This window comes from Sarcophilus harrisii, chromosome 6 (assembly GCF_902635505.1).
Source record: "Sarcophilus harrisii chromosome 6, mSarHar1.11, whole genome shotgun sequence".
Classification (NCBI taxonomy): Eukaryota; Metazoa; Chordata; class Mammalia; order Dasyuromorphia; family Dasyuridae; genus Sarcophilus; species Sarcophilus harrisii.
The window spans coordinates 156,523,617-156,667,795 of record NC_045431.1 but is presented as its reverse complement, the minus strand read 5'-3'; the positions used below and the strand labels follow the sequence as shown (position 1 = coordinate 156,667,795).

The 144,179-nt window shown below is 35.4% G+C and overlaps 1 protein-coding gene and 1 long non-coding RNA gene across 2 annotated transcripts; one reads left to right on the top strand and one right to left on the bottom strand.

The window, feature by feature from the left end:
* Positions 1 to 57,242: 57,242 nt before the first annotated feature.
* CNOT6L (CCR4-NOT transcription complex subunit 6 like) lies at positions 57,243 to 135,948 on the bottom strand. The gene is given in 13 exon segments (XM_031942456.1): positions 57,243 to 63,220; positions 66,883 to 67,085; positions 69,008 to 69,235; positions 71,229 to 71,380; positions 82,369 to 82,523; positions 83,764 to 83,921; positions 86,855 to 86,923; positions 89,926 to 90,015; positions 92,585 to 92,670; positions 94,631 to 94,817; positions 95,943 to 96,064; positions 135,236 to 135,633; positions 135,636 to 135,948. Coding segments are annotated over 13 exon segments (2,307 nt in total). The 5' UTR covers positions 135,882 to 135,948; the 3' UTR covers positions 57,243 to 63,007.
* LOC116419896 lies at positions 123,162 to 125,920 on the top strand. The gene is made up of 2 exons (XR_004230224.1): positions 123,162 to 123,546; positions 125,614 to 125,920. It is a non-coding gene; the product is annotated as an uncharacterized LOC116419896 (long non-coding RNA).
* Positions 135,949 to 144,179: the final 8,231 nt, after the last annotated feature.

Genomic DNA, 144,179 nt, shown 5'->3' with positions numbered 1-144,179 from the left:
TATTGTACAAACTCCCCAAATTCACACCCATACCCCTTTTATACCAAGCATCAGGTACCAGTCACTCATGCAATTATAACCTATCAATGGTACAGCCATCCATAACAGATCTTCACAGATGCCTTTAAGATGATCCCCCAGAATAGCCAGTCTTGACCCACATCACCAGGGGCTACATTAGGGCTCCCTCAGTGGCTCAGTAGTATAAAAATAAAACCATAAGTCAACATCCTTAATGAATATTGATGCAAAAATGCTAAATAAAGCACTAATAAAAAGCTAAAGCATTTAACTTAGAAAGATTTTATACTATGACTGACTACAATTTATATCACTAATGTAGGATTAGTTTTCATGATTATTTGAAAATCTATCTATGAAATCATGAATAGGAACTATATGAATCCAATTATAAAACATTATGGAAATACAGGCCTAAATAAGTGGGGAGATATTAATTGCTTATGGATAGACTATACCAATATTTTTAAAATAAAAATTATAAATTTAAATCACATTTTACAATTTACAACAAATTACAATTATTAATTACAAATACATTTACAGGTTGAGGCCCTTTTAAACTTTGGGAGACTAAAATTTGGGGTCATTATTGGCTATTTTGTATCCCAACCATAAAGACTGACTATAAGAGCCTTGGTTATTATCTAAATCAATAAATTGAGATTCACCTGGATTCAGCAAAATTATATCCATGATTATTTTTTTAATATCATCCCTAAATTGAAATATTTAATGAAATAATGAAGTTGTATTTAATCAGTGTTAAATGGAGATAAATTAGATATAATGAATATAGAGCAGACTACCAGTGAGGCAAAAAGATCATTCCATTTCCAGTTAATTTGCTAGTTTTAGATAGACAGTTGGCCACTGGATTGTAGGGTCTGAAGATATTTGATAAATATTTCAAGGAGCTCTTTAGGAATATACAGTTTATGTCAGGTATTGCCCATGTAGGTTATGGGTCTGTCTCAGGCCTATATCATAGGGAGGCATGAATGGATTAATTATGGTCTCCTCTACCCAATTTCTCCAACAGAGGCTGATTTTGTCAGGAGAAAATTGGGGCTGGTAGCTAAGCTGATTCTGCTTTCTTCAGGAAGAAAGGATATTACGTGGATATTACATTATTATTAGATGGAATTATAGTTACCCACTAACCTCACTCTAAATACTGTTAGTTTTAAAGACAATAATTTTTTTAGATTCATGCTAAGTTCTTGCTAATTATCCTTTAATTGGGATAGAGTGTTTCAAGGCATTTTGCCATTTCCATTTTGCCTTTTCCAGTTCCTGCTACAAACAGGGCTAAGTGACTTGCCCACACTCACATTCCATTGGCTTGGGGCCAAATTGAAACTCAGGAGATCAGTCTTCCTGACTTTAGACCAGGCACTCTTTCCAGTGAACTATCGAGTTTCCCTAAAAATGAGATGGTTGTGGCTGTCCACATCTTTCCACCAAATAAAAATAAAGACATAGTGAATAGCAAATAAACCCATTTCCTCAAGCCATTAGCAAACAGAAATGAATGAAATTATACATATGAAAATATACCAGACAATATACAGAATGAATGAGCTCTCCCCCACCAGGAGCAAGATATCTCAGTTGAACCAAGAGTCCCAAAGTTCATCCAATGGGAAATTCTCCAATCTCTACTGTGGTAAACTGGGTATAAGAGCATGATCAAACATGCTGTTTCTTCTATATTTTGGCTTCTTCTCAGAATACCTCTCTCTCCCTTCAGGGACCTTTCCCTGAAGAGACTAGAATCCAGTGTCTTTGTTGGAAGCTTAGAAAACCAGGATTTCTTTTCTAAGCTCTTACCCACTCTGCCCTTCATGCAGACAAGTAATACACAGCTGAAGAAACAATAGAGAAACCCTTAAATCCAGTTCCCTTACAAATCAAGAAATCATCCTCCTACTGTCAATGGCTCTCTTTGAGAATGAGAGATGAGCATTTCTAGTAATAAGTAGTATCTTAAGCAAATTGGAGTCCAAGGGTCAAAGGAAGAAAGCCAAAGAGATGATTTGTTGCTCCATCGAGAGAAGAAAAACTGAGACCTCAGTAAAGAAGGAAAACTCCATCTGTGTTCTACCACCTAGAAATAAATACTGCCTGAATGGATTGTGTCTCCTAGTTACTTAATCCTTCCAACCCTATCCCCAAAGTGTTTAGTATTGACACTGCTTGACGGAATCTATGACTTTCCTCAAGCATAAAGTATCTACAAAGCTTCTATCCTCAGACAAAAGGACCAGGCAGATTTTTTTGAGCAAAAATTAAGTTTCAAAGAATGTTCAAGTTGAAATGCCTAGCAAGTGTTCTTTTTCTGGGACAGCTCTCTCTGGTGAGGAAGTGACTTGATTAGTCACAATTTAACTTCAGGTCAACAGGCCCAGTCAAGGGAGAATGTTTGTGTAAGGTTGGTGATTTTGGCATTGCTAAAATAAACAGAGAACAAAGAATTAGCTACAGTTCTGACTTCATCATGCAAAATAAAACAAAAAATGTGATTTTATTTCCTAGAATTACCATATCAGTTACAAATGGTTACTTACTCAGCCTTTTCACCTCCATCTACTCCCTTCAGCCCATTTTTGCATCTCCTGTTATGTAAAGACCTAATCAAATCATTTCTCTGTTTTAAACCCTATTTCATAAAAACCTCCCCCATTAGGACTATTTTCATAATTCCCACTTGAATTGATGGTCTGATTTCCTGGAGGACAGCTAATTAGGTGTAACATGAATAGGCGAGGGTCGCCAGTGATATTGCTTTCATGTCCCAATCTGGCATATTCCTTGTTGATGATTAGCCAGCCAGACTAACTTCAGTTTTAGAAAAGAGTCTGGCTAATAGGGGAGTTTTGCTTGACTATATATTTTAATGAGCTTTAGGTTTTGTGGAGTTTTTTTTTGTTTTTGTAAGGCAATTGGAGTTAAGTGAGGTTCCCCTGACTGAAGAATGAGTGCTCTACTATTCCATCTAGTTGCCCCGAATTTGGGGTTTTTTTCCCTCTCAATAAGGATGAGGAAAGGAGAGGCAAAAAATTTAAAGCTAAAAATAAAATTGAATTTAAAGAAAACAATGAAAGGAAAATAAAACCTGTAGTCTCTCAGGAAGAGGAAAACTTTTAGGAATAGGGGTGAGAAGGCAAAAAGGCAAAAGAAATATTCTATTAAAAAGGATGGATATTTTATATCAACAGAATCTGCACTGATTTGGTGCTAAGAGCATAATAATTATGCCCCAGGTGAAGAATTCCTGGGTGGAAAGTTGAAACCTAGAAGGGAAGGGAAGAAAACTCAGGGAAGAGATTCCATGACAAATGGGATGCGACAAGGTGATGACATGAAGAGGGAAAGCTGAACTATACAATTAGGAACAAAGGAAAATTCCTACTATGGGATAATATCTTCTCTTTCACCTATAGAAACTTGTATCTACAGGAATGAAGCACATCAGGAAAAAAAGGGGCCAGGAGCTGACACCTCCAAGGCAAAATGCAGAAACTATTTAGGAGATAGCATACAGGATAGGATACTTAGAAGCTTTAATTTCATGAAGAATGCAAACAGTAAAGAAAGATTAAATAAATATAAGGGCCATGAATAAAATAGTAGTGGTCTAGAGTCAACTGAAAAGCAAGATAAATAATGGAGAGAATGAAGGAAACAAATCTCTCTTTTTTAGAAAAAAGTAAGGAAAATTAATTTTTTTAGATGTATCACAACCTGTTTTATTGGAGGGGATGTTCTTTTTAACAAGCTCTCAGATTTATTGATAGGCATATCTATTTGTGACTAGATCAAAATATATTTTGAAATTGTGATCCATAGAGATGTCAAGCTTTTTAATCTCATAGATACTTTTGTGATTTATTAATGCTGTTTTTCATTATTGTTGTCATTTAGTCCTATTACTTCCCTACAAATTTAGAGATGTTTATAAACTTGTGAGTGAGGTGATCAGATATTTAAGTTTTTATTTGCCAAAATTAACTCAGTTTCTTGATATCCATTATAATATTTAATATAGACAATTGTCTGATATTAAAAACTTAATTGCTTTCCATTTCCCTCATTTCTCAAATAGCTGTGGAGCTTTTTTTGGACTCAATTCTTTTTTTATGATATTTTATTTTTTCCCCAATTACATGTAAAGATAACTTTTAGTACTCATTTAAAAATTGTTTTTGAGTTCCAAATTTTCTCCCTCCATCCTTTCTAAGACAGTAAGCAATGAATTTTTTTTATTTTTTAAAAAACTAACAAACAAATTGAAAGTAAGAGAAAGGGGAATTTTTCATGACCTTAAGATAAGAAAGAAAGAAAAAAGGAACAAATAAGTAAAACTTCAAAACTAGTGAAAGAGTAGCAAATGAGAAGGAATGATTAAAGAGAAGGAGGAAGAGAGACAACAGGATTGGGGTTACTTTGAAGTATATCAAACTAAAGCAACCGAAGAGACAAAGTATTACATATATAAAGGATAAGAAAAAGAAATTTGAATTTGGAAAAGAAACTAACCTTAAAGACAAAAAGAGGAAAATAAACCTAATTCTCTTAACATTAGACATGAAGAGATTAAATAATCTGGTAAAAATAGAAAGAAATGATGGATTGAACAAGAAAGTAAAACAGCATAATATATTGCTAATAAGAAACATATTTGAAAAACATACCCAGAATTAAAAATGAGGACTAGGGAAAAAAATGTATTTACATCAGGTAAATTAAAAAAAATAAGAGTTGCAGTCACATTATCCAAAGGAAAATAAACATTCAAAACATAAAGAATAAATAAATTTTCCGGAAAGAAACCAGACAACAAACCAAGTTTAGAAAAAAAAGAGAAAATGTAAAATTGGATGAATAGTTGGAGAAAATAGAGCTAAATGATTTATGACACCTTTTCAATGGGATTGCTAAAGCACATACTTATTTCTTAGAAATATTACCTTTTACTTTTAAAAAAAGACTATGTATTAGAACACCGAGATATTGCAAACATATGTAAAACAGCAGAAATAATAAATATATCCTTTATGGACCATAAGGAAGTAAAAAAAAATGTCAAGCATTACTGAGCCAGATGGTATAGATGGAGTGCCAGCTCTGGAATCAGGAAAACTTGAGCTAAACAATTACTCTGTGACCTCAGGCAAATTACTTACCTACTGTTTATGTCTCAATTTCCTCATCTATAAGATGAGGATAATAATAACACTAACCTCCCTAGGATAATAATTGTGTAACTCTTAGCACAGTTCTTGACACATAGTAAGAACTATATAAATCTTAACTGTCGTCATCATCATCATCATCATCATCATTGTTATTAACCAGTTCAGAGGATACAAATAAGAGACAAAAAAATTCAAATGGGAATTTTAAAGTGAAATCCTAAATAATAAGTATATCAAAGAACAAATCATAGAGACAATAATTATGTGAAAGGAAAATATAATGGTTTGTTGTTTGGTCATTTTTTCAGTCATGTCCATTCCCTGTGACTTCTTTTGGGGTTTTCATGGCAAAGATATTGGACTAACTTACTATTTTCTTCTCCAACTCATTTTATAGATGAGCAAACCGAGACAAACAAGATGAAGTGACTTGCCCAGGATCACATAACTAGCAAATATCTGAGGCCATCTTGCAACTCAAGAAGATGAATCTTCCTGATTCCAGGTCTGACATTCTATCCACTATACTACTTAGCTGCCCAAATGACAATACAAAAATACCAAAAATTCTGGGATGTAACTAAAGAAATCTTTAAAGGGAAAAAAATCACATTTCTACAAACATGCATTAACAAAATAGGAAAAGAAAGAACTACAGAACAAAATATGCACCTAAGAAGTTAGAAAGTCAACAAATAAGCAAAATAAGCATTAAAAAATCTTAAAAATTAGAAGAGAATTAGACAAATCAAAATTAAAAACCCTTTAGAAATGATGAATGAAACTAAAAATTGATTCTTTGAAGACTAATAAAAAGATCTTTAGTTAATCTGACTAAAAGAAGGCAAATAAACAAAATAGCCAACTAGGTGAAATCTATATAATTATGTGCTAACAAAACTGAGAAACCAAATAAAATAGAAATACAATTGAAACTTAAAAAAAACCCAAATTAACAGAAGATCAAATAGAGATCTTGAATAATTCAATCTTAGGAAAAAAAATCGAAACAGATGTAAAGAAACTACAAAAGGGAATGGGGGTAGGGAATACAAATCCTGGTCCTAATGGATTCATAGCAGAATTCTTTTAAACTTTTAAAGACTAATTAATACAAATACTATTATACAAAATTGAAAAAGAAAACACAGGAAAAATGTAGATCAATAACATTCATATGTATCAATTTTTTAAAAGTTAAATAAAATTCACAGTAGTTCCATCCAAGAAATCATCCATCATGGATGATTCAGTTGAATTTATATCAGGAATACACGTATGATTCCCTAATAGGAAAGCAATAAATGTAGCAATAATAAAATTTAAATGTATCAAATCACATGATTATCTCAGAAAAAGCCTACAGCATTTATTTATGCTAAACACCCTGTAGAGAATAGGTATTGAGGGATATTTTTGAGTGTCACAAAAGTAGCTATCTAAAACCAAAAACTATATCTTATATAATAAATGCATGAGTAAAGCAAAGATACTCTCTCTTCTCTCTATTATTTGATGTAGTCCTGAAAACATTAGCAATATTGATAAAACAAAAGAAAGAAATTAAAGGAATAAGAAGGTAAAGCTATCCCTATTTGCTGATGATATGATGATTTATTTAGAAAATTCTAAGAAATCAACAAAGATATTAATTGAAACAATTAAGAGCTTTCAACAAAGTTGTGGATTACAAAAAAACCCTCAAAAATCAACAGAATTTCTATATAATGATACCAAAATTTAAGAAGTATTAAAAGAAAAGGAGATTCCCCTTCCAAATAACTATAAAATATATAAAATATCTAGGGATCAATCTTTTGTTGAATTGAAATTGTTGAATGATTCCAATTGTGTTCAACTTTTCATGACCTCATTTGGGATTTCTTGCCAAAGATTCTGGAGTGATTTACCAATTCCTTCTTCAACTCATTTTACAGATGAAGAACTGAAGTAAACAGTTAGGTAATTTGTCCAGGGTCAGCCATTAGTAAGTGTCTAAGGCCCCATTTGAACTCAAGTCCTCCTGACTCCAAGACTGGTGCTCTATCCACTGTGCCCAAAAGACTTGTATAGTTTCAATTACAAAGTGCTCCTTAAAGAAATAAAGAATATCTTAAACAGCTGGAGTAATACTGGATGTTCATGACTGGGCTGTGCAATATGACAAAAATGAACACTCCTGAAGTGAATTTAGTTTTTAATAACAATCAAATTATCAAAGGGATACTTTATAGAACTTGGTATGATAATAATTACGAAATTCACTTGAAAAAATAAAAGGCCTAAAATATCAAAGGAAATAGTGAAAAGAAGTAGAAACAAAAGGGAGAATATTCATTCCAAACCTTAAATAGTAATAAAAAGCAGCAATCATCAAAAATATCTCATTGATCAAAAGAGTAGATCAATGAACAGAATGAAAAAGAGATCATCAGAAACTGTGCAACTCATCAGCCTAATATTAGATAAACTGGGAAAAAGAACTTAAGAAAGTATACTCTATTTGAGTTTTTTAAATTACTGAGAGAATTAGAAGACAATCCAGCAGAAATTAGGATTAGAACAACATTTTATACCACTTTTAACAATACATTCTAAATATCATCATGACCTCAAAACTAAAGATCATACTATTAAAAAAAACTTAAGAAGCAGATAAGGATAGAAGATGAACTTTTAACTAAGCAAAATATGAAGGCAATTATAGAAAATATGTAATTTTAATTAAATGAAGCTGAAAGTATTTTGGACAAATAAAATTAATGTATGTAGGGACAAGAAAGGAATCAGTCAAAGGCCTATATACCCTGGACTAACCATGCTTTTCAAACTTTATCTCATATTTCTTCCTTCCCTATATGCAATGCTTATAACAACACAGACCACTTATTATGTATGAGAAATTCAAATAGAAAGGGGACAAATCACTGCACACACTGATTACTGAGTATGTGGTTTCTGGGAAGTCAATGCTGAGACTCCATAACTGAATTTCATAATTTTGGGGAGACTTCTGGGAGAATCAACTAAATCAATTAACATCTCTCTCTCTAGATAGAGACCATCCTTTCTCCCTTTTCAGGTGGCTGAAATGGGGAATTACTCTCACCAGTCACTGTGAAGATGGATTCTCAATGTAGCAGTCTCTACAATGAAGAAGGTGAGGGACATGAAATTCCTAAAGGAAATGGATTTGGTAAATTAGACCTGTGTGAACTTCCAGATCCTGTCTTGGGAGCAATTAGATCCAATCTTCTTGATGAAACTATCAAAAATGGCTTCAGACTTTAGTGCTGGATTCCCTTACTTCCACAACATAATTACATAAGTTTAGGCTGCTCAGCTGAAAAAATTAGAGCAGAAGACAGAAATAGCCGTGGCTTGAGTAAATACTGCTGTCAGTATTTGGAGGAAAACAGTCATAATTACCTTCAGGTGAGCAGAAAACAATGCCTCCATCTCTCATGGGATTTATAGAAAAGCAACTGATATAGTGGAGTCAATGGAGGAAACTAATAAGGATCCTCGCAGGCTACATATAGACTTAAGTTTTAAAATGTAATGTTATCTATGTTTTATTATGCTTTTTATTTATTTTGTTCTATATTTCCCAATTATGTTTTAACCTAGTTCCGACTGCGCTACGGGAAATTGTCCATGTCCAGCCACTGCTTGGTTTAACACTCGGTTTCAACCACTCCATGGATGACATTATTGACCAGTCAAATGAAACCATGGTGGCAGAAGTCCTAGATAAAATGGTGGACCATATGAGAGACAAAAGACTGCACATCAGCTCTAAAAAAATTGAGTGCAGACCTTTCAATCACACTTTGGGGAACAGAATTAGGGGAAAACCTGGGCATAGGCTAGAATAAGCTATTGATATTTGTTTTCCTATAATCAAAAGTACAGAGATTATTATTAAACTCTACAGGTCTTAGAGAACCTATCTTTCTTACTGAAGTATCACAATGGCCCACATTGGGTGGGGAACAGAGGAGGATACCCCTGGAACTTGTAAGCAGTTTCCCCTTAGGCCTTAGGACCCTAAAGGCCTGTCTTTCTGGAGTTCTCTGTCCATAAAAACTATGCTGATCATAATTGTGGAAATATGTATAGAAGAATTGCACATGTTCAACAGATTTTGGATTACTTGATGTCTAGAGGAGGGGATGGGGGAAGGTTTTTGCAAGGTGAATGTTGAAAATTATCTTTGCATATATTTTGAAAATAAAAAGCTATTATTTAAAAAAAAAACTGCTGAGAAGAGCCTTTTGCAAGTATCAAGGCAAGGGATAACAAAAATAAACAATTATTAAATTACTGAAGTTTCAAGTTCCTATTTACTCTAATGCTTTTGAAAAACAATTGCTTATGTGTTATTGGTCCTTAGTTGCTATTGAATAGATGACACAGATCATATAATCAGCTTTTGTCTACAGTCATCCTGTTATGGGTTGAATGATGCAAGACAGCCCTCTAAACAGTAGGCACACCCACCTAACTAAACCAAAAGTGACCCTCAAACCTATCCCCAACTGGCAAAATGTCATTCTCCCATCTCAGATAAAATGTTTGCCCCAACTAAACAATAGCTGTTTGATAATGCTCCTGAATGTCCAGGTCAAATGTCCAATATCTCAGAAACCACCTCTGTGACAAATCAAATGCTGCTGTAAGAAGGGCTCTCCAGTCCAATGGTTCCTGGAATCCAATCTCCAGGAACTTACCCAATGACATAGCCCTTCCTTACCCCAGCACAGAGTCATCTTGATCTAAAGGTTCTTGCCCCCTCCGAGGGCTCTGTACAGCCTAAAAAAGAGCTCAGGTTCCCCTCAATTGGGAGTCTTCTTTTCCTCAGAAATGGTTTGCACAGCTCCTTCCCAGAAAGGCCTTGAGGACTAATGGTTCATATTGTTGCTTTCTAATATCATGAGGGAAGAAAGACTATTGCTATAAAACTACAGTAATTATGTATTTATGTGGAAGAAAGGGAATCCCCCTAACTGACTTGCTGGTAATTCTAAATCCCTGGATTGGGGTGAGAGTCCTTATTATGCCCCTATGGAAAAAAGTCTCAACAGAGGCATCTAAGGGGACAAAGATTTCTTATTATTCCCCTGATGTGGCTTTAATAGAGAGGGAGATTTTGGTGGACTGGAAGTATTGGGAGAGACTTGGGATCAACTGAGATTCTGGATCAGATTAGATGCAACAGGTTTATGAGCTAAAAGTTCATAAGAGCTTTTACCTTAGAGACCCATGGTAAATTGCAAAGATTTGGTACTATTCAACCTACGAACTTGATAGTTGAAATCTGAGACTGTCCTTCCAAATGAAGAAAGAAGAATTAATTATATTGGATTACTTGATGTCTAAGGGATGAGGGAGGAAAAAAATTTTGGAACATAAAGTCTTGCAAAGGTGAATATTAAAAATTATCTTTTCATGTATTTTGAAAAATAAAATGGGGTAATAAATTTTAAAATGAAAGAAAAGGTTAAGATTTCTGATTTGTTTTCTTCCATATTTTTTTTCTCTTTTCCTCTATAATGACATTTCAAAGGGAGAGAGCAAAAATCTTTTTATTTTCTTTTTTTCCCTTTAGCACAATCTAGATTGTCCAGTAAAAGCCCTAAGAAATTTTTAAGTGGGAGAACAAACTCTAGATTCTAGACAGTGGTGTTAAACTCATATAGAAACAAAGGTCATTAATCCACCAAAAAGGATCCTTGTGAGTCACAGGGATTTTAAAATGTACTTTTTTATTTTTAAAGTATAATGTTATCTATACTTTATTATACTTTTATGTACATTGTTAGATATTCCCAATTACATTTTAATCTGGTTTGGGCAGCATTTGAGAGAGCGGTAGACCATGTGTTTGAGATCAATGTCCTAGAAGATCCTTAGAATCTTTTTCTTTCTTTTTTTCTTGAAGTTAAGTAACCTGTCCAGTATCACAAGTTAATAATAAGAGACTCAGATCATGCTGATTCCAGATCAGGTGCTCTATCCACTGCCCCACTCAGTTGCCCCCTCTTTAGGACCTAATTACCCTCAAGGCAATATATGATAGAACCAATATCTACCAGGATTCTCCTCTCCTCCCTCTCACTACCCCCATCATTAGTTAGGAAAAAGATACAAATGAACAAAATTATTTTTATAAATAGAAATTTTCATGTTTTTAGTGAACAAATCTATTTACTTTTTTTAAAAATGCATGTTCTATTTATTTATCCAAATTTTTCAAGACAGTACTTCCTAGCACCCTCCAGCCCCATTGAATAAAAATCTGAAATATCCCAAAATACCATCATTTAACCTAGAGCAAAACTCATTAAAAACCAGGTTGGGTAAAGAAACAACCTTTCCCACATTGGCAATCCTCATGTAACAAAGAAACCAATTGGTTTATTTCCGATTTTAAAGGAAGAATTTTGTCTGTTTAATAATGAAATTAGGATTATGAATTAAAAATTATTTTAATAAGTTAATAAATTTATTCTTTTTTCCCTTAGCAAATAAATCTATTTAATTATTTTTTTAAACAAAGAAATTTATTTCTCTATTTGGGGGAGGGAGGGCTAACTTTTTCAAAATGATTTTTCCCAACTTTGAAAAATGTCCAAAAGTATCCTCACCAAATTTATAGCCAATCCCCTATTAGAAACCAACCTGGGAAAGAAAAGCCCATTGCCACTTTGGCCATGCTCCAAATGACATGTGACTTGATACATTTTAAATTAATCACTTCCCTGGATGCAGGTAAATGACAAGGTTAGTCTTCAGTCTTCTATTCTTAATTTTGCAAAACCTCAACTTAAGAGTTATTAAAACAATAAAGTCAGGTGAAGTTTCCTTTATTAGTCCCATACAATCATGCCCTATGTTATTTTTGTGCCATAAGCTTGAGTGCTCAAGACCTCCAGCATTGAAGGGGCAGTCCCTGATGTACTTTTTTTTCTTTCAAATTTTTTATTTGAAAAAATTGATTAATTGATTTATTTTTAATTGATTTAAATTAAATTTATCAATTTTATTTATTTATCAATTTACTAATCCAGGACTTGATTGGCCTGAGGGTGGGGCAAGCTTCAAGTTTTGCTTCCTTTGATTTAGACTCCTCCTGGGCTTTGACTATGCTGATATGCTTCCTGCTGATCTAGGGGCACAAAAGGTCCCCTTACCAGGAATTGGGATCCTTCCAAATTGCTGGATGCCAGGAGAACTGGGGAATGCTTCCAGGAGGTGAAATGAATCTTTAATGAAATAGAGGACTTCCGAAATATTCCCAATAAAACAAGCTAAGAAGAAATTTTGAAATACAAATATAGGACTTGAGAAAAACATAAAAATATATACATGAATGAACAATGATAATGGAATAAAGAATAAACTTTTTAGATTTAATATAAAACAAGGATATAGTGCTTTCTCAGAACCTTATTACCATTAGAGTTGGTAGAGGGAATCCCATTAGACTTTTTTTTTTTTTTTTGACAACTAGTATGAAAATTTGTTTTGATTAACTACACATTTGAAATGGGTTTTGGGAGGGATGGGAAGAGGTTGGATGGGAGTGCAACAAGGTAGAATTTGGATGATTAAAATAAATAAAATTTAATTTGTGTGTGTGATCTTGTGTGTATATGCATATGTATATATTGTGGGGGAAGGGAATATCAAAAAATCATCAAAAGACTAAAGCCACAATACAAGGGAGCAAGGGAGTAGGAGGTTATGCTTGGCTGACATGAAGAGTTATTTGGATGGGAAGGGTTCAGTGAGAATGAGATTACCTGACTAGCAAAAACCTAAGGGAAGGTTTATCATGCTATGAGCTCAAGATGATCAAATAACTCCTTTGATCAATCCACTACATCCTTAAAATAAGGGGACTGGGCTAAATAATGCCTAACTATCCATGACTAGCCTGAGATTAACAGGGCTGGTATCCCAAGATACCAGCATCTAGGGAAACCTTTCTCTTAAAGGGAATGCACGTCTTCCTCCCAGTTTCACCTCAGTGGTTACCATGAAACATAACCACCTGAAGTCATATGAAAATATAATCTTGGAGTGGAGGCTGCTCGACCCTTATACAGTGTGGGCTTCCCTAGTGCCCCTCTCCTGGGACAATGCTATATGGATCAACCCCTGTCTCAGCTCAACTGGACCCCATGAATGGAGAGTACTCTGTAAGTCTGCTACTGACATCCCCTAACCACAACTTACCTATGTTTACTCCAAGCAAAAAATTTCCTACAATAAACTGGGACTATTTCTTCATTGTTCTACACTCTTACTCTTACATTCTTCATGCTCTTAATGAAAATTTTTCTTCACTTAAATAACAAGAGGCTAATTTCTACTTATGACAGTTTGAAAATTAAATCTGCATGACATCAAGAAGTTTATCTGAGAACTATTAATTTCTGTCTAGAAGTAACTTAGGGTTTCAGAAATCATTTAGTCCCATAAGTGACCATTAAGATCACAGAATTAAGTGGGAGAACCAAGATTACAAACTCAAATTCTTTAACTCTTCTTTTAGAATTTTTTTTTCTATTACAGCCTGAGGGATTTCAAGACAAGGCATAAAAGAAAAAAAGATTCCATGAGTGACCCCATTTCCCTGCAGTGAGGCTATGTCTGTGGCATAGCAACAAGACCAAAGAAAGTGCCTGTTATGGGATGGAAGCCAGGCAATGAAAACTTATCTTTTCTACTTCAAGAATTCCACTTCAATTAATATGTAGAAGCAACTGGCAGGTAGACTCCTGCTAGCTAGTAATTAGGCCTTACAGCTCTTAGCTTAGTCTACTGGTATTTTTCCAAATAAACAGTTTATGCTCCATTATTTCCCTTGGAAAGTCCCTGGTTCAGGATGAACATTTTCAACCCAAAAGGGTCTTTGAGCTTGAAGCCTAAGTTTTTTCCCCTCACTTTTTTTTTTTTTTTGGTCTATAAAGAAGAAAGCTAAATATCCAAAAGACCCGGAGAGATAACTATTTGATTAAAATGTAGTCAAAATAAACATTAAAAGAGAGATCAAGGCTCCTGTTACTTTGTTTAATTTAGCAAGTACCAAGGAGAATGCCATGTGTTTTAGAAGGTGAGAAGTCAATACTTGAAACAGGAATTAAGCAACCAAAATCCCCACCTTTCCAGCAAAAACAAAACAAAACAAAGCAAAAGCCTACAATTTAGTGAAGAAGGCTAAACTCTACCTCTAATGTTTCTTATTCAACTCTCTTCTACACATGTAGAAGCTGTCTCTCCACAACCTACTCCCCACCTCTCTCTGTTCCTCTTGCTTGGATTCCTCCAGGTATTTATGTTCCACAAACCTTTTACTCACAAATACAGTTCCATACCTTTAAAGTTACATTAAATGCATTACCCCTCTCAGGGATATTTGGGTCTGAAAATTCTTCAGCTTTCTAAAATCTCCTGTTTAAAAAAAAAACTAAACAAAAGACTCTTGAAGGGGAAATTCAACCATCTGATAATTTATGGGAAGGTGGGATGAGGGGGTTGAAGGAGAGAAGCCTTTGTAAGCCCTTGAATTTTACACCATTCAGGAAACTATATCTATTTCCTCTTTACTTGAGATCCATAAACCAATTTTTAAAAAGTATCTTGATAAATGTATTTTGATATAATTATCTTTTGTAATCCTATCAGAGGTCATAAAGTACTGAACCTGAACTCTGAAGACAGGAGCTATGTGACCCTGAGCAATCAATGAATCAACAAAGATTTATTAAGGCCCTACTATGTGCCAGGAACTATAGGGATACAAAAAGAAACAAAAATAGTATCTACCTTCAAGGAGCTTATAGTCTAGTGAGGGAGACAGCTTGCAAAATAAATAAATACACACACACACACACACACACATATACACACACACAGCAAGCTATATATAGTGTAAGTAAGAAATAATTAATAGAGGGAAGGCACTAAAATTAAGAGGGGTTGGGAAAGGCTTCCTATAAAAGATGGGATTTTAATTGAGCTTTAAAATAAGCCAAGGAGGTCAGTAGGCAGAGGGGAAGTAAGAAAATGTTCCAGGAATGGGAGGCAATCAAAGAAAGTTTAGTACAGAGAGTGTTCTTGTTCATTGAACAACCAGGAGGCTGGTGTTACTATTTACATTTGATCGTGGAGGCAACAGGAAGTCAGTGGAGTTTGAACACAGGATGATGCACATGGATTTTAGAAAAATCAATTAAATTCTGACTGCCTTAGTTTCCTCATCTATTAAATGAGAACAACAACACATACCTATGGTATCATCCTCTAGTATCAAATGAGATATTTGCAAAACATTTTGCAAACTTTAAACATGTTACCTAAAACCATTTTATCTTAGACATTTTAAAAATATATTGTGAGAAAGGGTCCCCAGCCTTTACCACACTGTTACTAAAGGGTATAACACAAAAAACCTGTTTTAAAGCTATTCCTTGAACTAAAGACTATGAAACACAGTGTGGACTCTCAAACTCAGTTGATATACTTCTTGGTTAATTTACCAAATTTTTTTCCCCTTTTTTTTAAGTCTTTGTTATAAGAAATAGTTTGATGTTTCAAGGAGAAAGAAAGGAATTTTCTGATGAAAGGAAATTATGATGACATAAAAATCAAAGATAAATATCTACACATATATAATATTATATAATTATTTTGTGTCCATATATATGTATATAAGCTTATATGTGTGTATACATATAATTTTTTTTTTTTTTTTTTTTTTTTTTTTTTTTTGCTGAGGCAATTGGGGTTAAGTGACTTGCCCAGGGAAGCTAGAAAGTGCTAAGTGTCTGAAGTCAAATTTGAACTCAGGTCCTCCTGATTTCAGGGATGATGCTCTATCCACTGCACCACCTAGCTGCCCCTACATATAAATTTTTTAATGTACCCCATCAGCAGGATCTCAGCATGAAAAGCAGTGCAGTCAGGTAGGGAACATATCTAGTGTTCTCCAACTTCCTGTTTGGTTCACTGTATCACAAGCCTTAGAAAAGGATCATTGCATAAATCAAGAAGGTTTCTGGACTTCACAGAGAAAGCTGAAACAGAGTCTTCCTTCTATCCTCACCCACTTTTTCATTATGAACAGAGGATCCTGTTTCATTCTGCTGTATGAATTTATGAGAGCCCTACAGTAAGTCTCTTAGAGAGGCAAAGATATGGCTGAATGTGGCCAGGTTTCAGAGAGAGCACAGAGATTTTCTCTTTCACAGAGGCAAGAGCCCTGTTACAGTCCAGCTAGGATGACAAGCACTTTAGTGCCTTAAACACTATGTGCCTAGACCTGTGCAAAGTTCTGAGGATTCAAATAAAAGCCAAAAAAACAAGTCCTTACCCTCAAGGAGTTTACATTCTAATGGAAGGAAGGAATAATAGTTCACAAGGGAGCTCAAAGTAAAGTATTGGATGAAAGTACCAGAGCAGGAAGGTTTGCTATCGAAGCCAGAAGCATAGCCATTTGGATCAGCCAGTGTCCTTCCCCAAAATGGAGACCCCTAGAAGAACTCACCAATGGGAGAAGAGGCCCAGCATGATGGTGAGATGTTCCACTAAAAAAGATGCATGGTCGATGGATATTCCAGGTGGAGGAAACTCCAGGTGCTAAGTAAGGTTTCAGAATGAAATTGCAGCTGAGGAATAGTATTAAAATCCAGAAAATCAGTAGTACAGCCAAGAAGAGAATAAAGAACACTTAATAAAAGCTTTTTCTTTCATTTATTCATGTAATGCAAATCTTTAATTTTCTAGATGAGAAACTGAAGTATAAGAAAGTTCAGTAATTGGCTTAGAGTCACACAACCAGGAAGTATTAAAGGGGAGTCTTGTACTCAGGTCTTCCTGTCTGCAGAACCAGTTCTCAAACTGAATAAATATTATAAAGGACATGCATGAACAGAGAAGGTGGGCTGATCAAGATCTTGCATGAAGAAAGGAAGAGATAATAGCTTAGATGGACCAAATGTTCCCCTCATATCTACAAAATATTTACAAACCTTAAAGGAAGGTCTTCAATGTATTGGGTAGATCCTCAATTGAGGACTTATAGGAGGATCTAAATAAGAATCACATAAAGTGTGAAATAGTAGATGGAGTGGAGAGATTCTCAAGATTCATAATCACAAATTCAACAATACAAAGAATCTAAATCAATAATCTTGATACTATTATGGGTAACCTATAGAATTGTTTTTCCACATAGGGACAAAGACTTCAAGAAAGGTCACATTAGATGGCCAAGTTAGTTCTACAAAATAAGATAGCAAGTTGGTGAACTGATAAAAGTAGTAAAAATCATCCCCAAACAAGAAGTGGGCAAAAGGTAACTATAAGCACTAAGAGAACATGCAATGAGTTAATTAATATTCGCTTCTCTTCCCCAAAGGAGGCATTTTCCTCCTTTTTTAAACATGGGTTATATGATGAGGGAGGGGGAACATGTCAAGGAGGAACATGCAACGAGAGGATAAAGAAGTTTATTAACTTCCTCGTCCCCAGCCAATTGGTTTGCTTTAGAATGGGAAATAAAAAGCTCATTCCTGTGTCTATAAGTGCAGATCTGCCCAGGGACTGACCCTTGATGCATCTTCCTGTTCTTGCAAGAAGCATAAATAAACCAACTTATTTCATACACTCCTGAGTCCCTTTTATCTTTATAGCATATATCTTACACTACCTACCTCAAAATGAGGCGAGAGAAAGGTGTTTTGGAAATGTGCATCATTTTCTGTCTAATATGACAAAAATGATAACAAAAAGGACGGGAAATAGTCACTTGGGATATTCATTGAATTTCCCTTTTGCATTATGATACAAGCTGCCATTTTATGGTTCATCAATAATGCCAAAAAAAATCAATGTCTATCGGTGTCATCCTAGCTTTTTGTTAATGGCTTATGGCTTTCAGTCATGGAAAGAATTCTATCAGGCATTTCCAGTTTGTCTGGCATGCACAGTCCCGTTCACTGGAGGGCAAGATGCCTGGTGTAAGATTCCCTTACTAAATTGGAAGCAGATTCCTTTCCCTTCCTTTGCTGGATTTTCCACACCGAGATAGTCAGTGGGATCCCATGGATTCCTAGAATGGCACCCGCACATGCTGACCACAATAACTGCATGTAACTGGGAGCCGTTCCAGGGCTTATCTGGTCCTTCTCATCCTGTCTTTTTTGCACATGCTGGAGCACAGCTGTCTAAAACATTCCATTCCTTTTTATTCCTAAACCCTCGGGATTACTCATACGCGGCTCAGAAACTCCTTCCTGGAAAGCCCATTGCAAAGCTCTCAGCCTGAAAATGGAACAATGTTGCCCTCTGGTGTTACTAATGGAAAAGTAGTTTCTCTGGTTGGAATCAGATTATAAAGCTTACAAGGTTGAATCCGATGCACCATCATTTATTTAATGATCAAAGACACTCTTTAGTGTACTCAAAGTCAAAGGAGAAAGGGAAGATCGTATTCAGAGAAGAAACCGCGTGTTTTCTGTGCCGGCAATTGTCTTAGAGAAATCTCTTTTAATTGAATTAATTAATTTTAATTTAATTTAATTAAAAATTAATTAAGACAAAAGAGAAGAATCTCATTATGGTACTCAAAGTAAAGGATTCTAGCTCTAGATAGTGAGTTCTAGTTCCCACCCCCAACTCCCCCTACACACTGTTACTGTGACTTTGGCCAAGTAATTTCTAAGCCTCAGTTCCCCCAGTTGTAAAAGGACACTAAAGAACTCTAGTGTAACAACAATACTTCTTTCATTTTAAGTCAGGATGACAAATTCAAACCAGATGTTTAATAACTGCTTATGGAAGTCTTCTTGAGGGAAATATCTGACCTCATGAAGACTGCTCCAATTTGGATCCACATTTTAGTGCCTTGGTTAGAAAGAGATAGGGGAAGATAATGGCAATGGGAATATAGGAAGGAAGGAAGCATTTATTAAATACCTACAAGTAAATGCCAGATCTTGGACTAAGTGCTTTCCAAATATGTCTTTTAATCTCCACAATAACCCTGGGAAGTAGGTGCTCCCATTTTATAGATAAAGAAATTGAAGTTAAGCAGTGTGGCCTTTAAGGGTGATCTAGGCTCACACAGCAGCTGATAAGAGTTTGAATTACTTGGTCTTCCTGACTCCATGTCCAGTGCTCTACTCATCATGGACCTAGCTGTTCATAAGCTTTTTTCTTGGTGACAACAGGAGACAGAAGCATCTCCTGAACTTTGTGCATCTTTATTCTAGTGCTAGACGAAGCATAGCTTCAGTTGGCCCTTTAAATAATAGCACTTCAGCACCAGCTGTCTTTTCTTTTCTTGAAGGCAATAAAGTTGGTACCAATGTCTGTCACTAAGGAAAATATGCTAACCTTTTGATTTTGAATATCCCAGCAGACCAGCTGTCTTCCATATATAGACCATATATTAAGCCTGTTAAAGCTTTTGTGGATGCTTAGCCAAATCACTACCATGCTGTCAGAGATACCATGCTTCCTAGATCTGCTGTTAGAGATAGATTAGGAATTCAATTTACTATAAAATTTACATACTTTATAGTATGCTGAAGATATTCTCTATTACTGGAGGGTGGATAAAAAAAATAATTTGAAAACCAAAAAGCAGATGAGTTCCATGGCACATGTATATGTGCATAGTCCCAATATTCTCACAGTGTTTGAGGCAGAAAAAGCTTTGTTCATTTGAAGGAAATTCTTTTTGGAATAAACATCCCAGAAATCTGTACATTGAACCCAAAAAGCAGTATAGTCACCCACTCCAGATGTAGGGGATTACTGGCTTGGAATACTATTTTGTAAGGTCAGACTCAATTGATGTAAATAATTTTCTGAACTTCTTTTCTCTTTTTCTTTTTGGTTCTTGGTCAAAAGGTTTAAATACTTTTTGAGTACAGTAGAGTATAAATAGATTTTTGGAAATTAAATTGACAAAATAAAAAAAACAAATAAAATGAATTATCTCAGACCCCCTCCAAGGGGAGACTTGGGGAGAACTTCTTAACTATCCTTAACCATCTTCTAAATCATCCAGACTGCCAATCTAGATGCCGTCTTTGATTCCTCATTCTCTCTCAGCTCCCATATCCAATCAGTTGCCAAGTCCTACTGATTTTACCTTTGTAACATCTCTTGTACAGACCCCCTTCTCTCTACCGACCTTGCCAGTCCTCCTGGTGCAGATTCTTATCATCTCTCACATCTGAACTATTACAATAGCCTGCTGGTCGATTTCCCTGCTTCGAATCTCTTCAAGTTTCATAAAATGCTGGTCTAAAAAATGTCTCTCTTTTCCCATTCAAAAAACTCATTATTTCTGCAATCAACCATGAAATCCTCTTTTTGACTTTCAAAGCACTTCATGAAATGGCTTCCTCCAGTCTTCTTCTACACACATACCCTGTGATCCAGGACAATGGTGTACATCCATTTCTCATATAAGATATTCTATCTCCTGATTCTAGACATTATCACTGGCTCTTCCCCTCATCTGTATCTTCTAACTTCTCTAATTTCTTCCAACTTTAGATAAAATCCAACTTTCTATGTTTCCTGATCACTCTTAATGCTAGTACCTTCTGCGCAGAAATTTGGTTCTCAATCACAACTACAAGTGGTTTTCTTCCTGTTGGAAACTACCAAACCAGCCAAGGAATATATGCCAATATCCAGTGTGGACACCAGAGCAAAGAAAGAACTGTCTGATGTAGCTCACCAAATTGTTGCTCTAGGCAAGGGAATCTTGGCAGCAGATGAGTCCACTGGTAGCATTGCAAAGGGATTGTGGACCATTGGAACTGAGAACACAGAAGAAAATCGGCACCTCTACAAATGATCGTGTGAACGCCTTATTGAAGGAGTTATCCTTTTCCATGAGACCCTACCAGAAAGAGAATGGATGGTCATCCGTTCTCTAAAGTCTTAAAGTCAAAGGGTGACACTGTGAGCATCAAGGAGGACAAAGGTGTAGTGCCCCTGGCAGGGACCAATGGCGAGACTTATCACCCAAGATCTGGATGGGCTGAGTGAGTGCTGTAACTAATATAAGAAGTTTGGGGATGCTCTTTGTAGTGACCAGAAACTGGAAAATGAATGGATGCCCATCAATTGGAGAATGGCTGAATAAATTGTGGTATATGAATGTTATGGAATATTATTGTTTGGTAAGAAATGACCAAGAGGATGATTTCAGAAAGGCCTGGAGAGACTTACATGAACTGATGCTGAGTGAAATGAGCAGGACCAGGAGATCATTATGTACTTCACAACAATATTATATGATGATCAATTCTGATGGACGTGGCCATCTTCAGTAATGAGATGAACCAAATCAGTTCCAATAGAGCAGGAATGAACTGAACCAGCTACACCCAGCGAAAGAACTCTGGGAGATGACTATGAACCTCTACATAGAATTCCCAATCCCTATATTTTTGTCTGTCTGCATTTTTTATTTCCTTCATGGGCTAATTGTACACTATTTCAGAGTCCGATTCTTTTTATACAACAAATTAACTGTTGGACATGTATACATATATAGTATTTAACTTATACTTTAACATATTTAACATGTATTGGTCAACCTGCCATCTGGGGGAAGGGGTGGAGGGAAGGAAGAAAAAAGTTGGAACAAAAGGATTTGCAACTGTCAATGCTGAAAAATTACCCATGCATATATCTTGTAAATAAAAAGCTATAATAATAATTAAAAAACAATTTTAAAAAATTTTAAAATGGTAATTATATGTATATCCAAGAATTTTTTAAAATAAATTTCTTTATTATTTATTATCAAAAAAAAAAAAGAAGTTTGGGGCTGACTTTGCCAAGTGGCATTGGGTGCTGAAGATTGGGTATAATACACCTTCCCAACTTGCCATCATGAAGAATGTTAGTGTGCTGACCCAATATGCCGGCATTTGCCCATAGAGTGGTATTGTCCCCATTGTAGAGCCAGAGATACTCCCTGATGAAGACCACAATCTGAAGTGTTGTCAGTATGTCACTGAAGGTTCTGGCTTCTGAGAGTCTACCATGTCTATCTGGAAGGGACCTTGCTGAAGTCTAACAAGGTCCCTGCTGGCCATAACTGTACCAGAAGTATTCACGTGAGGAGATAGCAATGGCAACTGTAACTGCCCTTCACTGGACTGTGCCTCCTGGAGTCACTGGTAAAACTTTCCTGTCTGGGGGTCAAAGTGAGGATGATACCTCCATCAACTTCAATGCCTTCAACACTTGCCCATGTCATAAGACATCGTCCCTGACCTTTTCTTATAGCCAAGCCCCAAAGGTATATTATGCCCTGGAGATTTGGGATGGAAAGAAGGAAAATGTCCAGGCTGCCCAAGAAGAATATATTAAGTGGCCACAGTCAAGAGCCAAGCTGCTCAAGGCAAGTATATTCTAAGTGGAAAGTCAGGAACTGCAGCCAGTGAATCACTCTTCATCTCTAGTCATACCTAAATCAGGGCCTTCCCCTTGATATGCCCTAACACTCCAGACTATCCCTCAAAGTCATGGAAGAGGCTGAGATACCAGAATTTCATGCTGATCTCTCCCAACTTGTGTGCTGTGGTTGTTCTGGTGAATCTGGTGACCCCTCCTCAGCCCACTTTTTCCAATAAACTATTTTTTTCATTCTTTTTTTTCTTTATTATAGCTTTTTATTTACAAGATATACACATGATTAATTTTTCAGCATTGAAAACTGCAAAACCTTTTGTTCCAATTTTTCCCCTCCTTCCCCCCACTTCCTCCCCCAGATGGCAGGTAGACCAATACATGTTAAATATGTTAAAGTGTAACTTAAATACAATATATGTATACATGTCCATACAGTTATTTTGCTGTACAAAAAGAATCGGACTTTGAAATAGCGTACAATTAACCTGTGAAGGAAATCAAAAATGCAGGTGGACAAAAATAGAGGGATCCAATAAACTATTTAACTAAAATAAAAAATACTAATCCCTTCTCTCTGTGGTTATCTCCAATTTATCCTATACATATCATTTGCACATAAGCTATTTGCATGTTGTCTCACCCATTTGATTGTAAACTCCCTGAAAGCAAGACTGTTTTTGCCTTTCATTGTATTCCCAGAGTTTGCAGTATCTGGCAGACAGTAGGTGCCAATAAATAACAAATTATATATTATTATAAAGAATATGATATATGATAACACAAAAATACTACATATAATATAGATGATATCAGTGTAACATAATAATAAATGTTTGCCGGCTTAGTTTGACCAAAAGAAAAAATACCTGTCTAATTCCTAGCTGCTATAAAGTAAAGTTTGACTGTATAAGGGAAACAAAATAAGAGATATGGATCCTTTCTCTTTTTTTCCTCTGCTTCCTTTGGGAAGATGAGCTCCAAGACTGAATTCCCAAGGAAGGGTAGTCATTCTTTCAGGACAAACCTTTCCTCCCTATAGGTAGCCTTAACCTTCTTTCTGGTCTAAACCCCATTCTACCTTTACGTCAAAGATTTCAGCTTTTTCCTGAAAGACCCAAGTACCTGCCTTTTATTATAACAGTGATTTGTTTTGGGATAGGGGTAAAATGAGTCTCTCAGCTATTAAGGAACTAATAAAATGATTAATAAATATCAGCATAAGGTCCTCTCACAATTAACCTCTCTCAGTTTCAATAGACTTTTTATGGAAAGTGCCATCCGCAATTGGAAACAGAACTATGGAGATTGAATCAAAGCATAGCGTTTTCACCTTTTGTCATTGTTATTTGCTTAGATTTTTCCCCCTTTTCATCTGCCTTTTTTTTCTTTGTTCATTATGATGAATACGGAAACATGTTTAGAAGAACTGCACATTTAATTTATATTGGATTGCTTGCTGTCTTGGTGAGGATAAGGTGGGATGGAGGGAAAGGGGAACAATTTAGAATATAAGATTTAAATTACTTAGAATATAAGCTATAAATAGTATAAAATACTATTTAAATTAATAATATATATACATATATATATTAACAATTAACCTGCCTCCAGAGAGGAATCCCTGGAATTTAGGGCAAAAGTAATTCTCTGATCTAATTTTGTTATGTGTAAACCAAATTATTGTTGACATTTTCCCAGAATTCTCCACCTGAGATGGTGGTGAGACACCTTCCCTTCTCTGTTCTTGAGGCTTACTCTCCAAAGTCACACAGACACTAATTATATTAATTTGCTCTAAAATATTGAGTCTGTAGAGATTTTATTTCCTCTAAGCTTCAAAGGCTATCTAACCCAATCTTATTTTATGGTTGAAGTTAATACTTACCACAAAGCTATAATTATCAAAGTAATTTGGTACTAGATAAGAAAGAAAAAGGTTGATCAGTGGGACAGATTAGGTACATTGGGTGTTTCCAGCTAGTGCTATGGCAGACATCCCTGAAGCATTAGCACTGACAAACTATGAAGTGCCTGTCCTGGGCCAAAGAACTGTTGAAGAGCAAGACAGGACACTAAGACAAGATACCCTGTAGGATGGGGTGGGCAATATTCTTGTAAGCCTGAAGGAAAGAACACAGCATCCAATTGTTGCCAATTCAGCCCAAAGCTAAATTCATGTACAATAGAGAAAGGGACTAAGTTATTGAGTTCCAGCTTCCAAGGAAAGAGTCATCAGAGAGGATAGTCAGAAATTAAATAAAAGAAAATCAGAGATGGGGGGAAACTTAGGAAAAAGAAAATTCAAAGATCTTTAAAATAAACAGATAAATCAAAAGAATAAACATTAACAACAGAAAGAACTGTGGTCCCCAAGTCTAGTAAATGGGTTCAAGATCTGTGAAAAAAAAAATTAGTACAAACCAAGGAAAAATGATCAGAACATAGAACATAGAACCACAAATACAGTGGTTCAAAAGAGAAATGAAAATCATGAGAGCAGAATTTATAGGCTACACTGCAAAAAACAAAGAAACAAACAAAAACCCACCTAGAATCTATGATAGCAAGTCTCACCAAAGAAACAAAAATGAGAATGATAGATTGCAAATGAAAATATACAGAAGTAAAATGCAATCTAGAAGAAGAGAATCAAAAAGCAAGATAAAATATACTCACCAAGAAAGCATAGCACACTATCCTGAAAATAGGATACATGGAGTCAACATAGGTCTGCCAAAAAACCTTGACACCATAATGCAGGAAGTAATGGAAGAGAATTTCACAGAATTTGTGAATACAGAAAATGAAATACCAATTAAAAGAAATCATAAATAACCTCCAGAAAAAAAAAAAAACAAATAAATTTCAAGATTGCAAGTTCAAAGACACATGATGGTTTTATTTAACAATTCAATTCAGAAATAAGTTCTGTAAGCAATCAGGAGAAAGACACTCAAATACAAAGAAAAGAAATTTAAATAATATAAGACTGTTCTAGTCTACCAAAAAAATGTAGAAGGGAATGAATAATGTCTTCTGAAGAACAAGAGAACTCATGTTCAGAGTTTGCATGGTGACAAACTCTGGATATCTGAGTTTAATCATATGCAAAAAAATAGATATTCAATAATAAAAAATGCATTTGAAACATTTTTAGGAAGAAAACGAGAACTGAAGAGATTAATTGTGTTTTGAACATTCCAAACAACAGAAATACAAGAGGAGTGAGTGACTAAATGCAATAGGCAAGGACAGCAACTGCAACAAAATGAGTATAAAGAGAACGTTAAGAAACTTCTTTCTAAATGTTCATAAGGAAATAAGGATAATGATGGAAATTTAGTTGAGATAATAAGGTATAGGACATTATGGACAGACTCATGACACACCACCTACAGGTCATTTACTGATTCTAGGAGGACTACATTAAAATATGGGAAGGCATAAGAAAGGGGGAAGGGAACAGAGAGATAGGGGGGAAAAAAGAATGTGATGTGCCAAAGTGAAATCAAGGACTAACAAGGAGAAAGATGGCCCCTTGGTTTCAGACAGAAAAGAGTCTATAGGGGAATAGATGAGGAAAAAGATGAAAAGACTGAAAAAGAAAGTGAGTGCTAATCAGAGAAATGCAAATTAAGGCAACTCTAAGGTCCAATTACACCCCTCTCAGATTGGAAAAGATAATGATGAATGTTGGAGGGGATGTGGGAAAACTGGTTCGCTAATATATTATTGGTAGAGTTGTGAACTGATCCAAACATTCTGGAGAGTAATTTAGAACTATGTCCAAAAGGCTACAAACTGCACATCCTTTGATCCAGCAATTTCTCCACCAGGCCTGTATCCTAAGGAGATCATAAAAAAAAGAAAGGGACCTACATTTGCAAAAATATTTGTGGCAGCCCTTTTTGTAGGGCTGTAGAAATTGAATTCAATTGGAGAATGGCAGAATAAGTTGTGGTATAAGAATATTATGGAATATTATTGATCTGTAAGAAACGACCAGCAGGATGATTTCAGAAAGACCTGGAGAAACTTACATGAACTGATGCTAAGTGAAGGGAGAAGAACCAAGAGAACATTGTACACAGCAATAGCAAGATTATGTGACGATTGATTCTGATGGACTTGGCTCTTTTCAACAATGAGGTGATTCAGGACAATTCCAATAAATTTGTGATGGAGAAAGCACCCAGAGAGAGGATTAGGGGGACTAAATATGAATCACAACACAGTATTTTCACCTTTTTATTGTTTGCTTGCTTTTTGTTTTCTTTCTCATTTTTTTTTCCTTTTTGATCTGGTTTTTCTTGTGCAACATGATAAATGTGGAAATACATATCGAATAATTGCACATATTTAACATATATTGGATTACTTGCTGTCTAGGGGACGGGGGAAGAGAAGAGAGAGAAAAATTTGGAACACAAGGTGTAATGGTTTGGCAAGGGTGAATGTTGAAAAACATATTTGTATCTATTTTGAAAATAAAAAAACTTATTAAAAAAAGAGAGAGAGAAAGAAAGATCTTATTTTGGAGATGATAAGGGCTCCATTGATGAATGCTCCTATGGATAAAAAGAGATGGTCTGGGAAAGAAGATGAGGACTTTGTGTGGAAGGAATTTAGAGTCTGAAAAATCTACTCATCCTACCTCAAAAAAAGGGAAGGTAGAATTTCTAAAGGCAACTAGTACCAGAAAGAATGGGACAACATGCATCCAGAGTGAAAATTTTGAGACAAATGGGGGAAAAAGGTAATCAGTGATGGGTTGTATAATCAGGGATATGTGAGGCCTTATCATGGAGTAATATACATACACCTGCAATAATTGGTATTATTTTGAGGTGAGACACAATGAGAAGTCACAGAGAAAATTCTGCAGTGGCAGTAATCACCCAAAGTGGAGAGCCTAGAATGGATACCTTAGAAGTTTTGATTGCATGAGAAATGCAGAAAAAAGAGAGAGCCTAAATAATTATAGGGGTTTTGAATCAGAGAATGAGGATCTAGAGTAGAGAGAGGATGAATACTAATGAAATTTTTTAAAAAAAACTACCAATGAACAGGACTAGTTGAAGGAGGAAAATTTGTAATTTATGGTAAAAATAACAGGAGTTCCAAATTCTTAGATATGAAAGAAATATATTTATGTCTATTGGCAAGATCAAGGGTATGCATATTTTTGCTTGAGGTTGAGATGGGGTGGGTCATGGGAAGTGAGTAGGATGAGGAACTGAGAAGCAAAGGTGTTTGAAAGAGAGTCAATATATATGTTAAAGTTCCTTAGTAAAAGGGCAGGAGTTGGGGGGAAAAAAGAAAAATAGTGTGCCAGAAACTGGATTTCCTGAAGGAAGAAAACAAACTGGATGTCTGTCAGCAACTGCTACCAGGATTTTGATTGAGTAGTAGATGTGCATTGCTTGATTCTCAAAGGAAGAGAGAGATGGAGGTGAGGGAAGAACCTGGAAGTCACAATGAGAATGAGTGAAAATTCATCTAGTACTGGAAAAGGTGGCCATCTAGGCTGCATAGGAAGAGCCAAGTGTCAGTGATTGCTAGATTGAGGGAGTAAGAAAAGAATTAGGATGAAGGAAAGTTTATTGCCTATAGAAAAGGTGTTTCAGAAGGCACAATGAACAGTGTTTGGATGGAATTAGAGAGCAGGAAGGTTAAGGAAGAGGAAGGAATTAGGATGGAGAATGGAATATGGATAGATACAGGGGTTCACTGGGATGTATTGGGTATGATCAGGTATAAGAATATTCATCACCAAGTAGAAAATGCCATTCCTCTTCCCAAAGGGGACAGAAGATTAAGCAGAAGACACGATAGAAGGCACATATAAGATGAAAGGGACCTTTCCACTTCTCTCCCCTCTAAAGGCTGGAAATTAGACAATAGATTACACAGCAAGACATCATACCACTCAATGACTTACCTCTTCATCTTCCCTCAGGGAATGAGTCCAGTAAAATATAGAAGGCCTGAGATCAGAGAACAGATAATTCATTTTCACACTAGAGAGTCTCCACATTAGGGGAGGCAAGAGATCCGGCTGGCAGGGACAACAGGAGGTAGAGGTTGCTCAGGGAGGAGTTGAGCAGTAATGATAGAAGTTGACTAGCCCCTTGCTGCCTTCCCTTAATGGCCACACTCAGCAGGAGATAGAAGGGTTGTGGTGAGAAAAAGATCAATTCTCTTTCCCCTTGAGAGTGGAGACCAGAACTATGCAATAGGAAGTGGAAATCTCATGCAGAGTGGGAAGTCATGTTAGCACAAATGGAAGACACTGTTGGAGAGGAAATAAAATGGATGATTACATTAAAAATTTTTGCATAAACAAAATCAAAGCAGCCAAAATTAGAAAAGCAGGAAGTTGGAGGGGTGGAATCTTTGTAGCAAATTCCTCTGATAAAGGTCTAATTTCTAAGATAGATATGAGTCAAATTTATGAGTCATTCCCCAATGATAAGTGGTCAAAGGATATTTAGCCAGCTTTCAAAAAAAGAAACTCAAACTATCAATAGCCTTGTGAAAGAATCCCATTAAAACACTAAAAGTTAGAGAAATGTACAATAAAACAAAGTCATAAGGTTGATAAATCTGACAAAAGAGGAAAATGACAAATGCTGGAAGAGAAATATCAAATACTTCAATGCATTGTTGATAGAGCCATGAATAAGTCCAGTCATTCTAGAAAGCAATTTGGAACTATGCCCCCAAAAGTAATTATACTGTACATATTCTTTTATCCAGTGATAGTGCTAGTAAGTTAATATCCCAAAGAGATTAAAGAAAGAAAAGAACCCATGTACACAAAACTTTATACAGTTCTATTTGTGGTAGCTAAGATTTGGGAAGTGAAAGGACATACATCAGTTGGGGGATAGCTGAATAAGTTATGGTTTATGCATGTGATATAGCACAGTATAGTGCTACAAGAAATCATGAAGGATTGGACTGGTTCTTTTCTTAAAATCGGTCCAAAGACTTGATTAACCCAGGAGGCCAAGGTACAAATCATGTCTCCATTGAGGCAGCTTTCTGATGGCCTCTCACCATATTAAGATGGCTTCCTTATCTAAAAAATGATACTTTGGAGAAAAAGAGAGCTATATAACTAGAACACAATATATAAATAACAAGAGAAATCACAGAACATTTTGGTATTGATGGCAAGTATTTGGTAAAATTCAGCATTAATTTATTAAAAAACCCTAAAAAAAACATAGACATGGAAGGGTTTTTTGTTTATTGTAATCAAAAACACATATCTAAAACTGATATGAATCCAACTTAGTCATAACTTTAGATTTTACTCTTTTCTTGACCAAGTTCATTAATGATTTTTAAAAGATTAAAGGATGTATATATTAATTAAGGACCTTTTATGCCTATGCTTTTTGGTCTTTATTCAAAATACTCTCCTTTACTGAGATTCTACCTTCAAAACTGCGCTTTAAAAAAAAAAAAATGTTTAATTCATTCTTTGATTGCCTTTCCAAATTATTCTGATGGTTCAAATTGGTTCATAGTTGGCAAAAAAAAAAAAAAAACCCCAACCTATAAAAGCACAAAAACAACAAAAATTGAATGAGTATTTCTAAAAATTCATTAGATGCTCTCGACAAAATAATAGCACTCATTTATCTTAAAGACTATAAAAAGTGTAAGCATGGAAGGTCCTTAATTAATATAACCAAAACATATATCTAAATAAAAACACTCATAATATCTCCAACAGATAAATATTAGAATATTCTCCAGGACAAATAAGAGATTCCTCTTCTTCCCACTATTTGGCACAGTTCCAGAAATGCTAATTAATGAAATGACAGAACAAATTTAAATGTACAGTCAATCTTCAATTTTCATGGAGATAAGGTTTCTAGAAAAATAGGGTAAAAGTCAGAAACAGTCATTTTAAGTCATGTCTGACACGTCATGATTCCATTTGGGATTGACAAACCTTCAGTATCTTGGTAAAGATGCTAAAACAATTTGTCATTTCCTTTTCCACCTCATTTTACAGATGAGTCAACTAAGGCAAGGTTGCCCAGGGTCACACAAATAACATCTGAGACCAGACAGGAATTCAGGAAGATGAATCTTCCAGATTCAGCACTCTACCACCTAGCTGCCCTCACACATCATTACCAAGTATTAAAAGAAACAGAAATAAATAAATCAGTAGTAAATGTTTTAAACACCTATATGCCTAGCACTGATGATAGAAAAACAAAAATTAAATATTTCCTGATCTCAAGGAAAAATAACTGTCAGGAAAAATAACACATAAATGTAAGCAAATATGGTGTGGATACACAAACACACACACACACATACATATATATATATATATATATATATATATATATATAGAGAGAGAGAGAGAGAGAGAGAGAGATGTATATACATAAGTGTAAATATGCATGCTTATATATATGAATGGGGAAGGCGTTTGCAGAAAAGAATTCTTATAAGAAATGGTACTTTAGCTTATCTTTGAAGAAAGTTAGGGATTCTAAGAGAAAGAAATGAGAAGGAAGTTCATTCTAGCCATAGAGGACATGAATCCAAGGATACAGAGAAAGGAGATAAAATCCCATGTCTGAAGAGCAGCAACTGAAGAGCAAGGAATGTAGAATGCATAAATAAAACAAATATTGAACATATTGAAAGGTAGTCTGGAGTCAAATGATGGAGGGATTTAAATAACCAAGAGTTGAGTTTAGATTATATCCTAGAAGTGATGGAAAAGCACTTGAGTTTTTTTGAACCAAGAATTGATATGATCAGCCTTATGCTTTAGGAAAATTACCTTGTCAGTTTTGTGGATAATGGATTATCAAAGGAAGAGATTTGGGGAAGGAAGACCAATTAGAAGTCAATTATATGAGGAGGACCAGGAGATATTATATACTTCAACAACAATACTATATGATAATCAATTCTGATGGACATGGCCATCTTCAGCAATGAGATGAACCAAATCAGTTCTAATGGAGCAGTAATGAACTGAACCAGCTACGCCCAGCAAAAGAACTCTGGGAGATGACTAAGAACCATTACATTGAATTCCCAATCCCTATATTTTTTCCCACCTGCATTTTTGATTTCCTTCCCAGGTTAATTGTACAATATTTCAGAGTCCGATTCTTTTTGTACAGCAAAATGATGGTTTGGACATGAATACTTATTTTGTATTTAATTTATACTTTAATATATTTAACATGTATTGGTCATCCTGCCATCTAGGGGAGGGGGTGGGGGGAAGGAGGGGAAAAATTGGAACAAAAGGTTGGCAATTGTCAGTGCTGTAAAATTATTCATGCATATAACTTATAAATAAAAAGCTATTTTAAAAAAGTCAATTATAATATTCCAAGTGAAAAGTAATAAGAGCCTGAAGTAGGGTAGTGGCCATAAATGAAGAGGAGCAGATGAAAAGCGTGATATTGGTGGAGGCAGAATTGACAAACATTACTAGCAATTTAGTGGGAATGGGGAATAAAAAGGAGAAGGAGTCAAGAATAAGTATGAGGCAATGAATCTGAGAACAGGAAGATGGTGATATTCTTAATAGAGGGAATTTCAAGGGCTTAAGAGGAAAATTCATTAATTTTGTTTTGAAATGATTAATTAAATATGTCCATAGGGCATTCAATTCAAAGTGCCCTCAAAGGAGTTGATGATGTGAAATTAAAGCTCAGAAGAAAAATTAAGGTTGGATACATAAATGAAATGTGAATTCTCCCTTTACCAGACAAGTAATATGAAAATTATTAAGTCACTTTGACCAACACTTGGTCAAAGATCAAGACTAAGATTTGATCTATCCAGGGGTCCTCAAACTTTTTAAACAGGGAGCCAGTTCACTGTCCCGCAGACTGTTGGAGGGCCGGAGTATAATAAAAACAAAACCTTTGTTTTGTGGGCCTTTAAATAAAGAAACTTCATAGTCCTGGGTGAGGGAGATAATTGTCCTCAGCTGCTGCATCGGCCATGGGTCGCAGTTTGAGGACCCCTGATTCTATGCCCTCAAAGGCCCTCATTTTGATATACCTACTTTGATTGTAGTATTCATTTTCTCATTATTGTTGACCAATCATAGTTGATTTTCATCCTCAGGTGCACCCCTTTTTCAAGACTATAAATGTCAAAGATTCAACAGTTCAGTCTACTAAGAGGACAATGAGGCTGTTTTTGTTTAATGCTTTTTAGACAAAGCCAATAAAACTGTTCTTAATTTACCTAGAAACTCTGTCTCTCAGAATTTTTTAAACATCACAATAGGAGATTCCACTTCACACCTGGAAATTCATCACATGAGCTCCAGGCTTCTTAAAATTTTGTGAAACTATCTGTGAGATGTGATAGGATTAAGCCTTTAATTGTCAATTTAGGCAACAAAACTCAGTCAACAAACAGCCTTGGCTCCTCGGGATTAAGGACCTCCCCAGTGTCATGCAAGGGAACACACTCTTTTGATCAGGTATGCCCTGTTATGTAATGGGGATAAGGAATTACATTCTACTGAACCAATTCTCTTTATTCTTGCTGAGTATTCTTTCTATGCTATCCTTAAGTGTATTTCTTTTGTTAAGCATTATATGACCTATAAACATCTTGTTTCATTCAAGTCCAGAGGCAAATCATCAGATCTACATGAATTGAGTTGGTAGCTGAATATTTGGCAGAATTGGCAAGATTGGTCTATTATAACCTTTTGGTTTGGGAAAGTTCAGTGCGAATTTAGGGTAAAGAGAGTTCTGGGTGTTAGGGAATCCTGATAAAGAATCCTGGCAACATGACAGCCACATTTTGTCTGCATACACTAAATCCTCTCAGTGGAACCATGAAGAGACCCTCCACTGACCCCAGGGCATCCAAGGAAGTTGACACAACAAATAAATATACTGACAGGTCAGCATGCACTGGCTATGAGTTTCTAATGTAAGGAACAAAAACAACAACAACAACAAAAAAAAAAAAAAAAACCCAACCCTATCAACACACTTCAGTATTTATAAATGAATATCAGTATGTTTAATCTTCAAGAGCCATGTTTTGAAAATAGAGAAGTTAACCTTTAGACTTAATAACTAAGAGAATAAGTAAAAGGGGTATAGAATTGCCCAGATGTACACGACCAGTAAATCTCTGACTCAGATGTCTCTTTGGAAAATGTGTTGAACTCATCTGATATCAGAGCTTTAAAGAAAAAGAAAGGAGAGAGATTGAGAGGAGTGAGAATCCTCCCCAGTAATGAAGGAACCTTGAGCCTATACAATCATGGTTTCCAGAGAGGTGAAACAGGAACCAATTATGGCCATCCTTCTGGACAAAACTCCACACAAGTGACATCGGCTGTACCCTGGGAGTGAGGGTGGGGACAGGGCTTAAATGGGATATTAGCACAGCTACAGCAGCTGTCTATATACAAAAGAGGCCTTAATGAGATAAAGCAGAACAGCAGTCATGCAACTTGGAGAGAGTAGGAAGATGGCAGAAGTGTACTGGAGCTAATTCTAACTGGCTCTATAGAGCTGAGAGTTAAATTTTCAGTGTCCGTATTTATACCTTTGAAAGTTGGTATATGCTACAAATTAGAGCATTTTTTTTGTTGTTGTTGATCATCTAGACTTCAGAAAGCTAAGAGAAAAAATGTTAATGTAAACCAAACTTAAAAATGTGATACATAGATTTTTTTTGTTGTTGTTCAAAGAATAGTTTGTTAAACATTAACTAGGACACCAAAGGATAACAACTTCCCTGTAAAGAGCTCTTAGTATGAATCCTGAAATACAGAATTAAAATCTATGGTCTAAACCCAGCTTCTTAAACTGTGGTTCACAACCCCATATTGAGGTCTTGTGGGGGTCAATGTGGGGGTCGTGAAATTATGATTTATCAGTAAATGTTTAATTTGTATACCTTTACCTACATACCAAGTCACATAAAAGTTTCTTGGACCAAAAGGGATTGCAAGTGGAAAAAGTTTAATAAGTCGTAGTCTAAGATATACTAAAAAAATTATACCTAGATAACTAAGATTGGGCAGTTCTACCTTGTTTAATCACCCTGAGACACCCAAACCTCTGTATCCACACTTGAGGGACTCTCAGAATGAGTACCCATAGAAAGAATAAGATTTCTCCTAAGACTAAGATATAAGGGGCTTTTGCCATTTGATTAACAATGTCCTAACTCCCTAGTAGAAATTGGTGTGCTCCAGAAATTGAGGTGTCCCCCATTATTTGGATGAAATATTTCCTGGTGTGATAGTAATCTTTTTGCGAGTGTCCAAAAACTCCTTATATATTTGGTCACTAGCCACTATTGACTCAGTCCCTGATCTCCATCATGGTCTTATAGGTAGAGTGCCCCAATCTTTTTCTTTTTTTTTTTTTTCTGAGGCAACTGGAGTTGAATGACTTACCCAGGCTCACACAGTTAAGAAGTATCTTAGGCCAGATTTGAGCTCAAGTCCTCCTGGAGAATACCCCAATCTTAAGAGAAATTTTATTCTTTCTATGGGCACTCATTCTGAGTCCCTAAAGTCAGATTCAGAGGTTTAGGTGACTCAGGGCTGCCAAATAAGATCAAACTGCCCAATCTGAGCTGTCTAGGTCACAGCTGTGGTCATTTAGGGATAGTGTGTTATAGGAATGGGCATCATAGGTTTTGGGGAGTCAACACTTGCATATGATAAAATAATCTATGTCAGTAATTGTGTGTAAGGCAAGACAGAACCATTGAAGGTGTCTAATCATCTTAAGTAGTTAAGAACCAACAATACTAGATAATCTTATCACTATTGGAATTTTCTTTATTTCTGTGGAAGAACAGTCATGAATAATGCTTTCACAGAGGAAGGACTTTTGCCATCATTCCTCAGAGCTACTTAAAATCCTATTGCCATTTGCTACTGGGCAAAGATCTGAAAAAGGATCATTCCCTGAGGACACTGATATCAAGTTGATTGAAATGGACAAATCCAAGGGCAAAGGCCCTAGATCACAGGATCCATAGGAAAGGCAAAGGATGGGACATCAAATCTAAGAAAATTCAGAGTGCTTCAAGTTCAATCAAGTTTTCAGAAATACAGTAACAGAAATTATTGGACTTTTTAAATTTTGGGAAAATCTATATGGCCCTTCTGGGTATGCTGCCCTACTCCCATTTTGTAAGATTTGATGGCATGCAACTATGCAGGGTAAGTTCTATTAATTGTTTTCTGGCCTTGGGATTTTAATGGTTTTTTTTTTGTTTGTTTGTTTTTGACTCGAATTTCCTGCCTTCTTTGTTTGTAATCAAGATCACTAGAGAGGTTTATCAAATTTGTTAGTTCTTTCAAGAATTAACCTTTAGTTGTACCAGTTGTATGTTCTTATTGATTTCCATTTTATCCATTTTTCCTCTAATTTTCAAGATTTTCTCAAATTAGTTTACTTTGGATTTACTTGACTGATGCATTCAGTTAATTGATTTTTTAAAAAAATTTCAATAGATGTTTTTAAGGATATAACTTTTTCTCTGATTATTGCCAACAATGTCTCCAAGATTAAATATATTAGCTCCTTTCTCAAAGAAGGGTTACAGAGACTCAAGATCCAGACATAACATTTTCAGACATGGTCACTGCATGGATTCATTTTGCTCAATTATGCTTATTTGTTGAGTTTATTTTCCCTCTTTTTTTCCTATTTTACTGGGTGAGAAGTAAAGAGAAGAGCTAGTGAGGTAGTCAATTTAAAAAGTAACATGTATGCAGACAGTTTGAAAAATAATACTTTAAATTTGTTACATACTTAAAAAAAAATCTAGCAATATAAGATTGAGTCTATTGAACTTTTTTTTTTTTGTATTTTGTAATGCTTATCCCCACCCCCAGGTGTTTAAAATCAAATTTTAGAAAATAATTTTTAAAGAACTTTTTAAAAGTTAAAAATAAAGAAGTATAATTTAAAATTAAAAAATAAAATAATTTACAAATTAACTTGTTAAGCCTTTCTTCTCCAAACTGAAAATGAGATCTCTATCTCCTCCAAGCCACTCCTTCCCACTTCCAAACATCTGTTATTCACCCAACATTTCCAAGATTTCCCAACATAAGCATCACCCAGGCCTTCTCTCCCATTTTGACTTGCTATATCCAATCTGTTGTAAAGTGTTCTTGATTCTACCTTCACAATTCTCTTGAATTTGTCCCATTCCCTCTCTCTTCTGACTCAGTCATCCAAGCTCAAAACTATAGTAGCATATTGGTTGGTATCTATCCCTGAAGTCTCTTTCTACTTCAATCCATCTTCTACTTACCTATAAAAGTGATCTCCCTAAAAAAACAATTATGCCAAAATCACTCACATCCATCCTCACACACCCACAATCAACACACTCCAATGGCTCCCTGATACCTAGAGAATATACAAAATCTTTTGCTTTTAAAGCTTTTCAAAACCTAGACCCTTCCCACCCGTTCTAGTGGATTCAGCTATAATTGTTCCATTTCTGGAATGTAATTCTCTTTCCTTACATCTTAATCAAACTTATATGCTTTACAATCCAGTAGTAATGTCTTCCTTGCTATTTCTTGCTCAAGAAACACCATTTCCCCAGTCTGGAATTCTTCCCTTCATCTCTACTTAATAGGCTTTCTCCAGGTCTTAGCTGAAATTACAACTTCTTCAAGAAGTCTTTCCTGGTCTTCCCTATTAATACTCATGCTGAGGCTCTGAGATGAACTTAATTGATCCTAACTGGACCTTGTATAGACAGGAGGATTTTGCCCGTAGTTTTTTTTTTTCTCATAATTATAACTTTTTATTGACAGAACCCATGCCAGGGTAATTTTTTACATTATCCCTTGCACTCACTTCTGTTCTGATTTTTCCCCTCCCTCCCTTCACCCCCTCCCCCAGATGGCAAGCAGTCCTATGCATATTAAATGTCACAGTGTATCCTAGATACAATATATGTGTGCAGAACCGAACAGTTCTCTTGTTGCACAGGAAGAATTGGATTCAGAAGGTAAAAAGAACCTGTTATCCATAATCTTAGATGTTTTTTGTAAGCAAGATTGCAGGATTTTGGTTATCCAGTTGCTACTCTATTATCTTATTTACACTTAAAAGTTAGATTTCTATTTCCCACCATTTGTGTCTCTAGTATTAATTACTTTTTAAAAATTCTCTTTTAAATCAGTACTTTGCATGAGAATTAGTTTTGCTTAATCTAACTTAATGCAACCCTGTTCATAGAATTCAATTCCTCTATCTTGTTTGTCAACAAACAAGTTTGAGTTTTTTACTAAGTTTTTCCCCATTTTCCTCTGTCTCCTTTGTTATTTGAATATTCCCCTTCCTGTCCTTCTATTCTGTTTACTACTTTGTTCTGCAGGATATAAAGCTTTATAATGGCTTTATATCCATGTGTTTATCCCCTCTCCCCTTTTTGTGTATGTGTGAAACATTCTGAAACATTTCATCATGGTTCCATGCTTTTCAGATTCCACAGAATTTCTCATCTCATGATAAACTGGATCAGTTTCACTTGTCATGAATTTTTAAATGAAATTTGCAATCTTTCTGAGACCAAAGTACTTATGCATCTTTATAATTTTAGTATCTTCTCTGATGCATTATCTGCTTTGAGCTCTAGGTTTTAATTGAATTTTATTCCTCTTAAATCTATTGGCTTCAGCCTTTAAAAAAATATATATATATATATATTCAGCTCTCATTTATGATTCTACCCCATGGTAAAATCCCAGGACTAAACCATTCCAACTGCCTTCTGGGAGAACAGGACTTGGACCTACTAGATGTCAATCCCCTTTTCAGGTCTGGTAGAATCATGCATATTGCCCCAGTTTCATTTCTATTTATCTCCAACACTTCCTGCAAGATTGGGTGTGACAAACACAACATCTCTGAAATCTTGAGGTTCCTTAGCCCAGGGGCTACCCCAAGAGAAGGAAACTAAAGACCAATTTCTACAACTTCCCCCCACCAATTATTTCCCCTTCACACTGATGGTCAGAGTCAATGTCTGCTGCTGGTTGGAAATGGATGTAATTCTTAAAGAGTATAAGAAGAGGGGAAGTACTATATGGATCCCAGAAATCTTATAATGGAGTAGGGTGCTAATAGAATTTTTACAGTAGGAGTAATTTTTACATGGATCCCAAAGCACAAAACTATGAATCAGTGTAAACACCTATAAAGTAAGAAGATTGTTGAGGGAGAGGTGTTCTATAAATGCCTTAAGGATTAGCATGTAGTTACCTTTATGTATATACATCTTACTTTTTTGTTTTGTGGATTCAGCTGTAATTGTTCCATTTCTGGAGCATAATTCTCTTTCCTAACTTAAAAACAGCCAGGAATAGTTGTGCATATAATCTCTATTACAGAAGTGAGGCTGGTGAACCACTTGAGCTCAAAAGTTCTGAACAGCATCAGGGCTAACGCCAGTTGGGTATCTATATTAAATCTGTGACAAAGATGGTAAATAGTCAGGAAAATAAGGTGAGATGAGGAGAAACAGAAATTGACAGAGATAATGGGAGTGTCAGTAATGTATAATGTTCTCCATCCCCTTTGATTGCATGATCAGAATACCCTGGACTTTATTAAGGCTTTTCCATTGGCATCTACTATTAGGAATGAGTGAAGGGTTACTAGCAGAGGATAAACGCTGTTCTGACACTGAGCTTGATTTTTGATTCCCTTCAAAACCCTAGAATGTATCATAAAAAGAATGATGGATAAATTATAAAGAGCCAGCATGTTATCATTCTAATAAAGCAGGTCAAACTGACCTGCCCTCATTTCCTTTTTTTGACAGGATTATTAGATTGGGAGCCTGTCTCCTGCACATCATGGCTCGAGGCAACTTTCTTAACACTCAAGTTGTATACTAAATCAAAAAATTTATTTCTGTGTGTTCCTTTTTTCAGTGAAATCACAGGTTCATTCACTAAAAATACTAAACTGACAGATTAAGAAAATTATGTGCATCTAGATTAGTTTAATGCATTTCTCAAAGTGTTATAATGCTTTGGTTGTGGATAAGATAGGATACTGTAGAGTAGATTTGATACAGTTGAATGGATAGACCCAAAGAATAGTCATTGGTGATTTAATGTTAGCTTGAAAGGTCTACAGTGGTGTTGATGCGGGTGTGATCCCTTTAAGAATTGACTTACTCCTTTCTTTTGGATTCCCAACCACCCCTAGTTAATATAATTACCTTTTGATTCACAAGTCCTAATCCCTTTGAATTCCAATAGAAGATCCGGACCTGTCCCAACCCCCTTCCGGATCTGAGCCAACTTTGGGGCTACCCCCACAGGCCCCTCGAGCTAAATCTCCCATTATAAAGGGACACGCTGGGACCTCCTCTTTGCAGAGGTCCCAAACATGCTAGCCATGTCAGGACCCTCTGTCCACTGGACCCTCTGTCCGCTGCCCTTCTTATCTATACCTTCACTTATTTAACTATGCTTTAACCTTGCTTCCAAACCCAATAATAAACTTCTTTTATCAATCTAGCTTTTCGGGTCGATAAATGCTTTTATTGGGGACTTGCACCGCCACTAGACCTCATTTACTGCCATAACCTTGCGCCGAATCCAAGGGGGTTGCAGGGGAGCTCTGTTTGACTCCCTGTACCCCAAACCTGTCACTAGACCTCAACTAAACCCTAATTTCATTTAGGTACCCCAAATCTAGACTTCATCAGTGTGGGCCTAATATTATTATAACTAACTTGGATAAAGCTATGTATGGACAGCATACTTATCACACTTGTAAAATGATTTTTTTAAAAGATGAGAGACAGGTAATGTTGAAATCTACACTAAAATTGCACATACCACTTACATGCAGTGTCCCAAGGTTTACATCCTACTTGACAAATGTTCCATTCATTTGAGCCTCAAAACAATCCTACTAAGTATCTGCTATTATCATCATCCACATTTTACAAAAAAGGGAACAGGTTGAGATGACTTGCCCAACTTCATACAAATAATAAGTTATGTGAGGCAGAATCTGGACACATTTCTTACCCCAATTCCAAGAAATATCTGGGAAAAAACATTCAGAAGCCAAAAATACTAGTGTGATTTTAGATTGAATCTTCATTCAAGCATAGTACCCAGAGCTAAGTAGACAATTGCCCCACTGTATTTGGACTCCTTCACACTGATGGTCAGAGTCAATGTCTGCTGCTGGTTGGAAATGGATGTAATTCTTATAGAGTATAAGAAGAGGGGAAGTACTATATGGATCCCAGTCAGGTGCCCAGTCAGGTGTTCATTTTGAGACTGAGGAACACCAAGAATTCAGAGAGCATTCAAAGAATGGTGAAAGGTCTCAGGATTACACCATGAGTGAATCAATGGGCAGATATGGGAATTTGGTAAATTATTAATTAATCTTTAATTAAAAGTTTGATTTAATTTTAGAATGAGTACTCTTTCCACAGTATCATGTTACCCTAGGTATATGTTAAAGTGGAAATTCTTGTTATGAGCTTTATGAACTATCATCTAAAATAGTGTTATTCAGGATAGAATGAATACCATATAGATTGAGAGCTTCAAAATACATTTCTAAAAACAAATCAAAAAACTATCCTGAGTAACTTATCTCTAGATCACTCTTATGGAATTTAAACTGAGGGGCATTTTGTTCTACCCCGAGGCCCTCAGTTCAGCTTCACAAACATTTATAGGGCACATACAATTTGAAATTTATTGTTGATAGAAAGGGTGAGAGGATGGGCAAGGAAAGGCAAAATAGGATACAATGAGCACACCAATTATATCACAAGGAAAGTTCAGAAAAAAGAAAGCCTTAACATTGGGGATATCAAGGAAGGCGTTAGAGTTGGTACCTGAGGTGGAAATGTGAGAGCACATATCAGGTTTTAGGGGGATGGGGTGGGGCAGGATATAGCATGGTAAGGAAAGGGAAGAAACTTAAAAATAGTTCAGATTGATTAAAAAATAAGAGGTAAAAGGAGGGACTATGAAATAGGATGAATATACTGGATGGAGATTATGGAAAAACTTATTTTTCATCTCTTGGGTGTTTTGCTAAGTGAGATATGGAGAATTAAAGATTTTTTAGGTGATATAATTAGTTCTGTAATTTAGAAACATTCTTTTGACAAGATGGCTTAAAAGGGGATAGAGTCTAGAAATTAAAAAAAAAAAGGCTATTGATATATTAGTCTAGGTTAAAGCGTTGTTGAGAACCTAGACTAGACTAGTGATTGCTTAAACAGAAAAAAGGGGATATAACTGTGGATCATTGGCTAAACTTGGTCAAATCATGGGGGAAGAAGGGTAGTAGAATAGCAGAAATACAGCCAAGCACTATTCTTCTACAGATCTAGAAAATGCACCAGGCAGAATTCTAAATAGGAAATACAAGGGGAAAAATATCACGGTGAGAATATGTTTCAAACTAGAGTAGCAAAGGCAAAGTATAGCAGACACAGGGGACAGGATTTAGTTGAGAAGAGTCTTATGGAGCATTCCAGAGTAGGGAGAGGCCATGTGCCAATATAAAAAGAAGCCCCCAAAATAGCACAGAGGAACACAAACATAATCTCAGTACAGGAACAGGTGACAACTGGAAGCTCTCTTCCTCACAACTCAGTTCTGGGTTACCAATTCAAAGCTTGGGAGTTATAGGGAAAGGAAAGGAGGAGAAATTTACATCTAAGGATAGTGTTCCACGGTGAGAAGTTACCAGTACTAGACAAGTACTAAACAGTTTAGCAAGCAATAAATTGGTGGCTCTTGCCGCAGGAATAGAGTGGAGCTTCAGTTCCAGCTTCCAAGACCAGATTGAAATCTGAAGGTATCCCAGACAAAAGGGGAGCTTACAGTATTATCACATTGAACCTACAGAGTTTTCTGGCTGGAGGAGAGAAGCTTGCTGAATCCAAGAACGGCTTACTCAAATTACAAAGTAGGGAAATCCCCAAGGCGTCTTGATCAGACCCAAACCCAGATCAAAAAGTTACAGACTTAACACCAAAGGCCAGCAATCAGATTTTTACTGAATCAGACCATTTTGGGGGCACAAAAAGCTCCTAAAAAAATATACTAAAAGAACACAACACTCCTTAGAGCCTAGAAAGCAGCAACAGGATCGACTGACATATTCCCTCCATATTTACATAGCCCAGCCCTAATATAAAATATAAAATCCAAAATCAGGAAGTAGTCTAGAAAAATGAACAAACAGAAGAATCTCAATATAAAAAGTTATCAATCCGACAGGAACACCACAAGCAGAGCATCAAAGAAAAACATTTGGGAACAAGTTCCACTCCATTTTTGGAAAAAATAAAGGAACACAAGTTTTAAACATTTAAAAAAATTTTTTTATGGATGAAGTTAGAGCTCTAGGAAAAAATAAACACAAAATAATTTGAGTTGTGGAAGAATGAACTGAAAGGGAATTAAAAGCAGAGTCCAAGAGATATGAAACTTTGACTAAAGTGACAAATTCTCTGGAAAATTCTGTCTATTCAGTTGTTTCAGTCATGAAACACATTTGGAATTTTCTTGGCAAAGATACCAGGGTGGCTTGTAATTTCCTTCTCTACCTCATTTTACAGATGAGAAACTGGGGCAAACAAAGTTAAAAGTCACAAGCTAATAAGTCTTTGAAGCTGAATTTGAACTTGGGTCTCCCTAACTCCAGGTCCAGTGCTTTTATCCACTGTACCACCCAACTAATGACTCCAAGAGAAGACAGCAACAAAAACAAAATTAAAACAAAGCCAAAATGCTGTAAAATAGGAAAAAATGTAAAAACCCATTAAAACTACAAAACAGATTTAAGTGAAATGTGGTAAACCCACATGAATTATCAGTATTTCTATATACTACCAACAAAGGCCAGCAGAGAGAGAGATAATTTCCATTTAAAATGACTATACATGATATAAAATACTTAGGAGTCTCCCTGCTAAAACAAACCAAGGAACTACATTAACACAGTTACAAAATAGTTTTCACAAAAATAGTCAGATCTTAACAATTGGAAAAATATCAATTGCTCAAGGGTAGGTGGAGCTAATATAATAAAAATAACAATTCTACCTAAATTAATCTACTGATTCAGTGCCAAACTAATCACACTGCCAAAAATTATTTTAGAGCTAGAAAAAATAGTAACAAAATTCATCTGGAAGAACAAAAGGTCAAGAATATCAAATTAATGAAAAAAAATACAAAGGAAGAGATGCAGAGCTGTATCAGAGACCTAAAACTGTTCTTTAAAGTGGCAGTCATCAAAATCATTTGATAGTGGCTAAGAGAGTGGTGGATCCGTGGAATAGGTTAGGTAAACAAGACACAGTAGTTGTCTGCGGCTCGATAAACCTAAAGACTATAGTTTTCTGGGATTAAAAACTCACTACTTGGGAAAAAACCGCTTGGAGAACTGGAAAATAGTATGGCAGAAATTGGACACAGATCAACATCTCACACTGCAGATCAGATGAAAAGGGTTCATGATCTCAACATAAAGGGTGATACTATAAGCAAATTAGAACAAGGGATAGATTACCTATCAGATTTTGAAGAAGGGAAGAATTTATGACCAAACAAACAAAAAAAAGAGAATATTATGAAACACAAAATGGATAATTTTAATTAAATTAATTTTGTAAGTTTTTGCACAGAGAAAACCAATGCAACCAAGATTATGAAGAAAGCAGAAAGTTAGGAAATAGTATTTATAGCTGATGTTTCTGATAAAGACCTCATTTCTAAAATATAGAGAATTGATTCAAATTTGTAAGAATATAATTAATTCCTCAATTGATAAATGATCAAAGGATATGAACAATTTTCAGGTGAAAATATCAAAGTCATCTATATATATGAAAAGGTACTCTAAATCACTATTTTTAGGGAAATGCAAATTAAAACAATTCTGAGGTACCACCTCACCTCACATCTATCAAGTTGGCTGGCATAACAGGAAAAGAAAATGATAAATGTTGGAGGGGATGTGGGAAAAATTGGGACATTAATGCAAGGTTGATGAAGCTGTGAACTGATCCATTCTAGAAAACAATTTGAGACCAGGACCAGGAGATCATTATATACTTCAACAACAATATTATATGATGACCAGTTCTGATGGACCTGGGCGTCCTCAGCAATGAGATCAACCAAATCATTTCCAATGGAGCAGTAATGAACTGAACCAGCTACGCCCAGAGAAAGAACTCTGGGAGATGACTAAAAACCATTACATTGAATTCCCAATCCCTATATCTATGCCCACCTGCATTTTTGATTTCCTTCACAAGCTAATTGTACAATATTTCAAAGTCTGATTCTTTTTGTACAGCAAAATAACATTTTGGTCATGTATACTTATTGTGTATCTAATTTATATTTTAATGTATTTAACATCTACTGGTCATCCTGCCATCTAGGGGAGGGGGGGGGTAAGAGGTGAAAAATTGGAACAAGAGGTTTGGCAATTGTTAATGCTGTAAAGTTACCCATGCATATAACCTGTAAATAAAAGGCTATTAAATAAAAAAAGAAAAAAAAGAAAACAATTTGAAACTAGTCCCCCAAAGCTAAAACCGTATACCTTTCAATCTAGCAGTGCCATAAAAAAGGAAAAAGGACCCACATATGCAACACTGTTAATAACAGCTCTTTTTTGTGGTGGTAAAGACTTTGAAATGTTTGTAGCAGCTCTTTTTGTAATGGCAAGGAACTGTTAATTGAGTGGATGGATGCCCATCAGTTGGAGAATGGCTGAATAAGTTATGGTATATGAATGTGATGGAATATTATTTTTCTATAAAAAACAATCAACAGGATGATTTCAGAAAAGCCTAGACTTAGAAGAACTGATACTAGGTGAAGTGAGTAGAACCAAGAGAACATTGTACACAGCAGCAAGATCACATGATGATCAACTCTGATGGACGTGGCTCTTTTCAGCAGCAAGATGATTTAGGCCAATTCCTATAGACTTGTGATGGAGAGAGCCATCTGCATCCAGAGAGATGACTGTGGGGACTAAATGTGCATCACAGAATAGTACTTTAACTTTTTTTGATGTTTGCTTGTTTTTTCTCATTTTTTCCCTTTTTAATCTGATTGTTCTTGTGTAGTATGATAAACATGGAAATATGTATAAAAGAATTGCACTATGTTTAATATATATTGGATTACCTGCTGTCTAGGAGTAGGGGTAGGGAAAGGGAGAAAAACATTGAAACACAGGTGAATGTTGAAAACTATCTTTGCATATATTTTGAAAATAAAAGGCTATTATTTAAAAAACAACAACAACAACTGCTTAGATCTCTCAGAATCCAAGAAAAACATAGAAAGACATTTAAACTCCCAGGAACATTAGAGTCCAAAGCCAGAGCTCCCAAAAGAGAGAGAGAAATATCTGCAGCAACCAAAAAAATGAATTCAAGTTTTACCATCAAGTTCTCATTAAACTAAAAAATATTGCAGTCAAAATCCAGAAATCTCAGATCAAGGAAAAACTACTGTAAACAATCAGAAAGAAATCAATTACGTGCTAGATAATGTGTAAATCAGGATCACAAATAATTTATCAGTTATCACTACAGAGGAATGAAGAACTGCAATATTACAGAAAGCAAAGTATCTAAGCTTACAACCAAGAATAAATTAGTCAGTAAAAGTAAATATAATCCTATGGAGAGAAAAATGGACCTTTAATAGATTTCAAAGCATTCTGGATAAAAATGTCAGAACTGCACAGAAATTTTGAAATGTGAACACAAGGAGTCAAGAGAAACATTAATAAGTAAAATAAGATGAGCATTAGTGCATTCTTTTCATCTACAATCCTGTGAACACATGAGGGAATCAAGGAAGTGAAAAATCCAACTCCCTGAATAAAGCATAAATGTAAGGATGATCTATTTGATCAGTGCATCCTAAGTAAATGGCTAAAATATGAGAATATGCTTTATTACGACTAAAAACCATTACATTGAATTCCCAGTCCCTATATTTATGCACACCTGCATCTTTGATTTCCTTCACAAGCTAATTGTACAATAATTCAGAGTCTGATTCTTTTTGTACAGCAAAATAATGTTTTGGTCATGTATACTTATTGTGTATCTAAGTTATATTTTAATATATTTAACATCTACTGGTCATCCTGCCATTTAGAGGGGTGGGGGGTAAGAGGTGAAAATTGGAACAAGAGGTTTGGCAATTGTTAATGCTGTAAAGTTACCCATGTATATATCCTGTAAATTAAAGGCTATTAAATAAAAAAAAAAAAAAAAAAACCTAATTATATATTAGGGCATAAAGACCCTTATAAACAAATACAGAAAAGTAAAAATAAAAAAAAAAAAAAAAAAAAAAAAAGAGAATATGCTTTATTAGGATGCCCAAGAGGCAATTTCAAAAATGCCAGTTAGGTCCTAACAATGAGTGTAGAACATAGTCCAGGTGTAGAATGGCCACTTGGGTCACAGAAAAAGAAAAATCAATAGGCAACCCAATTGCCATGATACTCCTGCCATTGTTAGTTGTTGCCATGGCAATGGGCAATCATGAGATATCAGTAACAGCTGTGATTAAATGTTTTCCTCCAGTACAGCCCAGTGAAAATCTCATATTTTCCATCTCTCTACCCACTTATCTACTTACATACAAAGGCACCACATTTGGTTTACAGAGCTGGAATGGAACATTCTGTTCTTAATTGATGCTGGGAAGGGTTTGTCCAACAGAGAGGCTATTATTGGTCTTCTGACTCCAGTGGAGGACAGTGGGAGGTCAGAGATCTAAAGGCAGTGGAGTAAAAAATGGAAGAGATGGATATTTCCCTATGGTAAATAGCAGAGTGACCTGTGACGTTGTCCCCTCCAAGGAAAATCCTGCCATTCCAGTCACCCTAAATGTTCCCTTTTCTGTAACCCAACCTTTTTCCAGACCAGCTGTGTGAGTTGAAAGAGTAGGGATTTTTCTCTTGTTATTGGGAATTCTTTAAAGTCATCACTTTCTCCCTCACTACAACCCAAGGTACCTACACTGAACAAATAGAAAATGGGAGTGCCATTTTTATCACTTATAAATAATAAATGCATTCAAGAATTAAAGAGACAAAGCTTAAGAAAAAAAAGAAGAAAACCATGACAAACAATCATAAGGGTTTTCTCTGTACACATTGTCTAGGGTTTTTAGTAAAAAGAATATACTGTTGTTTGTCAGGCTTTTTCAGCATCTATTGAAATGATCCTTGATGTTTTGAATTTTAATGATTATGTTGTTTCCTACTGTTGAATAATCCTTGCATGCTGGTATTTCTATCATTTGTTCATAATGGCTTCTTTAAGAAATCTCTGTAGAAGGCTGTTTTACAGAGAAGGCGGTTTTAAAATATGAGTCAATATTCATTAATGATATCGGTCTTTGATGTGTTTTCTGTACTTTCTTTTCCCAAATCAAGTATTAGGATTATATTATTTGTCTCAAATGGTCAAACTAGGGGGAGAGGGGAGGTGTAAATTCTGATAAGGATTTGGAACCTAAGACACAAACACATGCATCCATACAGACACATGAAACAGATAATGTATATATGCATGCATACATAGGTACATTCATATTCATGTGCATATATGGGTTTCCATACATATCAACAGATAAGTGGTCAAAATTTTTGTAGATTTTGAAATTTTTCAAAAAAATCTAAAAATTCAGTTGATAGTTTTCAAAGAGAGAAGATATTTACAACTACAAAAAATGACCAAAAATGACAAGTCGATATTGAAAGAGTCAAAAAATGACAGGCACTATGATTATATTGCTGGTGGAGTTCTAAGATACTCCAATCATTTTGGAGAACAATTTGGAATTATTCAATTAAAGTGCTAAATTGGCAATACTCTGAACCAGAGATTTGATTACTAGATTTATAATTGAGAGCTCATTGATAAGAAAATCCCCACATATACCAAAATATAGCAGCACTTTTTGAGACAATGTCTATTGACAAGGGGAATGATTGTAATATTGTAGTGTTTGAAAATAATGGAATATTACGACATTGTAAGAAATGATGTGATTCATACCGAGATATATGGACAGATCTACCTGAACCAATTTAGGAAAAGTAAGCAGAGCCAATAAAACAATCAACACAATAGCAACCTCATAAATAAAAAGTGTAATTATGTGCCATTTTTTAAAAAATAAATGTAACAAAATTATAAAAACTATATAGGACTTATAAGAAATATGAGAAGATATACCAACCTATTCCTTTAGAGGTAAGGTCAACTTATTATAAACTGTACATTTTCAGATTTTTTCATTGTATCCAGTTATGTTTATTTTTGTTCTTTAAAAAAAAAAAAATATTGCATGGCAGAAACTAGGTATTGACCCACACTTAACACCACACACCAATATAAGGTCAAAATGGGTTCATGATCTAGGCATAAAGAATGAGATTATAAATAAATTACAGGAAGGAATTTATGACTAAAGAAGAACTAGAGACCATTACTGATCACAAAATTGAAAATTTTGATTATATCAAATTAGAAAGTTTTTGTACAAACAAAACTAATGCAGACAAGTTAGAAGGGAAGCAATAAACTAGGAAAATATTTTTACAGTCAAAGGTTCTGATAAAGGCCTCATTTCCAAAATAGAGAATTGACTCTAATTTATAAGAAATCAAACCATCCTACAATTGATAAATGGTCAAAGGATATGAACAGACAATTCTCAGACGAAGAAATTGAAACTATTTCTAGCCATATGAAGAGATGCTCCAAGTCATTATTAATCAGAGAAATGCAAAGTAAGACAACTCTGAGATACCACTACATACCTGTCAGACTGGCTACAATGACAGGGAAAGATAATGTGGAATGTTGGAGGGGATGTGGGAAAACAGGAACACTAATAAATTGTTGGTGGAACTATGAATACATCCAGCCATTCTGGAGAGTAGTTTGGAACTATGCCCAAAAAGTTATCAAACTGTGCATACCCTTTGATCCAGCAGTGTTACTACTGGGCTTATATCCCAAAGAGATTATAAAGAAGGGAAAGGGACCTGTATGTGCCAAAATGTTTGTGGCAGGTCTCTTTGTAGTGTCTAGAAGCTGGAAACTGAATAGATGCCCATCAATTGGAGAGTGATTGAATAAATTGTGGTATATGAATATTATGGAATATTATTGTTCGGTAAGAAATGACCAACAGGATGATTTCAGAAAGGCCTGGAGAGACTTACATGAACTGATGCTGAGTGAAATGAGCAGGACCAGGAGATCATTATATACTTCAACAACAATACTATATGATGATCAATTCTAATGGACCTGGCCATCCTCAGCAATGAGATCAACCAAATCAGTTCCAATGGAGCAGTAATGAATTAAACCAGCTACACCCAGCGCAAGAGCTCTGGGAGATGACTAAGAACCATTACATTGAATTCCCAATCCCTATATTTTTGCCTGCCTGCATTTTAGATTTCCTTCACAGGGTAATTGTACAATATTTCAAAGTCCGATTCTTTTTGTACAGCAAAATAACGGTTTGGTCATGGATACTTGTATATCTAATTTATTCTCTACTATATTTAACATCTACTGGTCATCCTGCCATCTAGGAGAGGGGGTGGGGGGAAGGAGGGGAAAAATTGGAACAAAAGGTTTGGCAATTGTCAATGTTGCACAATTACCCATACATATAACTTGTAAATAAATAAATAAAATAAAAAATAAAAAAAAATACTGCTTATTACATGGAATAGCTCTTTGAGATGGGGAGATATAACTATGATGATATAAGAAAGAGAAGACAATAAAAACTTGCTAAAATGAAAAACTAATCATTCTGACATAGGAAAACGATGCTCTAAGAACCCTATCTCACCAGATCTTAGAGACTAATTTAGATAGAAAGCATCAAAGTGGTATTCTTTTACTCCGATGATCGTAAATGAGAGCAAAGGGAGGTTAAGAAGAGTAAGAGAAGGATAGGGAAAATTATTTTACATAATCATAATTTTAAACAAAGTGTGGGGGAAATGTACAACATAATGGTACTCACTTAAAGAAGTAAAGAAAATAGTTACAAAAAATACTTTTCAACTAAGAAAGAAAGAAAAGAAGAGGAACAAGAAAGAGGGGGATTAAGGGCAGGTAATTCCTCAGCAAAACAATTTCTAAGGATATGCACAAATACAACTATTTGAAGAAAGATTTGGAAATTGAGGGGATGCCCATCATCAACTGGGAAAAATCAGAACAAATTACAGTGTATAAATATGATAGATTATGGTTAAGAGAATTAAGAGAATGTTTTTAGAGAAACCTAATAACTTGAATGAACTGATGTGAGTACAACTGAGAAGAAAATTTCTATAATAACTATATTGCACAGACTAATAACTTTTGAAGACTTAGGAACTCTGATGAATAAAATGGCCAACAATGAACCAAAAATTCATGAGAGAACATTATACCTACCTTCTGACATCAGATGTTAGAAACATAACTTCCCAACATGGTAAGAGGTCAATTTGTCTTGACCATATATTTGTGTAAAGGGGTTTTTTATTATCCTCTATATGGATGAAGAAGGATGCTAGAGAAAGCAGATTTTTATTGAAAGTAAATATATCAAGCAAAATAAAATAAAAACATGGATAATAATGGAAGAAATTGCAAGGAAAGAAGTGTAGGTGAGTAAGAGGGTAGTGTTGTCCTTAATAAAATAAAAAAATAAAAAAAAGAAGTTTATGGAAATGGCAAGTTGGAAGTGTGAACGGAGGAAAAAGACATGGGAATGGCGAACAATGTTTTGATTTGATTGTTAAGCATGAGATGCCCGAGGGATATCTAAAGATATCTTACAGAATGATAACTAGGAATGATGAGGATTCGAGAGATAAATTAGGAATATACCTATTTAAACCCACATGACATTATATGTAGACATACAGTCTCAAGAATGGCCTGAAATGGTACCTGAAACTAAAAGAACTAATGAAGTAACTCGAGATAAAGTTATGAAAAGGGCCAAGGCAAATAAATAGCCATGCTGAGGGTATAGTCAGTTTATAAAAATTCAGCCAAGACTGAGTAGTGATTCAAATAAGATGTTTTATTGATACTGAGTGAAGTGAGCAGAACCAGAACACTGTACAACCTAACACCAAGATCATGCAATCAACTATGGTAGACTTGGCTCTTCTCAAAAACACAGGGATCCAAGACAATTTCAATAGACTTGCAATGGAAAATATCATCTGCATCCAGAGAGAACTATGGAGACTGAATGCTAATCACAGAATACCATTTTCACCTTTTTATTTTTTAAAAGGGAGAGGCTTGGAGGGAGGAGGTAATTACTTTTTCTTTTTCATAGTTTCCCCCTTTTGTCCCGATTTTTTTTCCACATGACTAATATGGAAATGTTTAGAATTATTGTACATGGGTAACCTACATCAAGTTACTTGCCATCTTAAGGAGGGGAGAGGTAAATAAGGAGGTAAAATAAGGGAAGAAGAAAGGAAAAAATCTGGAACTCAAAATTTTACAAAAATGAAGATTTTTTACATGTAATTAGAAAAATAAAATGTTGTTGATTGAGGGAGGGGGAAAAAATAAGATGTTCTAGAAGAAAGTAGGGCCAGGAAGGTAAGCAAGAAGAAGCATTCTTTTTCAGAGCTAAGACAATGAGTACTGCAAAAAGGTCCTAACATTTGCCAATTTAGAGAATATTATTAACCTCTCAAAAAGCTATTTCAGCCAAACAATGAAATCAAAGGAAACTATGAATGAGTGGTGAGGAAAAGGCAACAAATGCTAACAACTCTTTTTTAAGTCTAGGAGTTTGTCAGTGAAAAGGAGTACTGAAATAGAATGCTGGCTTGAGAGATGACAGAATCAAGTGAAGAGGAAAAACTAAGGATGGTAAAATAGAGAAAGACTGGGCAGGGATTAGAAAGAAAGAAAGGGAAGTGGGTAGGGAGAAGCAAAGGCTGAGGAGAGGGAAGAGAAATGGGAATAAGCTCCTGGAAATTTACCATGGGATTGGAAACAAAAACTGGGGGAAAAGTAGTCACCTCTTGAGTAAAGGACAGAAGACAGATGTTATAAAATCTTGAATGGAACTCTTTGAGAATCCATTCTGCACCATGGAATGACTTCTTCCAGTTGTTAACAGTTCAAAACGATGAAAAACAAAAACCCAAAGCCACTAATTTTCAAGGAATGAAATGCAATACAAAGGGAGAAGTGTGTCAGGTATATAGTCTTAGCCTGTTCAACTAATTTTCCTACTTCTATTATTTGGATTTCCATGGTACTTTTACCAGACAACATTGTGCCTAGCACATAGTAGGGCCTTAACAAATACTTGGTAAATACATATTTAATTATAAGGAAAATAAGTAGCTAAGGGAACAGCCTGAGAAAATTGGAAAGGATACAGAGACCGAAGATTGTAATGAGGACAGGAGATTTCAAAGTCAGAGAGGTAGAAAGATTATTATTAAAAAGGGAATTCCCAGATCAGTGTTGCTGACAAGAACCAAGTCAGTTGATCATAATATAATGTTGCTGATACTTACACTTTATCTTGGTTCTATTCATTTTCTTTTGCATCAATTCAAACAAGCCTTTCCAAGTTTTTCTGAAATCAGCCTTTTCATCATTTTTTTACTGCACAATTGCATTCATATACCACAACTTATTCAGCCCATTCCCCAAATGATGAGTATCCCCTCAATTTCCAATATTTTGCTACAAAAAAAGTCTGCTCTAAATATTTTTTGCACATGAAAGCCCTTTTCCTTTTTTTTTTTTTTTTTTTTTTTGACTTCTTTAGGATGCAGACCCTGTAGTGCCAGGAAAACATTGTAAAGTCTCAGCAACAATTGTGTAATAATAAACTATGATTAACTCAGCTCTCCTAAGCAAAACAATGATCCAAAATAAGTAAAAAAAAAAAGACTCACAAAGGAAAAGATAATCAAATAAACTGATGGACTCAGAATACAGATTCTAAGTCCTCCCCTCACTTTGTTCTATGTTTCTCCTATGATTAATAGGTAATGTTTTACATGATAGGATATGTATAAACTACTACATCAAATAGACTACCTTCAGAAGAGGGAGGAAAGAGGTCAGGGGGACAGGAGAAAACTTTGGAACTCAAAATCTTGTAAAAATGGATACTATAAACTTTCTTGTCACGTAACTGGGGGGGAAATAAACACTACTATGTAAAAAATTGTAAAAGAGAATTCCCCATTTCAAAATCATTGAGGTGTCAGAGAATAAATTCAGTCAATAAGCTTTTAAGTGGGAAGTAGCTGTGTCCCCGCACGTGTGCACTCAAGATATTGCTAAACATTGCAGATATAAAGATAAAAATTACAACTTTTAAGAAGCTCACACATACCTATAAGAGACGTGTAAGTAACTAGATAATTCCAAGATGCAGAGAGTAGATAGTGAGTGGCAGGCCGAGGAAGTGGGGGTTAAAAAAAACTCTTTTTTAAGTGGGGGTGCTTAAGAGGATATCAACATGTATACTTATGTATTAGGACAGGGCTTTAGATCAGTGGTTCAGACAGATTCTTAACTGAGAAAAGTAAAAGGCAAAAGATAATACTTTGAACGAAAGGCAAGTGAGCTTCAAAGTGGGATAATTGTTGAAGTGGCAGAGGGGATAAAGTATGGCTTTTTAGGAAACAGCTGAGAATTTAAAACCAAAAGGTAAACTAGTGAAAAGAAATAAAATCAAAGACCTAGAACTAGAAGAGATCCCATATTCACAGATGAGGACACATGAGAATTCATGATTAAACAGAACATCAAGTGTATGAAACCAATGCTTTTCTTACTGTTATCACAGGGACCAAAGAAAGTAAAAGAAGGAAGCACTCCAGAAGCACAATGAAAAGGCTAGGAGGAGGTTTTGGCAGGATGGTGACAAGAATAATGAGAAAGACATTTAAAAAAAAAAAAAAAAAAAAAAAAAAGGTTTGCCAAATGCATGGGAGACTGTATTGCTCCCTTTAAACCCTCCTGTCTCTGGTGTGATGTTTGTAGGGAATCAAAAGCCAAAAGCCCAAGTGTTGCCTCAAAAGTAATACTGCCAAAAAGTGTCAAATAGAGTTCAACCAGAAAATAACCTGCAATTAGGACCTGCCTGGCTTTGACAAGATTATTGGTTAAGGTCCTTGTTCTTCTATACCTGGCATTTGAGGCTCAAGTGACTGTAGCACTGGTGCTTTTTTATAGCCTGTGTTCCTTATTCTCCCATCACATGTATAAAGAGGAATCATTCAAGCAATCCCAATACAGTCTAAGATATTCCTTCTTAAATACAAACATGGTGCATATTACTTAGGTACATACTAACACATTAAAAGGGACACATAAACATGACAATGTTGGAATTTCATTATCCATGGCTTAAGGGTATTAGAAATCTAATGGGAGATACTATAAAACCACCACTCATCTGGCAGGATTAAGGGATTCTCCACAAGTTATTTTTCCTGCAGTGTAGATATATCCTCAAGGAACGATCTAGTAATTTATCCCATTACTACTATGCACCATTTTAATAAAATATGGAGTAGTCTGGTAATATGATAGGATAATTAACAAAAAAAAAAAGCCATCAAAAGCTATAAAACTACAGGCGAGTTTTACAAAGGACTTAATGCAAATTGGATTTTTTTCCCCAGAACACTTGTGAAGTAGGTACATAAGTGAGATTGAAATGATTTGTTGAGGGGCATATTTCTGCTTGTGACAGAACTTCACACGAGATCTAAGACTGCAAGTCTAGCACACTTTATCCACTACCATGCACCTACCTGCCTGCTTCTTTGTTATTAAATAGGTATAGCTTACTGAAGAATAACCAACATGATTTGCACTAACCTACCCAATAAAGAAACATATGCCCTCCCAGAGCCTAACAGAGCGTTTTCCCCTTTCCCCAGCCTTCTATATCATTCCTATCCCATCCCCTCCTCCCCCCCCCTCCATGAATTCATTGAGAAATGCATTGACCACGATATTTTCCATCACCTGGATTTTCTGTAGTTACCAAAGCTTTCAACTTGGATTTTTCAAGAGGACTAAATCGTGGTCTATACAGGAATAGAGAACAACACAGAAAAAGAGAAGCAAAAAAATGAAGACCAAGAGTGTGCAGTTGCAAAATGGCCATTTATTGCCTACAGGGTAAAGAGAGGGCAGGGACAGAAGGGAAAAGTACACAGGTGCAAGGAAACAAGCAGATATTTAGCCCTATACATCATGTGTGAGCAGTACCCAATCTCCAAAGTGGAAAAAAAAGTATTTTGTCATCTGACATAGTAGTTAAGGTTCATAAGCACCTCCCTTCTGAGCTGCCACAAGATTTGAAAAGGCAGGACTGCTTTGTTTAGTCATTTTTCACATTAATAAAAAAATACCAAGACTCAACTGTGTCCTCTTGCACGCACATGTTGTACAGTGTCCACTGTGAAAAATACCTTGGCTGAGCAGCGTGGTGGTCAATAGTTTTGAGACCTCATAAACTGGATAAATGTAATAAATAGAAAAATAAAGCAGCTGGTGATTTAGTCTGAGTGTTCAACAAAAAAGAAACATTGTTCCTCCAGAGATGACACAGAGTATTGAAATGATAACCCCATAGATCCATTCTATTTAAGAGAAAACTAGCAAGCTACAATTTACATGGCACTTCATTCAACTTTATTTCCACTTTTTAAAATTTTTTTTTAAAAAAAGCTAATTTTAAAAACAGATTAATAGAACATTTTATAACAAACTGGGGCTTTTCTTTTCCCTAAAAATCAAAGCATTAATTTTTAAAATCCTTTAGACTTTGGATTACTAGGTCAGTAGAATCTGCAAGTGCTTTGAAAACTTATTCAGTTCTAAAGTTCTGTGCTTGGCTTTCCAACCAACAGCTACCCATAGTTACACAACACTTTACAATCCACAAAAATGACTCAACTGTGCACAACATTAATTCTTCAATGTTAGGCAATGAAAAAAGAAAGGTCCCATTTTCTCCTCACACCCAAGGGTAAGAAGTTGGAGAGGCCAGCTGGCTTCATGGGAACAATATGTTGGCACTTTTGAATAAGAGTTGAAAAAGATCACAATGGAGGAAAAAAAAAATTATCCATGGTTTTGTTTTTCCAGTGCCTGGTCTATTCAGCAAGGGAAAAAAAAAAAAAAAAAAAAAAGGCAAAAATAAACAATAACAATAAAAATAATAATAAATATTCATTGCTTTCAAAAAAACTAATAGTAATTCCTACAGAACTCTAATCTTCAGTTTCTCCTGAATACAAGAAGACAGCCTGCATTTGGACAACTGTACGAATGCCCATAGTGCACTTTTCGGTGCTGCTGGTGTTAAAGAATTTGCCACTCACAACACTGAACAATCTCAGATCCCAGTGTGCAGTAACGCAGGAGTCCAAATGCAGGGCTACAGGGACTGAACCATAACATCCCACTCCCCACCCCCCCAGCCAGCAAAGCACTGTTTAGGGATTGCACAGGTAGGAAGTGGTGTTTTTGTTTTTGCTTTTTTAGCAAGTTAAGCAAGGAGAAAGGAGAGTATAGTTTTCAGTGAATACAAAACAGACACTGTTTCACACACTGAAAAACTAATATATCAAGACTGCCCAGTAATAAGCAAAGCCAAAGCTCATTAACAATCACCACTGTCAACCTTATAAATTCAGAAAATCACAAATTAAGGAAACATGGCACAAAACAATACTAATTGCTTGAAAGAAATAAAAACCCACACTATTAATTAAAAAAAAAAAAAAAGGCAGTAAAGGATAAGCAACAAGTGTCACTTTTAGAAAGGGCCACCATGATTCTTACACTTTAGAAAGAAAACAGATGCAAAGCAGATTATTGGTTAAAAGCTTGGGAATTATTTAACACCAATTATGAAACACTAGAAAAGCAGGAGCTATTCTGACTTCTGAACAATTCTGTAAGCTTACACACAATATAATCCAAAGAATCATATCACTTGGCACATTTTGCCACTGCTAAAGACTCCCAAAAATATTGATAACCATTTCCACCTCATAATTTAAAATTACTTCATGAAAAAAATCCACCTCTAACTTCAGGTGCTTTTTTTGTATTGTGTCATGTATGCTGCTAGTATATGCTAGGCACAAATGGTCTCAGTAATTAATTTGAAAAAGAAATTTGTTTTGCTCTCAGAAATGTTCAACTACTGATAGAATTAATTAGATATGGTCATGCATTTTGAAGTCTTGTATAGAGACCAACAATAGTTACTAATAAATTTTAAAGAAATCACCACTTATTATCTAGCTTGACTCTTCAATATCCCCATATTTTACTATTCTCCTGAAAGATTAACATAAACAAAGGCCTAAGAATACCTCTTCATTGTGGCCATACCTGGCCAAGAGACCATTTGCCATCTTCTCTCCCTATATTTTTATTTCGAAAAACTCAATTAAATTGTTAAGAAGGGCAAGGTAAGAAAACCTTAGCATGAGCAGTAAGGTTTTCTTTTAACAACTTTAAGAAAAGTAAATATGCAACCTCAAATTTAACTTTCTCTGAAACAGAAAATTTCTGGACAGGTCCAATTTAAAGATACAGCAAATTTTTCATTTGAAAAACTGGATGCTCAGCATTGTAGAAATCAATTTCAAACAAAATGGTTAATCAAACTGTTAGAACTTTTAAAATACCAAATGATGATGTAGTTTCTACATTGGCAGTTACATAAAGTCCCCCCCCCCCCATTTATATTAGTAATCCATCAGATATGGTATAAATATACCAATAAAATGAAAAAAAATATATGCAGCAATCTGAGTTTACTACTTATAAAAATAAGTTCATATTTTCAATTATCTGAAAGGTAATTGTTTTTAACAAAAAACAAAAAGAGGGAGGCATGTATGAGAATTTGTATCTATTATGAAAATAAACATTCACTATGGTCATTTCCACATAATTTTGCAAGCTCTTTGCTCCATTTATATTCATATGTTTTAACTATCCGAAACTGCCAGACTTCTATGACTATGCTATTGAATCATAAGCCCCTTCTCTGAAAAACTGCTATAATAGTTCAGACTAAAAAACAAAAGCAAAAAATAAAACCTAAATATATCAGTAAATTATACTGCTTTAAAAAAATAAAACCCTAAAAACAAAAAGCTGACCTTCCATTATTATTGACTTTATTAGGCATTACTTTCTACATATTTAATTAACTTCTACACTGCCCCATCTATTGTTTCCTATATATGCTATTCCCCCTTTCATAACTATATGATTATTCATAGAATAATGTATTGGTGATTTCAGAAACCTTGTAAATAACTTCAAATTTTGCTTATCTAGTAACATAATTACTAGATATAATTTTTAAATGGAACATTCTATTTATAAGCTTTCTGGTTTTACGTGATAACATTCTCTATCTAACAAAGCCACTATGGAACCAAGTGATATGAGCCTTTATTATCTTCCATTCCTTATTACTTTGTGACCTAAGATTTTCAAGAATTGGGGCCAAGAACTGGAACTTTACATTTCTGAAAACTAAAACACACAGTGGTTTCTAAAACATTTACAAAGGATGCAAGTTAATAAAATTAAATATCTGCTTGTGAAAGGATAATTTAAAAAGAGAAGCTTATAACAAGGCAAATTGGGTAGAGGGGGTGAAGGAGCTGGTCTCAGAACGCATTGTGCCATACCTGACTTCAATGTGTGATATCAAATGCTCACCCTCCTTACATCAAAGTAATGAAATGAAAATATTTAGCTACTTCATACAAAATTTTTTTTATACATAAAACACTGTAAATCTTTAACAGATTTTCTATATCGAATTTTAAAAAGTTGCCTATATAGAATGGTGTTGGGATTCTTTTCTCTGCTTGCTTTTAGGCAGTGCTGTTGCTTAAAAGTTGACACCAGGCACATTTTTAAAAAACAAAGTCAACAAGCAAGGAGCAGTATAAGGACTTGAGCCTTTTTCAGATGTCAGTCCTGAGGATGCTGCAATATTCCCCATTACAATGAGTAAAGCTATGAAATGGGCAATGATGCCCAACAGATTAAGTGATGCTACATGCTCTTAAATGACCAATGATGGCAAATGGTACAATTTTCCCTCTCCCAAACACTGCTTTAAATAATTTTAAAGAACACTGGTTCTTTTAGATATACTTTGAAATCACACCCGACAACTCAAAAAAGCATAAATCACAAACTAAAAATGCCCCAATTTTTCATCTCTTCGGAAGATCTGCACCTCCATGGCATAAAACTCATTTAATTGAAAAACTGGAAAGCATGTGAGTGTATATTTTACTTCTAGAGTATATACACATTTTTTCCATTCTCGTCTTTTAAACTAGTTACTGTCAAAGATCCAAAGGGCCTACATTTTATTTTAGTAAGACAACACTGAGGACAGCAGCATTTCTGATCACCTGAACTGGTAGCTCAAAACAGATACTACTCCTTTTACAAAGGGAACTTATTAGGACAAAGGGTTTGTGGGAGACTGGGGTAGTGAGTGGGCTAAAGGGAAACCATACACATGAAGCTTGAGATATAAGGTCCCAAGGGCATGTGTGCCACCAAAAACATAACACAATTTACCCATTTCAACATGAGTTGCTATACACCTACTCAAACCATGTTAAAAATTACACAGGATAATAAATGGTTTGAATGAGTGTATTTGGAAGCAGAGAGAACCCAATTACACACCTTCCTGCAACAGAGTGCCTCAGTCATACACAAAATAAACTTAAGCTGTTTACAATGTTTCCCAGTTTTTTTTTTATTATTTTCCCCGTAACATTTAACTATTAAAAAAGTTTATTATTAATAAATGGGCTCCTCTGTGGTTCATATACAATCATAGGTGAACATTAAATTCCATTTTATACAAACATCTCAAAAATATTGGGAGTGAAGTATGGTAGGAAATATTGCTCACATTGCTAATTAACATGCGTATATGAAAGGAGGAAAACGTTTTGTTAGTGCATACCTCCAGAGCAGAAAAGCCACCCAAAACAAAGTACAAGATAAGGAGCTGATTAAAAAAGGCAATGTCCACAAAATTAAGTTTTTCATGCTATTCTACTTTCCAGTACTATACTTTAGTTATTTTCAAATTACTTGCATGGCTAGGATGTTGAATGCTTGAGGTATATAAGAAGGGATACCTGGAAAATCTGTTATCTTAAGGATTTTTTTTTTTTGGTGCTATAACATTTTTTAAATAATATTTTTATTTACATCAAACTTCACTCAACTACAATGATGTCCAATTTTAATAGATGACAGACAACGCCTCTATCACTAGGCACTTTTGAAAGGGGGATTTAGGCTTCAGTAAAACCATTCAATGCAGTCCTACAGATGACATCACATAATCCCAACAACCCTCCTCCCACAAAAATAAACCCACCTGGGAATAATATTTTATGTAGCCTGATTGATTTACTATGGATGAAATTATTATAAAACAAAGGAAATGCATCATTTCAAGACTAATAAAACAGCCTAAGATATCAAATCTGGAAGAAACAAATTGTATATATTTAAAACTAATTAATTTAAATTTTGACCTGTGTGTTTGTATTCGGAGAGACAAATATAGGCTATTTTAAAGTTTCACTCACATAATGGAAAATTTTTTGTTTAATAAAAATATCACATTTTGAGACTAGAAACAGTAAAGTGCATGAAAAGTTTAAAATATAAATTTCAGGAAACTCTTATAGCAGCAAAAAAGCAGAATAAAGAAAAACTTAAAAACACAGACACGACCTTTTCCTATTACTGTGCCATAATTAACATCAAGCAGCCAACTAATTTCTCCCCACCCCCACCCCCAAGAAAATTGCATTATGTTTACCGCCTCCTGAGGCACAGATTTTTTTTGCACTGGCCCCACCTGGGCATAAAATAACACATTCAAAGAGCATCAACAGTTGGGAATGAACCAGCAGCTTCTTAATTCAACCCTGACAGAGAACAGAAACAAGGAGTAAAAGCATATGATAGCTATTTGGCAGCTAGGGTCAGGAAAAATAATTCAAGGAATGATACTGAGCTACTCCCTGTTGTAAATCTCCCCAAATCTTTCTTAAGCCAAGAGGTCACCTGGTAGCTCCATCATTATATACACACCTGGGACATGCCTAGCATTCCTGCCATTGTATTTTGTCCTCTTGATCCTGGGGTCTCTGGCTTTGTCAGGGAGATGGTCATATTGGCAACACTTTTGTAATTCAAGGTCTACTATGCAGCAAAGCAAGGAGGAAAAAAAATTGGATAGGACTTGACAAAAATTGCCATCTAGAGGAAGTATGCACTCCATTTTCAAATAGATCAAATTTTATTTTCAAGCTATGTGGCAATGTATTTCCCACTGTTTTCCCAATAGTAAACTAGGGAGACAGCTCTTCTAGGTCTCACCAATAATTTAAGACCTACAAATATATAATCAATAAGGGGGTTTTGTTTATGTTCTTCCCGTAAAATGTCAGAATGTTTGCCCAACAAAACACTGTACTATTAATTAAGCGCTTTATTTTCAAAGCGTGTTTTTGTGTGTATAGATCTACAATCATATACATAGATATGTATACACACACACACACACACACACACACACACACACACGGATGTATTTTTGTATGTATGATTTACTAATGTGCAGAGTGATCTGGAGAGGCAAACCAGCATGTAGTAAAGGAGAACAAGCATTTCCTTGCAAGATAAACCGTTCAAATTTTAAATTTTCTTAATGTAATTAAAAGAAAACATTTTATTTTAAAAGATGGATAGCTGATTTTTATATAATTAGGCAGAAAATGCGTCTTGGAGCAATAAATACATATTGTTGGACCTTTAACTGATCATTTCTTTACTATGAAAGCTAACTTTTTGAATAAGAAACAGGTCCAATAGTTAAAACACACTAAATTAAAAACGCAGAAAGGGAGCAATACTTTGGTTCCAGCCCTAGTGCCAAATGATACCAATATGCACCAAAATGTGCAAAATCTTATAGCAAACACATAATGAAAGGAGCCTGAAGAAGCAGCTTAAGGATGGCCATACTTCACTCCTACATACTTTGATTTACAACTGTACAGGTCCATAGCAACAAATCCCCGTCTCGGCGGGGCTGGACTCCACTACCTCCTATTGGGCAAGTGAACACCATTGACAAGAGGCAGGAGTGGAGGGTGGAGTTCAAGTTGTGTTAACAGTGAGAAGTGGTCTGAAGGGATGTGCGGGTGTGGACACCCAGTGATGTTGTTCTCAACCAGCCACTGAGGATCTAAAGGCCCCAGGACACCAAGCACGTTCATATGAGTCTTGGAATAGAAAATGTAGTCAATCACACCCTGTAAAGAGATTGGGGTAGGAGGTGAGGGGGGTGAGGGGTAGGAAGGAGGAGATAAAAAAAAAAACAAAAACAAAAAAAAACAATGTTAGATACTAACAAAAACAATACACAATTCTTAAAAGTTTATAAGTAAAATAAGCAATTTATGATATCTGCGACAGAGAATAGTAGCTCAAAAACATATCAAATTCTCCAACAGAACCTATAAAGTTATAACAAAAATTTGTAGAATAGTTTTTTGGGTAGTGGTGTTTTTGTTTTATTAATGGAGCAACACCTAATTTATACCAAAAACTTTATATCAGGGCAAAACACCTTCAGAAACTGGGTTTACCTGGATAAGTTTAAGTATATCGAAATTTGCTAAGCCTGGATGGAGAAACCAGTAAATAGGTTTTGAAAAATTAAAAAGTAACAAACTACTATCTAAGAAATAAATATAATCTCTAATTCTAAAAAAAGTAAACTGGTAGGGTTTTTCCCCCCCTTTCAATCTATTCTTTTGCAACTGTGACTAATAAAGAAGCATATAGTACATGTATAAACTCAAAATCCTATAAAAATGAATGCTAAAAATCTCCTTAACATGTAGTCGAGGGGAAATAAAATGATTTAATAAAATAAAACTGAGAGGAGAAGAAACAAGGGGAGTAAACCAGATCATAGATTCAGACCTAAAGGGACCTATCTAATCCAACTTCCTCTTATCATATATACAAGGGGAGTCAGGACAGGAGGTGAAACCTCCTGTCCTGACATCCAATCCAAGATCTTTTCCTTTTTTTTTCTTTTTTGCTGAGGAAATTGGGGTTAAGTGACTTGCCCAGGGTAACACAGCTACAGTGTCTGAGGTCAGATTTGAACTCAGGTCCTCCTGACTTCAAGGTTGGTACCCCAATGACTATGCCACCTAGCTGCCCCTTTCCCCTGATCTTTTTCTACTTTATCATATGGCAAAGAGTAAAATCATTTATGAAAATGCTTCAAATCCATTTAAAGACAGAAAGTCACAACTGTAAAAAATATATGAGCTTGAAATTGTATGTGTGTAAAAACATGGGGTCTAAACAATGCTATGTAATGACTTTAATTATCTAAAAACATACTCTATAGATCTCCTCAAAGCTGGGCCAGAGATTGTAGACTGGCTAGGAGAAATCAATATATCCTATCAGTTCCAATGTCTACAATAATAAAAGACTTCATGAACCTCTGGTTTTATGAGTTATGAATACAAGCCGCAACAATGAACTTGGAACCTCCTGGCATGTGGGTACAGAGAAGGAACACAACTGTGACTAGCTATCAAATTGTATACTCAGACCCATGTATCATGCTGGAGGTGTTCACTGAGTGCCGAGAAGCTTGTAGATAGGGTATGTGTGAAAATAAAAATATTAGTGCCTAGAAAACAGGTAAATGTTAACATAAAACAGGATGAATGGTTGTGTTACTAAAAAAGGAGTCTATTTTGTTCCGGTTCAGTCATTTTCAGGTGTATCCAATTCTTCATGACTCCTTTTGGGGTTTTCTTGGCAAATTCACTAGATGGTTTGACATGTGTCTGCTTCATTTTACAGATGAAGAAACTGAGGGAAGCAGAGTGAAGTGATTTGCCCAGAGTCACATAGCTAGTAAGCTATGACCAATGTGAACAACAACAACAAAAAGCCTTCCCGATTCCAGAATCAGAATTCTTATTACATCACCCAGAATCAGAATTCTTATTACATCACCTATCTTCCCTGATTAGAAAAGCTCAAGAATTTGAAATCATAGGCCTTGCTACTTACTACTTTGCTGGATTAATACATCTGAGTTGCTATAGTTATAAGCTTTCCTATCTGTTTTTTTCCCCTCAACTTGCCAGAAATCATATCCATTTAAGATGTTTTAAAAGACGAAGAGGTACTATGCTTATGTATACTAACTAAACATTCTCTAAGATCTAAGAAAGAGAACAACACATACACACAAAAATCTCTATTGGGCAAAATAGAGAATTATGGATCTATACACATATTTGATGTTAAATGTCATTTAGCTTCTGAATTGAAGGGTTTCAGACTTAGTAAAGTATAATTTCCATAAGTTGAAAACAATAAATGATCTCCATAATTCCTCCCCCCCCAAATAAGATATGCAAAAATTGCCCAACTTTCCTAACAAAAAGTCGTGAAAAATTATTTCCTAAATGTATCAAAAAAATCCATTTCTGTGATCCAACAGCACGATGATGTATACTTTTCACAGAAAATCTCTAACACAAGGAGATTGCAAAGGTGAAAGATGCAAAAAGGAAAGATTTGAATTTGATGTTCTTTTGAGCATGGGAGAAAGAATAGTAAATAATAAAATGGTTAAAAAGCAATTACAGGGACAGCTAGATGGTACAGTGGATAGAGCACCAGCCCTGAAATCAGGAGGACCTGAGTTCAAATCTGGCCACAGACACTTAACACTTCCTAGCTATGTGGCCCTGGGTAAGTCACTTAAGCCCAATCGCCACAGCAAAAAAAAAAAAAAAAAAAAAAAAAAAAAAAATATGGGGGAAGCTAGATGGCACAGTGAATAGAGCACTAGCTCTAGCTGTGTGACACTGGACAAGTCGTTTAATACCAATTGCCTCACCAAATAAATAAATAAATAAATGTTATTTTTTAAAAATCATGAAAAGGGACCTCTAACAGGACCCAAATCCAAAAACCACTTTCTTTTTTGTCAACACTGCTACACTGGACTATATTATTGTAAATCTTCCTACACATTATTTTTAACCCATTCCTATCAGATGAGGCTTTCCAACTCTTCTCCTAGGTCTTCTCCAAGTCTAATGATAACTATGGACAGACTGTGACTGAAATTGTTCTCTAAAATTCACTTTGGAGTTAGGAGTGTACAGATAAGGAGGATTTCAGGGCTGAAGAGGATAAAGAACAATGGATATATAACAAAAGGTCACATAAAGCTCATTACCAAAGATATTATCTGTACTATGATCTCGTCTATGTTTAGCTAGAAGAAATAAACATTTGTTGGGGGGTTCCCCCACACAATGAATACATTATTAAAAAAAAAAAAAAAAAACCCTTGTGAAATAATAATCTGCCATCACTCTAGTTGAAAAATAACCAGGAAATAAAAAATTTGACATTTCAAGGAAGAAGATACTATTTAGAAAAACAGTTGAGTTCAGTCTAGCTTCATTAAATGTTTGGTGTCTTCATTTAAACACATATGAAAGAAGAGGGATTTTACCAAAAAATGTCAGGGAGCCAGGAAATTGGGGGGGGGGGGTCCACAAATTCTGTCAGGATGTGTAAAGGCTAAATGAGAAAAAGTCCTTATTTAGGACTTTTCTAGGCATTTCTAGGGCTATGCAAGATTACATTGTTAAGCCCCTCATTCTTCAAAGTTTGGGGGTTTCTGCTCTGACATTGGGGCTATTTTAAATTTGAGCAACTGAAGATTCAGAAGAAAGCTTTAAAATATTATCATTTATTCCTTAACATTTTGCTTATATTCTTGGTCAGACTCGACTTATCACATGTAATCTAATTAAACATAACAGCATCAAATTAAGTGTTTTTTTGGTCTTTCAGATATATGCTTATTACTATAATAAATAATTTGCACGACAATCCTAAAGTTTTCACTCACTTTGAAGTCAAAGGTATAATTTGTGTAAGGCATCAAGTTATTTTCATAGGCGCTCTGCAGCTGGAAGCCATGTGTGATTCTTCCTTCTGAGGTACCATTTTTCCCACTGCAGCTGAAGTTCATGAGACACTCATTATAACGCAATTCCTTAAAATCTTTATGGTTATCAGCCACTCCCCCACTGCTCAAATATTCCACGACACCTGGTGAAGGAAGGAACAAAGAAAGGCTGTTATTTCTTGTGCATGTGTGTAAGCAAGACGGCGAGTGTAGACCCAGGCCTATCTTGGAATTGCCCCAGGTTTCTGATAATTTTGCAGGCTGGGTTAACAAAATTTTCTTCAATCATTCTTTCTAGGATTTTTAAAGTTTGGCCAGAAATGACTTCATGAAAAATTAAAATTCTCTAAAAGTTTTGAATTTCCTCATATATATTCTGTCACTAAATACCTGTGGAAGTAAAATGTAAAATATATAATACAATCAAAAAAATAACCTCTTCAAACGTTTCTGTAGCAAAGATTGGGTTCTTTTTTCTCTTGAAGGCTGAGAAGACAGCCTTTATTTTATCCTTTGATTAGCCTGTAACATTTATCATATCATCCACTGTGTGGTCAATTTTACAGACCAAGTTTTTCAGTAAGCTACAAATTAACTATAACTTAATATATCCTAAAAAAAAAAAAACTAAGGGTTGATTTAATATTCACAAAAGGCAAGACAAGGGAGAAAAAAAAGAAGTGAAATAATATAAAGAAAATTGGGTTGAAATCAAAGATTTATTTTAAACTTTGATAATGAATCAACACAAGAAAGGCTGTATCAAAATGAAAAATGAAGGGAAATGGATAACTATTTTTACTTTGAATCCGATATAGAATCTTCATCCAGGGAAAACAGGCTTAGCAATAACCACATTAGGTTTGTATTCCAAAGAGATCTTTAAAAAGATAAGGACCTCTATGTACAAGTAGTATAGTAGGAAATAGTGAAGAACTGAGAGAATGCCCACCAACTGGGGAATAGCTGAACAAGCTGTGGTATATGACTATGATGGAATACCACTATGATGGAATACCATTCTGCTATAAGAAATGATGAGCATCATGTTCTCAGAAAAGCATGTAAAGACTTACATGAATGGATGTGAATTGAGTAGAACCAAGGAAACACGAAATGTTTAATACAGTACACAGTAACAAAAATATAGTACAGTAATCAATTGTGAATGACTTAGCTATCAGAGCAATACAATGATCTAAGACAATTCCTAAGAAGTTACAATGGAAAAATATATCCATCTGAAAAGAACTAATGAAGGCTTGAATGCAGATCACAGCAAATTTTTCTGAAGGTTTGGTTTTTTGTTTTGTTTGAGGGACACAGACTCAGAGAGTCCTGTTTTTTCTTCCATAATATAACTAACACGAAAATATTTTTACATGACTGCACATGCATGTCAAAAAGCTTAATTTCTAAACAGGGAGTAGAGAGAAGATGGAGAGTTAAGAGAATTTGGAAATTTCTCAAAAATTAAGTTTCTTAGAACTCAAAAGTTTCAAGAAATCAATGTTAAAAATAATTTTTCCATGTAATCAGTGAAAGATAAAGTATTAAATGAGAAAAAAATTCTTCCGCTAAAGTATGAGGGAAATGGTACTGTATTTGGTATCCTCATTTAAGCACATATGAGGGTGGAGGGGGGAAAAAAAAAACTATCAATTCAATAAATACACAATAATAAATAATTGGGCGATTCTGAGCACTATGTTTATATCAAATTATTGATAAAAACAGTGATGTTAGACATAATTATGTTATTCAGCAAAACATTCCTGCTTAAATAAAATTTTTACATTTAAAATTTAATCATTAAAATAAAATATTTAAAGGATCTAGTCAAAAGCCTTAAAAATTACTTCACTGAAGATAAACAGAAAAATTTTATTACTCTAGCACAAAATGAATATATAGCACTTTGACTTATAGGTACACAAAAATATTATTCCAGAGACCTAAATGATCTATTAGATGAAACTTTCTCTCCAAAAGCAGACATGTCTATATTTCAACTAAAATAAAGGCAACAACATTTAAAGGAAAGGTGAGGCGTTTTCTTAAATACCTGAATCCGGCAATGAGTTAAGATCTGCACATAGCACCAGTGGGATGGAATTAGGATCAGTTGATGGGCTACCAGGCCTACTAGAGGCTTTCTCCAGGATGTTTTTTACTTCTGAGACAAACATCATAGTTTGAATAAGTTTCACATCAGAATATTCTGGATCCCAATGCATATGGGCATTTGCCACAATAAGTAGCTGTTTGTCTACAGCATGAATAGGCTTCATACCTAAATTCAATTGTTAGAAAAAGACAAACAAAAATGTCAAAAATCCCCATGGATATTTAATCATATAATATCTAAATCAATGATATACAAAGGTTATCTTTCTAAAAACATCTAATAAAACCTCTGGGACATTTCTCCCTCAATTAATTTTGTGTAATTTCTTCCTTCTTCAAGTCTGAAAATTCAATTTTTTGGAATCAGAAGTATTGAATGCCAGAGAATTTTGCTTTGGGAAATACTACTCTGGAAACCAAAGGTAGCAAGTTGCTTTACTTAAAATTCTTATTTATGGTATATAGGACTGAAAGTTAACTTTGAAAAATAACATAATCCACAACCCTCTAATCACAAAATACATAACCACAGTCACATACTAGACAGATAAATAAATCTGGAACATAGGTTTAGAGAGAACAATAGTAATTATTATTACATTTGTCTTGAAATACCAGTGTGGGTACAAAGGAAGAACAAACATGCCAGAATAAAAAGATAACACATGTAATAAAGTCTCAACTATTACCCTGTACAAATGGAAGACTAAAGCATTTATCTTCAATTATAAATCTCCACTGACAAATTTATCACTTAATTCTTTAAATTTTATTCACACACATAAGTATATTTAGATATATAAGTATTCTAATATACAGTCTCCACAACGTCTTTGTACACATATATTCACTAATAACCTGAATAGGATTAAGAAAAAAAATGAAATGTTTAATACAGATTGTGTGGCAAAGGAAAAAGGATCCCCACAAATCAGAATATAAACCATGTCCTAGGGTTTATGATACTGAAATACAACCAATCATACAATATGCCAATAACAGGAAGCTAATTTGTGATTTTCTTCTATCACCACACAACATGTTTCTACCCTCTAGCCTAGAAAATTCAATGTTAGGCTTTTAAGTCAATGAGAAGAAAAAAGGTCTCATAAAACCAACATTCAAAGCAGCACTTTTTGTGGAAGCCACCTACAATCAATCTGAAGGTTGAAGGGAGGTTGGTTATATGGAAAAAATTGGATTGAGTCAGGACTCTAAAGGACAAATCCCAACTTTGCCACTTATCTGTATAAACATAAGTATTTTGACCACAATAACCTTCAATTTCCTCATTTATAAAAGGTTAAGCCAAATAATTTTTATAACCCATTTCAGGTTTAAATCCATTGCCCAATAAAACTGAATGGGAGCTTGACCTACCTACTACTAATTGCCAAATACTTGAACAAACTGGTATATGAAAGAAAGCAAATGCCTCATACTCTTAGAAAATAATAAATTAATATTAAGAGTTCAAAGAAACATGATTGCTTATAGAGAAAAAAGCAAAACTGGGAGAAAATAAGTAACAACTATTATGGAAATGGATGAGATTAAGTACAATAACTAGAGATCCAATAATTCAGTTGCATTACTTACTCCTCTTACATGGAAGAAACTCGGAATTTTGCATTAAAAAAACAAACAAACAAACAAAAAAACAAAAAAAAAACCCAAGCACAACAACAAAGAAACCTAACTTACAACAAAAGTAATTTACTGATTGATATAAATTATTTTTCTCTGCTCCTGCCCAACCTTTCCTAGTAAACTTTGAGAGAAAGTCCTTAAAGGTAAATAGCGATCAAGAAATAAAGCAGCCAGTTCTATAAGAGTACAAGTTTCAAGACAGTAAGTGAAAGATCTAAGCAATGATTCATCAAGAAATAGTTGAATATGTAAGTTTAAACTTTAAAACCTAGTTAATAGAGTTACAAAAGGAATACTGTTTTATCAACACATTTCCCATTTTCAAAGTCTCTTTTTTAGAAGGACAGATTGAAAGCCTCTCCATGATACTTGGTAATCATTCTTCTATTCCTTCATAAAATGCCACATTTTATTCTCATGAGACATTAATCAACCTAATTGAAATTTAACTTAATGAAAAAATCAGCTGAAGCGTTCCTTGAAAGTCCAATAACCCCAGGGACACTTGCCTGCTCCAAACAATTCTTTGTGGACCTCTAAAACCACAGCCACACCAATGTTATCCTTCGTCATAACTCTGTTCAGCATGGCTTCTGATCCATCGGAATTTGCCATGGCCACCTGGTTAAATTCCACTGTGTGCTTCTGCACCAAAGTAAATCTGAAAGACACAATCACATTTTGAAAGGCATTAAGATGATTTGTGCTCAAGGAATGCATTAACTATGCCAAGCCTCACAGCCACTCCAGAAGATTTTCTACTTTTAAAAGAAGACACAAAATTTGTGCAGAAGGAAGAAAGGGGCAGAGTGCTGGAGTCATAGCAAATCTAAAGTAGTATTTACATGACAGACAGATTATGTTCTTATAAAACCAACAGAAAAACCAACAGAGGCATGACCTTTTATTTTTAAATTTAAATTACATGACATGATTTTACAAATTGAATCTTCTTGTTCTATAAAGTCAAATTTTACATACTTATATGGCTTTATTATAAAATTTCTCTTTAAATCAACTGCTATAAGAAATTATGACAAATTCTTATAAGCATTTTATGGGACCTTAATGCACAAATACATCCAGAATAGTACACGGAGAAAAATTTATCTCTTTACTCAGTCAACAAGGATCAGCTCAAGTTTCATGTCCTCCATAAAGTCTTCTTTCACTAGCCCTTTTCATAATGCCATCTCCCTCAAGAAGTTTGTACTTTTTGGTTTTCATCATGAACAATGTAAGCCTACATGTGAGTGCTGTAGAAAATAAAAAAAGATCATACCATTCAAGTGAATTTATTTTCTTGAGCAAAAAATCCATTCAGTTGAATGGTATCTCTCTAATCTGGGTCAATTCTCAACAGAGACCTTCCCTTTTAAAACCATACTTACACTTTGTATTTAAAAAGGGTGGAGAGGGAAGAAAGGAGGTATATAGTGTAGAAAATGCAATTCTGAAAAATCAGTAAGCTAGCCGTAAAAAAATTTCCATAGCATCTATTACTTCTCATCAATGTAATCGTTATATGCATCAATATAAGAAAAAATAACAGGAGTGGTTTAGACTACATTATTTCTATCATTTCAAGCTGGAAGTCTGCTTTTATAAAATTGTTCCTATTTTTGCAAAATATCTTCATTTACTTTCAATGTCTTATTCTCTAAAAGTGCAAAGCTTTATAAGAAAAATGAATAATATAAACTACATATAAATATTTAGAAAAATCTCCAGGACAATTTTCTTCAGCCCACTTTTACTATTCTTATGTAAACTATGGAAATATAAAAGAGAGTAAGATATACCAACAAGACAACACTTTAAGAATTCTAAAAGGCACATACAAAATCTGGAGCATTTCCATAAAAAGAAATTGCAAATATATATGAAAACATCTTGTTATGCCAAGCACATAAAGAGTGCTTTAAAATGTTATTTGACTTGATACATATTGACTTGATTATATATTCAACATAGTGACTCAGTGTCCTGCTTTAAAAAAAAAAAAAAACCCTTAGTACCAGTTAAAATGAGCGTTTCCACATATGTAGTATATAACAGAAAAAGAGAATTGTACAAAAACAGAGTTCACAAGAAAGTGAAGATATCCAAGAAAAAAATCAAAGGAAATAATATGAAAACCAAACAAATGAGGAAACTTCTTTCTTTTCCTTATTATCTATTTTGGTGATAACAATTCTACTGACCCAGTTCCAATTCCTAAAGTCAGAAAAGGAAAAAGAAAAATCCCTTATAACAAATATGTATAGGACAGCAAAATAAATCACAAATGTGAAGAAATTTTCTGAATCTTTAATGAATCACCTCTATGTCAGGGGCTAAATAAAGGAGCTCTTTGAAAGATCAAAGAGTTGTTTTTTCCTTACAATGCTAACTAATAATGGACAAATTCTTCTCCTGAACTGCTTACTTCACCCTGCATTAGTTCATAAAAGGTTAAGGTTTCTGGTATTATTTGTTCAGGAGTTCTACAATCTTCAAAGTTTCTACTTTATTAAAATAAAAAAAGCTACTATAGATCATATATATGGGATCTTGCACATATGGGATCTTTCTGAGACCTAGTACCGGTGAAAACTGTCAAAGGGTATCCATAATTTAATAATTTTAGAACACAGTTCCAAATTGCTTAGCAGTATGGCTCCTCCAACACTGTATTAAGTATGTCTTTTCATGGATAACTTCTAAGAACTCTCATTTTGCCTTTTTTTGGCTATCCTTGCCAATATGATAGATAATGAAGGAAAAACTTTTTAAGTTGAAGAGAAATGAGATACTTCTGAGCCTTGTATTAGCTTGTTTTTAAATATTTCCCAATTACATTTTAATCTGCTTCCCACTGTACTTGGAATTTTAAGGGCAGCAAGTTTGCCCATCTCTGTGCATTTTTTCATGACTATTGATATATACTTTGATAATTTTGTCTATTAGGGAATGGCTACGCGCCTTCTAATTTAGGAATTTTTTTTTAATGATTTATAAGTTAACTACCCCACACTATAGGAAATATAACTACCTATATTTCCATTATATTCATGAGATTTTCTTTCTTTGTTTTTGGCTGAGGCAATTGGGGTTAAGTGACTTGCCCAAGGTCACACAGTTAAGTGTCTGAGACCAAATTTGAACTCAGGTCTTCCTGACTTCAGGGCTGGTACTCTATCCACTGTGCCACCTAGTAGCCCCATATTCATGAGATTTTAATGCATTATTTCCCAACTTAAATTCTAGTTCACTTTCCTATCTATCACTATGCCAGTCATAAATATCTTCCTTTCCACATTATTCTGCTTTTGATTTTTTGCTTCCTAGTATTATCCTACCTCTTAACATCCAATTCCTCTTGTAAGTGTATTTAAGCAAAAAATTTTATGTGTTTCCATGTATTCAATACCTTTTGTTCAATACAGATACAAATGAAGTTAATCCAATATCCATTCACTAACTTTACTGTTTGTGTTCTCAAACATCTCAATTATTAAAAATGGACAATTCTACACTTATTCCTTTCTAAATTACTTCATTCTACTTTTTACCTTCCTCCTCTTTCTCTTTCTTATCCTGAAAATACAATCAATTCTTCAAATCAGATCCTCAATTCCCGTCGTCCTCCCACCCCCATTTAACTTCCTCAAAATCCTTTGAAGTTAGAAAGTTCTGAATGGAAACCTCTTTCTGCTCTTCCTGTTAAAATCTGAGCATTGGCCCTAAAGTCAGGAAGACCGGAGTTCAACTCTGGCCTCAGACTCTGTGTGTGACCCCTGAGCAAGTTATTTAACTCTCTCTGCTTCAGTTTCCTTATTTGTAAAATGAGCTAAGGAAATGGCAAACCATTCCACTATCACTGTCAAGAAACATTGTCCTAACTTTTTCAATCTTTTGATGTTGTTCTATTATTTCCTGCTACCTCACAGAACACTGATATCTATGTGACATACGCTGGATTTTGGGGATTCTCTTCAATAACCCACTTCTTTTTCTTCTAAACTACTTTCTTTTCCATCTAATTCTGTCAAACATTACTCTGACGCCCTACCTAATTTCTCTCAGGGTCTCCTCCATCTCAGGACACAGCATTACGAATCTCAAAGCCACAGTCCATATCTGAGTGATAATTCAAACTGGTTTTTCTTCACCATATTTGCTCACCAATACTACCCACTGTATTTCCAGGGTTTATACTTTTGGACTTCTTCAAGGCAGCTCACAATTCTTAACTGCCTCTGCACAGGGAAGATGGGCATTTGTGTGCCCTACCTCTAGTAGGGAAACATGCAATTTGTTATTCCTTTTTAAAAATTATCTCAATGTGTTAGTTACTCCTTCATTTTTATTACTGATAAAAATGTTGATAAAAGTGGTTTAAATACAGAACATTTCCACTGGTAAAACAACAGAAAATTGCACATGCACAACATGCACAACTAAGAATGATTTCATCCTAGATTATCAAGCTGTAAGGGACCTTAAAGGCAATCTTTCAACAAACTCACTTTATAGATGTGAGACCAGAGACTCGGGAGGATAAATGACTCATCCAAGGAAAATTTTGTTTGTTACAAAAAATTAAATTTTTTTTCTTAGAAATTTTCTTTTCTTTTCTAAGAAATTCAAGAAATAAAAAGTAGATCAGGAAAACCAATCAATGCTTCAAGAAGTCTGGCAGTACATTCACTGTGCCACCCATAATTGCTCATCTTTGTGTTTTGTGTTTTTTTTTTTTCTTTTTGGAGGGAGGAGCCATACCACCTCAGTTGTTCTGGCATGCTCTTAGTTCTTCTACTGAACTATTTTGTTCTTACACAATTAGCACATGCTCATTCTTCTCCCCCAAATGACCCTGATTATGGTTTCCCAATTATTAACAAAAATAAATGCTGTATGGTAAACATTAATTTGATGCAAACACTGCTGAGAGTAGTTTTCCTTTCTCCAACTGTTTCTGCATCTTACTCCCAAGAACTATGAAGGGAGAATCTCAAAAATTCCACAAATAGTGGATTCCAACTCTGCAGTTCTGTAGTCTGTGACTGCATAATATGACTAATGAGTAGTATAATAGGTAAGGAATGAGGTTAAGCTTTGACAGAATTAGTTTCTAATAAAAACATCCTAGATGCAGATTCATAAATATTAATCAACATTGAGTAATCCATAGTTTGGTTAAAGAAAAAAAAGCTATAACTGGGTTAAAAAAAATTGGAATATTTATCCCAACTCAGTATTTTACATATCCTGTCTTCTCAAAACCAGGAGGTAACTCTCCAGGTATCACTCCTCTAGTTTTGGCCCTCATCACTAATGGAATAAACATTGGTCTTTCTGATTTCGCTTTCCCTTCCAATCTATCCTTCATTGCCACTGCCTATGCAAGTAGATAAATAAATGACTGTCATAATTTTCTCTATTCAAAAAATCTTTAGTAGTTGTCTGTAACATACAAAGTCTAATTTGTCATTTGAGGCCTTATAACAGTGTATCCTAAACTACCCTCTTTCCAGCTTTATTTCAAACAGACTTTTTTTGTCAAACTATTTTTACCTCAATAAATTATAGCTCCTTTTTTCCTTCAGGAACTTCAAATGAATTTATTATTGTTCTACTATTTAACAGTATAACTGGGAAACCACAATAATCTTTCACCAATCTTATGATTATAAATTACTTTAATTTCTTCATTGGAAAACTGCATGTTTATATCCTTTGACCATTTATCAACTGCAGAATTGCTAGGGTATGGGACCTTGCAGAGAGAGAATACCGAGGCTACCTCAACCTTTGGTGCACATTAAGTTTTCTGCCATGTTGCAGAAACGCCCTTGTAGAGCAAAGAGCAGTGATTTGTGACCATGGATGAGGTTTCGGTCTGAGGGTCATAGCTAGTTGTCTGTGAGCATGGATGCTTTGACAGGGCTTCTTGCCTGTGAGTGGGTTGTTAAATTGCTGGGTCAGCTCTCCTCCCATTGGCAGATACCATGCATGTGCAAAGCCCACAAGCCACCTCTCTGAATGGCGATTGAGACTGCCTGTTTACTCGCTGATCACACTTGCAAAAAAAAGTGTATCAACAAGGCTGTGCTGCATAATAAACTCTTTTCACACTCTATGAGGATCCTGCCTCATTCATCTTGCCTCTGAGATCAAAGAGCTCATATACTTCGAGCTTTTAAGATGGCCACAACATAGAATAACTTGTACTCCTACAGATTAAACAAAGTTCTTCATATATTTTTGATACATAACTGTTTCTCATTAAGTCTTCTTCCAACTCCATTTCTTTGCTCCCACACTTCCTGTCTGGAATGGTCTTTTTAATCACCCCCACTCTACTTCTAATCCATGAATTCTTTCCCCTTTTTCAAAGTTACGATTTTACTTTCTTTAATAAAACTCTCCCAAACCTGGAGGTGTTCTTTCTCTCCTCAGATTTTTATAGCACTCTTCATATGACCTTCTCATTTGCATTTCTGCCTAACTTATAAGATGATTATGAGTGTACATCTTACCTCCTTTCCACAAATAAGCTCCTTGAGATCAGCATTGTGACTGTAGGCAATTTCCTATTTGTATTCACAAAGTCTGTCACTATATCCTATATGTGGAAGGGTGTTAAAATTTCAGTACCTTGGGAGAAAATACAGCTAACCATGGGACCTGAGGCGTTAAATCCCTCACTTATGTTGACCTGCTCCTCAATAGTGCCCTTACTAGTCTGAACTGCATTCTGAAACAGAAGCAAACTAAGAGCTAGGTGAGTCTCTTCTCTGCTTACTATTGATATTTAACCATCTGTCTTAAATTATTTCTTCAACAAATAGAAATTAAATATTTTCTGTATCTGAAGCATGTTGTTAGATACTAGAGAGAAAAACAAAATTTCAATAAGGAGCATTCACTCTACCAACTCTGTTGCTTCCAAACATAGCTTTTTAAGCATTGTATTTGTATTTGTATGGATTTGTATTCCATTTTATAGGATGTAAGTCTCAGACCATTGGTGTTTTTTTGACCTCACTGACAGACAACCTTTAAGTCATTCTTTCCATTACCAGGTAGGTGGCATAGTACATGGACAGGCAAATCTGAAATCAGGAAGGTGTATGGTCAAATGCAGCCTCAGGCATTTCTTCATTGTGTGATTCTGGGCAACCTACTTAACCCTGTTTGCCTCGGTTTCCTCATTCTATAAAATAGCTGAAGAAGGAAACAGCACAAACCATTTTAGTATCATTGCCAAGAAAACCCCAAACTAAGACATGATTGAAATGACTAAACAATAAATATTTCCTTTCCTTTAATTTTCTGTAAATGTCCTTTTTCAAAATCAAAATATTGCTTAAGTAGACATATTACTTTCTTTAAATCTTTTTTTAAGTGTTAATTTTTTTGTATGTTTAACTCAAAACCTTGTGATCAAGGATGTGATCAACAGATGACAAAGAGACAACTACTCTGATATATAATGAAACCAACATTTGCCTACAAATGATAAAACCCCACAAATGGACTCTTCATGGCTGTCCGAGGTTTAAGACTATGACCTCATTATGCTTAGCAGAAAGGATAAAAGGAGGATCCTTGTCTTTAAAGTCTCTTGAAATCTTATTTCTATTCCCAACAACTAACACCAACATTAAGCACATAGTGAAATTAATGCTAGTTAAGTGAATAATATTTCAGATTACATACTTAGAGTGGCAGTTCCTCAAATTCCTCAAATCTTATGCTTGTCAGAGTCTTTAATAAAGATCTAGCTTGAATCTAAATTTACTTTAAGAAATCTACTTTTTCTAAGCTAAGGTAATTTTTCTGTTGATAAGCACATTCTCTTCCTTCTCTATACAAAATTCTAGACAACATAACCTGCCCAAAAACTCCTTTTATTTAAAGGACAAGTAAAATTGTCCGTTTTACTAGACAATTTACTTCCACACTTGACGGAGAACACCAAGCCTAGAGTAAGGAAGACCTCAGACATTCACTAACTGTAAATCTGATCAAATCAATTAAGCCCAAGTCTGCCTTAGCTTTCTAATCTATAAAACAGAGATAATAGCTTACCTCCCAGAGCTGTTGTAAAGATCAAAAAAGTTAATAAAGTGATTCTTAGTACAGTACCTGGTACACAGTGGGTACTACTATCTTCAAAAAGAAAGGGGTTTCTATCAGTTGTACTTAGTACCTTGTTTCAAGTTCTAGCCCAAAATATCTCTTTCTAAGATCAAATCAATCATATTGAACCATGCCAAATTAGATAATTATTGTCTCTATCAACTCCAATGGCTTCACAGTTTGTAAAGATTCCAACATACTGGTACAGATAATTAAATAAGGTTGGTTGGTAAAGAGACGCAAATGTGCTTAGAGACAATAATAAGGTCAGAAAAGCCCATCTGGTAAAGCTAGAGGGGATGTAGGTAACTTGGAACAAATAATGCATTGTTGGTAGAGATATGAACTGATCTAGCCATTCTGGAGAGCAATTTGAAACTTTTACCCAAAGGAGTATGAAACTGAATACCTTTTCATTCAGCTGTGTCAATATTGAGTCTGTGTCCCAAAGAAATCATAATAAAGGGAAAAGAACCCACATATAGTGGTAAGGAACTGGAAATTGAATGGATGCTAATTCACTCAAATGGAGAATGGCTGAATAAGTTATAGTACATGAATATTATAAAATATTTTTCTATAAGAAAGAATAAACAGGATGATTTCAGAAAAAACTTAGATGAACTGATGATGCTGAGGGAGGTGAGCAGAAATCGAAGTACACTGTCCACATTAACAGCAAGACTATAATGATCAACTATGATAAGACTTAGCTCTCTTCCGAATACAATGATCCAGGACAATTCCAAAAGACGTGGGATAGAAAATGCCATCTGCCTTCAAAGAAAAGTACTATAGAGACTGAATTACAGATTGGAGCATACTATTTTCACTTTTTTTTTTTTTTTTGGGGGGGGGGCGAGGGGAGAGAAGGTTACTTTTTCTGTCTTAATAGCTTTTTCCTTTTATTTTGATCTTTTTCTTTTACAACATGACTAATGTGGGAATATTTTAAATGATCCTAACATGTATAACATGTATAATCAAATTGCTTGCTGTATTGGGGAGGAAGAAAAACTATTTTTGGAAAAATAAAATACTACTGAATGGAAAAAGCCCACCTGGACTCCTCTCTCTTCTCCTTCAAGCCTCTCCTCATTATATGGCAAAAGCTGAGTGAAGGTATCTGTACTAAAAAAAGACTGCTCTAGAAGAAAGAGTCTGAGACTCAAGAGAAGTGATCAGCATAGATCCCAAATCTTCAACATTTTATACTTGCAAGATGAAGGGTATAGTATGTTACTGCCTATTCTGAACTTTAGTTTCTTCATAACAAAATGGTGTACTAATACACCATCAATCCCATGGAATTATTATTAACATAGGATTTTGTGCATCTTACACAATTAAATTTATTGTTTTTAACCAACAGTACTTGTTTTTGCTTACATATCCTGTTATGTTCTCAATGAGATTATTAAAACCTTAAACATAAAGCTTACATTTTCCATGTGCTAGGGAGTATTACTTCCCACAACCTTAACTAGGACTTCCCCTCAAACCATGATGGATACAGCCAAAAACATTGTGCTCAAAAATGTGAGCATCAAAATTTATCAAACTGTGAATACCCTTTGATCCAGCAATGTTTCAGGATCTTAAAAGAGGGAAAAGGACCTACATATGCAAAAATGCTTATAGCAGCCCTTTTTGTAGTGGCAAGGAACTGGAAACTGAGTGGATGCTCATCATTGGAACTATGCTCAAAAAGTTATCAACGATACTGTATGAGGATGTATTCTGATGGAAGTGGATTTCTTTGACAAAGAGAAGATCTAACTTGGTTTCAATTGATCAAGGATGGACAGAAGCAGCTATACCCAAAGAAAGAACACTAGGAAATGAATGTAAACTGCTTGCATTTTTGTTCTTCTTCCCGGGTTATTTATACCTTCCCTTCTAAATCCAATTCTCCCTGAGCAACAAGAGAACTGAACTGTTCGGTTCTGTACACATACATTGTATCCAAGAACTACTGTAAACTATTTAACATGTATAGGACTGCTTGCCATCTGGGGGAGGGGGTGGAGGGAGGGAGGGGAAAAATCGGAACAGAAGTGAGTGCAAGGGATAATGTAAAAAACTACCCTGGCATGGGTTCTGTCGATAAAAAGTTATTTTAAAAAATAATTAAATAAAAAGAAAAAGTTATGGTATATGAATGTTATGCAATATTATTGTTCTGTAAGAAATGATCAGGAGGATGATTTCAGGGAGCCTGGAGAGACTTACATGAACTATGTGAACTAAGTGAACTATGTGAACTAAGTGAAATGAGCAGAATCAGGAGATCTTTGTACATGACAAGATTATTCGATGATCAATTCCGATAGATGTGATTCTTTTCAACAATGAAATGATTCAAACCAATTCGAATTGTTCAGTGATGAAGAAAGCCATCTAACCCCAGAGAAAGGACTATGGGAACTGAATGTATTTTACAACATAGCATTTTCACTCTTTCGTTCTTGTTTGTTTGCTTTTGGGTTTTTTTTTTTTTAATGGTTTTTTTTTTTAATGGTTTCATTTGATTTTTCTTGTGCAGCACAATAATTGTATAAATATGTATGCATACATTAGATTTAACATATTTCTTCCATGTTTAACATATATTGGACTGCTTGCCATCTGGGCGATGGGAGGGAAAATTGGAACACAAGGTTTTGCAAGGGTTAATGTTGAAGAAATGTTCATGCATGTTTTGAAAAGTAAAAAACACAAGAATATGAGCATTATCCAGAACACTACCCTTGGGGACATCATTCAAGGCAGCAAACCTGGTAAAGATAGGTCCAATATCCTCAACACCAAACTGCTAGCCACTGGGACAGACAGGAAAGCCAACCAAGATGGAGCAGCAAGGTGGAAAAAGGTGACAGGCTCATTTATCACCCACAACGTTGGGACACCACAGCTCTCAGGCCTTTCTGTGCCCCAGAGCCCCAGGAAAGAACAGTGCACTACCACTCAAACCACAGGTCCTGCCTCCAGCATTCATCCAAAAGAGCCACTATGATTTGAGGAAGCACAACAGTCACATCAAGAAAAATCCAGAATCTGTCATTCTTGGCACCATCATAGTTCAACATCATATCTGCCTTGTCACTGAATCTAACAACTTCTAAGCCTCTCCATAGAACTTGCCTTTCAGTCTGTTATTTCCAGTATACAATATGAATCACTCATGTAATAATCTTTCATATTTGCGCATTTTTTCATCTCCTTTGCCCACTTAGTCCCTAAACTCCTCACCCCTACATATTCCTGGTAGAGGACTCTAAGCCCAGTGACAACTCAAATATCTATAGAAAAAGTAAAATAAGAATAACTTAGTTTAATGAAATTATTTTGATAATAGTTGTGTCCAAAAAGCGACAGAAGAACCCCAAGTTGACTACTCACAGCTTAATTGACTTAGCAGCTTTCTCTATTACCTTATATTATTATTATCCTATATTTTAAGTATATAAGAATTAGGAAACAATGACTATATCATTATAGTTCATTCCCTTCACTTACTTTTCTGTTTTGAAGAATATTGCACAACCATCCACATGTTTTCTCTCCTGCTCAGACATGATTTTGGCACGTGACTTAGGAGAAAAAAATCCATCATATCCACGCTCCTTTAATGCTGGCAGAAAGAGGGTGAAGTATTGCTCTGTTTCCACTTCCTAAGAGAAGAGAAGAATCTAGTCATCACCTACAAGACACTGAGGAAAATCTAACAGAAATATCAGAGAACTCAGGACCATGAAACAAGGAAGCATTAATTTAAAATTAAGAAGGATCCCCACACCCACTACCTATGTTTTTAATAACTAAAATCCAAGGTACATTAAAAAATAGCCATTAAGAAATAAAAATAATCATATTACAGTATAGATATTTTCATAAATAAAAAAGTCAAATAATGGGTAATGATAAAAGTCAAATAATTTTTTTCAATAAAGAATAAGTATTTCTCATTTTCCAGTCCAGTGATTTTGCTTTTAGCCTATCTCTATTCTTTCTAGAATATCTGACTTTCAAAAGCATCATTTCATCCCGTGATACTTGTGTCTGAAATATACACATGAACACTGGGAAGAAAATGAAAGAAAAATGGCAAATTAAAATTGCATTTTGAATTCCCAGACCTGAAACACAATATTTATGGCCTATTTTAGAACTTGGGTAGGAATTTATGGCTGCAGACAGATAATAGTTAAAAACCACCAAATCTCTAACACATTTTTAAAATTATTGGTTAAAAAAAAGTAAATAAATTGCATATAAATAACTATATGACTATAAAGTATTGAGAAACTAGCAAGCAAAAGAGAGGCCACTGCACAATAATGTAGTTTCATTTCAATTAAATTTGCTTTAGCAAAGTATGACAAAATGAGGGAGAATCAAAAACTTGGCTGAAAGAGTATTAAGGAGTAAAGAAAGCATTAGCAATAGAGAACATTTGTAAAGACATTCCAACTTTCCCTCTCAGTGCTACTTCAAGTCATAAGCTTGTTTATAGGTCTCTCCCTTGAAAGTTACACATTAAAGTTTAAAATTATTTCATAATATTCTCTTGCAGAACTCTCATAAACAATTTGTTCCTAAAACTTAACTGCTCAGATTTATGAGAAATGAATCAGCCTCATAGTGAAATACAATCAAGAAAAGCAAAAGTGTCTATCTGGGACTTGTCAAATTTGGAATTGACATCAAAATGTTCCCTTATGAAAATTACCCTATTAAAAAAAAAAAAAAAAGGAATGGGGGTGGGGGGATGGGGGGTGGGGGAGTGTGTGTGTGAAAAAGTCCTCTCTGTATAGTTTCCTTTTAAGCATAAGGTACTTGTTCTCAAGTTTTGCTAATTTTTTTTAAACCAGTTTGTCTTTAAGTGAAAGACAATTTAATTTCTAGTGTTACCTGAAGACTAATGATATCTGCATCACAGTTAACAATTTCTTCCATAATTCCCTTTTTCCTGTACTCCCAGTTTAATGCCCAGGATGGGCAGTAGCCATATAGCTGCCGGGTGGCGTATTTATCACATAACACATTATAACACATAACCGTGAATGATGCTAGGAAGAAAAAGGAGAAAAAACAAGGGACAAAAAGGAGAAAATTAGGCAGCTTGCTTGTGAAGAAATATAATGTATATGCACATATACGTACATACACTAAGCACATACATATATGTTCAAGACTTATTCACCAAGAAAAAACCAAGAATTTCATTGTTAACTAAGAAACACCCAGAGCAAATTTTTCTGTTAGCTCAGATACACTAAAAATCTAATTATCCAAACTAATGGGACACTAAGTGTGAATTATAGAATCTTCTTAAAACAAATTCTCCCTTTTTACTACTAACTTAACACTGGATTTACAAAGCACAGTCTATAGCAGTTTATTAACTCAAACATATGCACTTTATTTTTGGCAGCATATAAAATGTCTGCAAACTTAAATGGTTTAGATATTCCCTGTAATGTTCTAAAAAAATAACTCATTTACTCAGTAAAATTTTCCCATGTAAATTTAAGCAAGAATTTTGCACAAATTAACAAAACCTTTATCTCATCCAAAAGTCACTAATCTTCCCTCTACCTTGTAGCAGAAGAATAAATCCATAACCTTAGTTTAAGAAGGCTGAAATCAGGATATAAAGTGTTGGCACACAAAATCTTATCTCAAGACTAATTTTCTGAGAAAAGCTTTCACTCATTGAAAAGTAAAAGGTCTATAGCCACATCTATTAAACTAAAAATCAAATATTTATTTTATAATCATGGGATAATAAAAAGAACTTTTTCAAATACAATTTATCTCCGTTTTCCCCATTCTAGGGCTATAGGCTATGGTGTGTTCCAAGGTTGAAGTGGGTAAGGCAACAGATGCTAACTAGGTCAATCCTAAAGCCAACTGAGATCCCTATAGACAATTTACACCTTCGTAGGATGTAGCACGTTAATAGATTCAAATCACTGATGCCATCTCAAAGCCAACTTAGACAATCAGATTACTAGCTTGCACATCACTTTATTATCCTTCACAGAGATACATCACTGTATCTCTCATGAGATGAGGGGCGAAGTTCTCATTTCTATTCTAAAAAGTCAATATTGTATAATAGGGAACTATGAACAAACAGAAACTGTTACCTGTCAAGTGTCAATAAATTTTTCACAAATTTTATCAAAAACCTCCATGTCTAACTAAGGAACATGAGGGAGAGATGCAAGTCTCACAAGCACTTCAAGAAATATCAAAAACACAATTATTTATGAAATCAAGAAGCTTGTATTGTTATTCATGTTTTTTTTCAGCTTTAATGAAAGAGGTAACTCAAAATCCTCAAAGGCCAAAAAATCTGCTGTGCAAGGCCTTATTCTTATTTCTAATACCTCAAAAAAGAATTGCTTAGAAAGCTTCTTTCCAATATTTAAAAAAATAAAAACAAATAGGAAATAATTAGGTTCTATATAAAGTTAAATACATTGAATTCAGAATATTTAAGTGCTTTTTAGGAAACCATCAGGGCCTATGTTTGGTACAGATCATTACTGCATCTTCAATTTTAAGAATTCCTAAATTTAAGAATACAGAGCTTCGTACTGGAAAAAGTGACACAATCCCACTAATGAACAATTTTAACAATATTGTACAATGTAATTCCATGTTATTACCAGGTAAGGCACAGCTTTGTTTTTCATAAGTAAAACATTTCTAACATTAACAAAAGGGTAAATGGATGAATGAATCTACACCCTCAGAACACCTATCTACCACCTCCAAGTACCAAATAACTTATTCCTGAAAATTCATCTCACTCTTACTCAAAACACAAAGCCAACTTTTGAAAAGAGGTTTCAGAATAATTACACACAAAACTAATATTACTTAACTCTTATGTAGAACCAAGGTAAATTCTTGCTCATTTGAACCTCAAAAAAGTTGAGAAATAAGTGCTATTGCTATCTCAATTTTATATATAAAGAAATTAGGACTAAAAAGTATGTATATGACTTGTCCAGAGTCACACGGACAGCAAATGTCAGAGAATCTGTGATTTTAGCTCTGATTCCAAATTCGAATCATTATTCTCTCCATCACACAGACAATTAATAAAAACAGGAATATTAGATGGATAAGTACTTATCAAGACCCAACAATCATGTCGTCCTGATCATCATCATCATCATATTACTAATGCTTTTTTTTTAAGCTAATTAATAACAAGAAGGTCTATATCAAAATCAGTCCTAGCCTCCAGGATAAGTGATCTCTAAGAATATTACAATGCTTTCAAAAATATCCAAGGAATGGAGTAATTAAGACAAAACCTCAAGCTGCTTAGCCACCTCTATATCATTCTTTATTGCCAAATCATCAATTATTAGAAGCAATCTAAAAGTTTAGTCATTTTTCAGTCATATCCAACTTTTTATAATCTCCTTTTGGAATTATAGGCAAAATCCTATGCCTATAGGCATAGGCAAAAATATGGGAATGGTTTGCGATTTCTTTTTCCAGCTCATTTTATAAGAGGAAATTGAGGCAAACAAAATTAAGTTCAAACCAAGGGTCCTACAGCTAATAAGTATCTATTACTTATTAATAAGGGGCTGGTTTTGAACCAAGGTCTTCTAACTCTGGGCCCAGGATATCCTGCACCAAGTAGCTGCCCTAATACTTAAAAACTCTACATTGAACTTAAAAAAAAAAAAAAAAAAAAAAAAAATCAGTGCAATTTCTATTATGCATCTTATTGACACTGTTCCTGCGCTGGTAATCTAAGCAGGTACTCACTATAAAGCCAACACTGGACAGAGTAAGACATATTTTCTTTTGAGAATCCATGAGTGGTCTAGTAATGAGAAGCATAGTGAAGTCATGATGTGATTACTGATGAGAGGCCCAGAGAAAAAGAAAAGGCATGCTATTAATTATGCATCACAAAGACCAAACAGAATTTTGTGTTTAAGTGAGGAAGTGTAAATAAAATCTTTACCTGAGGGCAGAATTTGGTCTCGTTCTTTTAGTGTAATCCATGGCCTCGGAGGAAGCTGCTCTGGATGAACTGAAAGATATATGTATATGATATGTATATTTTTAAAAATATCATACATTTTCATGCAAATTACAAATAAAGGAACAAACAGATTCTTAATTCCTGTTTAAATATAACATTCCATATATTCCATAGAGAGTATATATAACATTCTATAGAGAGTAAATATAACATTCCATAGAGAGTAATTTTAAAATGTGACAAAATTCAATGAGGTTTTCATTGATCAAATTACTGCCAAGAATAATATTTTCAAAAAACAAAACAAAAATTATATTTTTCCATAAACTTTTAAAATCCTGAGAATACTCTTGAATTCCAAATAAAATTACTTCCTCATAATCTAACACTTAAAGGTTTAAAGTATCCTCATTTTCTTCCCATTTGAACTCGAGGCATCACTGAGGCACATAACAGTATATTTTTGCTCTTACTAGTAAAACATCTTTAAAATTATTTTCAATAATTTATAAAAATTAAATGCTATAATAAAATATTTATTTTGAAAAAAAGCTGAAAGAAAAAAGTCAACAGATTTCAGTAAAGGACGATTCCTAAGAAGCCACATAACCAGAAGAAAAAAATCATGATTGTACAAAAAGGATCATTTCACTATCTACACTGTTCCAAATTTAAAGAATCGAAGTTCAGACAGAACCTCTAATCCTATCCAGACCTGAAGAAGACAGCAATAAAATATACCAGATATTTGGTCATCCAAGCTCTGCTTGAAAACTCCCAGTTACTGTAAACCTACCATCATGGGAGGCTATATTAAGACTTTTTAATCTAAATCTAAATCTAATTTTAATCTAAAATTCCACCTCCGATGCTTTACTTTCCTTGTACTGGTGGGGTCAAAATTTTTAACCCCAATACAAAACTTTGTGTGTATTCCTACTGAATTTAACCATTGGAGATTCAGTCCAATATGCTAAAATTCTCTGTTCTAAAACCATATTATAATGTTTTGCTGGACCAAAATAAATAATGAATAAATCAGAAACACACTTGGACATATAAAACTAATTCAGAGTGAAAAAAGAACCACCAAGAGAGTGGCATAAGTAATATAACATAAATGGGAAGGGAAAGGGTGCAAGAGGTGAGGTCATAGGCATTCTATTCTAGGGTCATAGACATAGACTGATACATATTGCTTCAGTCCCTGGATATATACTGATTAGTTTTGCTATCTGATTTTTTTCTTTTCTTGCTGTAACAAAACCTACATGGTTCACAGGATAGGAGAGGGGAAAGGATCATATTTAAAAAATTAAGGCATCTAAAAATAAAGGCACATGCTAAGGACTTAGATGATGACATTTTGGCAATCAATGCATTCTGCTCAACAGCAATCTAACTCTCTAATAGGAGTAACTAAGTTCTTTAGTAGGTGCCAGGATCTGGGGTCAGGAAGAACTGAGTTCAAAATCAGCCAATTGACTTACTAGTTGTATGACCCTGAGCATCATTTACAAACGATGAACTGAGATTAAATGGTTAGTAAATTAACCATTTAATCTCAGTTCATCGTTTGTAAAATGAGCTGGGGAAGCAAATGGGAAATCACTCTAGTATCCTTACCAAAAAAACCTAAATGAGGTCATGACTGAAAAATAACTTGCTACCACCAACAAGATCATCAATATTCAATTTCACCAAGACTAATTTAAAAAAAAAAAAAAAAAAAAAATCAAAAAATTCACATACATCTACCACCCCCCCCCACAAAATTGCATTATGTAAACATCATAGATATGCCTAAGCTTAATATATAAAGTATTTAATAACCTACTGATTCTTTGCCTAGGGCATACAAATACAGTTTCTCGCTATAAATTTATATCCTCATAAACGTTCTGGTTTATTATTCTACACAATGAAATCCATCACACTAAAAAAAATTTTATACTCCCAGTTTCATATGCCTCCAAGTATAACTTTTGCATTCACATATACACATGCTCTCATCATTTAAAACTATTATTATATTTATATCTATTTATATACCATTTAACATGCATAAAATTGTCTGCTGCCTTCAGAAGGTATCTTCTCTTTTTTGTGTGACTGATTTTTTTGTTTTGAGTATTGTACCCCTAACTCTAATTTGCCTTTGAGTAGTGCGGATAATATTTAAGAAACACAACCGACTGTAGTTAAGAATTGAATTGGAAACACTATAAAGACATGAAGACTAATTATGAGACTAATGCAAAAATTAAGATGGGCAACTGTGAACATAGAGGTAGGAATAAATGTTGAGATATTACCGAGTCCAATTGGAAAATGATCAGTATGACCTAAGCTTTTAGGGGTCAAGGAACCATATTAAAAACTCTGATATTCATTAGCCCTGAAGTCAGGAGGACCTGAATTCAGATCTGATTTTAGACACTGAAGGCACTTCTTAGCTATGTGACCCTGGGCAAGTCACTTAACCCCAATTGTCTCAGCAAAAACAAACAAATAAGTAAAGCCCTGATTGTTTGGCACCAAGCTTGGTTAAGTTCTTAACTTTAAGTTCTTAAAGCCTTGACTTACATATATGAATAAAAGAAGACTGTGCCATAGTTGGGGTTTCAGAACAACTTGAAACAATGAAGATTATCAAAGATTCAAAGATTAAGGGCAGACATAAATGAAGAATGGAGTGCCAAGACAAATTAATTGACATGTCAAGAGTTCTTAAAGTTAGTAATGATGTGGAATAATATTTGAATCCCAAGTCTTCCTCACTCTGAATCCACCACTCATCCAGCGCATCATGCCACTAATTTTAAAATGACCTTGTTTACCAACTGGATATCTAGCTGGAGAAATAGAATAATCTGATGGCTAAAGAGGGATATTATGACAGGAAGTATAAATGTAAAGGAGGAGGCCGAAGCTACTTGATACTGCTATTGAAAAGACTGCAGAAACAAGAGACATGAACTGAAAAATGGAACTTAAGGAATACTGTGATGGGGGAAACTAGAGAGAAAAAAAGTATAGGGTTAAGTCACCTGCTAGATTGTCAAGCATGTAGTTCAGTAGCTTTCGGGTTCCATCTGGGTCCTGGTATAAGCTGAGAATATCCTGTGATAAAGGATTGCCTGAAATAAAGAGCAAGAACAAAACGGTATGATTTCCAAAGGTTTGAAATAGAAGAGAAACCTGCAGAATGCCAAATAACGGCTGTGTAAACTTCATTCACCTACATTATGTATCCATTATAATCAGCATATAAGAACAAAAAGAAAAAACATTTCCTTAAATTAGATACATAAAAAGCTTGGAATTCTTACTTTATTGGTTTTAATTCCTATCAAAGTTGCACTTTTTTTCCAAATGTACTTATCAGCTGTGCTGATGATTTTTCCTCTCTAAAAAATATTTGTCATACAGAATGATCCTAAGGGAAGTAGGGGAAAAACAGCTGAGATAACTAGTTATCTATGATGATGTGGGAAAAGTGAAAAATATCAACTTTTTAAAAATTCAAGTTCACAAATTACAAATGTACTTTTAAAAATTCTGACATTTTTTAAAAGAGAGATTTCCTAAGTAACATGGCAAAAGTATTTAAATTTGATCAGAGAAAATCAATTGTATATTAGAAAAACCATTTACTGCCATAATTGTTCCCTTTTACTTGAAAATGAATAGGAGATTATCTCCATTTCAGCTCAAAATAAAAGTTAGTGGAAAATGCCCAGTGACTAAGAAATTCCATTCCTGGGGATATACTCTAACCAGACCTCTATACAGTCTAGCAGTTTTAGTTAGAACTTGCCTCTTCATAAATATGCTCTGGTCAAACTTTATATGAAGGTATCCTGGCCACATCTATAGCTTAGCTATATCTGCATTCTTCCACAAGGGGGAAGTGTGTGTATATGCTTATATATTTATGTGTTTTGTGTCCTCCTCCTCTGGCAGAGTAGAAAAAGCCAACATGTTGATATGAGCCAATGATAACGGTAAAGAAACGATCCTGACCTGCATACAACGTACCTTTTAAAGGTCAGGGTATTTTTCTGCATACCCCAAAGTAAGAATTTAAGAACTTTATGTCTCCCCCCAAAAACAATATACAGTTAGGTATATTGGTATAATTGATATATTGCTTACCTTCTCAAAGGATGGGGGAGGAATTGGGAAGGAGACAATTTGGAAATCAAAATTTTTAAAACTGAGTGTTAAAATGTATTTAAAACTTATCAAAGGAACTTAAAACCTAATCTGTAAAGGTGTCTTTGCAACAGGACTCTAGTTTTATTCCAAGTTAGAGAAGAGACAACCCATTCTTTAAAATGCATTGTAAAGGTACAAAGGGTAATCAGCCACCTTGATTGACCCTCAACAAATTCTTTGAGATTTAAATAAGTTGATGGTGATGTGGATGGGGAATTAAAAAGGTGTAATTAGAATCAAATAAAATGTCAAATGTAACAAATGCTTAATGAGGATTTTAAAAATCAATTGAAGAAGGTTCTTTAGTAAAATTAAATGTATTTTTATTAAAAGTAGTATATACAATAATACAAAGGGTATATTTCAAATTTTATGTTTCAGAGTCTGACACTTAAATTTCAACATATGGCTTTCACCATTCAAATCTGTTTCTTTTTCTGAAATATATTAAGGTGTTAATAGAATGCTCCAATGAGGCTAGAAACTTGAGCCCCACGTAGCTACTAGGGTGATCTATGGAATAACTGACTTAAGCAATTTTTGATTTTAGCCAATTTTCAAATCTGTTATTCATTATTTTACTATTTTGATATGAATGATTTTCCCTCTTGTTCATTTCACATCATTAGTTAAACCACCACAAATAGGACTGTCTCTTAGAAAGTAAAATCATCCTGAATCAAAAGAAAATTTGTAAGGACAGGCCCAAGTCTAATGTTCAGATTAAGTCAAATCTTAGAGACACTAAATTTAATTTATTCAAAGTTTTAAGTTTTGAAATACTTAGCTTCAGAGCAAGACAAAAATGATTCTCAGTGTCATTTTTAACTTGAGTCACTTAATTCAGCTTATTCTAAAAATAGATAAATTTCAGGAATCTAATGAAACTCTACTCCTTAAGGTAGACCCTCATGATAAACTGATTTTAGAAAATTCTAAATATGCATAATGCACCTATATTTATATTTTCAGCAACTCACTAAGTCATGGACAGCTTACTTTCTGGTGTTTCCTTCTTGTAACCTCATAATTAGTGCATCTGTCTACTCTTGTCAAAATTTAATGCATTGTTTTTTTGGGGTAAGCTTTGAGTTTTATAGACTTATAAACAAAGCAGTATTTTAAAAACAGGTAACTTGAAAAATTGAGCATGATTTAGAACATATCACCACAAGAAATTTTATAATCCATTTGGAAAATTTAAAAAGAAAAAACTTTCTCCTTTTTTTTATTTTTTTAAGAAAAAATTTTCAAACTAGTTGTCAGACACATAGATGGTCCCATGATAAAACAATCAGTCTTTGGGCAATCCATTTATCCCTTAGAAGTAACTAAACAAATTCTCAACTTTATACCAAAAGGCTTTATCTTAGTTCTGAGAGCATTTCACCTGTCTCCTCCCCAATCCATACCCTCTAACTAAGTCCACCACCACCATTCCCATTCCCCAACCCCTCTCCAACACAAAGGAAAACAAAAACTACTTACCTTTCAAACCTAAGGTTTGTAACTGGAAGAGCCGACCAAGTTCATAAGGCAAAACCCGTAACAGATTGTTATTTAAAAGCAATTCCCTAGTAACAGAAACAAATACAATTAATGTGATCTTTAAGGGAAAAAAAAAATAAACAATTCCATATTACATACAATTAAAAAAAAAATCTTGAAGAAAAATGAAACTACAAATTCCTAATTATAAAATTTGGGTATAATTAGGAACCTGTAGTTAAGTACCAATGATTACTCTTACTGTTTCCCAATCAGACTGAAAAAAGGTAAAGCTAGTAATTCAATTCTTATGTCTTCACTCAGGATTGAGATGGTGTCATTACAATCAAAATTACTTGCAGACAAGGCCTATAGCAATCTAGTATTTAATAAATTCCCAAACTCCAGCTTCTGGAATAAGAACTTTTGACAATAATTGCTGGGAAAACCAGAAAATAATATTTCAGAAAGTCAGCATAACACATATATTGTATCTAGGATATACTATTATAAAACTGCTTGCCATCTGGGGGAGGGGGTGGAGGGAGGGAGGGAAAAAGTCGGAACATAAGTGAGTGCAAGGGATAATGTTGTAAAAAATTACCCAGCATGGGTTCTGTCAATAAAAAGTTACAATTATTTAAAAAAAAAAAAAAAAAATCAGCACAGACTTACATTTCACAATCCATAACAAAATAAGGTCAAAATGGATATATAATATGGGTAAAAAGGATGACACCATAAACAAATTAGGATAATTTAGGGTTAGATAATTTGAGATAATTTGCCTATCAGATCTTTGGAGAAGGAAGGAATTTGACCAAAGAAGAACTAGAGAACATTAAAGTTTTTGCACAGATCCAACAGAAACAAGATTAAAAGGGAAGTACAAAGCTGGGAAAAAATCTTTACAGAAATTATTTCTGATAAAGGTCTCATTTCTAAAATATATGAAAAATTGTGTCAATTTCCCAATTGATAAAGGGTCAAGCGATATGAACAATTTTCAGATGATGAAATTAAAGCCATTTACACTTATATGAAAAAATGCTCTAAAACACTATTGATCAGAGAAATGCAATTAAAACTCTGAAGTTTTAATTACATTACTACAAATCTGTTTATAGTCACACTTCTCAGATTTGCTAAGATGAGAGGAAAAGATAATAATAAACGTTGGAGGGGGATGTGAGAAATTTGATACAAATACATTGTTGGTGGAGTCATAAAGTGATCCAACCAATCTGGAGAGCAATCTGGAACTATGCCCAAAAGGCAATAAAACTGTGCATACTTAGACCCAGAAGTTCCATTACTAGGTCTGTATCACAAGGAAATCATAAAGGAGGGAAACGGACCCACATGTGCCAAAAATGTTTATAGAAGCTCTTTTTGTGGGATAGTAAAAAATTGGAAAAGGAATGGATGCCCATCATTTTGGAAATGGCTGGACAAGTTGTAGTACATGAAAGGAATGGAATATTATTCTGTAAAAAAAATGATAAACGAGCTAAACCAGGAATACATTGTACACAATTAATAGCAAGAATTTGCAATGATCAAATATGAAAAGCTTGATTATTCTCAGTCGTTCAGGGATTCTAAGCAATTCCAATAAATTGGAGAGAAAATGCTATCTGCATCCAAAAAAAGCTCTAAAGAGACTGAATGTAAATCAATACATAGTATGTTCACTTTTTTTTTTTTTAAATCTCTTCCATGGTTTTTCCCTTTTGTTCTGATTTTTCTCTCCTAACATGATTCACAAAGCAATGTGTATTAAAAGCAAATAAACTTACAATTTAAAAAAAATTACTTGCAAAATTTTCTTAGATGTGAAAATTCTTAAAAGTATCAGCAGGAAACAGAAAAAAAAATTTAATTTGAATACTGGATAAGATCCAATAAAGCATTAAGCCATGGAATATTTTCTCTTTGTGTTGAACATTTAGCTATCTCCATACTTGAGAATTCTATTATGAATTATACTGCCTAGTCTTTTGTGAATTCCAATTTTTAGCTAGAACATGTTGTATGTTTACTCACCTGAGAGACACCATGTTTCCTAGTTCTGCTGGTAAACTTCTGAGTTTATTGGATGACAAATCCAAGTAAACCAGATTATGAAGCTTGGCAATATCAGGTGGAATGCGAGTAAGATAATTGTCATTTAGGTGCAGAGCTGTCAAGTGTGTCAATGACCAAAGTGATGTACTTAAGCTCCGTACTCTACCTAAAAAGCAAAATGTTAAAAAAAAATAAAATCTTCAGATACACTAATCTAAACAACTAAAATGTTTACATTCATGAAGTGTGTGTCTGTAGAGACATACAGTGGACTGTATAACTATAAAAACATTTTGAACCCTTTTAAACATTCTAGCCTCCTAATGACCTGTTCAACAAAACACAAAGTTGAGACATAAAGGAGGCAGAACTGAACTGAGTGACTGCAACACAATACACAATTATCATCTACCACCCAATTTTCATGGCAAATATATCCTCTACATTTTTGAAATGTCATTGCTTCATTTCCAAAGCAAGAGTTAAGTCTGAACTTTTTTTTCCTCCTAATCAGACTGATCTGATATATTTTTGATATAATTTTGAGCAAGTCATGATCTATTTCTGATTAAAATGAAAATGACTAAGGGTGAAAGTGGGAATGTCACACATTTGGTCATATCCTCATCCTGCATGTAGATTTTAATGGGGATTTTAAAGAGAAGTTGAAGCTAGACAATACAGTTGGGGAAAATCAAGGGGGGAAACAAAAGGTAAGCAGGAAAGATGCTTGGAAGGAGAAAGTGAAGATTAAATGGAGAGAACAATGTTGATAACCCTACAATACCAATATATGGCACACTGAGTAACATAAAGGGCTAATGTTTTGTATATCACAAAATATTTAAGATTCCAAAATAATTAATGGCTAAACATAAATCACACCATTACTTTTCATATGTAAGAAGTCTCCATGCTTCATATGTTAATCTTGGATTACTAGAGGCATGAAGCATTTGGTTTGGGAACAAATCCAAGTAATTCTTTAAAAAATAAAAATATTTCAAAAGTTCTATGAAAAGACAATATTTGGGCATCCTAGAATTCTAGATGACCAGCTCTAGATCAAGGTTTTTAATTTTTTTTTTTAATCCCCAAAAAATGACAGGCTGAAAGCTAATTATAAGGTAAAGATTGACAATTCCAGACATTTATTTCCAGACAAATATGCATTTCGGAGTATAATTTCCACAAAATAGTTCCTCTGGTTGAATTTATGTGAATATATGCTTGCTTATTTCTTTAACTGCCAATGTTTGGAAGCTTTGTTAATCCTTTAGATTTGACTCACCAGAGATTTCTAATTCTGTCCAGTGAGATTTCTTTCCGTTGGCTACCTCCTCTGCTGACATGATGGTATAAATTCTGCGAGGATCTGGGGGATCATATTTTTCTTTTGGCATCCCTGTTAGTCTGAAAGATAGTAAGGGATTATTACAATGTATTCCATAAAACAAATGCTTTTCTTCTCAAACAAAGTATTAACAGAAGAAAAAGGAAATGGAAAGTCTTTGAGATAATTTTTATATTCTATTGAAATGAAATTATTATATGTAAAGTATATGGAACATCTTAAAGCAAACATTCATTTCACATGCCCATAAATTCTTATACAAAGATATGTATACTGCCTTTGCCAAAGTAGAATTTTATAGTTGCTGAGCCAGAGATTTCAAGAAGTAGTGACAATGGTCTGCTAAAGAGAAGACAACATTTAGTTCTCCCCCTCCAAAAAATTTATTTTAATTTATCCAATGAGTGAAAAAGGCTTAATAAAAAACTGACCGGGGGGGGGGGGGGGGGGGGGGGGGGGGGGGGAGGGGGAGAAAAAGGAAGAGGAGGAAGAAGAGGAGAAGAGATTCTCCATTCAAGGAGATGACAAGAGCTATAAAGATAAAACTGACTCAGAATGAAAAAAATTCAAGTGTTCCACCAAAAAAAGGTAACTATTTTATATTATTGTCAACAGAGTTTAATGGGTCTTTTTACATTCCACAATCTGGCTCCAGTCTACTTTTCCTGAGCAACTTCACACGACTTCCCTTCATACAACTATGTTCCAAGTAAATTGGAGTTTAACTCCTAACCTCAGTATTCCATCTCTCTTCTTTCTGTCTGTCCTGCAATACTCACCCTACTATATTCCTCTACCTTTTAGAATCCCTAGCTTTCCTCAATTTTTTCTATCAGGTGGCAACTGCTATTTGGAAGATTTTTGTGACACCAATCTCCTAACCTCTTCTCCTTTGTGAACAAGCTACAAACACAAACTGTAAGACAAAGAATTTAAACTCCTTAAAAGGAAACAAACATTTTGTTCTATTTTATTAATTTTCTACCTAATACAATGCCTTAATAATACAAGCATTTGATGAATTAGACTGAATGAATCTTAGCCATTTGTATATCCTTACACCCACAAAAAAGCTCATAAAGTGTTCCCCATAAGGGCATTAGCATCAGTAAATTTTAGGTTGCTCCAGAATGACTGTATGAATGACGTCTACAATTATCAGAAACAAAGCTAACTTTTTATATTATCAATTAATCAAAGAAAACAATAGTAATACAGCCAAGTATTCTAACATGTAATCTGAAACATTCAAGGAAAAGAGTAGTTTCCAAACTTTTCCTTAAAGGGCCAATGGAATAGTTTGCCAGATCCCTATCTTGCTTCATAGGAGTTATCCACACTGTGGATAAACACAGAAACCAAACTGTACCTGTCATAATTGTACATAATTGTACAAGCTGCAGCTCATTCACTTCTCTACTTCCCCCTTTCCCCAAGTAAAGGAAACTCATTTCTATTATCTGCATATTTTTTTAAATACTAAGTTATTGATAAAATTTTCAGATTGTTTTGTGAACTATTATAAAGAACACAGCTCTTTTGAGTGATATGCATGCTAACAACAAGAATTAAATTATGACAAAACAGATCTACTTCCAAAGACATAAATTCCATTATCAAAGGCAATACATGTGCTGTTTGCTAAACTTAAAATATGCATCTACTACAAAACAAGGCATAGCTATACTTTTTAAGTTGGTGTGGACTCAAATACAAGAATGTAAAAATAGTCACTCTTTTTAAGTTGGTTAGCTTCTCTGGACACTGTTCAACATATATAAAGGTAAGGCAGAGTGAGAAAGCATCACCAACATCCAAAGGAGATGATTAGAGCAAACTTCAGAAACATGGAATCTTAGGAGGCCAAGGTCTAAAGTCAAAATGTCAGTTTGGGATGTAGTAAGTAGCCTTGCTCGGTTGGAAAACAGCAGCAAGAGGAATAAAGAGAAAAGTTGGAGCCCAAGTGTATTCGTTTTATCCTGAAAGCAACAAATATGAAACTAATAAAGACTTCATATGTTTTTTCTCACAATCACCATGTGAGAACATGAATACAAACATTACTTTCCATATTAGACATAAGAAAATGGAAGGAGACCAGCACTGTGAGTTCTATTGCACTAGGAGCCCCTGGACTGCAGATTAAACAAGTCCTGGTTCTATGATCGACCATATAGCTTCTTACAGCAAGTTATTTAATAACTTTTGCCCTTAGTTCCTCAGACCCTCTATGATAAACATAAAATTCTGCTGTACCAAGATAAAGTAATACTTTAAAGTGGAAAAATATGAATCTCAAAGGAAATTGGGAAAAGAGGGAAAGAAAGAAACAATAGTAGATCTCAAACTGTATTACAAATGAATCGATAATGGCAAGAACATATAGGTAAGCTAGGCGATACTAAAATGGAATGACTGCAGAATCTGGAGTTCAAATGGGGCCTCACACTAACTGTAAGATACTGGGCAAATCACTTAGCCTAATTTGTCTCAGTTTCCTCATATGCAAAATGAGTTAAAGAAATGGCAAACTACTCCAGGATCTTTGCAAAAAATAAAAAAATAAAACAACCAACCAATCCAAATGAGGTCACAAGTGTTAGATACAACTGAAAAAATTTGATAAAGAAACAGTAAGTGGTATAGATATAGAAGCAATTGAGATCAATAGCATAGCATTAATAAAACAAAGACTAGGATAAGGATTCACTACATGAAAAAAAGAGGAAGGGAAAAGTAGAAAGCCAACTGGTAGAAATTAGGTTTAAAGACATCATTAAATAAATATTATGTATTCTAAGATGACAAAGTAAAAATCTTTGCAGCAAATATCTGCTATTAAAGACAGATAGTGAATGAGTATAAATATAATGTATATAAAAACTAAGTCATGATCCTAATATGTAAAACGTCCCAAAATATGAAATCAATGAGAAAAACTACAATCATTTGTAAAACTTCAAATTAAGAGAAAAAAAGTTAAATTAAAATCACTTTAAGACCATACACTTCATACCCACTAGATTAATTAACAAAGATAGCAAAAAAGGAAAACCACATTGTAAACCATTGTTGTAAAAAGGCAGGCATCCCAATACACTAAGCTTTTAAAAATTGTATTATAAATTAGAAATTCATTAATAACATTTTATCAAAAACATCAATAACACCAATGAAAATGTCCTTATTCAAAAAGACCAGAAAAAATTGCATATAAAACTGTACTGCAGATGATAGCTTGTTTTTATTGAAAACACAATAAACAGTACCACTAATACTGTTGTCTATATCCCCTTTGGGATCTCCTTTTATTCTCTTCTCTGTATTTTCAATGTTATATTGGTGCTTTTTTAACTGGTAGGATTATCATTGTAATTCCATTCTCCTCCCAAATAATCAAGACTTGCTTTGTGACAAATATAGCCAAGCCATGACTGCTCAAAACTTCTCAGATCTTTTGCTTTCCTTTAGGATGTGGTGATCACATAAACTGTTCTTGTTCTATGTTCTAAAATAAGGTGCCTCATTTCATACAAATCACAGAATCATGTCATGAGATACAGAATAAAGAATATAAAGCTCAGAGGCTATCTACTCTAGTCTTCACACAAAAGGAATCTCTAATTCATATCCAACAAGTAGTTGTCCAGACTCTGCTGAAGATCTCCAAAGGAGTCTTTTTACTCCTTTGTTGACTATTTTTCTACAGATCTAAATGTTTTAGGAAGTTTTCCCCCAAAATCAGAACTAAATTTGTTTCTCTATCACATTCTCCCCATTGCTATGACTTGGACCTCCAGCCTAAACAATACAAGGCTAATCCTTGGTCCAAGTTAACAGTCCTTCAAAAATGTGAGGACAATTAGACCGTTTTTGCAACTAAACATGATCAATATCTTCAAGGGCCTTTCTCAACACACTGACATCCTTTTGTCATAAAAGTCATATTGTAGCACAAGTCTACAATAATAGGTTTATGCCATTCACTTCGTAACGCTATTCCCCAACCAATAAGCATCTATAATATTTCCAATTCCTTTTTGTACGTATTAGGATGTTTTGACCTGCTAGTTTCCTAGAGTTGTTTAGTTCCATGCCCAATCCAATGATCTGTTTTCCCTTTTGTTGAGGTATTTTCCCCTTAAGACAAACCACAATACTAATTTTTAGTCCAAAAAGGCCCTTTTCCCTACCTCTCGTATATGTATTGATATATCTGATATATATGTTGATATATGGCTAAGAATGGTGTCACTAGATCAAAGAGTATCATGAAGTTTAACTTCCAGAAATAGACTCAGATTGCTTTTTAAAATAATTTGTTCTGCAGCAGTATGCCTCTAGGTCCCTTAGAATTCAAATAACTTGCTAACCTTTGCAAATATGACAATAAGAACTAAGAATTGTTTTAATTCATGTTACAATTATTAATCCTGTGGTTGATACCTTAACATTTAATATTTATACTGAGAAATGGCTATTGTTCTTATATGAATCAATTCTCTTATGTATCTTGTTCATCAAAAATTTTATGAAAGAAATTCAATTTCCCCCTAGTTAGCAACTTTTCTTGTGCACAAAATTTCCATTTTTATGCAACTATCATTATTTATTTACCCTGAGAAGATTCTCCTTTAAAGATCAAGACAAAGATCTTACTTACCTTGCTCTTCTTGTAATAATGATTTTTTAAATAGTTTTGTCACAAATCAATAGCACAGTACATTCCTAATGAATATGTAGACAGAAATTTTTAACAAACTGCTTTCAATTTTTTCAGACAACTTTTAATCAAATAAGCCCTTATAAAGCTAGCCATTGAGTTCTTCAGGTTTATCAACCACTGATAGATTCTCCTTTCTTTTTCACTTCCCCCCAGCCCCCCCCAAAAAATTTGACTTGAGATTATTGACCTCTTGTTGCTTTAGATGACTTTGGTAGAACTTTTAGTTCCATAAAATTATTTCTTTTCTTGTTTTATTTTCATGGCAACTGAATCTGAAAAATAAGTTTAAGTGGCAGTAGTGTTATATCAGCACAACACAATTAGCTATTCAACTCCAATTATTCAGATCTTCCTATTCCTGAATGTTTGTTTGTTTTTATATATATATATATATCACCAAATCACTGGGGAAAAGGCAGATAATTTTTGCTTCCTTATTGCCTGTGCTTATACCACAATTTATGCTCTAAAACTCTTCTTAATTATTGTACATTAACAAGGGACATGCTTGCTATACCCAATCTTATTGGAAAGCTTGACAGTGTTTCTGTATTATTACTTGCCAGATTTGTCCTTTTGTTACTTTGATTTCTATTTTCACAAAAGCTTTTCCTTTTTTCCATTAATCTAAAAACCATTTTTATTGTTATAAATGATATGTATATTCTTCCTAATCATCAAGACTACACACATCTAATTCTTTATATGCTGATGCAGCTGCTAATATTTCCTTCAATATTTTCTATCAACATTCATTAGAAAATTGACTTACATAGCTCTTTGACTTCTCTCTCCCTTAAGTATCAGGACCATATCTGTCTCAAAGGAGATTAGTAGGATATGATCTGGATATTATCTTTCCTTGGGAAAATCGAGGAAAAAAATTTTTTAAAAGAACTCGGACTTAATTGCAAATTCATCTGGGTTCTACATTGTTCTAAATGTTTCTTTCTGATTTGTTTAAATTTTGTTTTGATAACAGTTTTATATTTGCAAAAATATTCATTTAATTTTTTACTGCCATATTAATTAGATAAAATTCCCTGTATTTTGCTGCCAGCAAATTCTCTTCATTTATACATTGGTTACTTGTTTTCCTTTGTATCCAGTGAGATTTTATTACTTGTTTCAAAAAAGCAATGCCAAGTGTTTAGTATCTAAGAATTACATTTATTTACTACTCGGTTTCTCAGTTATCATAGATATAGCATATATCAAAGTTTTATAAAATTCTTGTTAAGACTAACATATTGCTGGTTTAACTGTGCCTTAAAGACTTTTCTTAAATATTTTACATGATTGCACATGTAACTTATCCTAAACTGTTTAGAGAAGGAAGAGGCAAGAGGAAGAATATTTCGAACTCAAAAAACATTTAATGTCTTTAAAAGTTTCAAACCATATTACAGTTTTGTTGTCTATTCATGAAATTCTACCAGTTTTTCCAACAAATGCTTATGACTACATGTGTGGTCAGTCATGCATGTGCACACATATTTGGTATTCATTACCTGTAATGCCTTTTGACTTTGGTTTCTTGTTACATTTATACATGTGTACATATTATTTTTGTCTGTGATTATAACTCTATACCTACTTTGCAAAATTTGCCTTAACATTCATGTATAGTGTGTCAACAACATGGTGCTGGATTCCATGTTCCTATCCAGGTTTGCTGTTGTAGTTTAATTAAGTGCATTCTTTGTTCACAATCTTAGTTTTTTCATTTAACCTTTCCTGTGTTTATAAATTGGTAACTTTTTACCCTACTCCCTACTTTCTTTACAAAAGATATAGAGATCCGTTCAGCACTAAAAATCTGCCAATAAGTGATTTATCTGTTTCTAGTTTTCTGCCCTCTTCCAATTCCATACTATAGTTTTGTTTTTTCTATTTCTTGCCTTTTATTCTCTTCTTTATGATAGCGGGATGGGGGGGGGGGGGGGGGGGGGGGGGGTGATTGCAGAGGGAGGAGGTTGATTTTAATCAGTTTAAGTACCAGTGAGATAATGAGATTATTCATTCCACCCACATTTTTCTCCACCAAAATCAGAATAATCTTTTTCTTATATACCATACTTATAAAAATGTTTTTTTCAAAATTAAATATCGGGATTCTTTTGTTTGTTCACTCCATACTAGCTATGCTCCCCCTTCCTTCCAAAGGTTATCCTTAACCTTTCATTGCTAGAATATCCAGATTTCTCTGCTCTTGGGTTTCAATTTTTTTTTACTAAGCTCTAATCTTTTTAATCAGGAATGGTTCATTACATAAACACAAGACCCACAAGCTTCTTCCTCACTTAGTCTTCATACATTCCAGGTAGCCTCCTGATGATTTTATAAAATCTTGTTTCACACAAATACCGAAGAATACGTATTAGAGGACAGATTTAAGAGCACACTACAGGGGAAATACAAAATTATGATTGTCACAACTCAAAGTGGGACATAGAAAACTAATGGCACATAGAATCTTACTTGTATATCCAGAGCTGGAGATCAAGTATTAAAGAGAAGAATGGACCAGAAGTAGACAAAAAGCAGATATTAGGATTCAATGATAGAGGTTCATCTATAAATTGAGGTCATCTATAGCAGGCTACATATTTCATTTAGCTAAACTGAAATTAGGTAATTTAAATCTTTGAGATTATAAAGAATCTCCGAGTTGCAATATTATTACCACCACACACACACACCACCTCCTCCTTCCCAACACACACATAAATTTAAAGCCTTGTACTGCGCTGGGGGGAAAAAGGTTACCTAACATAAGTAAAACAGAATTTTAGAGATGGAATTTCAGAAGATCAGACATTCTCTTTCCATGAATATAGAAACAGAGACATGTCAGAGAGGAAAAGTAAGGACCTTTTCCACAAATCACTTAATGAAAGCATAAGCAAAGTTAAAGCCAGTTTCTATATATCCCCAAATCCCCACCCCCAAACATATACTTCTTGCCCAACATATATAATGTAATTAAAGTAACTCAATCATGAAAGCTCCTCTAGCTGACAATATAAGAGACTGAAGGAATCAAAGAATCTCTTTGATAAATCAAACTTCTAACTCAGCAGACTCAGATCATAAAACATAAATCAAGAGACATGCAAATCTATTTTCTACAAAGCTATTATTTCAACAGCACTTTGCAGAAACAGATTTGAACATAGATGTGCATGTCAAAAGAGGTCCTTTCTTAGATTTTTGAAAGTCTTTAAAGTCAAACCTGCATTTTCAGCAGGGCTTTAGAGTTATCAAGCTCTATAGAGTGCCTTGAGCCTACAACTAGAAGTACTAAATTCAAAAACAACTTCAGATCCTTGCTTACCTTTATCAAGTTACTTACCTCTGATTGCCTCAGTTTACTCAACTATTAAATAGGAATAGTAATGATGTAGCATGTGGTATAACCCTTGGAAATGATGTAGTCTGGAAACCACAAACATAGTAGAGACCCCAAGAAACCCCAGACAACCCAGCCTTGGAAATGATGTAGTCAATCTTTAGAATGTAGCTACTGTGATTGATGTGGCATAACCTTGGAGAATTTGTGTAAAACGGAGCTAGGCTTGATATCTTTATCCTATCCTTCAAGGACGTCTGGGGTTTGCTATTCAAAAGTTAGGGCTGCTATCTTGCACTTGGATTCAAATAATCAGTATTTCTTAGTTTCAAGGACCCTTTGATTGAGGGACTTTCCCTCCTCCTGAAAGAGGGTTCTCTTGCCTGGTCACCTTTAGATGGAAAACACCCTCATTACTTTGTATCAGCATATCCTTGGTCCCTGGATTCCCATCATGTATGTCTTATAGACATAATACACATGCAAGCTTGCTCTCCCTTAGGATAATCCTTAACTCCTGTCTGTCTACACTCCATCATTTGTTTCCCCTCTCCCTTCAGGCCTGTTAAGTGGCGTCTCTTCACTCTCATCTCCCATCAGACCCCTTTTAGTTAGCCTGTGTGCCTTTCACAAAATAAAGAACTCCTTTGTAGCTAAGACAATGTTTTTCAGTTATTAAACTGTGCATACCCTTTGATCCAGCAGTGTTACTACTTGGCTTATATCCCAAAGAGATTATAAAGAAGGGAAAGGGACCTGTATGTGCACGAATGTTTGTGGCAGCCCTTTTTGTAGTGGCTAGAAACTGGAAACTGAATGGATGCTCATCAGTTGGAGAATGGCTGAATAAATTGTGGCATATGAATATTATGGAATATTACTGTTCTGTAAGAAATGACCAACAGGATGATTTCAGAAAGGCCTGGAGAGACTTACATGAACCGATGCCGAGTAAAATGAGCAGAACCAGGAGATCATTATATACTTCAACAACAATACTATATGATGACCAGTTCTGATGGACCTGGCCATCCTCAGCAAATCATTTCCAATGGAGCAGTAATGAACTGAACCAGCTACGCCCAGAGAAAGAACTCTGGGAGATGACTAAAAACCATTACATTGAATTCCCACAATCCCTATATTTAATGCCCACCTGCATTTTTGATTTCCTTCACAAGCTAATTGTACAATATTTCAGAGTCCGATTCTTTTTGTACAGCAAAATAATGTTTTGGTCATGTATACTTATTGTGTATCCAATTTATATTTTAATATATTTAACATCTACTGGTCATCCTGCCATCTGGGGGAGGGGGTGGAGGGTAAGAGGTGAAAAATTGGAACAAGAGGTTTGGCAATTGTTAATGCTGTAAAGTTACCCATGCATATAACCTGTAAATAAAAGGCTATTAAAAAAAAAAAAAAAAAAAAAAGACAATGTTTTTCCCCCACCCCTCTTCTTCAAATGGCTCTCTCAGAACCCAGTGCTTCATGGCATGTAACTGCTAAGGCTGACATGATTATCAAATGCATTTAATATTTATATAATGCTTGGAATTTTGCTATAAATCAGTTTCACTATGGATCTTTTCACTAAAAATCAGTTTTCAGTATCAGAGTTTTCCTGTGGTGAAAGTTCTGAAATGGAGATAAGGGGACTTAAAGTTTAACTTTGTTCTTGGTATTTATGTATGGAATAACAAGTAGTTTTGAATAAGACTAAGGAGACACGATTAAAGGTAAAAACCAAGTGAAAGGATTCAAGTTGACATGATTGAAGAGTGTAAAGAGTGATCATTAAGTGTGACTGCTCTTTTTGTCCTTATGTACAAGATTTCCTTACAGTCAAAAAATTCTGAATGGAAACGGGGAACTTCCTGGAGTTCCTGCAAAAGATTCTTTTTAGGCCAAGGCTTGAACAGTGTTTTTCCTATTTCTAAACGAGTTTCCAGTGTGAGATTGCAGCATTCTTTGCAATTCACAAGTGTTAAATTAGGGTATGGGATCCCACTCTTCTTCATGTGATTACATAAGGAGATTAAAAAAGCAAGTGACTACTGTTAGAATTCAATCCTGAAAAAAAAAAAAATTGTATTTTCAAGATGATCAATAGGATTATTTTGGAAGGTGTTTCACTAAAAAGTTCATCTTGTACAATGTATATTGCCTCATATAAAACGTAATAAAGACTTTTCCTACTTTTTTTTAATCTCGTGTGATTCATAGGTTCTTGTAGGATATTTTGCTAACAAAATACAAATACAGAAGTTTTAAAATATTATTGATCTTCAGTATTAATTTATACTTAATTTGTTAGCAAAATATCCTACAAGAGCTTATGAATCACCCAGAAAATGTAATGTAACATTCTAAAATTCAAATATTTTAGGAGCCTAACCAAAGAAAATGGAAATCAGTTCAGGAAATTAAGCGTACCTGAGCAAAATCAAAACAAGTCAAACATCTTCATCCAAAAGTACAGGCATGGTCTACCCCTAGTGCAAAGCTTTAATTCAGGAATTACAGCTAGAGAATATTATGAATAAACCAAATGAAACCCCAATCAGTATCAAAATTTCAAAATCTAGTAATTCCTGAATACTACTGGTGATACTAGGGAATAATAGCACTACAGAAGCAAGAGAAGATGACTAGAACAATGTTATGGAAAATTACCGACAAAATAATTAATTTCAAGAAAGCAAGACATGAAAGAACAAATGAGAATACAAAGCTGCAAGAATAGAATTTAGTTGTCATTTTCCCCCTCTTTTTACTTATTTTTCTTTCTAAAAACTACTCTTTATTATATTTAACAATGCATATATTATATATGTGTAATATATTGCATATATAACTGTATTCTTATGTATTGCTGATAAATATAATACATCTGAGAAATGGAGGGAAGAAATATATATGGAAGATATAATAATTGTTTCTTTTAATTTTAAGTAAAAGGAAAAAATAATTTTACAACTGCCAGAAAAGACTCAAAAGAAAACAAACATAAATACAAATACTACACTATACTACATATATAATACACTACCACATACATATATACTAACACAATATATACAAATAACTGGGGCAAAAGATTAAAATGAAATAACAATAGGGAAGAATTGGAAGGCAGTCATTTTAGAAGAGAAAGTGGCCAACTTTACCCAAATAATAAATTTCCAAAACTACAGCAGACAGATGCAATATATTATGTCCAGGTTTTTCCACAGTCCCTCAACATGTCTCTTCTGTCATGTTAATCATTCTGATAGGTGTGACATGATACCTTAGAACTGTTTAAATTTGCATTTCTCAGTAATGGGGCAGCTAGAAGACATTGGAAAGAATGGCAAGACTCCAATCTCAGAAGACTTGTATTCCTGAGTTCAAATGTAAGTTTAGACACTAGTTTTTGTAATCATGAGAAAATCACTTGACCTTGTTTGCCTCAATTTCCTCTTTTGCAAAAATGAGTTGGAAAAGATAATGGCAAAGTACTCCAGTATCTCTGCCAAGAAAACCCTAAATGGAATGACAGTGTAATATGACAAATGATTGAACAACAATAATAAGTGATTTAGGGCTTTTTTTTTTTTCAATAAGATATTTCCTTCTAATGAACTTAAAGACTGTGATCACGTTAAATGGTCAAAGATATGAACAATTTTTAAAAGAAGGTAAAGCTATTATACTCATAAAAAAAAATCTGATTCAAATTAAAACATCTTGCTCAAATTTGGAACCCTATGCCCAAAGGGCTATAAAATTGTGTCTTTAAACCAGAGAGAAAAGGACCCACATGAGCAAAAAATGTTTGTACAAGCTCTTTTTGTAGTGGGCAAGGAATTGGAAATCCAGTGGATGTCCATCAAGTGGGGAATGATTGAATAAGTTATACTTATAAAATTTACCTGCTTATTTTTAGTGAGGTAATTGGGGTTAAGTGACTTGCACAGGGTCACATAAAATATTATTGTTCTAGAAGAAATGATGGCCAGAAAAAACCCAGAAAGACTTAGATGAATTGATGTAGATTATGTGGAGATCAACTGGAATTAAAATTTAGCTCTTCTCAGTAATGTGGTGACAATTCCAATAGATTTTAGATGGAAAATGCCATCTACATCTAGAGAGGAAACTATGGAAACTGAATGTGGACCAAAATAAATTATATTTCCCCTCCCCCTCTTTTTTTTTTGGTCTGCTTTTTCTTTCTCATGGTTTTCCTCCCTTTGGCCCGATTTTTCTTGCATGTTACCAAAAAAAAAAAAATTTGGAAAGGTTTAAAATTTTTGTGCACATGTAATTTATATCAGATTGCTTTGTGTTTTAGGAAGAAGGGAAGGAAGGAAGGAAGGGACAAAAAATTTGGAACACAAAATCTAACAAAAATGAATGTTGAAAACTATCCTTACATGTAATTAGGGAGGAAAAATATTATTGAGAAAAAAGAAACTAAAGCAATCTACAGTAAATCACTATTAATTGAAGAAATGCAAATTAAAACACTGAGGTACTACTTCACATCTCTCAGATTGGCCAAGATGACAGAAGATGATATTAGAAGGGATGTAGGAAAACTGGAACACTACTGCATTGCTGGTCTAGTTGTATACTGATTTAATTCTAGAGAGCAATTGTGAACTATAAAACTGTACATACCCTTTGATCCAGCAGTGCCACTATTGGGGGCTTATACCCCAAAGAATTCATAAAGTAGAAAAAAGGACCCACATGTGCAAAAATATTTGTAGCAGCCCTTTTTTTTTGGTAAGAATTGAAAATTGACAGGAAACAAATCCCATCAACTGGAGAATGGCTGAATAAGTTATGGTATATGAATGTAATGAAATATTATAAGAAATGAGGAGACTGATTTCAGAAAAGGGTGAGAAGACTTACATCAACTGATGCTGAGTGAAAGTGAGCAAAAACAGGTAAAACACTGTAGATAGTACTAGCAAGACTAATACTTATCACTTAGGATGGAAATAAATACTTGGTATGGAAAAAGATAATGTATCCAAGGAAAGAACTATGGATAATAAATATGGATCAAAGCATTCACTTTTTTGTTTGTTTGCTTTCTCTGTCTCATGATTTTTTCCTTTTGTTCTGTTTTTTCTTTTACACATAAATACGAAAATATGTAAATATGTTTAAAGTGATTGCAAATGTATAACCTATATTGAATTGTTTGCTGTCTTAGGGAGGGGCAATGGTAAGCAAGGGAGGGAGAAAAATATGGAAATAAAAATCTTACAAAAATGAATGTTGAAAACTTTACATGCAATTGCAAAAATAAAATACTATTGAGGGGGGAAATCATATTAAATGATCCTTAAAATACCTTTCAAAAAGGGAAAAAAAAAAAAAGGTTTGTAATCACTTTCCAGTTTTCCCCAGAATGAGCTAGTGAGGCCTTTCCCCATCTTGTACATTATTAAGTTGTTTTTTTTTTTTTTAAACCAAGTATTATTTCTTATTACAATTAACTCCACAATATCAATTGCAAAGAACCTGAATTACACTTTTCCAAGCACAAAACTGGGATTACTCCCAAACTCTTCTGGCTCCTATATCTTGATGCACTGCTGAAGAAAAAGACAACTACCCACAGGATTTGCAGCAAATTTTTATTTTAATCTCAAATAGATCCTTACTGCAATATAACTTTTGCTTCTTAAGCCCTGATAGACTCTTACACTCTATATAGGGACTGACAGCAGCTATTCTAAATATTTCTAATCACCTTGTCACTCCTAGGCGCACTCCTCCCTTCCCTCTTATCAAGACATCACCTTCTATTTTATAGAAATACCACAGATACTTACCACAGATACTTTTCCCTAAACGTTTATTAGGCAATTTGAAAGGAATCTGAACAAACTATGATTTTGCAGGCTTTGTTTTCTTTCCTTCTTTGAATAAGATAATAACTTTTCACAAATTCTGCAGCATCTCCCCTTCTAAGAATCTTTCAATGATCACTAAAAATATAGCTATTATAACAGACCTCAAGCAGGGCACTGAGATAGTTCCTTACTATCTCTTTACCTTTACCCTGGGTATGAAAACTCACCATTAGCCTAAATAAAGATTTTTCTTCTATCACTTCCAGTCCCAAGATCAAATTCATTGACCTTCTTGGCAGAGGAAACAAGTCTATCTTGCCTATCTCTCTGAACTACTTTAAATTTCATTTTGCTAAGCTCAATATCCCAATCTAAACTGATTTATAATTAAAAAAAAAAAAAAGTATCACAAGAAAAAGAACTATTTGGGGGGAAGAGGGGCCAGGAGAGAAAGCAAGGTCTCAATTCACAACCTGGAAAAAATTGCCTTTGGATAAATGTGACTAAATATTGTATAATAGGAGCTTTAGTAAATCACTTCTGAAATACTCTAGAGGATACAGCATAATTAATCCTTGAGAAACTTTTAAGAGCACTACAAGCTACAATATAGCACTAGGAATAAAATAAAATAAAAAATAAATAAATAAAATTAAGACATGTAGCATTCAACGTGGCAACTATTCACCAACATAAAAATCAATATAGGCATCACCTCAAACGTTAAACCCCACTAAAACAGACATGACAGTAATGATAATGATTTCCCTAAATAAGGATCCCTGGCCCTTCCCACTCAACCAATATTGTGCAATCTTCTACATTGTACATGGGGTAATCCTCAACTTTAAGAGACAATAATGTTTCAAGACTACTAAAATATATTAAAAGTATTACTACTAATAATAGCAGCTGATATTGTGTTATGATTCACAAAACAGTTTTGTGGAATAGGAAAAATAATTATTTCAATTTTAAAGAAATTGAGGCTGAGAGGTTAAGTGATTTGCCTAGATTAATGCACTACAGTGTCTCAGGCAGGATTTGAATTCAGTTTGGAAGCAAGCAAGCTCCAGATCCAATGCTCTATCTGCTATGCTCTATCTGCTACATACAATCTAGCTGCCTCTAGAAGATTATTAGTATTAAAAATATAAGTTAAATTTTGAAAGAATTCTGGGTCACTAAAAGAACTTTGCAATTTCCTAAAAGACCATTTAGGATACTCTCTTTGTTTCTCTAGTTCAAATCTAGGCCTAAATTTTGCCTATTACATATTGCTCTGTTTAATCAAATGGTGTTTTAAAACATGAGAATCTTGTTATTTAATGACAAGATGTATTTAATTGTGTAATATCACTTGTAGAATCTTGCCTTTTCATGTCTAATACCTTAAAAGCAAGGATGTCATTAAAATACTGTATATAGCCCAATTAAATCATAAAGGAGGAAAAAAGGACTCACATGTGCAAAAATGTTTGTGGCAGCTCTTTTTGTGTTAGTAAAGAATTGGAAAATTAGTGGATGCCCATCAGCTAAAGAATGGCTGCACAAGTTGTGGTACATGAAGGTAAAGTAACATTGTCCTATAAAAAATGATGAACAATTATAGAAAAACCTGGAAAGATTTAAATAACCTGATGCTGAGCAAAACAAGCAGAACCAGGAATACATTGCACACAATAACAGCAAGAATGTGTGATGATCAACTATGAAAGATTGATTCTTCTCAGTGGTTCAGTGATTCAAAGCAATCCCAATAAACTCTGGACAGAAAATGCCATTTGCATCTAGAAAAAGATCTCAGGAGACTTAATATAAAGCAACACATGCTATGTTCACTTCTTTTTTTCTATTTCTCTCTCCCATGTTTTTTTTCTTTTGCTCTGATTTTTCCCTCCCAACATGATTCATAAAGAAATGTATATTAAAAATAAACCTACTACAATTAAAAAAAAAATACTGTATACAGTGGCAATATTGATCAGTAGTTATTGATCTTTCAGTTTTTTGGAGTAGTTAACAGTCAAACAGTGGATTTCTATGAATCCAAAAAATGCTTATAAATTAAAAACAAAACAAGATTCCTTAGGGCATGATAAATGGCTATAATCTCTATTTTATTCTTAAACAAGAGATACTATTTTCAATTTCTAAGTGTTAACTTTTCAAAAGATAGGGGTCTCATCACTAACATCTTTTTGGGAATCTGTGTTCTACAGTTCTCATCTATCCTACTCTATAATGTTTATGAGCTTCAACATCTTAATAGCATCTCATCTTCCCCAAGATTTACAATTTGTTTTTTTCACTAGAAGTCTGTGTTAAGTATTATATTAGAAGAATTATAATTCTGTATTTGACAGATGAGGACACGCAGGATCAGCTGATTTGGGCCATCTAAGTCCATTGCTCCTTCCACTATAACATTGGTGACAGTTACCAGAGAAAACAAAATATGTTCAATTAATCCCCCCCCCCTCAAAAAAAAAAAACATTAATTAAGAAATTAAACACTCAGTTATATACTAAACCAGGATTTAAAACACACATACAGATCAGTATTCCGGTGAAAGAGACCTAACACCTAAGGCAGGAACTTAAAAGAGGTCAGAACTATTACATTTCATGGGCTCATGTATTTGAATTCATAGGATACAAGTAATATCACTAGTGTACAGGAATATACCCAAAGGTGGAGAATAGTTCGTATAGTTGAATCCACAAATTAAGCCATATATATGTAACACTATATATGTAAGACTATTTTCAGGGTCAACCCTTATAATTCCATAAAGAAATGATTTGTTTGAAAAACAATTCAATTTTTTGTTTTGATCCTACTACATAAAACAAGATTAGAATTTTAAAATTGGAGAGCCAGGTTGGTAGAGTGTAGGCAAGAATTTTACTGGGCTCTTCCCCACTCCCTCTCCCCAAACCATTAAATAATGACATAAAGGCGTTCTGAAGAGCAGAGACCATAAGGGGATGCCCAAGCGGTAGGCAGGATGAAGGTTGTTGGGAGGGCAGTGGTCTGTGCTGGGAGGGCAGCATGAGCTGAAACAGCACAAACTGGCCTGGAGGACCAGGAGTGGGCCTGAAGTGGTAGCAGTGGTTTCTGGACCTCAGCCTAAGCAGGCTAGATTGGGGAATCAAACAGTAGGTGATAGGGAGATTTTGCAGGATTGCTAGCAATGGAGGTGACACTGTTGCACTGCCTATACTTGTATCTGGGTTGCAATCCTAGGTCTGTGTATCAGTCCTTGGAACAATACTGCCCAAGTACTAGCTTTCCACTGGATCAGCAGAGATTGGGGTCTGCAATGGGGCAGGGACCTTTAATCACAATACAAGGATTGAAAAGAGTTCTTGTGATTCTGATAAAGGCCTCATTTCTAAAATATAGAGAGAATTAACTCAAATTTACAAGAATTTAAGGCATTATCCAATTGATAATTGGCTATGAACTATTTTCAGATGAAATTAAAACCCATTTTAGGTCATATGAAAAGGTGCTCTAAATCAGTATCGATTAGAGAAATGCAAATTAAGATAACTGAGATATCATTACACACCTCTCAGATTAGCTAAGATGACAGGAAAAGATAATATCAAATGTTGGAGGGGATGTGGCAAAACTGGGACACTAATATATCATTGGTGGAATTGTGAAAGGATCCACCCATTCTGGAACTATACCCAAAGGGCTATTAAATTCTGCATATTCTTTGATCCAGCATTCATACTACTGGGTGTGTATCCCAAAGAGATCATTAAAAAAAGGAAAAGAGCCCCCATATACAAAAATGTTTGTAGCAATCCTTTTTGAAGTGTCAACGAACTAGAAACTGGGTGGATAACCATCAGGTGGGGAATGGCTGAATAACTTATGGTATATGAATATAATGGAATATTATTATTCTATAAGAAAGGATCACAGGATGATTTCAGAAAGGCCTGGAGAGACTTACAAGAACTGATGTTAAGTGAAGCAAGTAGAACCAGAACATTGAACACAAGACTGAGGGATGGGACTCTTCAACAATGAGGTGATTCAGGCCAATTCCAATGTACTTGTGATAAAGAGAGTCATCTACATCCAGAGAGAGGACTGTGAGAATTCTTTGCTTGTTTTTTGTTTTCTCTCAATTTTTGTTCCTTTTTTGATCTGATTTTTCTCGTGTACCATAATTGTGGAAATATGTACAGAAGAATTACACATGTGTAACATGTATTGGACTACTTGCTATCTAAGGGAGGGAGTGGAAGGGAGAGAAAATTTGAATCACAAAGTTTTACAAGAGTAAATACTGAAAACTATGTATTTTTAAAATAAAAAGCTAAAAAAAAAAAAAGAAAGAAATACAAAAATATTTATAGCAGCTCTTTTAGTGGTGGCAAAGAATTGGAAATTGATGGGTTGTCCAATTGGGGAATGTTTGAACAAGTTCTTGCATCTGATTATGATGGAATACCAAGGTACTTTAAGAAATAATGAGCAGATTGCTCTCAGAATACCAGGAAATAATCTTAGAGTGGAGGGGATCTTTGAAATCAACTATATTAATGCCATTTTTAGATAAATAAGAGCAAATTTTAAGTGCTTAACATCAATGCCCATACTGGTAACAGTTTTAGTATTATCTTAAGTATATTGCAAGATAAACACCTTCATAGTTCTGTTTAGTGATCTGTCAATAAGCTAATGTTTGTGGGAAATTAGATTCAACTTTCAAAGTTGAAAATGCATATATAATTATAAGCTGTTTAACTTGGACTTATAATATGAATTACACCTTTTGTTTTAAAGTTTGAGGGGTTTTTTTGGATTAGGAAAGAAAGGAGAGGACAATTTGTCTTTACAGTTTTCCACCCTAGATTGTACTTGATGTTTTCTCTAGTTATAGTAATTTTAAAAGGAAGTAGGGGGAGTTCCTCCTGACAAATCCAGCAAATATAAGGCCTACAAAATTATGAACCCATTACAAAGGCAGTGTATTAAGTCAGGAACTTTTCATGGCTAGAAATCAAAAAGGAAACAAATTAGTAAAGAGTTTTCCTCTTTCAGGAGATCCACTAGACTAGTCAAGAAGCATATTTGTAAATGCCTATTGTGTTTAGAGCACAAAGAATGGAAGGAAAGGCATGAATAAAACTACTCTGTACAAACAAGATATATACACACACACACACATTATGAACTGTAGATCATCTCAGAAGGAAAGCAGAAAAAGCTCAAAGTAAATGGCTCTTCCTCATAAAGCTCTTCTTTCTTTACTTATTGTCTACTGGGTAAATGAAAAAGGGAATACATGAAAAGAGAATATATGTCTACTACAACTTAAGAACCTATATTCATTCAAGCTCAGAACAGCAATTATTAACTTAACTCAGAAAAGCTATACATTTACAGCAAGCAGACAAGAAACCATAAAGCCAGTCTCTCTATTATTTCTATGGAACTGTCCAAAAGTAGGCATGTCTTTGAGGTAAGCTCCTAATAAGAGTCAAGATACTTTTATATAAGAAAAGAAGAAATAAATCTTCATATGACTTATTCTGAAACTAATCACAAAGTCACATCTAACTGCTCAAATAAATGCCATTTTTACATACTGTCTTTTTCTTCCATTGTAATATACCAAAACAGAGGTCTCAGTTCAAAAGGAAAATACAGAGCAAGGACATTAAAACTTTTTTTTTTTGGTCCATAAGTTTAACTGTAACAAGGACTTGAGACAAATGGTATCTTTTCTCCTAAATAAAAATATTATGTTCTAATGATGAGCAAGAAGAAATAAAAACATCTTTGTTGCTGCTAATTAAATGGATAAATGTTTTAAGCTCAATGCAATAAACTGTAAGAGGAACTACAGAATTACCACACTTTAGAACAAAGACATTGTTTAAATCAAAGCAAATTGATCTTAATCTGTGGGTCTAGACCCCATATGGGGTCACAAAATTATAATTTATTATCATAAATGTTTGATTTGAATGTATATCTAATTTTATATATCTAGACACTGGGACTCGCATAAAAATTTCTCAGGGAAAAAAGTAGTCTTGAGTGCAAAAGATTAAGAAGCCTTGGTTTAATCACAAAATCATCAAAAGGATGAAAATTCACGGACATTTTTAAAAAAATCCAGTAGGAAAATCAGGATAACCACCAAAATTTAAGTACAAAAAAACTAAGAAGAAATGTTTTCTGAACTATATCTAATTATCCTAAATCCTTTTCTCCTTTCTAAACTTCAATACTTTGGTATATATATAATTCCACTTTTTAATTTGGAGAATAAAAAGATATATATATATATGTATGTATATGTAATTTTCTTATGGGAATAGAAATATCACATGTAGTAGACTAACAATAAGGAATTTTAATATTTTAACACAAACAAGGTTCCAAATATTGCTTGATTCTACTTTTATATATCATAGAATACTAATGACATTTTCACGAATTCTTTTTTTCTAATCATAATGAATGTCGAAAATTTAACTTTTCTATTCCTTGGTAAAGAAATTAATAAAAGTGTTAACTACAAAAAGACTTTCTATATCAAAGACCTCTAAAATAACCTAAGCATGTAGCTATTCTGAGGAACACCAATAATTTTAAAACAGCCATATTTTCTTTCCTTTATAAAGTCTAAAATAAAATCAAACTAATAGTATAAAAGCGGGGTGTACAATTGATATCAGGAAAGACTTCTTGTACAAGGCAGGTTTTATCTGGGACTTAAAGAATTGCCAGTGAAAACTGGGAATTGGGAAGTGTCTTGTATTCATGGAGTTAAGGAGGCCCGAGTCACTATATTGCAGAATATATGGCGGTATACTGTAGAGAAGAATGGAATGGAAGGGGGAGTAAAGAGTTTAAGTTATGAAAGTCTCTAAACACTAGCAAGTAGTTTTTATATTTGATACTGGGTCAACTGGAGTTAAGTGAAAAATAACGGATAAGTGGAGGATGTTCTGGAATGGGGGGGGGGGGGGGGAAGACTTGTGACAGGCATACCTATTAGCAGATTATGGTAATAATCCAAAAATTAGATTATGAGGGATTGCATGGGAGAAGATTACATCAGAAGAAAAAAGGGGTATCTGCAAGAAATGTTATAAAAACAAAACAGCCATGGCAAGAGGGCAGATATATGGGGGAAAGGAAGAAAGTAAAGACTTGAGAGAGACATACCTAGGTTATGAAATTGGATATCTGGGAGGATGATAGTGCAATACAATGAAGTTAGGCAGTGTTTTAAGATGTCTGTGAGAAACATCCAATTCAAAATGCCCAACAGGAAGCTTGACATGTGAGTATGGGGGTCAGCAGAAAGGTTAGAGAAGGATAAATGTGTGTGAGAATCAACAAAGATGATAATTTAATTCAAGAGAAGTTGGTAAGAGTTCAGAATTTATTGTGATTAAAAACATGTACATGGGTAATTTATGAATAGGATGGGATCTAGAAAACCTCTGCTGTGGGACCTTAGGCAAATTTTGAGGTAGGAGGTGTTTTACATTTTTGTTGTCCATTTAGCTCACCTGTGGCTCCAAGAAGCTGTAGTATGCACAGCAGCTACACCCAAGTAAACATGTCAGCAGATGGTCTAAACCAGGTGTTGGATAGTCAAGGGATCTCAAACCCTACAGTTTATTAGGGAAGTTAGTCTTACCCCAAGACATATGAAGACTTCCCCTGGTGGAATGGGAAGATGAGAACAATTTGTTCCAAAGGCCATGAAGGGAGGTGAAGAGGTACTGTGGAGCACTTGGTTAAACAAAGACACCAAGGTCATCCACTGAATAGTCATCACCAGTCATCTTGACTGGCATCAGACAGTGATGACTCTAGAAGGGAGAGTGAAGAGTGGAGTGGATACAACTCTGCCTCACTTAAATCCAATTTACTCACAAATCAAAAGACATTGCCACACCATTCCAGAGCTAGATTAGGATTTGGCAGGCATCAAAGGAAAGTGTAGGAGAGAAGAGGTATTGGACTATCAAACTGAAGGTCCAGAGACATTGTACAGACCACCTTATGGTATACCTGTGAAACCTGGACAGTCTACTAGCACCAGGCCAGGAAACCAAATTGCTTCCATTTGAATCGTCTTGGGAAGATTCTGAAAATCACTGGGCAGGATAAGATCTCAGGACACTGAGGTCCTTTCTCAAATTAAATTGTAAAGCATTCCAACTCTACTGCAGAGAATACAATTCCATTGGGCTGGCCATATTACTCGAATACCAAATGTGCACTTGCCAAAGCTTTCATGGAGAATTCACACAGAGCAGGTGCACACAAGGTGGAGCCAAGAAAAAAAGATTTAAGGACATTTTCATCCTAAAAACTTTAAAATTCATTATATGACATAGGAGATACTGGCACAGGACCGCCCAGAATGTCATACCCTCATCAGAGGGCTCTATGAGCTAAGGAAAATTAAATTAACTCAGAAAAAATGCAAAATGCACAAAGTGTGTCTCACCCCAATATTCATACCGACTATTTGCGTCCAATCTGTGGCAGACCCACAGATTAAGATCAATTTGCTTTGATTTTGAGGTCATAATTCACCTGCCGAGCTAGTGGTCCACACTAACTTGACTCTAACATAGTGATGTCATTTTGGTCTTCTATGAGAAAGGAGGAAGCCAAGCAAGCAACCAAGGTAAACTTGAGTTGTTCTCACAGGCTTGTAAGAATCAATTGAGATGATGCTTTTAAAGTTCTTTTTAACTCTTTAAGGGTATATAAATGCTAACTAGATGCCTTCCCATTTCAGTAAAATCAGATAAACCTTAGTAAAAGAGCAGAGACCAAACTTGAAAAGGGGCAGCAAAAAGTTATTTCCATCCAGGAAAAGGTTGGGAGTTTCAATAATTAAATTATAAATGAATTCAAAAACAGACAAAGGCCAGTGCTGAGCTCATTCAATTGATTAATTTTTAGGCTGAATTTTAGGAATGAATACTTTGTTGAGCAGAAGAGTTGTTCGTTCTAAAAATAGGACTGAAAATATAATAATTGCACCAAAATATTAAGGGGAAATTTTAAAAGGTAAAAATGAAGCTTGGTCCACAGCAAAGGGATTTATTTGAAATCCTAAAACAATCATTTTGAAATTTAGTTATTCAGGTTTTATTATCAGAAGAAATATTTAAAGCAGGAAAAACATGTAACTAGCAATTCAAGTTTTTTTTTGACAATTAACTATCCAGCCAAAGTAACAAAGCAGATTAATATAGTCTTTCTAGATTTAGATCCTTAATCAAATGCCAAACAAACAACTCAAAATTCACAAAGGAGCAAATTTCCTTTCTTGTAAACTTAAATCCACTGGTTCACTCTCAAGCTAACTACTACATTTGCTGCTTCTCAGGCCTCAAGCTGACAGTAAATGGTACCCCAGTTTTAAGGAATAGAAAATCTACATCTCCTTTAAGAACCTACTGAATGACTTGTATGCAGAGTCAAAAAAAGAAGAAAATGTAATGTTATCTCAGCAAGTATTTTTTCAGAACCCTCTCAAATGGCAATAGGACACTAAAATCCCATTTATTAAACTATAGGCCGCAACTCCACATGGGGTCAGGTAATTAAATATGAGAATTGCAAAATTATGATTTGTTATCAAGTAAATGTTTGATTTGCACACCTATAAATCCGAGGTCATGTAAAAATTTCTCAGGCAAAATCTAAGTCAAGTGGGAAAAGTTTAAGAAACCCTGCTATAGAACATCCAAGCACCAAAGTATGTTATCCAACAGTAATCATAAAAATAATTTGATACTAGTTAGAAGAGAAATGTTTATTAGTGGAGAACACTACAGAAGAATCAGAAATAATCAAACTCAGTAACTTAGTAATAATAAGCTAGTACTCAACACCAGAGCATAAAAATTGGATGGTAAGGGATTCCCTATTTTGCAAGAAATTCTGAGGAAACTAAAAATCAATTTGGCAAAAAGCAGACATAGGACATCATCTTACCCCATCTGCCACCACAAGTTCTAAATGCATAGTGTCAACTGGGGAGGAGGGAAAACAATGGACAGTTTTTTTTTAACTTTTTTTTTTAAAGATAACTTCCATACTTTCCAGACACCTCTATACATGATGCAGTCTCCATTTAACTCTATGAATTCCATTGCTACAAATATCCTGACACTTGATATCCCTTGATTCCAGACCTTCACACCACTTCCATTCTACCTTCAATGACCCACCTCAGTCCAATAATTAATTGCCTTTTGTGTGTGGGGTCTTCTCATATTGGAGAAGACAGAAAATGTTCAACCCTTTTTTTATTCTTATTCCTAAACCTTAGGGATACATGGGACATAATAAGCACTTAATAAATTCTTCATCTTTCTACCAATAGCTTTTGCCAAAGAAACAAGAAGTGCTACTAAAGTACCTTTAAAAATGACTAGAATCTTGAAAAACTGGCTGTTTAACTGTCAATCTAAAGACACTTAACTGGAATAGCTAAAAACATTTAAATCCAATAGCTAAAAAGAATATCTTTCCTATGAGAAGTTTTAATTCTTGTATTACATAAACAAACAGCAAGAAAATTCTTGAGAAGAAATTTTAATTACAAATCTGAGAGCTGAATAATGGGCCCAATTTTCAGAATTGAGAAGCAAGCAGTAATAATGATGGTTGAGTATCTGTTTTCTATGATCTATCTGATAAAGTACTGTAAATAATCACTTTTGTATTCATTTTAATATCTGTTATGTTGCTAATAAATTATAGTCAAGAATTGACAATTTAAGTAAGAGATTTGGGATATATATATATACACATATAAACACATGTTAAAATTTATTAAAAATAACTGAGTTGAGTGAAAAAAGGAAATAAATTCTTATACTATATATATTGTTTGCAAAAATTGAGAAAAATCTTTCCAAATTTTTGAAATGCAATTCTGATATGTAATCTATAGAGATGATAAGGAAAAAACACTATAGAATATTATCTAATAAACATTAATGAAAAAATACTGAACCCAGAATTAGTATCAATTGTAAATGGACAAAATGCTAAACCCTTTCCCAACGACTAGGGTTTGAAAAAATGTCCATCCCCATTATTAGTTGTGGAATATAGTTTTGGAAATATAAACTGTCACATTAAATAAAAAGAAAGGCAGGGAATACAAATAGGCAAAAAGGAAAGAAAATACCACTCTTTAGAGATGGTATAATAGTTAACTTATGGAACCCTAGAAACTCAACTAAAAATTAAGTGAAACTTTAATTTCAGCAAAATACCAGGATATAAAACAGACTCATTAAAAAAAAAAAAAAAAAAACAACTCTTGCTCAAAAATTTGGTACACGTTTAAGTACCAAAAAGCTAGCTAGTGATGTGCTTAAAAATTAGAAGAAAATGAAAGAAAGCAGTATTGTTCACAACTAGGCAAGGACTCCTTTCCTAAATGATCAAAAAAGCGAAAATGGAACTATTTAAATAATAATTTAAAAGCTTTTGCACAAGCAAATAAAATGCAATTAGAATCTTAAATGCAATTAAGAATCACTTAGAAAAAAAATTCTGAACAAACTGACAAAGGTCTAATATCCAAGATATACTAAAAATTGTTAAGAAAAGTCATTCCTCAATAAATTAATGATCAACCACTATAAACAGGCATTTCTTCTCAGGGGAAGAAATGCTCCAAATGATGTCTGAATATAGATTGAAACATGCTCTTTTTTTACTTAAAAAAAATTGTCTTTATTACATAGCAGGACAAAGATTTTATTTAAAACAAAAAAATTTTTAAAAACCTGTTTTCAGAGAATATTGACTAGATTTTAAACAAAAAGACATTTGAAAATGTTAAAAACCTAAAGAAAATTACAAAGGTATACTTAGAAGAAACCAAGATGTTTGTGTGGTTTAGATAAAGGAGGGGTAGGAACCACTTCAATTTCAAAGACCTATTATTAAAACATGTTCAAAAGCAAACTGTTACAGTTCAAAGATGCTGGGGTCCAATTAGCTTGCTAGTCACCTCACACATAGTGAAAAGAAGGCTGCTTTGTGTAAAACAAGCTTTATATATACATACATACATACATACATGTGTCTTGGTCTAAGAACCCATTTCAGATTAACAGGAGAAAAATGAACCTTGAGGTAATAGCACTTTTCATACCTAAAACCTCATTTGTAGTGTCTCAAGGATAAATAAACATGTTACTCATTTCAGAAATACTGATCTATGCCAATTGAGGGGATGCCCATCAACTGAGGAATAGTTCAACAATGTGATATGATTATGATGAAATACTATTAAGCTACCAAAAAAAATGAGCAAGTGGCTTCAGACATATCAGTGAAGATCAGTGGTAAACTGATGCAAAGTGAATAAGCAAAACGTTTCTTTGGTTGTGCACACTAACATCAACATTTTAAGAAGATCATTCTGACTGATAAAATGATTCAATCCAAATCCAAAAGACTTTAGGATAAAAAAAAGCTACCCATGTTCAGAGAAAAAGTAATGGAGTCTGAATGCAAATAAGGGTTAGAAGGAAGAGAATATGGACCTCAAATTTTGTAAATGAATATCAAAAATACCTAATACATTTTTAAAAGAATTAACACATTCATATTGCTCTATAATATCAACTTACTTAAGTATAGTTTTAAAAAGTGAATAGGAAACAAAAGCAGAACTGACCAATCTATAACTATGCAAAATTGTTACATCATGTTGTTTCTTACGTTAAGTATTATCACTTATTTTAAGTACTTTAATCAACAGTCAATAAACATTTTTAAATGTCTGCTACACCCTAGACATGATAAGGATTCAAATATCAAAAAAAAGTTTGTCCCTATAAACCTTCAAGTGTTTATAATCTAATTGGAAAGACAAGAGAGCAAAGGAAGCTAAAGAAGGGAGAGATTCAGAACCGGAAACAGGGGTCCAATGAAATCAAATTAGATTCAAAGTAGAGCAGTCAAGTAGAAAATAAGGAGATGCCTTTCCTGAGCTTTCTCCTTAAATGAAAGTTTCAGAGTTCACAGCTCTACTCTCCAATCAGAAGGGGGGAAAGATTATTGGATGAAAAGCTATGAGTACTAAGCCTGATTCAATCTTAACAGTATTATTCTTATCCACCATCAAACTTTTTTTCTTGAAGCATCCTGCAAAATCATGCTTTGCATTGCAATGTTTATTGAAGAAAAAAAAAACATTAATGTTGATTTAATGTTCCCTAAGCTATCTTTAGGAAACTTTTAAATATTTGGCCAAAAGGAGAAATGTAACACCAGTTTCAAGAGTCTCTCACAGACAACAGATATTGTTATTGAATATTTATAGAGGAACTAGAATCTTGAGAGCTGGCAGTTTATCTTTCTGGAGACACTTAACTGTGTTAGCTGGAAAAACTAAGAGGGCAAAAAGGACTGAAAACTTCCTTTGTGTCAAATATTCTGATTTTGCAAAGAAATATGAAGAAAATTCTTGAAGAGACTTTACTGACATCTCCAGGGATCTGGATCTGTATATTCAAAATCGAGAGATCAGCAATAACAGCAATAGAGAGGTAGGACTGGCTGTGATCCCACAGCTGCTATACTATACCTTTAAGTCTGTTTTATTGTTTGTTACACTATTTAAAACTTAGGAAAGTAGAGATTTTTATATATGTGAGTGAAAATTTATTGGTAGTTTTCTCTTTAGTAAACTGAGGGCTCAGGACTAATTGATATTTATAATTAATGTAGATATCTTAGTAATTGAAGAGATATCTGAATACTTTTGACTACCTTGGGCTCCAGATGTGAACACAAATAGACAAGATGAACGAGCAGTAGTAGTATTAACACTTTAGTATGTTTCACGATGCACCTGAAGTCCTAGTTTTGCTATGTTTGTTGTATGTATGACAAATCTGATAATCAGAATAATGGAAGGCTATCTGGTCTAGTTTATACATAAAGCAATTCCCTTTCAACAGAATTCACTATTTCTGTTCTGATAAATCATTTATTAAGCATTTACTATATCCAACTAAGTATTATGCTTAGCACAAGGGATACAAAATAAACAGTGCTCTCTAGATTATTTTCTAATGTAAGAAAATATTACCTGTCCTACCTCACCTAGGTATAGAGGGGCAGTGTTTTAAGAAAGAAGTCACAGGAGAAAGAAACTTTCAGTATATGCAACTCTCCCCCAACATCTTTCAGATCTTGGAAGACAATAACTTTGGCAAACCCTAAATTTACTTATTCCGAGTGAATAGACTTTCATCTCAGAACCATATTCCAGTTTCCAACTCGTCTTGTTTTCCACCTTTCTTTGTACCAGGTCTTTGCTAAAATAAGAGCCCCAGAACCAGATACAACAGGACACAAATCAAAACTTCTCTTAGTTTAATCTATCCAATGAAATCATTTCAGCAACCTCAGAAGCACACAACCTTCCTGATAGGAAATTCTGTTCATATGTCAAGGGGGTTTTTAGAAAGCTTATTCCTAGAGCAAGTGAATTTCCCTCATTTCTCCCAAAACGGAAAGACCCCAAATTGTAAACAAGTGATCTCTTCCTACTTAGAAATTCTTGAATCAACTGTAGCCTTAAACATTTATGTGATTTACCTTATATTGGGTCTAAAGTCTCATTCCTACCAACCATAGACATTTTAGACAGTTTTATACTATGACTCTCCCAGAGAATTGCATAATAGTTGCTTACCCTTTTTAAAAACCTGTTTCTTATTGTTCAGTACAATAAATGTAGACGTAAATGGCAAGATCCTATTAGAGATAAATCTCTAATGAGCCCACGATAATGTGAGAAATTTTTAAATGAAGTCATGAGATTAGCTTTGATTATATATAACTAGACTGAAACACTTTTCATATACAAACAAAACTGGTCTTTAATCTTAGATTTGTAACTTTTTTTAAAGCTTATATACTTAAGCAAATTCAGCACAGTACCTGGCACATGAGTGTTTAGGAAAAATGAAAATAGCATGAATATCCATCTCTTTTAAGGGAAGAAAAATAAAGGGTCATAACATGTTACAATCATGATAGCATAAAATAACCAGATTTCTTTTTTCCCCTAAGAATGGGTGAAGCTTATACAAATTAAATAGCTGATATACCTCCTTCAAACAAATTAATCTGTAATTCTCAAGCAGCCAGGCCTCCAAAAAAAAAAAAGATTATGAAAGCGATTATCATGCAAAAACTCTACTTCCATCTTTCAAATTTGCCTTCAATAAATTGATGATCAGAAATTTGTTTAAGCCTTGGAAGTTTCTGTCCTGATGGTCAAAGTTGGAACCCAAAAAATATTCAACAGAATCAGAATCTAAACGAATACAAAACAATGGTTCCAACAAAAACTCACAAGAAAAAAAGGCATCTATCTCCCTTTTCTAAATGTTTTTTTATAACAGAATAACTCAAAAGAAAATTTTTCATTAACTTCACAAAAAGTTATTAAAAAAAAACACAACGAAACATGGTTTGGGACATTAGAAGAGAATACAGTCACTTGAAAGATTCTTAATGTTAAAACTTAAGAAGCAATTTCCTCGATTGATTCCCCCGCCCCTCAAAATTTTATTTTTGCTCCTTTCTTTCCAACTCTATAGCCAACATTTTGCCAACAGTGGTCAAAGGAGATGTTTGCAGAAGAAAACATGGGAATGTTCAACATGGAAAAATTCTACAAAATATTAAAAATACAAATCAAAACTCTGGTTTCCTCTCACTCAAATCAACAAAGATGCTAAAAGATTAAAATGTGGAGGAACTGTAAGAAATCAACAACACAATATGCAAAGTAGATCTACAAATTGATGCACTTTCAAAAAAATTTAAAATTTTGAAAATCGAGTCACTAAACTGTTGATACATTTGACCTTGTGATTTTACCATAGGAAATTTTTGGGCAAAAAAGTCACTAACAAAAAGATGTGTGCATCTCACAATGTATATAATATATAACTATATTCATATGTAATAAAATATTGAGAATGAGAAATTCTAATAAACATGCAAAAACATCCTACAGCTGTTAAGAGGGATATCCACCCTATATATCTTTGTCCCTTCCCTTTATATATCTATGATCCTATGATTAACAGTGATCCTTTCCTATATAGGATATATAAAAGTATATAAATGCAAGGCACTAGAGATATGTGATTTCAGTAAATGCAAAACAAATGCCACTAAAAAGTTTAGAGTTTCTAACTGGCCATAAACACTAAAGTACTGGTGTTATCTATGGGAAAGTGGGGGACTGCAGGAAATGTTAGGTATATTATCAAATGTTTTGTGTGGAGAGATGTGTTGGTTCAATGGATGAATAAACTATGAGATCTGGAATCAGGAAGACCGAGTTCAAATCAAGCCTGAGACTTGCTAGTTTTAGTATGGACCCTAGCAAATCACTTCTATTTGCCACAATTTCTTCAGCTGTAAAATGGGGATAACACAGATCAGATAATATTCCTACAATGCTGAGCCAAGTGCTTACCTGGAACATTGTAGGCACTTAAATTTTTGTTTCCTCTCCCTTTCTACTTTTCTTTCCTCTAAATGTCATCCATTAATAGATACAACTAATATTTAGGATTTTCAAAATTTGCCAAGTGATTTGCATGTTTTATACCAATTCTCAAAAATCTACTTGAGAGGTGCTATTATTCCTACTTTACAAGATAAAGAAACTAGAAACTATGAGAGTTTAAATGACTTGTTCAGGATCACAGTGAACAAGTGATCTCCAAGAAGAAATTTAAACTCATTTTCCTGATTCAAAGTACAATGGTCTAGTGCTAGGCCACCTTGCTACCTACTAGGAAATGACTAAAGGTTTTAAAAGGTACACAAGAATAAGGATAAGATTTTTGCTTTTATTTGGGGGGGGGGGGGGAAGCAGATAAAGTTTTATTCATTTTAAATTTAAAAACAAAACAAGAAAAACATTTTCATTTACACAGAACATGAGCAGATTCCATATAATAAATTTTCATTTTAAAAAACCCTCATAATACTTTACATTGTTTTCAAAGTTAGTCAGCTTTTTCTTTTCTTCCATTTTTTCTTGTTTCTGCTGTACACTTTTTATTTTTCCCCTCCTTTCTCTTTCCCCCAATAAGGTTACAATTAACAGTACAAGCATGCACACATACATACTTGGCTGCAAACATACAAAAAATATACAATATACACACACATTTATATAAAACTATACAATGCATATTTCCACTTGTCGTCTTTCTCTGAAGGTGGATAATATCTTTTATAAATCCAAGTCTTTCCATGTTTTCTGAAATCATCAAGTTCATCACTTTCCTATACCATAGCAGTATTCCAACACATTCACATTGTATCTGACTGTCCATAATGATTTACATCATTTCAAAATGATTTACATTTCTTCTATTCTTGGCTACATTGGTTTTAATTACACAAGAAAATTTTAATTTAAAACAAGTGAAATTGTCCATTTCACACTTTAACAATGTTCTCCCTTATAATATACTTTAAGGTCTGATACTGCTGAACTGCCTTTTACATTTTCCCCCCATAATTTCCTGACCTTTTGTTCTTCCCAAATCAACTCTGGTTTTTTTCTAACTTTTCTTACTAATTTTTTTGTAATTTAATTAGGATGTCACCAAATAGATTACTTAGGTAAAAATTTTAAAAGAACAACAAAATTCTTGGGACCAACCTCTTCTCACCTGGATTGCTTTAATAAGTAACTGCTTTCTCTGTCTTGCTCATCTATAATCAGATGAGCTTTATTTCCACTGATTTCCCCAACATTAATAAAAACTAAAACAACTTGATCAAATCCATCCACAGATTTTCCTTCTCACCCTCTTAAGTTACTCCATAACCTAGCTCTCTACAGCAACAAGCTTAAATTGTCATCCACATATCCCACATTTCTTCCATGCCCTCTTTTCCTCCAATCCACAATGACCATAACTTAAAAGTGCATCTTTCTAAAAGCCTTACTTGCCTAATCCAATCCCTTTGGTTTTCTCCCCTGTATTTATGTAAATAGCTTATGTTTGAATATTTGAACTTATTACATTATGTTTTATTTTCTCATCTTTTACACTTCCAAATTAAAGGTCACTGAACCTGATCATTAAAAACTGTTGTCAGATAATTCCAATCTTTCTCTCCTTCTAAAATTTCAAATGCCTACATATGCAAGATATTATAATCAGATCCAAAGGAGCAAAGGCAGAAGAAAAACACACCTAGAATAGATTTAGAGCTACAAACTAGCCAACTCTTTTATAATTGAGAAAAACGGAGATTGAGAAAAATTAAAGGTTTTAAATGCCAAATATATATAAATTTTTTCTCAATCCTTATCTTTCTTGTCCTCTCCTTGTTTCATTATTCAGGAACATCCAAGTCTTCATGATCCTGTTTGGGCTTTTCTTGGCAAAGATATTGTGTTTGCCATTTCCTTCTGCTCAATTTACTTAGGGGGAAACTGAGGCAAATAAGAGTTAAGCAACTTGCCCAAGATCACACAGCTAGTGTCTGAGGTCAAATTTGAACTCTAGAACAGAAGTGTGTCTGACTTCAGGCCCAGTGCTATCCACTGTGCCACCTACTTGTCCTTCTCCACATTTTCTTCTTTGGGGAATACTAATCTCTCTTGATTCTCCATCTGTATATCTGACCCCTTCTGTTCAGTCTCTCTGTACAGATTAAAGTTAGACTTACTAAGATTTCTGTCCCAAGCTCTTTTCTCTTCTTACACACTACTTCATTTAGTAATCTCAATGGCTTCTATGGATTCACAAGCATCATCTTAATGCTGAGGTTCCCAGGCCTATGAAAACACATTTCTGATCCACCACCTATTGAATATCTCCAACTTGTTATCTTATAAAGATCTTTAAAAAAACTCTGCATTATCCAAAACTGAACCCATTATCTTTTCCCCTTCAAATTTCCCTAATACTATAGAGAATATTTTCTCAGTTGCCCAGGCTTACAACCCAAATATCATCTGCAATATGCCCCTCCTCGCCCTTTCTATATTAGTTGCCAAGACCCATGGATTTTACCTCTTCAACCCACATCCTCTGAGGCTGCTATCACTCTGATGCACCCAACTCCTCATACCAGGACCACTGCAATAGCCTATTGGTTGGTTGGCCTGCCAATCTGGACCATCCTTGATTTGGCCACCAAAGTGATTTTCTTAAATCCCAAGTCACTCTAACTCTTGACTCCAGACTTCTTCCATTTCCATTCCTGAAACGCCCTCCTTCCTCATCTACACCTCTGGGTTCCTTGGCTTCCTTCAAGTCCCAGTTAAAATACCCCTTTCTACAGAAAGCTTCTTCCAACTCCTCTCACTTCTAATTCCTTTCTTCAATGCCTTTCTTCTCTTCCTTGTCTTCTATTCAACCTGTAAATATTATATTGTATAACATGTAATACATTAATATTATATATGTATATATAAACTACTATGTTTGTATGATGTATGCTGTCTGCTTCATTAGAATGTGAGCTCCTTGAAGGCAGAGATTGTCTTCTTTTTCGTTATTCCTCAGCACTTAACACAGTTCCTGGTATATAGGAGACACTGAAAAATGCTTACTGACTGAACTGTGATCCCAGTTCTGACTGTACCAGTATCCCCAGATCTTGCATTCTGTATTAGGGGAAGGGGGAAAAACATACATAGATAAACAAAAAGTATATACAAAATTATACAAAGTAAATTCTCAAATGAGACAGCACTTACAAAACACTGATTATCAGCAATGGCCTTATGCAGAATGTGGGAGCACCCTGAGGTATCCTTTGAAAAGGGATTCATCTTAGTATATACCCTTTCTGTCCATACATGTGTATGTGCACATGCCCATTTACAGATTAGAGAAATACTTAAGACAAATAAGCTTGTATGATTAAAAAAAAAAAAAGGGGGGGGAAGCAAACTTTGAAATTTGGCAGTGTGATCCTGGGCAAATCCAAACAAGCTGCTAAAAACTCTCCCAACTCTAGATTCCAATGGACTCACTTTTCTCCCCCTCCATTCTCCTTTTTCTAACTACTGCCACCACCTTATTACATATTATCAAGACTTTTATAATCTATTCTTCCATCCCAGAGTACTATAATAGTATCTGGTAAATGAGGAGGTAGTAAAGGAGATAACGACTAGAGACAGAAGTCAAAGTAATGTTTGTTATTTTATCTGATCTCTTCTTTAGTCCTTTCTAGAATAAGGTCCCACAGGTTCTATTTTAGAATGGTAACAAGAGCAGCAAACAGCAACAGGTGAAAAGGTCAACCCAAAATGAGAGGCCTTACACTGTACTCTTTAAAAGATTCATGTTCTGATACAGGGGGAAAAAAATAAGGTAAGCTTTAGAGTCTCTGAAAAAAAAAGCTCTTGATCCTTACATTTGAAACTCCAAATTTTCTTAATTTAAAATCTTAACTGGTGACACACTCCAAGAAACTGCAAAGAAAATTCTCACCTAGATTCTGTTAAAACACAGCACACAGTATTTACAACTGTAGATATTTATACAGCACGATTTAAATCTGAATAACTTACATCTCTAAGGAAGAGCACTTAGCACTTCATTTATGGTCTTAAGACTAGTACTAAATATTGGAGGTTTGAGTTTTTGTTTGCATATTTGTTTTGTACATATCTTCGAAAACAAGACAGAGGAAAAATAGGGTTTGAAGTCAGAAGGCCTAATGTACAAATCTCATTCCTACTATGACCTTGGTTAATTTCTTTCTCTGGGCCTGTTTCATTATCTACAAAATAAAGTCATTAAACCAAATTAGTAGTTCTCACATTTTGGTCTCAGAATCCCTTTACCCTCTTCAATATTGAAAGGGATTTGTTTATGTGGGTTCTATCTATTGATAATTAACATTGAAAAACTATTTTCATAATAATGCTAAAATATTTTAGTTTTTCCATATTATCTTTTACCTTTTCAATGACTACTTTTTAAGAGATTTGGGCACACACCCCACAAAACCAAACCATGCTATAAAAACTGCAGAATACATGACTTATAGAAGGAATCAAATTCGATTCTTACAACAATCCTGTTAAATAGAGAGAGCAGGTACCCATTTTATAGGAGAGGATGCTAAAGCTTAAAGAGATTAAATGATTGCGTGATCCAGCTGGTTCAATGGCAAGATTCAGAACTAGAGTATTACAGTTTTCTGAGGGACTAGTCACTCAGAGCTCATTCTGTTGTGTCACTCTGTCTCCTATATCTAACAAAAGTAACTGATATCAACCTTAGCATTATAAAATTTAAGACATTTGCTTCATAAATAGTTTTTTTCGTGTGTTGCTCCCGATTTCTTCAGTAATACCAACATAAGTTTAATAAAATTTCCTTTCCAAAAATTTAAATATTTTGTCTACTAGGTTCACAGGAACTCTAATGAAATATGCTATCCAAAATGAAAGGGGATTGGGGGGAAGCATTTACAGAAATTTAACAAGCCTTGTATAAACTATCAACTAATTCTAAGATCAAAAAAATTGTTTAAAGATTGTTATACTTCTGCCATTAGTGGTTTTGAGTAAAAAATTTCAGTTCAGAATCCCTATATTCCAGTCATTTTTAAAAAATCACAAAGATTAACAGAAGCCTGACATCTTGCATTTCATAATAAACAAAGCTGTTCCAGTACTCTTGTCAGAAAGTGTATAACATGAATGATGTGCTGAAACCAATGGTTTATTGCATTAATAAAAATAACAACCAATGTTAATTTTACTAAGGCCTAGTTTTGTTTTGAAAATCATTCAAGAAATGGAAATTCCAAAACTAAACAATAATCCTCCTACATTCCCAACACTAATAACTTTTCTTGTCCCTCCTCCAAAAAAATGTACTTTTCAATTAAATCTCTGAAAATTCAGCTAATTTTCAACTGAGCCTCTCTAACAATTTACAAAAACACACCACTCTTTATGGTTAAATACATTTGTAAAGGACAAGTCACTTCTAGCATGAAAGAGAAAGGGAATAAGCATGTTAGAAACTTCCAGGTATTATGCTAATACTTTTTACAAAAATTATCTTATTTGCACCTCACAATTTTTGGTGGGGTTACTAATTTTTTCAGTCATGTCAGAACCTTCATGACCCCATTTAAGATTTTCCTGGCAAAATACGGGAATGGTTTGCTTCTTTCTTCTCAAGCTCATTTTACAGACGAGGAAGTTAAAACAAACATAATCAAGTGAATTCTTGTAGGGACAGTTGGAATTTAGTGACTTGCCCAGGATGACCCAGTTTCTGTCAAGTGCCTGAGGCTGCTGAGTTTTCCTGACTTTAGACCCAATTAGTATATCCACTTTGCCATCTTGTTGTTCCTCACAACTACCCTGCTGTTATCTCCATTTCAGTGAGGAAACAGGCAAATACCGAGGGTAAGAGACCTACCCCCGAAGGTGACACAGCAAGTCAGAGACCACATTTGAACTCAGGTCTTCTAAAACCAGGTACAGCAAATCTATATCCATCTCATCACTACTGCTTCTGTTAAATGAATGATGGTCTGATTCAAAATAACTGTGAAGGTGAACTAATGGAATAACCTACTATATTATTATACATGATGAAGATATGAAAATAACTTACTTCTCTGTTACTGTAAAATTTTAAACAGACAGCACTATCTGGGTTAACACAAACTGGCTGTGACCCTGAGCAGTCACTTAAATTTCTTAGGTCTACAAACAATTGTCTAAGACTAAGTTGCAAACAGGGTACCTGACCTGCACTAGAAGGAATTTACTCACCTGGGAATTTTCAATGCCAATGAAATTACAGGCTATCTCCCAGCACCTTAAGGGCATCAAGTTTTCAATGTTTTGGTATTGTTTAATCTATAAAGTATTATTGTAAATATAATTTTGACATCATGGATCTCCAGATCTCAAGGAACTCTAAGTCCTGGTTAAAATCAACCCTTTAGGTTATAACTTAATTTTTTTTAAATAAAAATTTTAAATACTTAAAATACTTTGTTGTTCCTCCAGAAAAAAAAGGTCACAATACATTAAAACAATTCTTAAAAGACTTTACACTGGGCATCTAAAGTTAAAATCACAGAAAAATACACACTACTCCAAAATTGAGTTTAAAACAGTTGAGGTTCTTTCCTCCAAAATTTCTACAACTGCACAACCAGATAAATTAAAACTAATGAGGTTTGAATACTTAGTACAGGATAGGCACTAATGTCTTTAATAACATAATGAAATGGCAGAGGCTGGTGGTTCACTGGAGAGATGGGGCTGGAGTCAAGTCCTGAATTCAAATCCTGCCTCAGAAGAGTAACAGCTATATAACCCCAGGCATGTCACTTTACCTCTCTGCCTCAGTTTCCTTAACTGTAAAATATTGATAATACCAGCACCTATTTGAAGGGCTCTTGTGAAGATGAAATGACAAAAGTATTTTTAAAGTGTTTAGCACACCAAGTGTTCTTAAAATGCTTATTCCCCTCCCTAACCCCCTTCCTCCCCCAAAGACAAGATTAAGTATAGCTAGCAACCGTTAAGTGTACTACTGGGGAGAAAGATTTTCTTAAAAAAACAAAAAAACGCACCAAATCGTCTATCTTGGTTTTGTAACCTAGAGCTACCCACCTAAGATTACAAGTATAAGTGTTTTATCCTCTCCAAATTCGGGACTATGAACAAGTGATGTGGGTCTGGGAGTAGCTATAGAAGGGAGACCTGGAGATCTAAGGCTATTTTAAAGCCAGGTTTGAGAATGCAATCTCTGTCCATATGAAAATTAAATCCACATACTAAGAAGTCAATCTCATTAGAAAAACACTTTAACCCAACTAAGCTAAAGATAATCGCCAGTCGAAAATGGAGAAGCAGTAGGGCAGGTAACACGAATTAGAAAAAAAACTAACAACAATTTTAGTGTTACTGAAGCAAATGTGTCTTATACTTTGCTTAGAATATTAACAAAATTAATATCAAAATAGCATTGAGAAAACGAATATTAGGCCCTGGTTCTGAAAAACATGAGGGAAGAGAGAGATAAATAAGTCACAAAGCCTGAAAGCGCGAGTGGAAATTATAGACAAATTAAAATACAGTCAGTAAGAGAGCATTGTACTTCCTACATAAGCACAACTGTCTCTAAACTCCATTTAAATCATCCTCCTAGCTGGCCTATGCTAAATAATGTACGTACAGAAGCAGGCCGGCCCCCAGCAGCCTGAGTCACCTCCCCTCGGTCTCTCCCATAGGAGGCAGGATACAGCAGTTTCTCAACCACGGACACCCAAGCCCTTCCCCATCTGCACCAGAATGGCCCACGGGGACCCGCCCCTCGCTAGGGGAAGTCCCCCCGCCCCCCCAGCCGCGTTTCTCCAACACATCAGGATGTGCTCGGAAGGGGAAACGCTTCCCATTCAATCCCACGGGGAGTCGGAGCAGGGCCTATTCCAACACCCCTCCTCTCTCGGTTTTCCGCTCTGATTCATCTTCCCACACACACACACACATGCGACTCTCCCAACCCCGCCAGCCCCCGCGGGACGGAGGCGTGAAAAACAAAAACAAGCGGCTCCGGGAGAAGGGGGGGAAGTGGGTCCCGGGCGCCCCCACATCCGACACGCCCGCCCCCGGGTCGGGCGGGCCTGCGCAGCGCGGTCCCGGGCGGTTAGGCCACGCCGCGGGCTGGGGTCCGGCCTGGTCCCCGGGACGCAGCGATTGCCGCGCGGGAGGAAGAATGGGCCCGGCTTGCGTGTGCCATAGACACGCGTGCACACGCTGGGCACGACAGATGCAGCCCGCAACTCTGGGGCTGGGGATACCTGCGCACACGCGCGCCACACACACACATACACGCACGCACGCACCCTGGAGAAGAGTGGGAAATGGACTGTAGGTCGACTTCTACATTACACACCCACGCACACTTGAGAAGCCTCCAACACGCACACTTCCCCAGATCCGTCCCAGGGCCAAACCGCCCCCCCCACTCCCCACGCGCGCACACGCCCACCCTCCCACACGCACAACTAACGCGCCCTCCCTCCCCGCTCCCGCAGACCGGCCATACCTCGCTCCCTCCTCCCCAGCTGCCATGAGCGCGGAGCCCCGAGCCGGGCACGGGCGGGCGGGCGCGCGCGCTCCCCGCGACTCCCTCGCTCCGCTCCCCTCCCCCGCCCGTCCCTCCGCCCCCGCCTCACCTGCATTCAGCGCGCCGGGCTCCGGGCGGCGGCAGCGGCTGCGGCGGCGGCGGCGGGGCAAGCGGGGGAGGCGGCGCGGCGGCGGCGGCGGGGACGGCGGGGGCGGCGGGGCTGAGGGCAGCCAAGACATGCAGGCAGCCCGCCGGCGAGGACAGGCACCGGCCGGGGGGGGCGCGGGGCGGGCGGGCCGGTCCGGGCCGGGCCGTGGGGAGGGCCGAGGCAGAGGCCGCGGCTGGGCGGCCCCGCTCCGAGGGCTCGCTGAGGCGGCTCCGCGGGGCCCGGCTCCGCGGCTACGGTCTGGGCCCGCCGCCGCGGGGGTAGCTCGGCGCTGGGCTTCGCCTGCTCGCTGAGGCCGCGGCCTCGGCGCCCGCCGCCTTCCGATTCTTTCTCTCGCTCACACGCTGCCCACGTTCCGAGCCCTCAGACCGGGGGAAGAGAGGAGGCGACCCCCGCGCGAGCAGCGGATGGAGATTAACAACAAGGTGCCGAGTGTGGGAGAAGGAGGGCTGATTGACGTGGAGGGGCTGGCGGGAACCGGGCACGCCCCCGTGGCTTGCTCGGGGGCGGGGTCGCGCATGCACGCTGAGCGGGGGCGGGGCCGCGCCTGCGCGCCGTACGGAGAGGCGGGCTGGCCCCTCTTGTCCATCCCCCTCGTAGGCCGACCTTCCGGTTGTTTGCCAGTTTTGCGGGATGTACGCGCGCCCTGGGAGGGAGCGAAAGAGGGAGGGAAGGGGAGGCAGAGCTGAGATCACCCCGCCATCTATTTTTTACTGCGAACTCTTTACCGCAGTCCCTGCCGAGTCCGTCCTCGGGTGGAAGGGCCGCCGAGAGGCACGACTCCTAGGCATCGCAGATGGACGTGGAGGGGTCAAGTCCGAGAGACGCTGCGGCAGCAGCAATGTATCTTCTTACCTGGTGGGGCTCCCCGCACCTTTCCTCTCCCCTCCCCCGCTCTAGTGAGCCTGCTCCTCTTCCTGAGCCGCAAATGGAAGTGAGTGCGCAGCCCGCCCCCCATTAATCCCGTTAAACATCATGATTATGTGTCCACTGTGGGAGGGATTAGAAATCAAGCCAAAGAACACGTCTCAGCACCTACTGAGTGTCAGGCGCAACGCTGAGCACCAAGAGGCAGAGAAAGGCCAGTGAAGGAGCATGATCTAGCGAACGCCGTCTGCGGGGAAGGCGCTACTCGCATCCTATGTTCCCTTTAAAGTCAAGAAGCATTTATTAAGCGCCTGTTATGTGCACGTACGCGTGTGCCCGTCCCTGTACTAAGCACAGAAGATCCAAAGAAAAGCCTAAGACTCTCCCGCCAAGAAGCATTTAGTAAGCGCCTGTTGTGTGCGCGTGTGCCGGTCCCTGTGCTAAGCACAGAAGATCCAAAGAAAAGCCTAAGACTCTCCCGCCAAGAAGCATTTAGTAAGCGCCTGTTGTGTGCGCGTGTGCCAGTCCCTGTGCTAAGCACAGAAGATCCAAAGAAAAGCCTAAGACTCTCCCGCCAAGAAGCATTTATTAAGCGCCTGTTGTGTGCGCGTGTGCCCGTCCCTGTGCTAAGCACAGAAGATCCAAAGAAAAGCCTAAGACTCTCCCGCCAAGAAGCATTTAGTAAGCGCCTGTTGTGTGCCCGTGTGCCCGTCCCTGTGCTAAGCACAGAAGATCCAAAGAAAAGCCTAAGACTCTCCCGCCAAGAAGCATTTAGTAAGCGCCTGTTGTGTGCGCGTGTGCCCGTCCCTGTGCTAAGCACAGAAGATCCAAAGAAAAGCCTAAGACTCTCCCGCCAAGAAGCATTTAGTAAGCGCCTGTTGTGTGCGCGTGTGCCAGTCCCTGTGCTAAGCACAGAAGATCCAAAGAAAAGCCTAAGACTCTCCCGCCAAGAAGCATTTGTGGGCCCTGTTGTGGCTGTCGTCCCTTTCTAAACCGAAGATCCGAAAAGCCAAAGACTCTCCGCCAAGAAGCATTTGGCCTGTTGTTGGTGTGCCGTCCCCTGTCAAACGAAGATCCAAAAAAAGCCTAAAGACCTCCCCAAAAGCATTTAATGGGCTTGTTTTCCTGTGCCGTCCCCTTGCTAAGCCCGAAGACAAGCCAAGACCCTCCCGCCAAAAGCATTTAGTAAGCGCCTGTTGTGTGGCGGTTTTGGGTCCTTGCTGCCGAAGAAAAGAAAAGTAACCTCCCCAAGAAGCATTTGTGCGCCTGTTGGGTGCCGCACCGGTTTGCCCGCCCCTTCTAAGCCGAAGATCAAAAACCTAAGACTCTCCCCAAAAGCATTTAAGCGCCTTTGTTGAACGCGGCGGTGCCGTCCCTTCTAACACGAAGATCCAAAGAAAAGTTTGGGCCTTCCCCGCCAAGAAGCATTTAGTGCGCCGTTGTTGCGCGGCATCCCTTGCTAAGACAGAAGATCAAAAAAAAAGACTTCCCGCCAAAAGCATTTATTAAGCGCCTGTTGGTTGCGGGTCCGTCCTAAGCACAGAAGATCAAAAAAAGCTCTCCGAAAGGCATTTTAGGCGCCTTTTTCGCTGTCCCGTCCCTTGCAACCCAGAAGATCAAAAAAGCCAAGACTCTCCGAAAGAAGATTTTAGGCCTGGTTAGCCGGGTTGCCGTCCTTCTAACCAAAGAAGGGTAAAAAAAGCCTAAGACTCTCCCGCCAAGAAGCATTTAGTAAGCGCCTGTTGTGTGCGCGTGTGCCGGTCCCTGTGCTAAGCACAGAAGATCCAAAGAAAAGCCTAAGACTCTCCCGCCAAGAAGCATTTAGTAAGCGCCTGTTGTGTGCGCGTGTGCCGGTCCCTGTGCTAAGCACAGAAGATCCAAAGAAAAGCCTAAGACTCTCCCGCCAAGAAGCATTTAGTAAGCGCCTGTTGTGTGCGCGTGTGCCAGTCCCTGTGCTAAGCACAGAAGATCCAAAGAAAAGCCTAAGACTCTCCCGCCAAGAAGCATTTAGTAAGCGCCTGTTGTGTGCGCGTGTGCCAGTCCCTGTGCTAAGCACAGAAGATCCAAAGAAAAGCCTAAGACTCTCCCGCCAAGAAGCATTTAGTAAGCGCCTGTTGTGTGCGCGTGTGCCAGTCCCTGTGCTAAGCACAGAAGATCCAAAGAAAAGCCTAAGACTCTCCCGCCAAGAAGCATTTAGTAAGCGCCTGTTGTGTGCGCGTGTGCCCGTCCCTGTGCTAAGCACAGAAGATCCAAAGAAAAGCCTAAGATTCTCCCGCCAAGAAGCATTTAGTAAGCGCCTGTTGTGTGCGCGTGTGCCCGTCCCTGTGCTAAGCACAGAAGATCCAAAGAAAAGCCTAAGACTCTCCCGCCAAGAAGCATTTAGTAAGCGCCTGTTGTGTGCGCGTGTGCCAGTCCCTGTGCTAAGCACAGAAGATCCAAAGAAAAGCCTAAGACTCTCCCGCCAAGAAGCATTTAGTAAGCGCCTGTTGTGTGCGCGTGTGCCAGTCCCTGTGCTAAGCACAGAAGATCCAAAGAAAAGCCTAAGATTCTCCCGCCAAGAAGCATTTAGTAAGCGCCTGTTGTGTGCGCGTGTGCCAGTCCCTGTGCTAAGCACAGAAGATCCAAAGAAAAGCCTAAGACTCTCCCGCCAAGAAGCATTTAGTAAGCGCCTGTTGTGTGCGCATGTGCCAGTCCCTGTGCTAAGCACAGAAGATCCAAAGAAAAGCCTAAGATTCTCCCACCAAGAAGCATTTAGTAAGCGCCTGTTGTGTGCGCGTGTGCCAGTCCCTGTGCTAAGCACAGAAGATCCAAAGAAAAGCCTAAGACTCTCCCGCCAAGAAGCATTTAGTAAGCGCCTGTTGTGTGCGCGTGTGCCCGTCCCTGTGCTAAGCACAGAAGATGCAAAGAAAAGCCTAAGATTCTCCCGCCAAGAAGCATTTATTAAGCGCCTGTTGTGTGCCCGTGTTCCCGTCCCTGTACTAAGCACAGAAGATCCAAAGAAAAGCCTGATTCTCCCGCCAAGAAGCATTTATTAAGCGCCTGTTGTGTGCCGGTGTGCCTGTCCCTCTGCTAAGCACAGAAGATCCAAAGAAAAGCCTAAGATTCTCCCGCCAAGAAGCATTTAGTAAGCGCCTGTTGTGTGCCCGTGTGCCTGTCCCTGTGCTAAGCACAGAAGGTCCAAAGAAAAACCTAAGATTCTCCCGCTCTCAATGAAATCATAGGCCAAAGGGAAAGTGCAAGCTACTATCCATAAACAAGCCACAGACTGGATAACATGAAGGGCCCCAATTAAAATTATTTTGACAAATTTTCGCTTATTTGTGATTTGGGTGTTGAAAGTTGCAAGGCTCTTTCTTTTTTGTTGAATTAAATTTTTACCTGAACAAGCTCCTTCAGGCAGTACCCTACATTACTTTAAGGGCATAATATTGCCATTCAGTTCAGATTTGAATTTAAGCCCCTTTCTCAGTGCTTATTTTGGACTTATCAATTATTATCAGCTTTGGAAGATTAATGCACAATTACTGTTGTGATGTTAGATTACAGCACACTGGTTTCATTGTGTTTGTTTCAGTTAATCTTAAACTTTATTATTTGGTGTAAAATGCATTCACATCCTTCCATTAATAAAACATGTTGTGTATGGGCAAATCATTAACTAGAGCTAAAGGAATATCATGTCCATCATTGCACAGGCCCAACTGCTTCGTGTTTTGCTTTCTTTCAAGGAAGTGTACTTATTAGAATAATGGAAATAGCCCTCAGGAAAGAGAAGGCAACAGACACTTCTTCCCCCCCCCCCCCCAGAGGATTCACAAAATTCTTTTAGATAAGATTCTTGAGTTATCAAATAATACTAATGTTAGTCCAGAAATCCAGGAAAATTAGCACTCCAATCCTTAGTAATCTAATTTGAAAGCCTAAAAACATCACTGAATTTGCAGCAACAAAGCCAAACAAATCACCACAGACCTTGAGAATCAAATTGCCTGTTATCTGTAACCATTGCAATAACTCTCCTTAGCTTACCACTCCCCCCCCCCCAAAAAAAAAGTAGAGGCCCATGTTAAAAAAAAAAAAAAAACAAAACATTTGTATAGGGTCACAGAGAGTGGGGGAACTCTGGGTGAGTGTAAGACTCTTTAGCCCAGAAGGAATCTGCTTACAATGTCTGGTTCAGCTCCCCATCTCCTCTAAGGGCTCTTGGCCTTCTGAGAAGTCAGAGGGTGGTGACAACCTGTGTTGTAATTGAAGCAGAGTGATAGCCGGTGGCAAACTACATACAATAGCAAGTTGTTTATGTGGTCCCACGGGAGCAGTATATATTTAGTGCATGCCCAGTGTTGTTTTGGTTACATAAGGAGATGAGGGTTTATAAGGATGAAAGAATTGGGAATAAACACTCCATATTTCCACCATCCTCAGGAGTCCTGCCTCATCACTTCTCCACTAACACGGTAAATTTTAATAATTCTGGTGTGGAGGCTCTAGAAAGCATGGTACGTTTTGTCATCCCAACTCAGGGGCTCTAGAAAGCAGGAGACAACATTTGGCACCTAAGCGAGGGGCCCTAGAAATGCAGGGCCTTACAAATCAGGACACAATATTTTAATCATCCTGGTGTGGGGGCTCTAGAAAGCACAGTATGTTTTATCACTCCAACTTGGGGGCTCTAGAAAGCAGGACACAACACATGCCCGAAGGCTACATATCAGATTTTAATCTCATCAGATTTTTTATTTTCATTTTCATCAAATGTCATCTGACAGAAAAACTAGGCTATGACTAACTGCATCTCACTTTTAAGCATTTTAAATTATTGTTTTGTATTAGCTAAAATAGAAACTACCAAATAATAGCTACAATAGTTAATAAATTCATCTCCATATCATCTTTTCAATGCCAACATTTACAATCTAGCCCACCTAAAGCTATGAATTGCCAGGCTTTCATGAAGAAGACTGGGGAATACAAATAAATTAATTATCCCAGAGGTTAAGAATTCTACTTTGCCTAACCAAGTGCAACTGCAAGTATCCATTACATTCTTCCCTGATAGAAAGTAAGTTCTTTGAGAATAGGAACTCAAATTCCTCTGAATCCAAAGTCTTCCACAAATCAGGAGTCACATCTCCTTCATGTATACCAACATGGGCTCAGAGGTCTCTCGGGCAAAAGTCCCAAATTGCATTGTGAATCTGTCTTTCAGGTTACCAAATGTTATATAAGTAATTGTAAAGCTATTTTAAAAAGGAAAATTAAGGAAATCTTCCCTGAGAGGATGAAGAGAATTGCTCATTGTTGTTCTGAAAAACTGAAAAACTGAAAAACTATCCAAAGTATACTTACTGACAAACTAACTTAATAGATTGACCATCAGGTAGATATCGTATTCTGAACTATAGGTGATTCATGTGCTTTGATTCTTTTCAAATGAGTCTGGGTTTTAGTGGGAAAGCTCTAATATTCTAGGGTTGATGAGATCACTATGTCATTCACAAAGAGAAACTCTAAAAACAGGAGTCTCTAAAAGGAGAGCCCGACTGGTATGTGGTCAGCCAAGCTCCCTGCAATAGCCAGTCCTTTTTTCCAATACTATACCTCTCCTTATCCCCGAATGCTTTCCCAATCACTCCTCCTGCTCTTTGCAAAAATCCTTTTGATGGGCAATAGCCATTCAAGGTAGTTGCAGCTTACCCACTTTCCTAGCACCCACAGCCTCAGAGACCCCGGTGGCTAAAATAGATACTCCTCTGGATGCTGGAACAGTGACTGGTGAATAAGAGTTCTTGTACCCCTTTTTCATGTGAGTCACAAGAGAATGAGGAGGCATGTATCAGATAGTCTCACATTTCACTCCATCCTTTCCCCATCCTGCTTCTAAACATTTCCAATTGTCCTAGTCACCCGAGTTCACATCATCAGTGTTATTATCCTTACTTACTTTCCCTCATTCCACCTAATTAAAATTATTGACCATTCCTGTCATTTTTACCTCCACATCTCTAGCATCCTTCTCCTTTTCTCTTTTCTGGATTACTCATGGCTCTGTTGGAGGTTGGAAACAGGAAGACTTGGATGCACTTATGACCTCAGACCCTAGCTATATGACCTTAGTCAAGTCACTCAGCTGTCTGTCTCAGTTTCCTCATCTGTAAAATGGGAATAATAATAGCACTTACTTCCCAGAATTGTTGTAACAATCAAATGAGATAGTATTTGTACTTCCTCTCACATAGGAGGTGTTTTATAAATTCTTATTTCCTTCTCCTCCTTGTTCACATAGTTTCTAACTTAGTTCATCACCTCTTCTCTGGATCAATAGAGGAGCCTCCAAACCATTTTCCCTAATACAGGTTTCTCCCTACTACAATCAATCCTCCACACAGATGCCAAAGTGACTTTCCTAAAAGACATGTCCAACAGTGTCACTCCCCTACTCAATAAAATCCAGTAGCTTCCTGTCATCTTCAGTAGCAAATATTTCATCCTATCATGATGGGACAGGCAAGCTGGCCTAGATGACCCAGCAGCACATCCTGAGGGAGAAACTGAATGTAGCAGAGACTCAGTAATTTTTTGGATCTTACTGTAAGTAAGTCAACCATTTTGATCACCACTTCTTCTCAGAGCCCAATAGACCTGGGGATTGCAGGCTTCCTGCCTCCAGAGACCCCCGCTTCTGGCCTAATACCCAGAATTATTGAGGAAATCAGTCCCAATGGAGAAGAGGCCCAACATATTCAACAACAATTTACCAATTGCCACTGGTGGGTAGCTAAGCCCAAGAACCCTCAGAATAGCAGTGCTCCAAAGACTGCCAACTGTACCAGTAGTCTTCCTCCAAAGCCTTCATCAAGGAGAACCTTTATCAAAACTAGACTAGTCAGCTTTCTCTATGTGCTAAAGTCCCCTCTTTCTTAATAGCTAAAGCTATGGAAGATGCAGAAAACAAAATTCTCACCTGGCAAAGTTCTTCTTGGCTTTGTCAAATCATTTAATATCTGAAATGGTAATCACTTCATCAATGGAAATGACATTAAAGAATCCAATAAGGTATCTGTCCAAAAAAGAAATGAAACAGCCCTTAGCCTCAAAGTTACATTCTATTTAGGGGGAGGGATACAATATAAATTCAAATCAATATTGTCCAAGTAAGTTGGAAGAAAATATTGGGGAATATAGGGAAGTCTTCTAAGAGGAAGTGACTTTAAAGGAAAGCAAGGATTCTAAGAATTCACCCTTCCATTGGAACTTTGAGTAAATGAGAGACGACTAAAGTGACTGGTTTGATGGGAAGGTCTAACTTTCTACCTACTGGATCTAGCTAATAGCTTCTAGTATTAATCAATAAATAAACAATTAATAATAAAACAGACTTAATGATTAACATTAATGAGTGTAAGTTTATTAGTTTGGTGATTTCTTTCCCAAAATAGTTTGGTTTTTTAAAATAACTTGACTGAATTGAACAATTTTTGTGGTACTGTAAAAAATTGTGTTTTATTTTTTAGCTCTGAGATGATGTTCCCTCCCTTGTTAATCTCCTCAGTTCTTCCACTGATAATGTATGGGGCCACTCCCCAAAATCTACAGTCACTTTGTCAGATTGGGTTCTCCGCCAGGCAACTGCTGACCTCGGTTCCAGAGATAATCCAGCACTGAATATTTTCTTTACACAGCCCCTACCAGTATGCTCCCATCAGTAATCAGCCAGTAGTAGCTTCCATTGGTTTTTAATAGAGTCACTTACCAAGATGGTCTAAGAATGATTGATACAAAACATTCCCCCTACCCCCTAAAGTCCAGGGAATAATCTCCCACATAAACAATATACATGAGAGTGTGCTCAGTTTCTTAGTAAAACAGGAGTAGAGAAGGAATATGGCAAAGGAGCATCTCTCAACTCCTTAACCTAGAAGTCCTTTTTTCTCTTCTCGGAGTCTTCCTGAAGTCTTACTTAGATGAATTTTCCTCTCAGCAAGGTAGATTATTCAGCCAAGTAGGCTCCCAGGATCAA